Source organism: Oncorhynchus gorbuscha, linkage group LG11, assembly GCF_021184085.1.
Source record: "Oncorhynchus gorbuscha isolate QuinsamMale2020 ecotype Even-year linkage group LG11, OgorEven_v1.0, whole genome shotgun sequence".
In the NCBI taxonomy this organism is placed as follows: domain Eukaryota; kingdom Metazoa; phylum Chordata; class Actinopteri; order Salmoniformes; family Salmonidae; genus Oncorhynchus; species Oncorhynchus gorbuscha.
The window spans coordinates 81,602,761-81,722,760 of NC_060183.1; the positions used below are offsets into that span (position 1 = coordinate 81,602,761).

General features: G+C 38.7%; 1 protein-coding gene across 1 annotated transcript; it reads left to right on the forward strand.

The window, feature by feature from the left end:
• Nucleotides 1–24,577: 24,577 nt before the first annotated feature.
• LOC124047980 (sia-alpha-2,3-Gal-beta-1,4-GlcNAc-R:alpha 2,8-sialyltransferase-like) lies at nt 24,578–117,143 on the forward strand. The gene is given in 5 exon segments (XM_046368340.1): nt 24,578–25,040; nt 32,974–33,096; nt 33,642–33,888; nt 33,891–34,201; nt 116,746–117,143. Coding segments are annotated over 5 exon segments (1,128 nt in total). The 5' UTR covers nt 24,578–24,876; the 3' UTR covers nt 117,029–117,143.
• The last annotated feature ends 2,857 nt before the right edge of the window (nt 117,144–120,000 follow it).

Consider the following 120,000-nt stretch of genomic DNA (forward strand, 5'->3'; position numbering starts at 1 on the left):
CAGATATAACAGACTGACCCTAGCCCCCCGACACATAAACTACTGCAGCATAAATACTGTAGGCTGAGACAGGATGGGTCAGGAGACACTGTGGCCCCATACGATGATTCCCCCGGACAGGGCCAAACAGGCAGGATATAACCCCACCCACTTTGCCCAAGCACAGCCCCCACACCATTAGAGGGATGTCTTCAACCACCAACTTACCATCCTGAGACAAGGCCAAGTATAGCCCACAAAGAGTGGCCAAGCACGCCTCCAACTCAATCATCAAGTTTGCAGACGATGCAATAGTGGTAGGTCTGACTACCAACGACGACGAGACGGCCTACAGCGAGAAGGCGAAGGTCCTGACGGAGGGTGCCAGGAAAATAACCTCTCCCTCGGCGTCAGCAAAACAAAGGAGCTGATCGTGGACTTCAGAAGACAACGTAAACATCACAGACAGTGTGGTGAAAAAGGTGCAACAGCCGCCTCTTCAACCTCAGGAGGCTGAAGAAATGTGGCCTGGCCCCTAATAAGACCCTCACAAACTTCTACAGATGTACCACTGAGAGCACCCTGTCGGGCTGTATCACCGCCTGGTACGGCAACTGCACCATCCGCAACTGCAGGGCTCTTCACAATTTTCTTTCGGGGGGGGGGTTACTACATAATTCCATATTTCATTGTTTTGATGTCTTCGCTATTGTTCTAGAATGTTGAAAATAGTAAAAATAAAGAAAAACCCTTGAATTAGTAGATGTGTCCAAACTTTGAACTGGTACCATATATTTATCTATAAACTGTATATATTTATACTTCGGTCTCTGACATTACTCATCCTAATATTTATTAATTCCATTCTTTTACTTTTAGATTTGTGCGTGTGTATTGTTGTGAATTGTTAGATACTACCACACTGTTGGAGCTTTTTCACTACACCCACAATAACATCTGCTAAATATGTCTATGTGACCAATACAATTAAGTTTTGATCATAGTGACAGTCTAACAGCAGAAACAGCTGCCTCCAACATCACCACCATCACTTCCTTGACCGAACCAGCGGCACACACACACACACACACACACACACACACACACACACACACACACACACACACACACACACACACACACACACACACACACACACACACACACACACACACACACACACACACACACACACACACACACACACACACACACACAGCTCCATTCACCATGTACGGGATCTTTGATTGAAAACGTCGGTAATAAAAGCTGTAGACGGATCCATCGGCACCTCGTTTTTCCTTATAAGTGGATCCACCATATTAGTGATTGGTGTCAGGTTACAAAAATCATCAATCTGCTACCGGAATGAGGAGACATATTTCACTGCTTCCTGTCAGCATATAGAAACTCAAGAGATAGTTTACAGTAATATACTACCTCCTTAACCGTCTCAAGTCAAACAATGTTACCGTGGAATAATGTTCGGAGCAGACGCCAGGGTTAACAAAGCACTGCTCCTTTTTTTAATTGAAAAAGCAAGTGAGGTTGTGTGGGTGTCCTGGGGGGGTGACCAGGTCATTACAGGCAATAAGCAGCAAGCAGGTGGAGGAGAGGTATGGTTCAGCCTGTGGAATGGGTTTAATGAGGCTCGCAGCGTTGTTGGAGGGGGGGGCTGGGTGGAGGGGGACGTGGATATGAGGGTTAACAGTCTGTACGTCTGAACCCTCCTCTGGGACATGTGACCTGGGGTGGGGGTGGTGGGGGGGGGGTGCAGGGTGGCCCAGTGGTGTCAAACTCATTTTGTGCCCCGTCTTCAACGAGGTCCGGATGGCCGCACTGAAATTGTGTTGTATTTTTATTTTCACCTTTATTTAACCAGGTAGACCAGATCACCTTTATTTAACCAGGTAGACCAGATCACCTTTATTTAACCAGGTAGACCAGATCACCTTTATTTAACCAGGTAGACCAGATCACCTTTATTTAACCAGGTAGACCAGATCACCTTTATTTAACCAGGTAGACCAGATCACCTTTATTTAACCAGGTAGACCAGATCACCTTTATTTAACCAGGTAGACCAGATCACCTTTATTTAACCAGGTAGACCAGATCACCTTTATTTAACCAGGTAGACCAGATCACCTTTATTTAACCAGGTAGGCTCGTTGAGAACATGTTGTCATTTACAACTGCGACCTGGCCAAGATAAAGCAAAGCAGTGCGACAGAAACAACAACACAGAGTTACACATAAACAAATGTACAGTCAATAACACAGTAGAAAAATCTATATACAGTGTGTGCAAATGAGGTAAGATTAGGGAGGTAAGGAAATAAATAGGCCATAGAGGCGAAATAATTACAATTTAGAAATTAAACACTGGAGTGATAGATGTGCAGAAGATGAATGTGCAAGTTGAGATACTGGGGTGCAAAGGAGCAATAAATAAATAACAATATGGGGATGAGGTAGTTGGATGTGCTATTTACAGATGGGCTATTTATCGTGGGGAAGATGGGAGAGATGGATCGGAATATCTATCGTGGGGGAAGAAGGGAGAGATGGACTGGACTATTTATCGTGGGGAAGATGGGAGGGACGGACTGGACTATTTATCGTGGGGAAGATGGGAGGGTTAGATCGGATTATCTATTGTGGGGGAAGAGGGGAGGGACGGACTGGACTATTTATCGTGGGGAAGATGGGAGGGTTAGATCGGATTATCTATTGTGGGGGAAGAGGGGAGAGATGGATCGGAATATCTATCGTGGGGGAAGAAGGGAGAGATGGACTGGACTATTTATCGTGGGGAAGATGGGAGGGACGGACTGGACTATTTATCGTGGGGAAGATGGGAGGGTTAGATCGGATTATCTATTGTGGGGGAAGAGGGGAGGGACGGACTGGACTATTTATCGTGGGGAAGATGGGAGGGTTAGATCGGATTATCTATTGTGGGGGAAGAGGGGAGGGACGGACTGGACTATTTATCGTGGGGAAGATGGGAGGGTTAGATCGGAATATCTATCGTGGGGGAAGAAGGGAGAGATGGACTGGTTTATCTATTGTGGGGGAAGAGATGGACTGGTCTATCTATCGTGGGGGAAGAGGGGAGTAATGGATCGCATTATCTATCGTGGGGATAGAGGCCAGCCCTTGTCTGAGGAGGGCCAGTCTGAAACAAGACAGGCGAGGTGGGGGACAGATAGGATGGAAGTGGTTCATTAAACATGGTCACTAAGGGCGGAACACAGGTACACAGATAACAACATTAATAGGCACATACTTCAACATGGACCCCAATGGCAGAACACAGGTACACAGATAACTACATTAATAGGCACATACCTCAACATGGACCCCAATGGCAGAACACAGGTACACAGATTACAACATTAATAGGCACATACCTCAACATGGACCCCAATGGCAGAACACAGCTACACAGATAACAACATTAATAGGCACATACCTCAACATGGACCCCAATGGCAGAACACAGGTACACAGATAACTACATTAATAGGCACATACCTCAACATGGTCCCCAATGGCAGAACACAGATACACGATGGCCTACACTTTAGAACTGGGGCCCCTCCCTGAGAAGCTGCCAGAGATTGAACCACATCCTAGCTGTTAGAAGCAGGATTGGGGTCAATTCCATTTCAATTCCAGTCAATTGAGAAAGTTAACCGAATTCCATTCCAATTCCTCATTGAACATAATTGAATTGGAATGTCAGTGTACTTTCTGAATTGACTGGAATTGAAATGGATTTTCACCCCAAACCCTGGTTAGGAGCTTCCTTTTTTCTTCTTAAAATGCTTTTGCCCAACCGTCGGGGATCCTTCACGATGTAGAGCCAGTTAGCACTTATGAAGACAACCGTAGAACGTCACCTCTGAAACCATTAAAACCCACATCATTGTTGTGTACATTTAACATGATCCAAAGTAGCAATGGCTCACTAATTGACTTGGACGTCGCATTCAAATGTAAAAGTCTAAATCGTGGTTCGTTTTGTTTATTTAGCCCCAAAACCTTGAGGTTAAATAAAAAGCCCAGCATGTGTCTCTCCAACAACCACGATGTATTCATGCCAGGAGAATAATGTCTACATAGATAGCACATTAGTATTTTTTTTCTCACCACAGGAAGAAGAGCAACGAGTGGAGATTTAATTTCCTGTTTTGTCGTGGGAACTTCCTCCACTGGTTTGTTAGCACCATCACCATCCCATTTATTAATCTCCTTCTAGAGATCTAGGTTTTCCCAAATGGATCACTACTATCCCCTATTTAGTGCACTACTTTTAACCAGAGCCCTATAGGGGGAGTGCACTAAATAGGGAATAGGGTACCATTTGTGACGTAGATCCAAACCCACAAAACACAATTATTATTTATTAATGGTTCAATGAACCATCATCTCCTTTCTGAATGCTCCTAAATGAGGCTCAGTGGTCGCAGAGAGGGGAGGGATGGAGAAGAGGAAAGGAGAGGAGGGGAGAAGAGAGGAGGGGAGAGGAGAAGAGGAAAGGAGAGGAGGGGAGGAGAGAGGAGGGGTGGGATGGAGAAGAGGAAAGGAGAGGAGGGGAGAAGAGAGGAGGGGCGGGATGGAGAAGAGGAGGGGAGAGGAGGGGAGAAGAGAGGAGGGGAGAAGAGGAGGGGAGAGGAGAAGAGGAAAGGAGGGGGAGAAGAGAGGAGGGAGGGGAGAAGAGGAGGGAGAGGAGAAGAGGAAAGGAGGGGGAGGAGAGAGGAGAAGAGTAAAGGAGGGGGAGGAGAGGAGAAGAGAAGAGGAAAGGAGAGGAGGGGAGAAGAGAGGAGGGGAGAAGAGGAGGGGAGAGGAGAAGAGGAAAGGAGGGGGGGAGGAGAGGAGAAGAGGAAAGGAGAGGGAGGGGAGAAGAGAGGAGGGGAGAAGAGGAGGGGAGAAGAGAGGAGGGGAGAAGAGAGGAGGGGAGAGGAGGGGAGAAGAGAGGAGGGGAGAAGAGGAGGGGAGAGGAGAAGAGGAAAGGAGAGGAGGGGAGAAGAGAGGAGGGGAGAAGAGGAGGGGAGAGGAGAAGAGGAAAGGAGAGGAGGGGAGAAGAGAGGAGAGGAGGGGAGAAGAGGAGGGGAGAGGAGAAGAGGAAAGGAGGGGGAGGAGAGGAGAAGAGGAAAGGAGAAGAGGAGAGGAGGAGAAGAGAGGAGAGGAGGGAGAGGGGGAAGAAGAGATGAGGAGGTGAAATGAGAGGAGTGGAGGAGAGAAGAGGAAAGGAGGGGGAAGAGAGGAGAAGAGTGGAGGGGGGATGAGAGGGGAGGAGAGGAGAAGAGGAGAAGAGAGGAGGGGGGAGAGGGGGGGCATATTCCGTAACACTTCAGAGAATACACAGAGGTGATACTGTGTGTGTGCATGTGTCGGCCCGTTGCCCATCTCACACACAGTGTGAAAATAGCCCACAAACCTCTCAGTACACTGTGTGTATGCACATGAAAAGCTCCCTAATGAATTGTCAGTCAGTCCACTATTCATGTTTTAGCCAACAATAACTGTTGTGTCAATGACTTGCGTCCTTAAATGTCTTGTTATTGACATTGTCTGTGTTCAATAGCTAATAAGTCTAAGTCAGTATATGTTTGTTCATTTTCTTCACAGCAATAGGAGAATAGTGTGAGAGAGAAAGAGGGACAGCTGCTATGGAGAAGAGAGAAAGAGAGAGAGAGAGAGAGAGAGAGAGAGAGAGAGAGAGAGAGAGAGAGAGAGAGAGAGAGAGAGAGAGAGAGAGAGAGAGAGAGAGAGAGAGAGAGATAGCTGCTATGGAGAAGAGAGAAAAGAGAGAGAGACATCATCCTTAGCTCTGGCATCTTTCCCAATATTTGGAACCAAGGACTGATCAGCCCAATCCACAAAAGTGGAGACAAATTTGACCCCAATAACTACCGTGGAATATGCATCAACAGTAACCTTGGGAAAATCCTCTGCATTATTATTAACAGCAGACTCGTACATTTCCTCAATGAAAACAATGTACTGAGCAAATGTCAAATTGGCTTTTTACCAAATTACCGTACAACAGACCATGTATTCACCCTGCACACCCTAATTGACAACCAAACAAACCAAAACAAAGGCAAAGTCTTCTCATGCTTTGTTGATTTCAAAAAAGCCTTCGACTCAATTTGGCATGAGGGTCTGCTATACAAACTGATGGAAAGTGGTGTTGGGGGTAAAACATATGACATTATAAAATCCATGAACACAAACAACAAGTGTGAGGTTAAAATGGGCAAAAAACACACACATTTCTTCACACAGGGTCGTGGGGTGAGACAGGGATGCAGCTTAAGCCCCACCCTCTTCAACATATATATCAACGAACTGGCGCGGGCACTAGAAAAGACTGCAGCACCCGGCCTCCCCCTGCTAGAATCCGAAGTCAAATGTCTTCTGTTTGCTGATGATCTGGTGCTTCTGTCACCAACCAAGGAGGGCCTACAGCAGCACCTAGATCTTATGCACAGATTCTGTCAGACCTGGGCTCCAACAGTAAATCTCAGTAAGATCAAAATAATCGTGTTCCAAAAAAGGTCCAGTTGCCAGGACCAAAAATACAAATTCCATCTAGACACTGATGACCTCGAGCACACAAAAAACTATACATACCTTGGCCTAAACATCAGCGCCACAGGTAACTTCCACAAAGCTGTGAACAATCTGAGAGACAAGGCAAGAAGGGCATTCTATGCCATCAAGAGGAACATAAATTTTGATTTGGCTAAAAATACTTGAATCAGTCATAGAGCACATTGCCCTTTATGGTTGTGAGGTCTGGGGTCCGCTCACCAACCAATACTTCACAAAATGGGACAAACACCAAATTGAGACTCTGCACGCAGAATTCTGCAAAAATATCCTCCGTGTACAACGTAGAACACCAAATAATGCATGCAGAGCAGAATTAGGCCGATACCCACTAATTATCAAAATCCAGAAAAGAGCCGTTAAATTATATAACCACTTAAAAGGAAGCGATTCCCAAACCTTCCACAACAAAGCCATCACCTACAGAGAGATGAACCTGGAGAAGAGTCCCCTAAGCAAGCTGGTCCTGCGGGCTCTGTTCACAAACACAAACACACCCTACAGAGCCCCAGGACAGCAGCACAATTAGACCCAACCAAATCATGAGAAAACAAAAAGATAATTACTTGACACATTGGAAAGAATTAACAAAAAAACAGAGCAAACTAGAATGATATTTGGCCCTACACAGAGAGTACACAGCGGCAGAATACCTGACCACTGTGACTGACCCAAAATTAAGGAAAGCTTTGACTATGTACAGACTCAGTGAGCATAGCCTTGCTATTGAGAAAGGCCGCCGTAGGCAGACATGGCTCTCAAGAGAAGACAGGCTATGTGCTCACTGCCTACAAAATGAGGTGGAAACTGAGCTGCACTTCCTAACCTTCTGCCCAATGTATGACCATATTAGAGAGACATATTTCCCTCAGATCACACAGATCCACAAAGAATTCGACAACAAATCCAATTTTGATAAACTCCCATATCTACTGGGTGAAATTCCACAGTGTGCCATCACAGCAGCAAGATGTGTGACCTGTTGCCTTGAGAAAAGGGCAACCAGTGAAGAACACACACCATTGTAAATACAACCCATATTTATGCTTATTTATTTTATCTTGTGTCCTTTACCATTTGTACATTGTTAAAACACTGTATATATATAATATGACATTTGTAATGTCTTTATTGTTTTGAAACTTCTGTATGTGTAATGTTTACTGTTAATTTTTATTGTTTATTTCACTTTATATATTCACTTTATATATTATCTACCTCACATGCTTTGGCAATGTTAACACGTTTCCCATGCCAATAAAGCCCTTGAATTGAATTGAATTGAGAGAGGGAGAGAGAGAGAGATAGCTGCTATGGAGAAGAGAGAAAGAGAGAGAGAGTGAGAGAGAGAGAGAGAGAAGGAGAGAGAGAGAGAGAGAGAGAGAGAGAGAGAGAGAGAGAGAGAGAGAGAGAGAGAGAGAGAGAGAGAGAGAGAGAGAGAGAGAGGGACAGCTGCTATGGTGATGAGAGAGAGGGAGAGAGAGAGGGATAGAGAGAGAGAGAGAGACAGCTGCTATGGAGAAGAGAGAGAGGGAGATAGAGAGAGAGAGAGAGAGAGAGAGAGAGAGAGAGAGAGAGAGAGAGAGAGAGAGAGAGAGAGAGAGAGAGAGAGAGAGAGAGAGAGAGAGAGAGAGAAGTCCTTCCGTGTGTGTAAACGAGACATGTCATAAAGGCACTGACAGTGACAGCTGTAGTTGTCTGGACCCCGGACCAGTACTTAGTCTCATCTGTGTCCGAGTGGTGGGCTGGGCGTGTGAGCGTGAGTGTGTGTTCTTGCGTGTGTGTGTGTGTGTGTGTGTGTGTGTGTGTGTGTGTGTGTGTGTGTGTGTGTGTGTGTGTGTGTGTGTGTGTGTGTGTGTGTGTGTGTGTGTGTGTGTGTGTGTGTGTGTGTGTGTGTGTGTGTGTGTGCATCTGTGTGTTGGCATTCTTAGGTCCAGAACAGACATCAGCAGTGTGTGTGCATGTGCTAGTGTGTGACCAGTGTGTCAGGCCTCTGCTGCCTCCCTGCCTCACCAGCCCCTTTGAGCCCTGTGTGTAGCTTACAGCAGACAGCTTAGCAGCAAGCAACAATATTTACACAGAGAGATAAGCGCCTCAGATCAGCTAAAAACATGAACTCTCTCATTCCCGTTACACTTTCAAATGCTAAGCTTGAGACATGTCATAAAGGCACTGACAGTGACAGCTGTAGTTGGCCATCTGGACCGGACCAGTACTTAGTCTCATCTGGACCGGACCAGTACTTAGTCTCATCCTGACCGGACCAGTACTTAGTCTCATCTGGACCGGACCATTACTTAGTCTCTCATCTGGACCGGACCAGTACTTAGTCTCATCTGGACCGGACCAGTACTTAGTCTCTCATCTGGACCGGACCAGTACTTAGTGGACCGACCAGTACTTAGTCTCATCTGGACCGGACCAGTACTTAGTCTCTCATCTGGACCGGACCAGTACTTAGTCTCATCTGGACCTGGGACCAGTACTTAGTCTCTCATCTGGACCGACCAGTACTTGGACCGACCAGTCTCTCATCTGGACCTGGACCAGTACTTAGTCTCTCATCTGGACCGGACCAGTACTTAGTCTCATCTGGACCGGACCAGTACTTAGTCTCTCATCTGGACCGGACCAGTACTTAGTCTCATCTGGACCGGACCAGTACTTAGTCTCATCTGGACCTGGGACCAGTAGTCTCTCATCTGGACCGGACCAGTACTTAGTCTCTCATCTCTCATCAGGACCGGACCAGTACTTAGTCTCATCTGGACCGGACCAGTACTTAGTCTCTCATCTGGACCGGACCAGTACTTAGTCTCATCTGGACCGGACCAGTACATCTAGTCTCTCATCTGGAGTCTCATCCGGACCAGTACTTAGTCTCTCATCTGGACATCTGGGACCAGTACTTAGTCTCATCTGGACCGGACCAGTACTTAGTCTCATCTCTCATCATCTGGACCTGGGACCAGTACTTAGTCTCATCTGGACCGGACCAGTAGTCTCATCTAGTCTTAGTCTCATCTGGACCGGACCAGTACTTAGTCTCATCTGGAGTCTCTCATCTGGGACCAGTACTTAGTCTCATCTGGACCCTTAGTCTCATCTGGACCAGTACTTAGTCTCTCATCTGGACCTGGGACCAGTACTTAGTCTCTCATCTGGACCGGACCAGTACAGTCTCTAGTCATCTCTCATCTGGACCGGACCAGTACTTAGTCTCTCATCTGGACCGGACCAGTAGTCTCATCTGGACCGGACCAGTCTCTCATCTGGACCGACCAGACCAGTATCTGGACCGGACCAGTCTCATCTGGACCGGACCAGTACTTAGTCTTCAGTCTCTCATCTGGACCGGACCAGTACTTAGTCTCATCTGGACCGTCTCTCATCTGCAGTACTTAGTCTCATCTGGACCTGGACCAGTAGTCTCATCTGACCGACCAGTCTCATCTGGTCTCTCATCTGGACCGGACCAGTAGTCTCTCATCTGGACCGACCAGTCTCATCTGGACCGGACCAGTACTTAGTCTCATCTGGACCGTCTCTCATCTGGACCGGACCAGTACTTAGTCTCATCTGGACCTGGAGACCAGTAGTCTCTCATCTGGACCGGACCAGTGTCTCATCTGGACCGGACCAGTACTTAGTCTCATCTGGACCGGACCAGTACTTAGTCTCATCTGACCAGACATCTGGGACCAGTATTTAGTCTCATCTGGACCGACCAGTCTCATCTGGACATCTGGGACCAGTACTTAGTCTCTCATCTGGACATCTGGGACCAGTACTTAGTCTCATCTGGACCGGACCAGTACTTAGTCTCTCATCTGGACCGGACCAGTACTTAGTCTCATCACTTAGTCTCATCTGGACCGGACCAGTACTTAGTCTCTCATCTGGACCGGACCAGTACTTAGTCTCTCATCTGGACCGGACCAGTACTCATAGACCAGTACTTAGTCTCTCATCTGGACCGGACCAGGACCATCTGGACCGGACCAGTACTTAGTCTCATCTGGACCGGACCAGTACTTACATTACCAGTCTTATACTGGTGGAACGAATACATCTACTTTTTAGTCTTATACTGGTGGAACGAATACTTACTTTTTACAACGTTACGTACATGTAACATAAATGGTATTTAAAATAAAATAAATCCAACTGACCCCAAAGCGTAACTTTAACTAAACGATGTACAATGTGTGGAAATAAAAATAAAAACGAAATGAACAGCAGAGTGCCTTGAACTTTCTCACCGTGCCGGACAGGAAAAGTGTTCTGATATTTTTCATTGCGTGCTAAAACGCTCATAATTGTCTTTAAATAATTTCACAGTGTACGAAACACTAGGAACCAATATTGAGTTGCAACCCCATTTTGCAATTCGTCGGGGCATGGACTCCACAAGGTGTTGAAAGCGTTCCACAGGGATGCTGGTCCATGTTGACTCCAATGCTTCCACAGGGATGCTGGCCCATGTTGATAATATATGCCAATGCTTTTTCCACAGGGATACAGTCATGGCCCATTTGACGTATGGGTGGTCCGGGAATGCTTCCCACAGTTGCCATGCTCAAGTTGAGCTACAGATGTCCATTGGGTGGTGGACCATTGTTGATACACACGGGAAACAGTTGAGAGTGAAAAACCCAGCAGTGTTGCAGTTCTTGACACACACAAACCGGTGCGCCTGGCACCTACTACCAGAACCGGTTTAAAGCCACTTACAGATGTTGCCTTGTCATTCACCCTCTGAATGGCTCACATACACAATCCATGTCTCAATTGTCTCAAGGTATAAAAGTCCTTCTTTAACCCAGTCTCCTCCCCTTCATCTACACTGATTGAAATGGATTTAACAAGTGACATCATTAAGGGATCATAGCTTTCACCTGCATTCACATGGTCAGTCTGTAACCAGTACTTTATTCTCTATAGTTAATGCGTGCTGATGTATAGTCCACAACACACACACAAACGCACGCGCGCACACACACACACACAAACTCACCACACACGCGCAAACTCCTGCACACTGTTAATCATCTCCCACAGCCTAGATTAGAGGTTTCGAAAAGTCAACGTTTGTTTACTGTCTTTAAATTAAAAAAAACTCCTAACCACAGCTTTATCTAGACGTTTAGAGACATGGTTTTTAAATCAGTCCCTCTCCCTGACCGAGTCTGTAATACCAACATGTTTCAAACACACCCACCAGGACGTCAGTCTGTAATACCAACATGTTTCAAACACACCCACCAGGACGTCAGGTTTAACATTCTCGGACCCTGGGCGATAGGAAATGGTGAAGTATGAACCTGGTGAATAACAGAGCCCACCGGGCCGCCGGGCCTGCCTGGAGTTAAGGCGCTTGGCTGTGCGGAGATATTCCAAATTCTTGTAGCTGCAACCCTGGACGTAGGTTGGGACCAATCCACTACCGCTTTCACCTTTTCCGGGTCCTTCTGGACAGTTCCTCCAGCGATGACGTATCCCAGAAAGGAGAGGGTAGAACGGTGGAAACTCTTATTTCTCCGCTTTCACAAATAACTGGTTGTCCAGGAGGCACTGAAGGACTTGTCGAACATGGAGGACGTGTTCGTGGCAAAAGAAACAGGATGTCGTCGAGGTAGACGAACAGGAAACGATTTATTACACGTCCCCGGAAACGTTTACCAGGGTCTGGTGAGTCCAAACGGCATGACCCGGTACTCACAATGTCCACTGGCAGTGTTGAAGGTTGTCTTCTAACTCTATCTCCTTCGCGTATCCGAAACAAGTGGTAGGCATTCCCAAGGTCCAGCTTGGAGAAGATGGTAGCCCCCTGGAGAGGAGTGGTAGAGGGAGTAACGACTCTTGATCGTTATGTTATTAATGACCCGGGTGTCAATGCACGGACGCAGGGTCTTGTCCTTCTTTCCCACAAAGCAAAAACCCAGCGCAGAAAGGAGATGCAGAATGACATATGCCTCCAGCAGCCAGAGAGGCATCAATATACTCCTCCATGGCCTTGGTCTCCAGGTCCGGATAGGGAATAAAGCCAACCACGAGGCGGTGTCATGCCTGGGAGAAGGTCAATGGCACAATCGTAGGGATGATGTGGGGGAAGAGAAGTAGCCCGTGCCTTGCTGAAGACCTCCAGGAGGTCATGGTATTCTGCGGGGATGGCAGAGGCATCCGAGGCTTGACTTAAGCCCTGAGGAGAACGTCTCGGAGAAGACTGTGCTGTTTGAGGCAATGGGAATGACAGAACGGACTCCAGCCTAGGGTTGAACTCGTGGTTCAGTCAATAACGGGGTATGTGTTTTTGGAGCCAAGAAAATCCCAAAACAACAGGAACATGGGGGGACTCAATGAGGAAAAGCTGTATAGCCTCTCTGTGATTTCCTGCAACCCGCAGATGAACAGGAACAGTGCTGTGGGTATTACCTCACGCTGAGCTGCACTCCCCTTACGGTATTACCTCACGCTGAGCTGCACTCCCCTTACTGTATTACCTCACGCTGAGCAGCACTCCCCCTACTGTATTACCTCACGCTGAGCTGCACTCCCCTTACGGTATTACCTCACGCTGAGCTGCACTCCTTCACGGTATTACCTACTGCACTCTCCCTACACTATTACTACCTCACGCTGAGCAGCACTCCCCCTACTGTATTACCTCACGCTGAGCAGCACTCCCCCTTCTCTATTACCTCACGCTGAGCAGCACTCCCCCTACTGTATTACCTCACGCTGAGCAGCACTCCCCTACTGTATTACCTCACGCTGAGCAGCACTCCCCTACTATTACCTCACGCTGAGCATTATTACCTCACGCTGAGCAGCACTCCCCTACTGTATTACCTCACGCTGAGCAGCACTCCCCCTACTGTATTACCTCACACTGAGCAGCACTCCCTCTACTGTATTACCTCACACTGAGCAGCACTCCCTCTACTGTATTACCTCACGCTGAGCAGCACTCCCCCTACTGTATTACCTCACGCTGAGCAGCACTCCCCCTACTGTATTACCTCACGCTGAGCAGCACTCCCCCTACTGTATTACCTCACGCTGAGCAGCACTCCCTCTACTGTATTACCTCACGCTGCACCCACACCCATTCACTGAACCTTCTTCCAGCCAGGACAACGACAACAATTGATTAAACAAAATATTCACAAAGCAAATGTTTTACTTCATAATTATCAGCTTGATATGTAAATCGTAATATTCTAGCTAGCAAGCTAGTTAAACAGGCTAAAATGACCCAAACCTAATGTTATGCAAGACAGATGTACATTTTTAATAGGGTCAGTTTGTTATATCTGGAGTACTTCTCCTGTCCTATTCGGTGTCCTGTGTGAATCTAAGTGTGCGTTCTCTAATTCTCTCCTTTCTTTTTCTCTCTCGGAGGACCTGAGCCCTAGGACCATGCCCCAGGACTACCAGACATGATGACTCCTTGCTGTCCCCAGTCCACCTGGCCATGCTGCTGCTCCAGTTTCAACTGTTCTGCCTTACTATTATTCAACCATGCTGGTCATTTATGAACATTTGAACATCTTGGCCATGTTTTGTTATAATCTCCACTCGGCACAGCCAGAAGAGGACTGGCAACACCACATATGCTCTCTCTAATTCTCTCTTTCTTTCTCTCTGTCGGAGGACCTGAGCCCTAGGTCCGTGCCCCAGGACTACCTGACATGATGACTCCTTGCTGTCCCCGGTCCACCTGACTGTGCTGCTGCTCCAGTTTCAACTGTTCTGCCTTGTTATTATTCGACCATGCTGGTCATTTATGAACATTTGAACATCTTGGCCATGTTCTGTTATAATCTCCACCCGGCACAGCCAGAAGAGGCCTGGCCACCCCACATAGCCTGTTTCCTCTCTAGGTTTCTCCCTAGGTTTTGGCCTTTCTAGGGAGTTTTTCCTAGCCACCGTGCTTCTACACCTGCATTGCTTGCTGTTTGGGGTTTTAGGCTGGGTTTCTGTACAGCACTTTGAGATATCAGCTGATGTACGAAGGGCTGTATAAATAAATACATTTGATTTGATTTGGGTGGCTTTTGTGGCGAGATGGTAACGATGCTTCAAGGGTGGCTGTGTGCCAGAGGGTCCCTGGTTCGAGCCCAGGTTGGGGCGAGGAGAGGAACGGAAGCTCTATTGGCCAGAAAAACCACATGCTTCCTGATTCAATGTAGAGATGGGATGTGTTATCATTGTCCACTGTTCTCCCTTAGTGTGCACACTTGTACACTTCCCCTCATGCATTCAACAATGATGGAAACTCCCTAGATTTGTGACAGTAAGTGAACAAGTGCAGACTTTGGGAGACGATTCGGAAACATAGGACAACGTGGTCCCTTGCCTCCCCCCTCCCCACCTTGCTATCCCCTATGACTGTGAGAGTACTCCTGAGTTACCTGTTTACCCAGCGAGGTAAGGCAGCTTGATGTTCCCCTGGTGTGTGTGTGTGTGTGTGTGTGTGTGTGTGTGTGTGTGTGTGTGTGTGTGTGTGTGTGTGTGTGTGTGTGTGTGTGTGTGTGTGTGTGTGTGTGTGTGTGTGTGTGTGTGTGTGTGTGTGTGTGTGTGTGTGTGTGTGTGTGTGTGTGTGTGTGTTTTTCCCTGCCTGGCGCTGAGACAATCCCAGATTTGTTTTATGTTATCTGAAGGTTCTTAACACCCAACACGGCCTTTACCAGAGAGAGGAGAGGTGAGGGGAACCTCGGAGGAATGTCGATAACAGGTTGGCCAGAGAAAGGATAAGCACACAGAGCAACTCTAAATACATCAGCCATTGGCCATTGTTTACTAATGGGGAAGATGTCATAGAGAGTTGATGTAAACAGTAGTTTAGTAAATGTATAAACTCTGGGACTGTTGGGGATGTTTCACCCTCTGAGGAATACATGACAAAGTCTAGGCTAACATTAAGACAGTTATCGATTACCTTGATGTTTTTCTATGATTCCTAAAATGATTGGTGGTTAGCGAAGGGCTGGTTACTGTAGAGACACTACAATACATCTCATGTAGTACACATTCTATATATACTATACTACTACTACTACTACAACTACTACTACTGCTACTACTACTACTACTACTACTACACTAATACTACTACTATACTACTACTACTACTACTACTACCACTACACTACTACTACAATACTACTCCTACACTACTGCTACTACTAGTACTACACTACCACTACTAATACACTACTACTACTACTCCTACACTACTACACTACTACTACTACTACTACTACTACTACTACACTACTACACTACTACTACTACTACTACACAACTACTACACATTATAAATATACTACAACTACTACTACTACTGCTACTACTACACAACTACTACTGCTGCTACTACTAATACTACACTACTACTACAACACTACTAGAACTACTACTACTACTTCTACTACTACACTACTACTACTACTACTCATACACTACTACTACTATTGCACTACTACTACTACACAACTACTGCTACTACTACCACTACTACTACACTACTACTACAACACTACTAGAACTAGTACTACTACATTACTACTACTACTAGAACTACTACACTACTACTACTACTACTACTACTACTACTACTACCACTACACTACTACTACTACTACTACTACTACTACTCCTACACTACTACTATTACTACTCCTACACTACTACTCCCACACTACTACTACTATTCCTACTACACTACTACTACTACTCCAACTACACTACTACTACTACTATTTCTACTACACCACTACTACTACTACTCCTACACTACTACTACTCCTACTCCTACAACACTACTCCTACACTACTACTGCTACTCCTACACTACTACTACACTACTACTACTCCTACTACACTACAACTGCTACTACTCATACACTACTACTACTACTTCTAATCCTACACTACTACACTACTACTACTACTGCTGCTTCTACTACACTACTACTACTACTACTAGTCCTACACCACGACTACTACTACTTCTACTACCTCACTACTGCTACTACTACTACTACACTACTACTACTACAACACTACTACTACTAATACTACTACTACTACTATTACTACACTACTACTAGTCATACACTGCTATTACTACTACTAGTCCTACACTACTACTACTACTGCTAGGGTTGGAGTTAAAACCTACAGGAGGGTTTCTCTCCAGGAACAGGGTTGGAGTTCAAACCTACAGGAGGGTTTCTCTCCAGGAACAGGGTTGGAGTTCAAACCTACAGGAGGGTTTCTCTCCAGGAACAGGGTTGGAGTTCAAACCTACAGGAGTGTTTCTCTCCAGAAACAGGGTTGGAGTTCAAACCTACAGGAGGGTTTCTCTCCAGGAACAGGGTTGGAGTTCAAACCTACAGGAGGGCTTCTCTCCAGGAACAGGAGTTGAATCCTACAGGAGGGTTTCTCTCCAGGAACAGGAGTTGGAGTTCAAACCTACAGGAGGGTTTCTCTCCAGGAACAGGGTTGGAGTTCAAACCTACAGGAGGGTTTCTCTCCAGGAACAGGGTTGGAGTTCAAACCTACAGGAGGGTTTCTCTCCGGGAACAGGGTTGGAGTTCAAACCTACAGGAGGGTTTCTCTCCAGGAACAGGAGTTGAAACCTACAGGAGGGTTTCTCTCCAGGAACAGGAGTTGAAACCTACAGGAGGGTTTCTCTCCAGGAACAGGGTTGGCGTTAAAACCTACAGGAGGGTTCTTCTTCAGGAACAGGGTTGGAGTTAAAACCTACAGGAGCAGTGTAAAACATGGTGTAAAACATGGTGTAAAACATGGTGAAATGTAGATTTGAAAGAGGTAATCAGTGTGGAACGTGGTGAAAGCCTGTTTGTACCATTCAGGCCCAGGCCCTGATTGGAAGACTGTCTGTACCATTCAGGCCCAGGCCCTGATTGGAAGCCTGTCTGTACCATTCAGGCCCATGCCCTGATTGGAAGCCTGTCTGTACCATTCAGGCCCAGGCCCTGATTGGAAGCCTGTCTGTACCATTCAGGCCCAGGCCCTGATTGGAAGCCTGTCTGTACCATTCAGACCCAGGCCCTGATTGGAAGCCTGTCTGTATCATTCAGGCCCAGGCCCTGATTGGAAGCCTGTCTGTACCATTCAGGCCCAGGCACTGATTGGAAGCCTGTCTGTATCATTCAGGCCCAGGCACTGATTGGAAGCCTGTCTGTACCATTCAGACCCAGGCACTGATTGGAAGCCTGTCTGTACCATTCAGACCCAGGCCCTGATTGGAAGCCTGTCTGTACCATTCAGGCCCAGGCCCTGATTGGAAGCCTGTCTGTACCATTCAGGCCCAGGCCCTGATTGGAAGCCTGTCTGTACCATTCAGGCCCAGGCCCTGATTGGAAGCCTGTCTGTACCATTCAGACCCAGGCCCTGATTGGAAGCCTGTCTGTACCATTCAGGCCCAGGCCCTGATTGGAAGCCTGTCTGTACCATTCAGGCCCAGGCCCTGATTGGAAGCCTGTCTGTATCATTCAGGCCCAGGCCCTGATTGGAAGCCTGTCTGTATCATTCAGGCCCAGGCCCTGATTGGAAGCCTGTCTGTACCATTCAGGCCCAGGCCCTGATTGGAAGCCTGTTTGTACCATTCAGGCCCAGGCCCTGATTGGAAGCCTGTTTGTACCATTCAGGCCCAGGCCCTGATTGGAAGCCTGTCTGTACCATTCAGGCCCAGGCCCTGATTGGAAGCCTGTCTGTACCATTCAGGCCCAGGCCCTGATTGGAAGCCTGTCTGTACCATTCAGGCCCAGGCCCTGATTGGAAGCCTGTCTGTACCATTCAGGCCCAGGCCCTGATTGGAAGCCTGTCTGTACCATTCAGACCCAGGCCCTGATTGGAAGCCTGTCTGTACCATTCAGACCCAGGCCCTGATTGGAAGCCTGTCTGTACCATTCAGACCCAGGCCCTGATTGGAAGCCTGTCTGTACCATTCAGACCCAGGCCCTGATTGGAAGCCTGTCTGTACCATTCAGACCCAGGCCCTGATTGGAAGTCTGTCTGTACCATTCAGACCCAGGCCCTGATTGGAAGCCTGTCTATACCAAAAAGGCCCAGGCCCTGATTGGAAGCCTGTCTGTACCATTCAGACCCAGGCCCTCAAGCCACGGCGCCACTTTCTCCTTCTCTGTCATATCATGCTTAACATAAAAGGATGCCTGTCCAACAGAAGGCAGGTAGATAGGTATCTTCTAGGAAGTAGGAAGTAGGAAGTAGAGGATGGGTCCCGGGGAGGTCAGGTTGGTAATTGGGGAACTAGGGTTGTGTTCCAACTGGCATCCTACTTCTTATTTAGGGCACTATTGTCACGTTCTGACCTTTATTTCCTTTGTTTTGTCGTTATTTAGTATTGCCAGGGCGTGAGTTGGGGTGGGTAGTCTATGTTTGTTTTTCTATGATTTGGGGATTTCTATGTTTCGGCCGAGTATGGTTCTCAATCAGAGGCAGGTGTCATTGGTTGTCTCTGATTGAGAATCATACTTAGGTAGCCTGGGTTTCACTGTGTGTTTGTGGGTGTTTGTTTCCATGTCTGTGTGTTTTCCACCACACGGTACTGTTTTGGGTTTCGTTCATTCCACGTTTCTTGTTTTTTGTAGTCAGTTGTTCATGTGTACAATTACGTATTAAAAGAACCGTGGACACTTACCACGCCGCATATTGGTCCTCCGATCCTTCTCGCCTCTCCTCTTCAGAAGAAGAGGAGGAAATCCCTTACAACTATATTTTATTCTGGTAGGAGACACGCAGCGTAGAACACCCAGGGATGCTTTGTATAATTTAAAGGTAATGTATTGTACTAGCCGGCCTTAGGAAGTTTAAAAACTCCTGGGCTCTGGGCCACGAGGCAGTGGTATAATACAGTGATTGCCCCTTCAATTTGCTACATTATATTATTGTGCATTGTGCCAACGTCTATGATTTCCTCATTAATAAAACGTTCTGAAAGAACTCTACAGTTGGGCTCAGAATTATCACTGAAAAGAAGACTACAAAAAAAAAACACAAAAAAATAATGTTTTTACTGTACTTACATCAATCTTAGTCTGCCCCTCCCCCCCCGGAGATTTATTCCCCCCCCCCTGTTGTTTCTTTCTCTCTTCTCCCCGTCACCAGCCCCCAGACTCATCTAATGAATGAGTTTTCCCCTCTGTGAGGCAGGGTGATTGATACTGGTCAGCTCTACGCACGCGGAAATTGATCCGGAGTGACCGTAATCAGCGCACCGCTCCCCTTGGTCAGCACGTTGCTAGGCAACCGCAGCTCCTCTCTCAGTTGGCCTGGCGTGGCCAGCCGGTCGGTACATCCACTCCGCTCGCTGTCCCCCTGTACGACCACCCACCCCCACCTACCCCACCCCTGTCCTCATCTTAGCCCTGTCCTTATCTTACCCTGTCCTCATCTTAGCCCTGTCCTCATCTCAGCCCTGTCCTCATCTCAGCCCTGTCCTCATCTTACCCCTGTCCTCAACTTACCCCTGTCCTCATCTTAGCCCTGTCCTCATCTCAGCCCTGTCCTCATCTTACCCTGTCCTCATCTTACCCCTGTCCTCATCTTAGCCCTGTCCTCATCTCAGCCCTGTCCTCATCTTACCCCTGTCCTCATCTTAGCCCTGTCCTCATCTTAGCCCTGTCCTCATCTTACCCCTGTCCTCATCTTAGCCCTGTCCTCATCTTACCCCTGTCCTCATCTTAGCCCTGTCCTCATCTTACCCCTGTCCTCATCTTAGCCCTGTCCTCATCTTAGCCCTGTCCTCATCTTACCCTGTCCTCATCTTAGCCCTGTCCTCATCTTACCCTGTCCTCATCTTTGCCCTGTCCTCATCTTAGCCCTGTCCTTAACTTACCCCTGTCCTCATCTTACCCCTGTCCTCATCTTACCCCTGTCCTCATCTTAGCCCTGTCCTCATCTCACCCCTGTCCTCATCTCAGCCCTGTCCTTATCTTAGCCCTGTCCTTATCTTACCCCTGTCCTCATCTTACCCCTATCCTTATCTTAGCCCAGTCCCGTCACAAATAGCCAGCATTTAGCCCAAGATTGGCCAGATCAACGCCCTGTCCAGCGGCCTCTCCTCCTCTCTCTGCCTCATAACTCAGTCCATTCCAGCTGTCCACCTCTAAACCATGACTGATGCCAAACTCCCATCTTTTGTCTATTGTCGATACGGCCTGCTGTCTATTCATGAAATAACAAAGCACTGTATGAAACTCCATTCACTAGGAAGGTACCACAGCCCTGCCCGGGAGTAGAAATGATCAAATGTCTCCTTCAATACGGTTGAGAAGGAATTGAGGAGATAGGATGTAAGGAATCACAGAAAAACTCATTGAGATGAGTGAGATAGAGCCCATGATCCATCCTAGTCACTGCTGCTAGCCACCTGGCCACCACTCCCTCAGCCATCATCAAGCACATGACTTCAAGTGGTGAAAGCAATTTAGACATGCAAAATAGCAACTATTTTTCTAGGCCATCATTCAGTGGGAATTATTTGATATATATATGTATATATGAGAGAGAGGAAGAGGGAGGGTTAGAGAGAGAGGGGAGAGAGAGAGAGAGACCCTCCTCCTCCAACACCTCGTTCTAACTCCTCCTCCACCACCACCTCCACCTCCTCCATCCCCCCTACCTCCCCCACGTCCTTCTCCTCCTCCACCACCTCGTTCAAACTCCTCCACCTCTCCCTACACCTCCAACACCTTGTTCTAACTCCTCCACCTCCTCCACCACCATCCCCTTCTCTTCCACCATCTCCTTCTCCACCACCTCCTCCTACCTCCAACATCTTCTCCTCCAACACCTCTTTCTAACTCCTCCACCTCCTCCTACCCCTCCACCACCTCCTCTTCCTCCACCTCCTCCTACCCCTCCACCACCTCCTCCTCTGCCTCCCCTCCACCACCTCCTCCTACCCCTCCACCACCACCTCCTCCTACCCCTCCACCACCTCCTCCTCCACCACCTCCTCCTACCCCTCCACCACCTCCTCCTCTACCTCCCCCTCCTCCACCACCTCCTCCTACCCCTCCACCACCTCCTCCTCTACCTCCCCCTCCACCACCTACATCTCCTTCTCCTATCTCCTCCACCACCCTCTCCTTCTCTCCTACCTCCACCACCTCCTCCTTCTACCTCCCCCACCTCCTCCTCCTTCTACCTCTTCCACCTCCTCCTTCTACCTCTTCCACAACCATCTCCTTCTCTTCCACCACCTCCTCCTCCACCACCATCTCCTCCTCCACCACCTCCTCCTCCTCCTCAGTAACACTATTCCTCTCAAGCTAACCTACATTATTGTGTTGTCTTGTCTCAGATCAGAATCGATGGAATATGAACTCATGTTCATGGAATGTGGAAGCCATGGAAACATTCTAAAAAGATGTATTAGATACTACAGTTTCAATCAAAGTTTAGTTCAGATGCAGGATCTTAATTTGATCACCCTGTTGCAGGATAACATTCCTGTAATGCAGGATATTTACAACAGGCTTCTGAAGTTAATTGTAATTTCCACTTCGAAATTTCAGATTTGACTTAGACGTTACAATTTTTTTAGCAACCCCTGCAGAAATATCCATTAATCATAATTCACATTTCCTGTTGCTGCAGGATTATTTTACTACTGTAGCAAACTTAAATCTGTATGTGGCATGGAATGACATGCAAATGTATTACTTTGCAACTCCATGAGTGTCCCTTGACTCATTCTCTGTCAATCCATCACCCCATTCAGAATGCAACACACTGTTTGCGTCTATAAAGGCACACTATTCCCAATTTAGTGCATTCATTTTGATCATAGCCAATGGGGTTGTAGTGCACTATACAGAGAATATGATTCCATTTGGGACACAGACACTGACTACAGAGGGCTGAAAAAAAAACGAACAAATGGTGATGTATGTTGTTGCCAATTTGGCTGGAAAGCAGTTTGAAGCCATTTGGCCAGGTTATAAACCCAACTGGGCTAATGGACGATTCATTGAGCCTCTTCTTCTGGCCCATTGAGCACATGTGACAGGAGCAGCCGAGTATGGACAGACAGAGAGATAGCCCTCTAACGCCTAATATAGCCAACCATGGTGATCACTCCCATCTCTGATTGAGAGGAAAGAGGAGAGGAGAGGAGAGGAGAGGAGAGAGAGAGAGAGAGAGAGAGAGAGAGAGAGAGAGAGAGAGAGAGAGAGAGAGAGAGAGAGAGAGAGAGAGAGAGAGAGAGAGAGAGAGAGAGAGAGAGAGAGAGAGAGAGAGAGAGAGAGAGAGAGAGAGAGAGAGAGAGAAGAGGAGTTAGGAGAGAGAAGAGGAGTTAGGAGAGAGAAGAGTTAGGAGAGGAGAGGAGAGAGAAGAGAAGAGAAGAGAAGAGAGAGAAGAGAAGAGAAGAGAAGAGAAGAGAGAGAAGAGAAGAGAAGCGGAGATGTGTGAGGTGAGAGGAAGAGGACAGGGGTGAGAGGAAAAGGAGAGGGGTGAGTTGAGAAGAAGAGGGGGTGAAGTGAGGGGGGGTGACCTCTGGGACTGATAGAAGTGGAAATGTCATCTCTGAAATGTCACTGCCCATTACAGAGAGAAGAGGCCACTCTGCTCTTCTGTAGCTATTTATACTATAGGAAACTGACGAACATACAGGGGGTCTATCTATACTATAGGAAACAGAGGGACATACAGGGGGTCTATCTATACTATAGGAAACAGAGGGACATACAGGGGGTCTATCTATACTATAGGAAACAGAGGAAAATACAGGGGGTCTATCTATACTATAGGAAACAGAGGACATACAGGGGGTCTATCTATACTATAGGAAACAGAGGGACATACAGGGGGTCTATCTATACTATAGGAAACAGAGGGACATACAGGGGGTCTATCTATACTATAGGAAACAGAGGACATACAGGGGGTCTATCTATACTATAGGAAACAGAGGAACATACAGGGGGTCTATCTATACTATAGGAAACAGAGGAACATACAGGGGGTCTATCTATACTATAGGAAACCGAGGAACATACAGGGGGTCTATCTATACTATAGGAAACAGAGGAACATACAGGGGGTCTATCTATACTATAGGAAACAGAGGAACATACAGGGGGTCTATCTATACTATAGGAAACAGAGGAACATACAGGGGGATCCCAGACATGTAAGGAATGCAGTTTAGTGTCATATGGAAAAGCTTTTTACAGTCTGTCTGTCTGTCTGTGTGTGTGTGTGTGTGTGTGTGTGTGTGTGTGTGTGTGTGTGTGTGTGTGTGTGTGTGTGTGTGTGTGTGTGTGTGTGTGTGTGTGTGTGTGTGTGTGTGTGTGTGTGTGTGTGTGTGTGTGTGTGTGTGTGTTGTGTGTTTCAGCGACACAATAAGCAATATGACAGAGGCAGGGCTGACTTGTCAGTCTAGTTCTAATGGACAAACAACCCCCCTTGATAACAACTCTGTAGTATACAGTGTACCGCCTCACTCCTAACGTGCCTAGGTGTTTAGCCTACAATAAACGATCATGACAGACAGCATACATAACATGTTCATATATTGTCACACATGACACCCCTCTGAACGACTTTGACACAATAAAAGCAAAAGAACATGTGTTGGGGTTGTATTATTTAAAATAATAATAATAATAATAAATAAATAAAATACTTTTAAGGAAGCCCGCTAATGAATCGCTCTACTTCACATGCTCCCTGACCTATGTTCCCATACATCTCTAGGAAGCAGGCTAAAATGTAATGCAGGCTGAACAAGACCTAATCCATGCTGGTTTGTAAAAGCGGCGCGTAGGCTAAATCACCCTTTGAGATAGCCCGATGGAAGAATCCGCGTCGACACTGGGACCTAAAACGCCGTTGTTTATAAATTTGATTTCCGCTATAGGTTAGCTGCTCCTTTAAGCATCCGGTACGGTTAATTAATTAGATTCGAGATACATGCACCTCCCTGGCGCCATTATTCGCACCGCATCAATCTTCGCCGCGAGGGAACGGAATGGCAGGAGCCGGACAGGACCGGTGCACAGTGAGAATGAGAACCGCTCTGAGCCCAGAGACATACCGTCAAAACAAGAACCAGCTGGCATTTCTCTCTGCCTCCCTACTTATGTAATATAATATGTTAAGCTAGCGGACCGTGTCCTCCTTCTCCCGAAACGTGTCTCTTCTCCGCTGAAAGCGTAACAACAGCTGCCCTTGTCGTTGCACAGACGGGGATGTCAACACCGCAAGATGGTCCGCATAGCGAGCGTCCTGGGTTTGATGATGTTCAGTGTCGCTCTGCTCATACTCTCATTGATCAGCTACGTGTCAATAAAAAAAGATTTTCTCTTCATGACACCCAAATATGCAAATTCAGGTGGGCCTCGGATGTATATGTTCCATGCGGGATTTCGGTAAGTTATGCAATATGTCGTAATATAAATGCGTAGGGTTACTAGTACATGTGGGTATAGTTTATTGAACTGTGCATTTGACAGCTACATTCTTCGCACGATATACATGTATAACGGTCTTTATTATCATGCAGCCTATAAAGGTACATTTTTATTAAGATAATAGCAGCTTGGGGGGGGGGGGGACACTGATTCTCAAACCAGAGGTTTTCCTATTAGGGAGGTTTATGTTGTAGATAGCTAGTAGGCTACACCACAAACCAAAAAGGCCTCTGCACCTGTCACAGTAGAAATCTAACGCCTCTGTCGGTTCTCTCGTCATAATCGAAGGTTATATAAACAATCAACACATCCACATTTTCCCACGATTATTGATTTAGTGAATTACAGACTGTCCGTTTTTTTTTTTTTTTTTTTTATTCACCCGATATCAAGTCGAATCTCAGTCGAATGACTGAATAGTCTAACCTACAACAACAATCCTGCCCACCCGTCGAAAAATAGAGCATCATTTAATCCCAAGTTCGTCAGGAAGAAGAAGCACGGCGCATGTTCTACGTCTCGTGCTGATGTTAAGCACTGGCTGGTTTGTATTCTCCAGCTGGAGGGAGCTGTCCTTGGTCCTGATTTACAAGTGGCGGTAGATTCATTTCCACCCTGTAATCATTCCTATCTATGTTGCAGGAAGCCAAGGTTATGTGGAGAGGGAGGGAAGGAGGGAGCCATTTTGCAGCAATGAGAAATTCACTTCAGGGGACATACATATATCTAGCTATTCCACCCAGTAACCTCCCTCACCATATTCTGTCCTGTTTTATTCTTGTTTTGATTATAATTAGGCTACTGTGAAGGGAATCCTCAACATCAATGATTTGGCTACAGTTCCTATGTGTATAGTACAAGTCAAAAGTTTGGACTCATTTCCCTTACTCATTCAAGGGTTTTTCTTTATTTTTTAAAAACTATTTTCTACATTGTAGAATAATAGTGAAGACATCAACACTATGACATAACACATATGGAATCATGTAGTAACAAACAAAAAAAGTTTTAAACAAATACTTTAGATTCTTCAAAGTAGCCAGCCTTTGCCTCAATGGCAGCTTTACACATTCTCTCAACCAGCATCACCTGGAATGCTTTTTCAACAGTGTTGAAGGTGTTCCCACATATGCTGAGAACTTGTTAGGTGCTTTTCCTTCACTCTGCGGTCCAACTCATTACCAAACTATCTCAATTGGGTTGAGGTCGGGTCATTGTGGAGGCCAGGTCATCTGATGCAGCACTCCATCACTCTCCTTATTGGTCAAATAGCCCTTACACAGCCTGGAGATGTGTTGGGTCATTGTCCTGTTGTAAAACAAATGTCCCACTAAGCCCAAACCAGATGGGATGGGGTATAGCTGCAGAGTTCTGTGGTAGCCATGCTGGTTAAGTGTGCCTTGTATTCTAAATAAATCACTGTCAGTGTCACAAGCAAAGCACCCCTACACCACCTCCTCCATGCTTCACGATGGTAACCATACATGCAGAGATCATCCGTTCACCTACTCTGCTTCTCATAAAGACATCACACCACCTCCTCCATGCTTCACGGTGGTAACCACACATGCAGAGATCATCCGTTCACCTACTCTGCTTCTCATAAAGACATCACACCTCCTCCTCCATGCTTCACGGTGGGAACCACACATGCAGAGATAATCCATTCACCTACTCTGCTTCTCACAAAGATATGGTGGTTGCAACCAAAAATCTCAAATTTGGACTCATCAGACCAAAGGACAGATTTCCACCGGTCTAATGTCCATTGCTTGTGTTTCTTGGCCCAAGCAAGTCTCTTCTTCTTATTGGTGTCCTTTAGTAGTGGTTTCTTTGTAGCAATTCGACCATGAAGGCCTGATTCACACAGTCCCCTCTGAACAGTTGATGTTGAGATGTGTCTGTTACTTGAACTCTGTGAAGTATTTATTTGGGTTGCAATTTCTGAGGCTGGTAACTCTAATGATTTTATCCTCTGCAACAGAGGTAACTCTGGGTCTTCCTTTTCTTATGGTACCGTCCTCATGAGAGCCAGTTTCATCATAGCCCTTGATGGTTTTTGCGACTGCACTTGAAGAAACTTTTTTACCAAATAGGCCTGTCTTCTGTATACCACCCCTAACATGTCACAACACAACTGATTGGCTAAAATGCATTAAGAATTTAAATTCCACAAATTAACTTTTAAGAAGGCACACCTGTTAATTGAAATGCATTCCAGGTGACTACCTCATGAAGCTGGTTGAGAGAATGCCAAGAGTGTGCAAAGCTGACGTCAAGGAAAAGGGTGGCTAATTTGAAGAATCTCAAATATAAAATATATTTAGATTTGTTTAACACTTTTTTTAGTTACTACATGATTCCATATGTGTTATTTCATAGTGTTGGTGTCTTCACTATTATTCTACAATGTAGAAAATAGTACAAATAAAGAAAAACCCTTGAATGAGTAGGTGTGTCCAAACATTTGACTGGTACTGTACATATGAATAAATTATATGGGTGTGTATCCCAAATGGCATTCTATTCCCTACATAGTGCACTACTTTTGATGCGATCCTTATAGGGAATATGGTTCCATTTGGAACACAACCATACTGTATTTTTAAAAGTACACCCCCCCTCCACAATGATAACATCATCATAACACTCAATGTTTTATCCCAACAGCCACGGTCCAATCCCTTCACAAGTACGGTACCATCAGGACTTCATGCAACCAATTGACATCAGGTGGTCTAATGGTTAAAGAAGTTCATTATAGACTGCCAGTGTAGGCTACACCGTGTGTACCCCTTAATTGGCACCCTATTCCCTGTATAGTGCACTACTTTTGACCAGAGCCCCCAAAGGGAATAGGGTGCCAGTTGGGACACAATCCAGGCAGTGCATGATGCTATCCTCCCCTTAAAATTAATAATGGCAGTGCTTGCTAGCTATCTAGCCTACATGCTAATGCTATTGCTAGCCTTGTTACCTGTTGACCAGTCAACAGGTCAGTTAGAGGAGCAGACAGGCATCATACCCTTTTCACACTGCTGACCCAAGCCGTGCCGTACTGGGCAAGCCAGCACATTACGGTCTCCAGTCAGCACCATTGTGTGAATTGGGTAATAATGTCCCATTGCATGAGTCTAATAATAACACTGCAATAAAATAGAATCACAGCTAGCTACCGCTTTATAATGGGAAACATAACAATGGAACTATAGTTCTTTACAGAGCTAGTTAATTACTTTATTAGGAAATTGAGTGACAGGAGTTGTGAAACAAGGAGAGGAAGAGAGTGGAGGGGAGTGATGAGGGTGAAGGAGAGGAGGAGGGTGGGGAGGGTGAATGAGAGGATGGTGGGGAGGGTGAAGGGGAGGAGAGAATAGGAGGGTGGAGGAGAGGAGGGCGGTGAGGGTGGAGGACAAGAGAGGATGGTGGGGAGGGTGAAGGGGAGGAGAGAAGAGGAGGGTGGAGGAGAGGAAAGGAGGGTAGAGGAGAGGAGGATGGTGAGGGTGGAGGACAGGAGAGGAGGACGGTGAGGGTGGAGGACAGGAGAGGATAGGAAGGTGGTGGAGAGGAGGGTGGTAATGAGGGTGGAAGAGAGGAGACTGGAGGGCAGGAGAGGATAGGAAGGTGGTGGAGAGGAGGGTGGTAATGAGGGTGGAAGAGAGGAGAGGAGGGTGGAGGAGGATGGTGAGGGTGGAGGACAGGAGTGGAGAGGAAGGTGGTGGAGAGGAGGGTGGGGGAGAGGAGGGTGGTAATGAGGGTGGAAGAGAGGAGAGGAGGGTGGAGGAGGATGGTGAGGGTGGAAGAGAGGAGAGGAGGGTGGGGGGGATGATGAGGGTGGAAGAGAGGAGACTGGAGGAGAGGAGGAGGATGGTGAGGGTAGAGGAAATGAGACTAGAGAAGAGGATGGTGTAGGCTTGAAAACCCAACCCTAGGCAACAATGATTAGGATCTGATTTCAGTTATGGAACTACGTCACTATTTTATCCGCTTAAATAAAATACAAAATAGCAGCTAGCATGTGGCTATTTTGCATCAACTAACTTCATTAAAACAAGTGATAGGGTAGCCTAGTGGTTAGAGTGTAGAGGCGGCAGGGTAGCCTAGTGGTTAGAGTGGAGTGGAGGGGCGGCAGGTAGCCTAGTGGTTAGAGTGTAGAGGTGGCAGGGTAGCCTAGTGGTTAGAGTGTAGGGGCGGTAGGTAGCCTAGTGGTTAGAGTGTAGAGGCGGCAGGGTAGCCTAGTGGTTAGAGTGTAGGGGCGGCAGGGTAGCCTAGTGGTTAGAGGGTAGGGACGGTAGGGTAGCCTAGTGGTTAGAGTGTAGGGGCGGTAGGTAGCCTAGTGGTTAGAGTGTAGAGGCGGCAGGGTAGCCTAGTGGTTAGAGTGTAGGGGCGGCAGGGTAGCCTAGTGGTTAGAGGGTAGGGACGGTAGGGTAGCCTAGTGGTTAGAGTGTAGGGGCGGTAGGGTAGCCTAGTGGTTAGAGTGTAGGGGCGGCAGGGTAGCCTAGTGGTTAGAGTGTAGGGGCGGCAGGGTAGCCTAGTGGTTAGAGTGTAGGGGCGGCAGGGTAGCCTAGTGGTTAGAGTGTAGGGGCGGTAGGTAGCCTAGTGGTTAGAGTGTAGGGGCGGTGGGTAGCCTAGTGGTTAGAGTGTAGAGGAGGCAGGGTAGCCTAGTGGTTAGAGTGTAGGGGCGGTAGGTAGCCTAGTGGTTAGAGTGTAGGGGCGGTAGGTAGCCTAGTGGTTAGAGTGTAGGGGCGGCAGGGTAGCCTAGTGGTTAGAGGAGGCAGGGTAGCCTAGTGGTTAGAGTGTAGGGGCGGTAGGTAGCCTAGTGGTTAGAGTGTAGGGGCGGCAGGGTAGCCTAGTGGTTAGAGTGTAGGGGCGGTAGGTAGCCTAGTGGTTAGAGTGTAGGGGCGGTGGGTAGCCTAGTGGTTAGAGTGTAGAGGAGGCAGGGTAGCCTAGTGGTTAGAGTGTAGAGGAGGCAGGTAGCCTAGTGGTTAGAGTGTAGAGGTGGCAGGTAGCCTAGTGGTTAGAGTGTAGAGGAGGCAGGTAGCCTAGTGGTTAGAGTGTAGAGGAGGCAGGGTAGCCTAGTGGTTAGAGTGTAGAGGAGGCAGGTAGCCTAGTGGTTAGAGTGTAGAGGAGGCAGGTAGCCTAGTGGTTAGAGTGTAGGGGCGGCAGGGTAGCCTAGTGGTTAGAGTGTAGAGGTGGCAGGGTAGCCTAGTGGTTAGAGTGTAGAGGAGGCAGGGTAGCCTAGTGGTTAGAGTGTAGAGGAGGCAGGTAGCCTAGTGGTTAGAGTGTAGAGGAGGCAGGTAGCCTAGTGGTTAGAGTGTAGAGGTGGCAGGTAGCCTAGTGGTTAGAGTGTAGAGGAGGCAGGTAGCCTAGTGGTTAGAGTGTAGAGGAGGCAGGTAGCCTAGTGGTTAGAGTGTAGGGGCGGCAGGGTAGCCTAGTGGTTAGAGTGTAGGGGCGGCATGGTAGCCTAGTGGTTAGAGTGTAGGGGCGGCAGGGTAGCCTAGTGGTTAGAGTGTAGGGGCGGTGGGTAGCCTAGTGGTTAGAGTGTAGGGGCGGCAGGGTAGCCTAGTGGTTAGAGTGTAGGGGCGGTGGGTAGCCTAGTGGTTAGAGTGTAGGGGCGGCAGGGTAGCCTAGTGGTTAGAGTGTAGGGGCGGTGGGTAGCCTAGTGGTTAGAGTGTAGGGGCGGTAGGTAGCCTAGTGGTTAGAGTGTAGGGGCGGCAGGGTAGCCTAGTGGTTAGAGTGTAGGGGCGGCAGGGTAGCCTAGTGGTTAGAGTGTAGGGGCGGCAGGGTAGCCTAGTGGTTAGAGTGTAGGGGCGGTGGGTAGCCTAGTGGTTAGAGTGTAGGGGCGGCAGGGTAGCCTAGTGGTTAGAGTGTAGGGGCGGTGGGTAGCCTAGTGGTTAGAGTGTAGGGGCGGCAGGGTAGCCTAGTGGTTAGAGTGTAGGGGCGGTGGGTAGCCTAGTGGTTAGAGTGTAGGGCGGTAGGTAGCCTAGTGGTTAGAGTGTAGGGGCGGTAGGTAGCCTAGTGGTTAGAGTGTAGGGGCGGTAGGTAGCCTAGTGGTTAGAGGGTAGGGACGGTAGGTAGCCTAGTGGTTAGAGTGTAGGGGCGGTAGGTAGCCTAGTGGTTAGAGTGTAGGGGCGGTAGGTAGCCTAGTGGTTAGAGTGTAGGGGCGGTAGGTAGCCTAGTGGTTAGAGTGTAGGGGCGGTAGGTAGCCTAGTGGTTAGAGTGTAGGGGCGGCAGGGTAGCCTAGTGGTTAGAGTGTAGGGGCGGCAGGGTAGCCTAGTGGTTAGAGTGTAGGGGCGGCAGGGTAGCCTAGTGGTTAGAGTGTAGGGGCGGTAGGTAGCCTAGTGGTTAGAGTGTAGGGGCGGCAGGGTAGCCTAGTGGTTAGAGTGTAGGGGCGGTAGGTAGCCTAGTGGTTAGAGTGTAGGGGCGGTAGGTAGCCTAGTGGTTAGAGTGTAGGGGCGGTAGGTAGCCTAGTGGTTAGAGTGTAGGGGCGGTAGGTAGCCTAGTGTTTAGAGTGTAGGGACGGTAGGTAGCCTAGTGGTTAGAGCTTTGGGCCGGTAACCGGGAAGGTTGCTAGATCGAATCACAGAGCTGGTTGTTGAAATCTGTCATTCTGCCACTGAACAAGGCAGTTAACCCACTGTTCCTAGGTTGTCATTGTAAATAATAGGTGGTTCTTAACTGACTTGCCTAGTTGAATAAAAGTTTTTGAAAAAAACACTGCAAAGGTTTTGCCTGCAAACATTGGTTTTGAATTGTAACGTTCTGGCAGGTCAACCTCGTGATTTGTTGAATACAGACAACTATTTTTTTTCCTTATATTTTTTTTTCGAAGTTGCCAAAAGAGTCTGTAATTGAAACTAGAACCTTGTCGCTGTTGCCTAGGAGGGTGGAGGAGAGGAGGGTGTAGGAGAGGAGAGGAGGGTGGAGGAGAGGAGGGTGTAGGAGAGGAGAGAAGGGTGTAGGAGAGGAGAGGAGGGTGTAGGAGAGGAGAGGAGGGTGTAGGAGAGGGTGTAGGAGAGGAGAGGAGAGGAGGGTGTAGGAGAGGAGAGGAGGGTGGAGGAGAGGAGAGGAGGGTGGAGGAGAGGAGAGGAGAGGAGGGTGTAGGAGAGGAGAGGAGAGGAGGGTGGAGGAGAGGAGAGGAGGGTGGAGGAGAGGAGGGAGGAGGAGAGGAGGGTGGAGGAGGAAGGTGGGGAGGAGAGGAGGGTGGAGGAGAGGAGGGTGGAGGAGAGAGAGAGGAGGGTGGAGGAGAGGAGAGGAGGAGGAGAGAGGAGGGTGAGAGGAGAGGAGAGAGGAGGGTGTAGGAGAGGAGAGGAGGGTGGAGGAGAGGAGAGGAGAGGAGAGAGGAGAGGAGGGTGGAGGAGAGGAGAGAGAGGAGGGTGGAGGAGAGGAGAGGAGGGTGGACGAGAGGAGAGGAGGGTGGAGGAGAGGAGGGTGTAGGAGAGGAGAGGAGGGTGGAGGAGAGGAGGGTGGAGGAGAGGAGAGGAGGGTGGAGGGGTGGAGGGTGGAGGAGAGGAGGGTGGAGGAGAGGAGAGGAGGGTGGAGGAGAGGGTGTTAGACGTTGATCAGGCCCTGCTTCTACCAGCTTCCCACCTATCAGTAACATCAGAACCAACTGGGCCGGCCTCCCTTCCCTTCCTAATGGACACAACACACTGTTTCTGTGGTTGTCTCTGTCAAAAAAAAGGAGGTTGGTTCTTCTTACGCTTAATAAACAAACTACAGAATATTCCTTTTGCAAAACAGAAAACAAATATTCCTTTTGCAATTTTTTTCTGTCTTTTTTTCTGTCTTTGGAGTTGCAGTAGCATGGGAAAAATAGACAATTTACAGGTAGACACTAACATTTTGGTCCAAGCCTTCTCTAGTGTGTACCAATGTCTCTGTACGACAGGTCTCAGCTGGCCATGAAGTACCTGGACCCGGCCTTCACCCCTCTGACCAAGGCCCTGAACGAGGGCCTGCAGGAGAACGCCTCCAAATGGCGCTATAACAGAACGGCATTCACAGAACAGAGGTAAAGTTAGCCTGTAGGGATACATCTGGGTGCTGTTCAGTAAGCACTAACGTTGCAAAACTTTCACAACAGACAACTGTTGTTATTGGACACATTCAGGTTGTACCCTCCACGTTTCAAAATGCTTTGTGCCTAATGAACATGACCCGGGCCAGACATAGTCTCTGGTGACAGCCTTAATAGTAAAATATAAGTAGCTGGTTTGGTTCTGATTTTGGTGCCAAGATTATTTAAACCAGACACTAAGCTGGGTTCAAATGACTGCTTATTCAAGTATTTGTATTTGAAATACTTATTTTCTGTGTATTTGAGTGTTTTCAAATAATGTAACTGAATCAACTAATCGTATTTTGGCTATTTGAAACTATTTTCCATATACATTTCAATTACCCATAGGGCCAAACAGATCTAGGTCCAAATTCAGGAAGTATTTAAATATTAGTATTTGGAAAAACACTCTTGTGTATTTGGGTATTTCCAAATACATTCTAATACTTTCAGGTATAACACCCCCCCCCCCTGTCTGATCTCCCCATCTCTTCCAGAAAAGAGATCTCTCAGCACATCGACATCGCCCACAACTTCACCCTGACCCGGAGCAGCGTGCGCGTGGGTCAGCTGATGCACTATGACTATTCCAGCCACAAGTACGTGTTCTCTATCGGCGAGAACTTCAAGTCCCTGCTTCCCGAGGCCTCCCCCATCGTCAACAAGCACTACAATGTGTGCGCCGTGGTGGGGAACAGCGGCATTCTCACAGGGAGTCGCTGCGGCCCCGAGATCGAGAGAAGTTCGACTTCGTCTTCCGCTGCAACTTCGCTCCCACTGAGATCTTCCGCCGGGACGTGGGGCGGAGGACCAACCTCACGACCTTTAACCCCAGCATCCTGGAGAAGTACTACAACAACCTGCTGACCATCCAAGACAGGAACAACTTCTTCCTGAGTCTGAAGAAGCTGGACAGGGCCATACTCTGGATCCCTGCCTTCTTCTTCCATACCTCGGCCACGGTGACCAGGACACTGGTCGACTTCTTTGTTGAGCACAGAGGACAGCTGAAGGTTCAGCTTGCCTGGCCTGGCAACATCATGCAGTACGTCAACAGGTAACACTGGATACAACTGACTGATTGATTGATGTATAGTTAATTGATTGATTGATTTGATTTGATTGATTGATTGATTGGTTGATGATGTTATTGTCCTTCAAGAGGAAAAAAATGTTTCACTGCTCACAAGTTACGTAGAATCACAACTGGACACACTCAACATAGTATTGGACAGAGAGAGGTCTGTCTGTGAATGGGTCTGGAACAGTGAGAGGTCTGTCTGTGAATGGGTCTGGGACAGAGAGTGATCTATCTGTGAATGGGTCTGGAACAGAGAGTGATCTATCTGTGAATGTGTCTGGAACAGAGAGTGATCTATCTGTGAATGGGTCTGAGTTTAATTTCATAAGAGACTGGGTTTGCATCCCAGATGTTACCCTATTCCCTACGTAGTGCACTACTTTTGACCAGAGCCCTATGGGCCCTACGTGCCCTTGTCAACGGTAGTGCAACACGTAGGGAATAGGGTGCCATCTGGGACACGGCCTGGTTGTGCTGTAATCTCCCTCAATCCCATTAAAGTAACCTGCTCGGACAGGATTACTCCGTTTAAGAGGCTCTGTCTGCCTGAAGACACCTTAACTGTCTGTTGTGTCTGTTGTTAAGGGAACAGTTGTATTTTCCTTCCAGTAGGGAATGTGGTAAAGCATCAATGGTTTAAATTAGTTTTCTACTTAATACTGGAGCAATCACACATAAACACACATAACACACATAATCACACATAAACACACACACATAAACACACACACATATAAACAAACATAAACACACATAAACACATAAACACACATTAACACACATAAACACACACACACATAAACACACATAAACACACACACACATAAACACACACACACATAAACACACATAAACACACAAACATACACACATAAACACACATAAACACACACACATAAACACACACACATAAACACACACACATAAACACACATAAACACACATAAACACGCATAAACACACACACATAAACACACATGAACACACACACATAAACACACACACACATAAACACACATAAACACACAAACACACACACATAAACACACACACATGAACACACATAAACACACAAACACACACACATAAACACACACACATAAACACACACACATAAACACACATAAACACACATAAACACACAAACACACACACATAAACACACACACATAAACACACAAACAAACAAACACACACACATAAACACACATAACACACATAAACACACATAAACACACACACATAAACACACAAACAAACAAACACACACACATAAACACACACACATGAACACACATAAACACACATAAACACACATAAACACACAAACACACACACATAAACACACATAAACACACACACATAAACACACATAAACAAACAAACACACACGCATAAACACACACACATAAACACAGATAAACACACATAAACACACATGAACACACACACATAAACACACATAAACACACACACACATAAACACACACACACATAAACACACACACACATAAACACACACACACATAAACACACATAAGCACACAAACACACACACAAACACACACACATAAACACACACACATAAACACACATGAACACACACACATAAACACACATAAACACACACACACATAAACACACACACACATAAACACACATAAGCACACAAACACACACACAAACACACACACATAAACACACACACATAAACACACATGAACACACACACATAAACACACACACACATAAACACACATAAACACACATAAACACACACACACATAAACACACACACACATAAACACACACACACATGAAGACACAGAAACACACAAACACACATAAACACACATAAACACACATAAACACACATAAACACACACACATAAACACACACACACATAAACACACATAAACACACACACATAAACACACACACATAAACACACACACACACACACACATAAACACACATAAACACACATAAACACACACACATAAACACACACACACACATAAACACACATAAACACACATAAACACACACATATAAACACACATAAACACACATAAACACACATAAACACACACACATAAACACACACACATAAACACACATAAACACACATGAACACACATAAACACACATAAACACACATAAACACACATAAACACACACACATAAACACACACATATAAACACACATAAACACACACACATAAACACACACACACATAAACACACACACACATAAACACACATAAACACACACACACACATAAACGCACATAAACACACAAACACATTTACATTTACATTTAAGTCATTTAGCAGACGCTCTTATCCAGAGCGACTTACAAAATGGTGCATTCACCTTATGACATCCAGTGGAACAGTCACTTTACAATAGTGCATCTAAATCTTAAAGGGGGGGGTGAGAGGGAATACTTATCCTATCCTAGGTATTCCTTAAAGAGGTGGGGTTTCAGGTGTCTCCGGAAGGTGGTGATTGACTCCGCTGTCCTGGCGTCGTGAGGGAGTTTGTTCCACCATTGGGGGGCCAGAGCAGCGAACAGTTTTGACTGGGCTGAGCGGGAGCTGTACTTCCTCAGTGGTAGGGAGGCGAGCAGGCCAGAGGTGGATGAACGCAGTGCCCTTGTTTGGGTGTAGGGCCTGATCAGAGCCTGGAGGTACTGAGGTGCCGTTCCCCTCACAGCTCCGTAGGCAAGCACCATGGTCTTGTAGCGGATGCGAGCTTCAACTGGAAGCCAGTGGAGAGAACGGAGGAGCGGGGTGACGTGAGAGAACTTGGGAAGGTTGAACACCAGACGGGCTGCGGCGTTCTGGATGAGTTGAAGGGGTTTAATGGCACAGGCAGGGAGCCCAGCCAACAGCGAGTTGCAGTAGTCCAGACGGGAGATGACAAGTGCCTGGATTAGGACCTGCGCCGCTTCCTGTGTGAGGCAGGGTCGTACTCTGCGGATGTTGTAGAGCATGAACCTACAGGAACGGGCCACCGCCTTGATGTTGGTTGAGAACGACAGGGTGTTGTCCAGGATCACACCAAGGTTCTTAGCGCTCTGGGAGGAGGACACAATGGAGTTGTCAACCGTGATGGCGAGATCATGCAATGGGCAGTCCTTCCCCGGGAGGAAGAGCAGCTCCGTCTTGCCGAGGTTCAGCTTGAGGTGGTGATCCGTCATCCACACTGATATGTCTGCCAGACATGCAGAGATGCGATTCGCCACCTGGTCATCAGAAGGGGGAAAGGAGAAGATTAGTTGTGTGTCGTCTGCATAGCAATGATAGGAGAGACCATGTGAGGTTATGACAGAGCCAAGTGACTTGGTGTATAGCGAGAATAGGAGAGGGCCTAGAACAGAGCCCTGGGGGACACCAGTGGTGAGAGCGCGTGGTGAGGAGACAGATTCTCGCCACGCCACCTGGTAGGAGCGACCTGTCAGGTAGGACGCAATCCAAGCGTGGGCCGCGCCGGAGATGCCCAACTCGGAGAGGGTGGAGAGGAGGATCTGAAGGTTCACAGTATCGAAGGCAGCCGATAGATCTAGAAGGATGAGAGCAGAGGAGAGAGAGTTAGCTTTAGCAGTGCGGAGCGCCTCCGTGAAACAGAGGAGAGCAGTCTCAGTTGAATGACTAGTCTTGAAACCTGACTGATTTGGATCAAGAAGGTCATTCAGAGAGAGATAGCGGGAGAGCTGGCCAAGGACGGCACGTTCAAGAGTTTTGGAGAGAAAAGAAAGAAGGGATACTGGTCTGTAATTGTTGACATCGGAGGGATCGAGTGTAGGTTTTTTCAGAAGGGGTGCAACTCTCGCTCTCTTGAAGACGGAAGGGACGTAGCCAGCGGTCAGGGATGAGTTGATGAGCGAGGTGAGGTAAGGGAGAAGGTCTCCGGAAATGGTCTGGAGAAGAGGGGAGGGGATAGGGTCAAGCGGGCAGGTTGTTGGGCGGCCGGCCGTCACAAGACGCGAGATTTCATCTGGAGAGAGAGGGAGAAAGAGGTCAGAGCACAGGGTAGGGCAGTGTGAGCAGAACCAGCGGTGTCGTTTGACTTAGCAAACGAGGATCGGATGTCGTCGACCTTCTTTTCAAAATGGTTGACGAAGTCGTCTGCAGAGAGGGAGGAGGGGGGGGGGGGGGGTTCAGGAGGGAGGAGAAGGTGGCAAAGAGCTTCCTAGGGTTAGAGGCAGATGCTTGGAATTTAGCGTGGTAGAAAGTGGCTTTAGCAGCAGAGACAGTGGAGGAAAATGTAGAGAGGAGGGAGTGAAAGGATGCCAGGTCCGCAGGGAGGCGAGTTTTCCTCCATTTCCGCTCGGCTGCCCGGAGCCCTGTTCTGTGAGCTCGCAATGAGTCATCGAGCCACGGAGCGGGAGGGGAGGACCGAGCCGGCCTGGAGGATAGGGGACATAGAGAGTCAAAGGATGCAGAGAGGGTGGAGAGGAGGGTTGAGGAGGCAGAATCAGGAGATAGGTTGGAGAAGGTTTGAGCGGAGGGAAGAGATGATAGGATGGAAGAGGAGAGAGTAGCGGGGGAGAGAGAGCGAAGGTTGGGACGGCGCGATACCATCCGAGTAGGGGCAGTGTGGGAGGTGTTGGATGAGAGCGAGAGGGAAAAGGATACAAGGTAGTGGTCGGAGACTTGGAGGGGAGTTGCAATGAGGTTAGTGGAAGAACACACACACACATAAACACACATGAACACATGAACACACATGAACACACATGAACACACATAAACACACATAAACACACTTAAACACACACACATAAACACACATAAACACACACACATAAACACACACAAACACACATAAACACACAAACACACATAAACACACAAACACACATGAACACACACACACATAAACACACACACACACATAAACACACACACACAAACACACACACACATAAACACACACACACATAAACGCAAATAAACACACATGAACACACATAAACACACACACATAAACACACATAAACACACACACATATACACACACACACATAAACACACACACACAAACACACACACACATAAACACACATAAACACACACACATAAACACATTATCCATTCTAACAGTACCCATTCTAACTACCCATTCTAACAGTACCCATTCTAACTACCCATTCTAACTACCCATTCTAACAGTATCCATTCTAACTACCCATTCTAACAGTATCCATTCTAACTATCCATTCTAACAGTATCCATTCTAACTACCCATTCTAACAGTATCCATTCTAACAGTACCCATTCTAACAGTATCCAGTATCCATTCTAACAGTATCCATTCTAACTACCCATTCTAACAGTATCCATTCTAACTACCCATTCTAACTACCCATTCTAACAGTATCCATTCTAACTACCCATTCTAACAGTATCCATTCTAACTATCCATTCTAACAGTATCCATTCTAACTACCCATTCTAACAGTATCCATTCTAACAGTACCCATTCTAACAGTATCCAGTATCCATTCTAACAGTATCCATTCTAACTACCCATTCTAACAGTATCCAGTATCCATTCTAACAGTATCCATTCTAACTACCCATTCTAACAGTATCCATTCTAACAGTACCCAATCTAACAGTATCCATTCTAACTACCCATTCTAACAGTATCCAGTATCCATTCTAACAGTATCCATTCTAACAGTATCCATTCTAACTACCCATTCTAACAGTATCTAACTACCCATTCTAACCCATTCTAACTACCCATTCTAACAGTATCCAGTGTCCATTCTAACAGTATCCATTCTAACTACCCATTCTAACTACCCATTCTAACAGTATCCATTCTAACAGTACCCATTCCAACAGTATCCAGTATCCATTCTAACAGTATCCATTCTAACTACCCATTCTAACAGTATCCATTCTAACTACCCATTCTAACAGTATCCAGTATCCAGTCTAACAGTATCCATTCTAACTACCCATTCTAACAGTATCCAGTATCCATTCTAACAGTATCCATTCTAACAGTATCCATTCTAACAGTATCCATTCTAACAGTACCCATTCTAACAGTATCCATTCTAACTACCCATTCTAAAAGTATCCATTCTAACTACCCATTCTAACAGTATCCATTCTAACAGTATCCATTCTAACAGTATCCATTCTAACAGTATCCATTCTAACATGATCCATTCTAACAGTAACCATTCTAACAGTAACCATTCTAACAGTATCCATTCTAACAGTATCTATTCTAACAGTATCCATTCTAACAGTATCTATTCTAACAGTATCCATTCTATCAGTATCCATTCTAACAGTATCTATTCTAACAGTACCCATTCTAACAATATCCATTCTAACAGTATCCATTCTAACAGTATCCATTCTAACAGTATCCATTCTAACAGTATCCAGTATCCATTCTAACAGAATCCATTCTAACAGTATCCATTCTAACAGTATCCAGTATCCATTCTAACAGTATCCATTCTAACAGTATCCATTCTAACAGTATCCAGTATCCATTCTAACAGTATCCATTCTAACAACCCATTCTAACAGTATCTATTCTAACAGTACCCATTCTAACAATATCCATTCTAACAGTATCCATTCTAACAGTATCCAGTATCCATTGTAACAGTATCCATTCTAACAACCTATTCTAACAGTATCCATTCTATCAGTATCCATTCTAACAGTATCCATTCTAACAGTATCCAGTATCCATTCTAACAATATCCATTCTAACAGTATCCATTCTAACAATACCCATTCTAACAGTATCCATTATAACAGTATCCATTCTAACAGTATCCATTCTAACAGTATCCATTCTAACTACCCATTCTATCAATATCCATTCTAACAATATCCATTCTAACAGTATCCAGTATCATTCTAACTACCCATTCTAACAGTATCCAGTATCATTCTAACTACCCATTCTAACAGTATCCAGTATCCATTCTAACAATATTCATTCTAACATTATCCATACTTACAGTATCCATTCTAATTACCCATTCTAACAGTATCCAGTAATCATTCTAACAGTATCCATTCTAACAGTACCCATTCTAACAGTACCCATTCTAACAGTATCCATTCTAACAGTATCCATTCTAACAGTATCCATTCTAACAGTAACCATTCTAACAGTATCCATTCTAACAGTATCCATTCTAACTACCCATTGTAACAGTATCCAGTATCCATTCTAACAGTAACCATTCTAACAGTATCCATTCTAACAGTATCCATTCTAACAGTATCCATTCTAACAGTATCCATTCTAACAGTATCCATTCTAACAGTATCCATTCTAACTACCCATTGTAACAGTATCCAGTATTCATTCTAACAGTATCCATTCTAACAGTATCCATTCTAACAGTATCCATTCTAACATGATCCATTCTAACAGTATCCATTCTAACAGTACCCATTCTAACAGTATCCAGTATCCATTCTAACTACCCATTCTAACAGTTTCCATTCTATCAGTATCCATTCTAACAGTATCCACTCTAACATGATCAATTCTAACAGTAACCATTCTAACAGTATCCAGTATCCATACTAACAGTATCCATTCTAACAGTATCCATTCTAACAGTATCCATTCTAACAGTATCCATTCTAACAGTATCCATTCTAACTACCCATTCTAACAGTATCCAGTATCCATTCTAACTACCCCTTCTAACAGTATCCAGTATCCATTCTAAAAGTATACATTCTAACAATACCCATTCTAACAGTATCCATTCTATCAGTATCCATTCTAACAGTATCCAATATCCATTCTAACAGTATCCATTCTAACAGTATCCATTCTAACAGTATCCAGTATCCATTCTAACAGTATCCATTCTAACAGTATCCATTCTAACAATAACCATTGTAACAGTATCCATTCTAACAGTATCCATTCTAACAATACCCATTCTAACAGTATCCATTCTAACAGTATCCATTCTAACAATACCCATTCTAACAGTATCCATTCTAACAGTATACATTCTAACAATATCCATTGTAACAGTATCCATTCTAACAGTATCCATTCTAACAATATCCATTGTAACAGTATCCATTCTAACAGTATCCATTCTAACAATACCCATTCTAACAGTATCGATTCTAACAGTATCCATTCTAACAATACCCATTCTAACAGTATCCATTTTATCAATATCCATTCTAACAGTATCCATTCTAACAGTATCCATTCTAACAGTATCCATTCTAACAGTATCCATTCAAACAGTACCCATTCTAACAGTATCCAGTATCCATTCTAACTACCCATTCTAACAGTATCCAGTATCCATTCTAACAGTATCCATTCTAACAGTATCCAGTATCCATTCTAACAGTATCCATTCAAACAGTATCCATTCTAACAGTATCCATTCTAACAGTATCCATTCTAACAGTATCCATTCAAACAGTATCCATTCAAACAGTACCCATTCTAACAGTATCCAGTATCCATTCTAACAGTATCCATTCTATCAGTATCCATTCTAACAGTATCTAACTACCCATTCTAACCCATTCTAACTACCCATGCTAACAGTATCCAGTAACCATTCTAACAGTAACCATTCTAACAGTAACCATTCTAACAGTATCCATTCTAACAGTATCCATTCTAACAGTATCCATTCAAACAGTACCCATTCTAACAGTATCCAGTATCCATTCTAACAGTATCCATTCTATCAGTATCCATTCTAACAGTATCCATTCTAACAGTATCCATTCTAACAGTATCCAGTCTCCATTCTAACTACCCATTCTAACAGTTTCCATTCTAACTACCCATTCTAACAGTTTCAATTCTATCAGTATCCATTCTATCAGTATCCATTCTAACAGTATCCATTCTAACAGTATCCATTCTATCAATATCCATTCTATCAGTATCCATTCTAACAGTACCCATTCTAACAGTATCCAGTATCAATTCTAACTACCCATTCTAACAGTTTCCATTCTATCAGTATCCATTCTAACAGTATCCACTCTAACATGATCAATTCTAACAGTAACCATTCTAACAGTATCCAGTATCCATACTAACAGTATCCTTTCGAACAGCACCCATTCTAACAGTATCCATTCTAACAGTATCCATTCTAACAGTATCCATTCTAACAGTATCCATTCTATCAGTATCCATTCTTACAGTATCCATTCTAACAGTATCCAGTATCCATTCTAACTACCCCTTCTAACAGTATCCAGTATCCATTCTAAAAGTATACATTCTAACAATACCCATTCTATCAGTATCCATTCTAACAGTATCCATTCAAACTACCCATTCTAACAGTATCCAGTATCCATTCTAACAGTACCCATTCTAACAGTATCCAGTATCCATTCTAACAATACCCCTTCTAACAGTATCCATTCTATCAGTATCCATTCTAACAGTATCCAGTATCCATTCTAACAGTATCCATTCTAACAGTATCCATTCTAACAGTATCTAACTACCCATTCTAACCCATTCTAACTACCCATTCTAACAGTATCCAGTATCTATTCTAACAGTATCCATTCTAACAGTATCCAGTAACCATTCTAACAGTAACCATTCTAACAGTAACCATTCTAATCAGTATCCATTCTAACTACCCATTCTAACAGTATCCATTCTAACTACCCATTCTAACAGTATCCAGTATCCATTCAAACTACCCATTCTAACAGTATCCAGTATCCATTCTAAAAGTATACATTCTAACAATACCCATTCTAACAGTATCCATTCTATCAGTATCCATTCTAACAGTATCCATTCAAACTACCCATTCTAACAGTATCCAGTATCCATTCTAAAAGTATACATTCTAACAATACCCATTCTAACAGTATCCATTCTATCAGTATCCATTTTAACAGTATCCATTCAAACTACCCATTCTAACAGTATCCAGTATCCATTCTAACAGTATCCATTCTAACAGTATCCATTCTAACAATATCCATTGTAACAGTATCCATTCTAAAAGTATCCATTCTAACAGTATCCATTCTAACAGTATCCATTCTAACAGTATCCATTCAAACAGTACCCATTCTAACAGTATCCATTCTAACAGTATCCATTCTAACAGTATCCATTCTATCAGTATCCATTCTAACAGTATCCATTCAAACAGTACCCATTCTAACAGTATCCAGTATCCATTCTAACAGTATCCATTCTAACAGTATCCATTCTAACAGTATTCATTCTAACAGTATCCATTCTAACAGTATTCATTCTAACAGTATCCATTCTAACAGTATCCATTCTAACAGTATCCATTCTAACTACCCATTCTAACAGTATCCATTCTAACTACCCATTCTAACAGTATCCAGTATCCATTCTAACTACCCCTTCTAACAGTATCCAGTATCCATTCTAAAAGTATACATTCTAACAATACCCATTCTATCAGTATCCATTCTAACAGTATCCATTCAAACTACCCATTCTAACAGTATCCAGTATTCATTCTAACAGTACCCATTCTAACAGTATCCAGTATCCATTCTAACAATACCCCTTCTAACAGTATCCATTCTATCAGTATCCATTCATACAGTATCCATTCTAACTTCCCATTCTAACAGTATCCATTCTATCAGTATCCATTCTAACAGTATCCATTCTAACAGTATCCATTCTAACAGTATCTAACTACCCATTCTAACCCATTCTAACTACCCATTCTAACAGTATCCAGTATCTATTCTAACAGTATCCATTCTAACAGTATCCAGTAACCATTCTAACAGTAACCATTCTAACAGTAACCATTCTAATCAGTATCCATTCTAACTACCCATTCTAACAGTATCCATTCTAACTACCCATTCTAACAGTATCCAGTATCCATTCTAACTACCCATTCTAACAGTATCCAGTATCCATTCTAAAAGTATACATTCTAACAATACCCATTCTAACAGTATCCATTCTATCAGTATCCATTCTAACAGTATCCATTCAAACTACCCATTCTAACAGTATCCAGTATCCATTCTAAAAGTATACATTCTAACAATACCCATTCTAACAGTATCCATTCTATCAGTATCCATTTTAACAGTATCCATTCAAACTACCCATTCTAACAGTATCCAGTATCCATTCTAAAAGTATCCATTCTAACAGTATCCATTCTAACAGTATCCATTCTAACAGTATCCATTCAAACAGTACCCATTCTAACAGTATCCATTCTAACAGTATCCATTCTAACAGTATCCATTCTATCAGTATCCATTCTAACAGTATCCATTCAAACAGTACCCATTCTAACAGTATCCAGTATCCATTCTAACAGTATCCATTCTAACAGTATCCATTCTAACAGTATTCATTCTAACAGTATCCATTCTAACAGTATCCATTCTATCAGTATCCATTCTAACAGTATCCATTCTATCAGTATCCATTCTATCAGTATCCATTCTAACAGTATCCATTCTAACAGTATCCAGTATCCATTCTAACTACCCATTCTAACAGTTTCCATTCTATCAGTATCCATTCTAACAGTATCCACTCTAACATGATCAATTCTAACAGTAACCATTCTAACAGTATCCAGTATCCATACTAACAGTATCCATTCTAACAGTATCCATTCTAACAGTATCCATTCTAACAGTATCCATTCTAACAGTATCCATTCTAACTACCCATTCTAACAGTATCCAGTATCCATTCTAACTACCCCTTCTAACAGTATCCAGTATCCATTCTAAAAGTATACATTCTAACAATACCCATTCTAACAGTATCCATTCTATCAGTATCCATTCTAACAGTATCCAATATCCATTCTAACAGTATCCATTCTAACAGTATCCATTCTAACAGTATCCAGTATCCATTCTATCAGTATCCATTCTAACAGTATCCATTCAAACTACCCATTCTAACAGTATCCAGTATCCATTCTAACAGTACCCATTCTAACAGTATCCAGTATCCATTCTAACAGTACCCATTCTAACAGTATCCAGTATCCATTCTAACAATACCCCTTCTAACAGTATCCATTCTATCAGTATCCATTCATACAGTATCCATTCTAACTTCCCATTCTAACAGTATCCATTCTATCAGTATCCATTCTAACAGTATCCATTCTAACAGTATCCATTCTAACAGTATCTAACTACCGATTCTAACCCATTCTAACTACCCATTCTAACAGTATCCAGTATCTATTCTAACAGTATCCATTCTAACAGTATCCAGTAACCATTCTAACAGTAACCATTCTAACAGTAACCATTCTAATCAGTATCCATTCTAACTACCCATTCTAACAGTATCCATTCTAACTACCCATTCTAACAGTATCCAGTATCCATTCTAACTACCCATTCTAACAGTATCCAGTATCCATTCTAAAAGTATACATTCTAACAATACCCATTCTAACAGTATCCATTCTATCAGTATCCATTTTAACAGTATCCATTCAAACTACCCATTCTAACAGTATCCAGTATCCATTCTAACAGTATCCATTCTAACAGTATCCATTCTAACAATATCCATTGTAACAGTATCCATTCCTAAAAGTATCCATTCTAACAGTATCCATTCTAACAGTATCCATTCTAACAGTATCCATTCAAACAGTACCCATTCTAACAGTATCCATTCTAACAGTATCCATTCTAACAGTATCCATTCTATCAGTATCCATTCTAACAGTATCCATTCAAACAGTACCCATTCTAACAGTATCCAGTATCCATTCTAACAGTATCCATTCTAACAGTATCCATTCTAACAGTATTCATTCTAACAGTATCCATTCTAACAGTATCCATTCTATCAGTATCCATTCTAACAGTATCCATTCTATCAGTATCCATTCTATCAGTATCCATTCTAACAGTATCCATTCTAACAGTATCCAGTATCCATTCTAACTACCCATTCTAACAGTTTCCATTCTATCAGTATCCATTCTAACAGTATCCACTCTAACATGATCAATTCTAACAGTAACCATTCTAACAGTATCCAGTATCCATACTAACAGTATCCATTCTAACAGTATCCATTCTAACAGTATCCATTCTAACAGTATCCATTCTAACTACCCATTCTAACAGTATCCAGTATCCATTCTAACTACCCCTTCTAACAGTATCCAGTATCCATTCTAAAAGTATACATTCTAACAATACCCATTCTAACAGTATCCATTCTATCAGTATCCATTCTAACAGTATCCAATATCCATTCTAACAGTATCCATTCTAACAGTATCCATTCTAACAGTATCCAGTATCCATTCTAACAGTATCCATTCTAACAGTATCCATTCCATTGTAACAGTATCCATTCTAACAGTATCCATTCTAACAATACCCATTCTAACAGTATCCATTCTAACAGTATCCATTCTAACAATACCCATTCTAACAGTATCCATTCTAACAGTATACATTCTAACAATATCCATTGTAACAGTATCCATTCTAACAGTATCCATTCTAACAATATCCATTGTAACAGTATCCATTCTAACAGTATCCATTCTAACAATACCCATTCTAACAGTATCGATTCTAACAGTATCCATTCTAACAATACCCATTCTAACAGTATCCATTTTATCAATATCCATTCTAACAGTATCCATTCTAACAGTATCCATTCTAACAGTATCCATTCTAACAGTATCCATTCAAACAGTACCCATTCTAACAGTATCCAGTATCCATTCTAACTACCCATTCTAACAGTATCCAGTATCCATTCTAACAGTATCCATTCTAACAGTATCCAGTATCCATTCTAACAGTATCCATTCAAACAGTATCCATTCTAACAGTATCCATTCTAACAGTATCCATTCTAACAGTATCCATTCAAACAGTACCCATTCTAACAGTATCCAGTATCCATTCTAACTACCCATTCTAACAGTTTCCATTCTATCAGTATCCATTCTAACAGTATCCACTCTAACATGATCAATTCTAACAGTAACCATTCTAACAGTATCCAGTATCCATACTAACAGTATCCATTCTAACAGTATCCATTCTAACAGTATCCATTCTAACAGTATCCATTCTAACAGTATCCATTCTAACTACCCATTCTAACAGTATCCAGTATCCATTCTAACTACCCCTTCTAACAGTATCCAGTATCCATTCTAAAAGTATACATTCTAACAATACCCATTCTAACAGTATCCATTCTATCAGTATCCATTCTAACTATCCATTCTAACAGTATCCATTCTAACAGTACCCATTCTAACAGTATCCAGTATCCATTCTAACAGTATCCATTCTAACAGTATCCATTCTAACAATATCCATTGTAACAGTATCCATTCTAACAGTATCCATTCTAACAATACCCATTCTAACAGTATCCATTCTAACAGTATCCATTCTAACAATACCCATTCTAACAGTATCCATTCTAACAGTATACATTCTAACAATATCCATTGTAACAGTATCCATTCTAACAGTATCCATTCTAACAATATCCATTGTAACAGTATCCATTCTAACAGTATCCATTCTAACAATACCCATTCTAACAGTATCGATTCTAACAGTATCCATTCTAACAATACCCATTCTAACAGTATCCATTTTATCAATATCCATTCTAACAGTATCCATTCTAACAGTATCCATTCTAACAGTATCCATTCTAACAGTATCCATTCAAACAGTACCCATTCTAACAGTATCCAGTATCCATTCTAACTACCCATTCTAACAGTATCCATTCTAACAGTATCCATTCTAACAGTATCCATTCAAACAGTACCCATTCTAACAGTATCCAGTATCCATTCTAACAGTATCCATTCTAACAGTATCCATTCTAACAGTATCTAACTACCCATTCTAACCCATTCTAACTACCCATTCTAACAGTATCCAGTATCCATTCTAACAGTAACCATTCTAACAGTAACCATTCTAACAGTATCCATTCTAACAGTATCCATTCTAACAGTATCCATTCAAACAGTACCCATTCTAACAGTATCCAGTATCCATTCTAACAGTATCCATTCTATCAGTATCCATTCTAACAGTATCCATTCTAACAGTATCCATTCTAACAGTATCCATTCTAACAGTATCCAGTCTCCATTCTAACTACCCATTCTAACAGTTTCCATTCTAACTACCCATTCTAACAGTTTCAATTCTATCAGTATCCATTCTATCAGTATCCATTCTAACAGTATCCATTCTAACAGTATCCATTCTATCAATATCCATTCTATCAGTATCCATTCTAACAGTACCCATTCTAACAGTATCCAGTATCAATTCTAACTACCCATTCTAACAGTTTCCATTCTATCAGTATCCATTCTAACAGTATCCACTCTAACATGATCAATTCTAACAGTAACCATTCTAACAGTATCCAGTATCCATACTAACAGTATCCTTTCGAACAGCACCCATTCTAACAGTATCCAGTATCCATCTTAACAGTATCCATTCTAACAGTATCCATTCTAACTACCCATTCTAACAGTATCCATCATTCTAACTACCCATTCTAACAGTATCCAGTATCCATTCTAACTACCCCTTCTAACAGTATCCAGTATCCATTCTAAAAGTATACATTCTAACAATACCCATTCTATCAGTATCCATTCTAACAGTATCCATTCAAACTACCCATTCTAACAGTATCCAGTATCCATTCTAACAGTACCCATTCTAACAGTATCCAGTATCCATTCTAACAATACCCCTTCTAACAGTATCCATTCTATCAGTATCCATTCTAACTTCCCATTCTAACAGTATCCATTCAAACAGTATCCATTCTAACAGTATCCATTCTAACAGTATCCATTCTAACAGTATCCATTCAAACAGTACCCATTCTAACAGTATCCAGTATCCATTCTAACAGTATCCATTCTATCAGTATCCATTCTAACAGTATCTAACTACCCATTCTAACATTCTAACTACCCATGCTAACAGTATCCAGTAACCATTCTAACAGTAACCATTCTAACAGTAACCATTCTAACAGTATCCATTCTAACAGTATCCATTCTAACAGTATCCATTCAAACAGTACCCATTCTAACAGTATCCAGTATCCATTCTAACAGTATCCATTCTATCAGTATCCATTCTAACAGTATCCATTCTAACAGTATCCATTCTAACAGTATCCAGTCTCCATTCTAACTACCCATTCTAACAGTTTCCATTCTAACTACCCATTCTAACAGTTTCAATTCTATCAGTATCCATTCTATCAGTATCCATTCTAACAGTATCCATTCTAACAGTATCCATTCTATCAATATCCATTCTATCAGTATCCATTCTAACAGTACCCATTCTAACAGTATCCAGTATCAATTCTAACTACCCATTCTAACAGTTTCCATTCTAACAGTAACCATTCTAACACTATCCAGTATCCATACTAACAGTATCCTTTCGAACAGCACCCATTCTAACAGTATCCAGTATCCATCTTAACAGTATCCATTCTAACAGTATCCATTCTAACTACCCATTCTAACAGTATCCATTCTAACTACCCATTCTAACAGTATCCAGTATCCATTCTAACTACCCCTTCTAACAGTATCCAGTATCCATTCTAAAAGTATACATTCTAACAATACCCATTCTATCAGTATCCATTCTAACAGTATCCATTCAAACTACCCATTCTAACAGTATCCAGTATCCATTCTAACAGTACCCATTCTAACAGTATCCAGTATCCATTCTAACAATACCCCTTCTAACAGTATCCATTCTATCAGTATCCATTCTAACTTCCCATTCTAACAGTATCCATTCTATCAGTATCCATTCTAACAGTATCCAGTATCCATTCTAACAGTATCCATTCTAACAGTATCCATTCTAACAGTATCTAACTACCCATTCTAACCCATTCTAACTACCCATTCTAACAGTATCCAGTATCTATTCTAACAGTATCCATTCTAACAGTATCCAGTAACCATTCTAACAGTAACCATTCTAACAGTAACCATTCTAATCAGTATCCATTCTAACTACCCATTCTAACAGTATCCATTCTAACTACCCATTCTAACAGTATCCAGTATCCATTCTAACTACCCATTCTAACAGTATCCAGTATCCATTCTAAAAGTATACATTCTAACAATACCCATTCTAACAGTATCCATTCTATCAGTATCCATTCTAACAGTATCCATTCAAACTACCCATTCTAACAGTATCCAGTATCCATTCTAAAAGTATCCATTCTAACAATACCCATTCTAACAGTATCCATTCTATCAGTATCCATTTTAACAGTATCCATTCAAACTACCCATTCTAACAGTATCCAGTATCCATTCTAACAGTATCCATTCTAACAGTATCCATTCTAACAATATCCATTGTAACAGTATCCATTCTAAAAGTATCCATTCTAACAGTATCCATTCTAACAGTATCCATTCTAACAGTATCCATTCAAACAGTACCCATTCTAACAGTATCCATTCTAACAGTATCCATTCTAACAGTATCCATTCTATCAGTATCCATTCTAACAGTATCCATTCTAACAGTACCCATTCTAACAGTATCCAGTATCCATTCTAACAGTATCCATTCTAACAGTATCCATTCTAACAGTATCCATTCTAACAGTATCCATTCTAACAGTATTCATTCTAACAGTATCCATTCTAACAGTATCCATTCTAACAGTATCCATTCTAACTACCCATTCTAACAGTATCCATTCTAACTACCCATTCTAACAGTATCCAGTATCCATTCCATTCTAACAGTATCCAGTATCCATTCTAAAAGTATACATTCTAACAATACCCATTCTATCAGTATCCATTCTAACAGTATATAACCATTCTAACAGTAACCATTCTAACAGTAACCATTCTAATCAGTATCCATTCTAACTACCCATTCTAACAGTATCCATTCTAACTACCCATTCTAACAGTATCCAGTATCCATTCTAAAAGTATACATTCTAACAACCCATTCTAACAGTATCCATTCTATCAGTATCCATTCTAACAGTATCCATTCAAACTACCCATTCTAACAGTATCCAGTATCCATTCTAAAAGTATACATTCTAACAATACCCATTCTAACAGTATCCATTCTATCAGTATCCATTCTAACAGTATCCATTCAAACTACCCATTCTAACAGTATCCAGTATCCATTCTAACAGTATCCATTCTAACAGTATCCATTCTAACAATATCCATTGTAACAGTATCCATTCTAAAGTATCCATTCTAACAGTATCCATTCTAACAGTATCCATTCTAACAGTATCCATTCAAACAGTACCCATTCTAACAGTATCCATTCTAACAGTATCCATTCTAACAGTATCCATTCTATCAGTATCCATTCTAACAGTATCCATTCAAACAGTACCCATTCTAACAGTATCCAGTATCCATTCTAACAGTATCCATTCTAACAGTATCCATTCTAACAGTATTCATTCTAACAGTATCCATTCTAACAGTATCCATTCTAACAGTATCCATTCTATCAGTATCCATTCTATCAGTATCCATTCTAACAGTATCCATTCTAACAGTATCCAGTATCCATTCTAACTACCCATTCTAACAGTTTCCATTCTATCAGTATCCATTCTAACAGTATCCACTCTAACATGATCAATTCTAACAGTAACCATTCTAACAGTATCCAGTATCCATACTAACAGTATCCATTCTAACAGTATCCATTCTAACAGTATCCATTCTAACAGTATCCATTCTAACAGTATCCATTCTAACTACCCATTCTAACAGTATCCAGTATCCATTCTAACTACCCATTCTAACAGTATCCAGTATCCATTCTAAAAGTATACATTCTAACAATACCCATTCTAACAGTATCCATTCTATCAGTATCCATTCTAACAGTATCCAATATCCATTCTAACAGTATCCATTCTAACAGTATCCATTCTAACAGTATCCAGTATCCATTCTAACAGTATCCATTCTAACAGTATCCATTCTAACAATAACCATTGTAACAGTATCCATTCTAACAGTATCCATTCTAACAATATCCATTCTAACAGTATCCATTCTAACAGTATCCATTCTAACAATACCCATTCTAACAGTATCCATTCTAACAGTATACATTCTAACAATATCCATTGTAACAGTATCCATTCTAACAGTATCCATTCTAACAATATCCATTGTAACAGTATCCATTCTAACAGTATCCATTCTAACAATACCCATTCTAACAGTATCCATTCTAACAGTATCCATTCTAACAATACCCATTCTAACAGTATCCATTTTATCAGTATCCATTCTAACAGTATCCATTCTAACAGTATCCATTCTAACAGTATCCATTCTAACAGTATCCATTCTAACAGTATCCATTCTAACAGTATCCATTCTAACAGTATCCATTCTAACAGTATCCATTCTAACAGTATCTAACTACCCATTCTAACCCATTCTAACTACCCATTCTAACAGTATCCAGTATCTATTCTAACAGTATCCATTCTAACAGTATCCAGTAACCATTCTAACAGTAACCATTCTAACAGTAACCATTCTAATCAGTATCCATTCTAACTACCCATTCTAACAGTATCCATTCTAACTACCCATTCTAACAGTATCCAGTATCCATTCTAACTACCCATTCTAACAGTATCCAGTATCCATTCTAAAAGTATACATTCTAACAATACCCATTCTAACAGTATCCATTCTATCAGTATCCATTCTAACAGTATCCATTCAAACTACCCATTCTAACAGTATCCAGTATCCATTCTAAAAGTATCCATTCTAACAATACCCATTCTAACAGTATCCATTCTATCAGTATCCATTTTAACAGTATCCATTCAAACTACCCATTCTAACAGTATCCAGTATCCATTCTAACAGTATCCATTCTAACAGTATCCATTCTAACAATATCCATTGTAACAGTATCCATTCTAAAAGTATCCATTCTAACAGTATCCATTCTAACAGTATCCATTCTAACAGTATCCATTCAAACAGTACCCATTCTAACAGTATCCATTCTAACAGTATCCATTCTAACAGTATCCATTCTATCAGTATCCATTCTAACAGTATCCATTCAAACAGTACCCATTCTAACAGTATCCAGTATCCATTCTAACAGTATCCATTCTAACAGTATCCATTCTAACAGTATTCATTCTAACAGTATCCATTCTAACAGTATCCATTCTAACAGTATCCATTCTAACAGTTTCCATTCTAACAGTATCCATTCTAACTACCCATTCTAACAGTATCCATTCTAACTACCCATTCTAACAGTATCCAGTATCCATTCTAACTACCCCTTCTAACAGTATCCAGTATCCATTCTAAAAGTATACATTCTAACAATACCCATTCTATCAGTATCCATTCTAACAGTATCCAGTAACCATTCTAACAGTAACCATTCTAACAGTAACCATTCTAATCAGTATCCATTCTAACTACCCATTCTAACAGTATCCATTCTAACTACCCATTCTAACAGTATCCAGTATCCATTCTAACTACCCATTCTAACAGTATCCAGTATCCATTCTAAAAGTATACATTCTAACAATACCCATTCTAACAGTATCCATTCTATCAGTATCCATTCTAACAGTATCCATTCAAACTACCCATTCTAACAGTATCCAGTATCCATTCTAAAAGTATACATTCTAACAATACCCATTCTAACAGTATCCATTCTATCAGTATCCATTCTAACAGTATCCATTCAAACTACCCATTCTAACAGTATCCAGTATCCATTCTAACAGTATCCATTCTAACAGTATCCATTCTAACAATATCCATTCTAACAGTATCCATTCTAAAAGTATCCATTCTAACAGTATCCATTCTAACAGTATCCATTCTAACAGTATCCATTCAAACAGTACCCATTCTAACAGTATCCATTCTAACAGTATCCATTCTAACAGTATCCATTCTATCAGTATCCATTCTAACAGTATCCATTCAAACAGTACCCATTCTAACAGTATCCATTCTAACAGTATCCATTCTAACAGTATCCATTCTAACAGTATTCATTCTAACAGTATCCATTCTAACAGTATCCATTCTATCAGTATCCATTCTAACAGTATCCATTCTATCAGTATCCATTCTATCAGTATCCATTCTAACAGTATCCAGTATCCATTCTAACTACCCATTCTAACAGTTTCCATTCTATCAGTATCCATTCTAACAGTATCCATTCTAACAGTAACCATTCTAACAGTATCCAGTATCCATTCTAACAGTATCCATTCTAACAGTATCCATTCTAACAGTATCCATTCTAACAGTATCCATTCTAACAGTATCCATTCTAACTACCCATTCTAACAGTATCCAGTATCCATTCTAACTACCCATTCTAACAGTATCCAGTATCCATTCTAAAAGTATACATTCTAACAATACCCATTCTAACAGTATCCATTCTATCAATATCCATTCTAACAGTATCCATTCATTCTAACAGTATCCATTCTAACAGTATCCATTCTAACATTCTAACAGTATCCATTCTAACAGTATCCATTCTAACAGTATCCATTCTAACAATAACCATTGTAACAGTATCCATTCTAACAGTATCCATTCTAACAATACCCATTCTAACAGTATCCATTCTAACAGTATCCATTCTAACAATACCCATTCTAACAGTATCCATTCTAACAGTATACATTCTAACAATATCCATTGTAACAGTATCCATTCTAACAGTATCCATTCTAACAATATCCATTGTAACAGTATCCATTCTAACAGTATCCATTCTAACAGTATCCATTCTAACAGTATCCATTCTAACAGTATCCATTCTAACAATACCCATTCTAACAGTATCCATTCTATCAGTATCCATTCTAACAGTATCCATTCTAACAGTATCCATTCTAACAATACTCATTCTAACAGTATCGATTCTAACAGTATCCATTCTAACAATACCCATTCTAACAGTATCCATTCTATCAGTATCCATTCTAACAGTATCCATTCTAACAGTATCCATTCAAACAGTACCCATTCTAACAGTATCCAGTATCCATTCTAACTACCCATTCTAACAGTATCCAGTATCCATTCTAACAGTATCCATTCTAACAGTATCCATTCTAACAGTATCCATTCTAACAGTATCCATTCTAACAGTATCCATTCTAACAGTATCCATTCTAACTACCCATTCTAACAGTATCCATTCATTCTAACAGTACCCATCTAACAGTATCCAGTATCCATTCTAACTACCCATTCTAACAGTATCCAGTATCCATTCTAACAGTATCCATTCTAACAGTATCCAGTATCCATTCTAACAGTATCCATTCTATCAGTATCCATTCTAACAGTATCCATTCAAACAGTACCCATTCTAACAGTATCCAGTATCCATTCTAACAGTATCCATTCTAACAGTATCCATTCTAACAGTATTCATTCTAACAGTATCCATTCTAACAGTATCCATTCTATCAGTATCCATTCTAACAGTATCCATTCTATCAGTATCCATTCTATCAGTATCCATTCTAACAGTATCCAGTATCCATTCTAACTACCCATTCTAACAGTTTCCATTCTATCAGTATCCATTCTAACAGTATATCTAACATGATCAATTCTAACAGTAACCATTCTAACAGTATCCAGTATCCATACTAACAGTATCCATTCTAACAGTATCCATTCTAACAGTATCCATTCTAACAGTATCCATTCTAACAGTATCCATTCTAACAGTATCCATTCTAACAATATCCATTCTAACAGTATCCATTCTAACAGTATCCATTCTAACAGTATCCATTCTAACAGTATCCATTCTAACAGTACCCATTCTAACAGTATCCATTCTAACAGTATCCATTCTAACAGTATCCATTCTATCAGTATCCATTCTAACAGTATCCATTCAAACAGTACCCATTCTAACAGTATCCAGTATCCATTCTAACAGTATCCATTCTAACAGTATCCATTCTAACAGTATTCATTCTAACAGTATCCATTCTAACAGTATCCATTCTATCAGTATCCATTCTAACAGTATCCATTCTATCAGTATCCATTCTATCAGTATCCATTCTAACAGTATCCATTCTAACAGTATCCAGTATCCATTCTAACTACCCATTCTAACAGTTTCCATTCTATCAGTATCCATTCTAACAGTATCCACTCTAACATGATCAATTCTAACAGTAACCATTCTAACAGTATCCAGTATCCATACTAACAGTATCCATTCTAACAGTATCCATTCTAACAGTATCCATTCTAACAGTATCCATTCTAACAGTATCCATTCTAACTACCCATTCTAACAGTATCCAGTATCCATTCTAACTACCATTCTAACAGTATCCAGTATCCATTCTAAAAGTATACATTCTAACAATACCCATTCTAACAGTATCCATTCTATCAGTATCCATTCTAACAGTATCCAATATCCATTCTAACAGTATCCATTCTAACAGTATCCATTCTAACAGTATCCAGTATCATTCTAACAGTATCCATTCTAACAGTATCCATTCTAACAATAACCATTGTAACAGTATCCATTCTAACAGTATCCATTCTAACAATACCCATTCTAACAGTATCCATTCTAACAGTATCCATTCTAACAATACCCATTCTAACAGTATCCATTCTAACAGTATACATTCTAACAATATCCATTGTAACAGTATCCATTCTAACAGTATCCATTCTAACAATATCCATTGTAACAGTATCCATTCTAACAGTATCCATTCTAACAATACCCATTCTAACAGTATCGATTCTAACAGTATCCATTCTAACAATACCCATTCTAACAGTATCCATTTTATCAATATCCATTCTAACAGTATCCATTCTAACAGTATCCATTCTAACAGTATCCATTCTAACAGTATCCATTCAAACAGTACCCATTCTAACAGTATCCAGTATCCATTCTAACTACCCATTCTAACAGTATCAGTATCCATTCTAACAGTATCCATTCTAACAGTATCCAGTATCCATTCTAACAGTATCCATTCAAACAGTATCCATTCTAACAGTATCCATTCTAACAGTATCCATTCTAACAGTATCCATTCAAACAGTACCCATTCTAACAGTATCCAGTATCCATTCTAACTACCCATTCTAACAGTTTCCATTCTATCAGTATCCATTCTAACAGTATCCACTCTAACATGATCAATTCTAACAGTAACCATTCTAACAGTATCCAGTATTCTAACAGTATCCATTCTAACAGTATCCATTCTAACAGTATCCATTCTAACAGTATCCATTCTAACAGTATCCATTCTAACTACCCATTCTAACAGTATCCAGTATCCATTCTAACTACCCCTTCTAACAGTATCCAGTATCCATTCTAAAAGTATACATTCTAACAATACCCATTCTAACAGTATCCATTCTATCAGTATCCATTCTAACAGTATCCAATATCCATTCTAACAGTATCCATTCTAACAGTATCCATTCTAACAGTATCCAGTATCCATTCTAACAGTATCCATTCTAACAGTATCCATTCTAACAATAACCATTGTAACAGTATCCATTCTAACAGTATCCATTCTAACAATACCCATTCTAACAGTATCCATTCTAACAGTATCCATTCTAACAATACCCATTCTAACAGTATCCATTCTAACAGTATACATTCTAACAATATCCATTGTAACAGTATCCATTCTAACAGTATCCATTCTAACAATATCCATTGTAACAGTATCCATTCTAACAGTATCCATTCTAACAATACCCATTCTAACAGTATCGATTCTAACAGTATCCATTCTAACAATACCCATTCTAACAGTATCCATTTTATCAATATCCATTCTAACAGTATCCATTCTAACAGTATCCATTCTAACAGTATCCATTCTAACAGTATCCATTCAAACAGTACCCATTCTAACAGTATCCTAATACCCATTCTAACAGTATCCAGTATCCATTCTAACAGTATCCATTCTAACAGTATCCAGTATCCATTCTAACAGTATCCATTCAAACAGTATCCATTCTAACAGTATCCATTCTAACAGTATCCATTCTAACAGTATCCATTCAAACAGTACCCATTCTAACAGTATCCAGTATCCATTCTAACAGTATCCATTCTATCAGTATCCATTCTAACAGTATCTAACTACCCATTCTAACCCATTCTAACTACCCATGCTAACAGTATCCAGTAACCATTCTAACAGTAACCATTCTAACAGTAACCATTCTAACAGTATCCATTCTAACAGTATCCATTCTAACAGTATCCATTCAAACAGTACCCATTCTAACAGTATCCAGTATCCATTCTAACAGTATCCATTCTCCATTCTAACAGTATCCATTCTAACAGTATCCATTCTAACAGTATCCATTCTAACAGTATCCAGTCTCCATTCTAACTACCCATTCTAACAGTTTCCATTCTAACTACCCATTCTAACAGTTTCAATTCTATCAGTATCCATTCTATCAGTATCCATTCTAACAGTATCCATTCTAACAGTATCCATTCTATCAATATCCATTCTATCAGTATCCATTCTAACAGTACCCATTCTAACAGTATCCAGTATCAATTCTAACTACCCATTCTAACAGTTTCCATTCTATCAGTATCCATTCTAACAGTATCCACTCTAACATGATCAATTCTAACAGTAACCATTCTAACAGTATCCAGTATCCATACTAACAGTATCCTTTCGAACAGCACCCATTCTAACAGTATCCAGTATCCATCTTAACAGTATCCATTCTAACAGTATCCATTCTAACTACCCATTCTAACAGTATCCATTCTAACTACCCATTCTAACAGTATCCAGTATCCATTCTAACTACCCCTTCTAACAGTATCCAGTATCCATTCTAAAAGTATACATTCTAACAATACCCATTCTATCAGTATCCATTCTAACAGTATCCATTCAAACTACCCATTCTAACAGTATCCAGTATCCATTCTAACAGTACCCATTCTAACAGTATCCAGTATCCATTCTAACAATACCCCTTCTAACAGTATCCATTCTATCAGTATCCATTCTAACTTCCCATTCTAACAGTATCCATTCAAACAGTATCCATTCTAACAGTATCCATTCTAACAGTATCCATTCTAACAGTATCCATTCAAACAGTACCCATTCTAACAGTATCCAGTATCCATTCTAACAGTATCCATTCTATCAGTATCCATTCTAACAGTATCTAACTACCCATTCTAACCCATTCTAACTACCCATGCTAACAGTATCCAGTAACCATTCTAACAGTAACCATTCTAACAGTAACCATTCTAACAGTATCCATTCTAACAGTATCCATTCTAACAGTATCCATTCAAACAGTACCCATTCTAACAGTATCCAGTATCCATTCTAACAGTATCCATTCTATCAGTATCCATTCTAACAGTATCCATTCTAACAGTATCCATTCTAACAGTATCCAGTCTCCATTCTAACTACCCATTCTAACAGTTTCCATTCTAACTACCCATTCTAACAGTTTCAATTCTATCAGTATCCATTCTATCAGTATCCATTCTAACAGTATCCATTCTAACAGTATCCATTCTATCATATCCATTCTATCAGTATCCATTCTATACCCATTCTAACAGTATCCATTCAATTCTAGTACCCATTCTAACAGTATCCATTCTATCAGTATCCATTCTAACAGTATCCATTCTAACAGTATCCATTCTAACAGTAACCATTCTAACAGTATCCAGTATCCATACTAACAGTATCCTTTCGAACAGCACCCATTCTAACAGTATCCAGTATCCATCTTAACAGTATCCATTCTAACAGTATCCATTCTAACTACACCCATTCTAACAGTATCCATTCTAACTACCCATTCTAACAGTATCCAGTATCCATTCTAACTACCCCTTCTAACAGTATCCAGTATCCATTCTAAAAGTATACATTCTAACAATACCCATTCTATCAGTATCCATTCTAACAGTATCCATTCAAACTACCCATTCTAACAGTATCCAGTATCCATTCTAACAGTACCCATTCTAACAGTATCCAGTATCCATTCTAACAATACCCCTTCTAACAGTATCCATTCTATCAGTATCCATTCTAACTTCCCGTTCTAACAGTATCCATTCTATCAGTATCCATTCTAACAGTATCCAGTATCCATTCTAACAGTATCCATTCTAACAGTATCCATTCTAACAGTATCTAACTACCCATTCTAACCCATTCTAACTACCCATTCTAACAGTATCCAGTATCTATTCTAACAGTATCCATTCTAACAGTATCCAGTAACCATTCTAACAGTAACCATTCTAACAGTAACCATTCTAATCAGTATCCATTCTAACTACCCATTCTAACAGTATCCATTCATTCTAACTAACCCATTCTAACAGTATCCATTCTAAAAGTATACATTCTCCATTTCAGTATCCATTCTACCCATTCTAACAGTATCCAGTATCCATTCTAAAAGTATCCATTCATTCTAACAATACCCATTCTAACAGTATCCATTCTATCAGTATCCATTCTAACAGTATCCATTCAAACTACCCATTCTAACAGTATCCAGTATCCATTCTAACAGTATCCATTCTAACAGTATCCATTCTAACAATATCCATTGTAACAGTATCCATTCTAAAAGTATCCATTCTAACAGTATCCATTCTAACAGTATCCATTCTAACAGTATCCATTCAAACAGTACCCATTCTAACAGTATCCATTCTAACAGTATCCATTCTAACAGTATCCATTCTATCAGTATCCATTCTAACAGTATCCATTCAAACAGTACCCATTCTAACAGTATCCAGTATCCATTCTAACAGTATCCATTCTAACAGTATCCATTCTAACAGTATTCATTCTAACAGTATCCATTCTAACAGTATTCATTCTAACAGTATCCATTCTAACAGTATCCATTCTAACAGTATCCATTCTAACTACCCATTCTAACAGTATCCATTCTAACTACCCATTCTAACAGTATCCAGTATCCATTCTAACTACCCCTTCTAACAGTATCCAGTATCCATTCTAAAAGTATACATTCTAACAATACCCATTCTATCAGTATCCATTCTAACAGTATCCAGTAACCATTCTAACAGTAACCATTCTAACAGTAACCATTCTAATCAGTATCCATTCTAACTACCCATTCTAACAGTATCCATTCTAACTACCCATTCTAACAGTATCCAGTATCCATTCTAAAAGTATACATTCTAACAATACCCATTCTAACAGTATCCATTCTATCAGTATCCATTCTAACAGTATCCATTCAAACTACCCATTCTAACAGTATCCAGTATCCATTCTAAAAGTATACATTCTAACAATACCCATTCTAACAGTATCCATTCTATCAGTATCCATTTTAACAGTATCCATTCAAACTACCCATTCTAACAGTATCCAGTATCCATTCTAACAGTATCCATTCTAACAGTATCCATTCTAACAATATCCATTGTAACAGTATCCATTCTAAAAGTATCCATTCTAACAGTATCCATTCTAACAGTATCCATTCTAACAGTATCCATTCAAACAGTACCCATTCTAACAGTATCCATTCTAACAGTATCCATTCTAACAGTATCCATTCTATCAGTATCCATTCTAACAGTATCCATTCAAACAGTACCCATTCTAACAGTATCCAGTATCCATTCTAACAGTATCCATTCTAACAGTATCCATTCTAACAGTATCCATTCTAACAGTATCCATTCTAACAGTATCCATTCTAACAGTATCCATTCTATCAGTATCCATTCTATCAGTATCCATTCTAACAGTATCCATTCTAACAGTATCCAGTATCCATTCTAACTACCCATTCTAACAGTTTCCATTCTATCAGTATCCATTCTAACAGTATCCACTCTAACATGATCAATTCTAACAGTAACCATTCTAACAGTATCCAGTATCCATACTAACAGTATCCATTCTAACAGTATCCATTCTAACAGTATCCATTCTAACAGTATCCATTCTAACAGTATCCATTCTAACTACCCATTCTAACAGTATCCAGTATCCATTCTAACTACCCCTTCTAACAGTATCCAGTATCCATTCTAAAAGTATACATTCTAACAATACCCATTCTAACAGTATCCATTCTATCAGTATCCATTCTAACAGTATCCAATATCCATTCTAACAGTATCCATTCTAACAGTATCCATTCTAACAGTATCCAGTATCCATTCTAACAGTATCCATTCTAACAGTATCCATTCTAACAATAACCATTGTAACAGTATCCATTCTAACAGTATCCATTCTAACAATACCCATTCTAACAGTATCCATTCTAACAGTATCCATTCTAACAATACCCATTCTAACAGTATCCATTTTATCAGTATCCATTCGAACAGTACCCATTCTAACAGTATCCATTCTAACAGTATCCATTCTAACAGTATCCATTCTAACAGTATCCATTCTAACAGTATCCATTCTAACAGTATCCATTCTAACAGTATCCATTCTAACAGTATCTAACTACCCATTCTAACCCATTCTAACTACCCATTCTAACAGTATCCCATTCTAACAGTATCCATTCTAACAGTATCCAGTATCCATTCTAACAGTAACCATTCTAACAGTATCCATTCTAATCAGTATCCATTCTAACTACCCATTCTAACAGTATCCATTCTAACAGTACCCATTCTAACAGTATCCAGTATCCATTCTAACTACCCATTCTAACAGTATCCAGTATCCATTCTAAAAGTATACATTCTAACAATACCCATTCTAACAGTATCCATTCTATCAGTATCCATTCTAACAGTATCCATTCAAACTACCCATTCTAGTATCCAGTATCCATTCTAAAAGTATCCATTCTAACAATACCCATTCTAACAGTATCCATTCTATCAGTATCCATTTTAACAGTATCCATTCAAACTACCCATTCTAACAGTATCCAGTATCCATTCTAACAGTATCCATTCTAACAGTATCCATTCTAACAATATCCATTCTAACAGTATCCATTCTAACAGTATCCATTCTAACAGTATCCATTCTAACAGTATCCATTCTAACAGTATCCATTCAAACAGTACCCATTCTAACAGTATCCATTCTAACAGTATCCATTCTAACAGTATCCATTCTATCAGTATCCATTCTAACAGTATCCATTCAAACAGTACCCATTCTAACAGTATCCAGTATCCATTCTAACAGTATCCATTCTAACAGTATCCATTCTAACAGTATTCATTCTAACAGTATCCATTCTAACAGTATTCATTCTAACAGTATCCATTCTAACAGTATCCATTCTAACAGTATCCATTCTAACTACCCATTCTAACAGTATCCATTCTAACTACCCATTCTAACAGTATCCAGTATCCATTCTAACTACCCCTTCTAACAGTATCCAGTATCCATTCTAATCAGTATCCATTCTAACAGTACCCATTCTATCAGTATCCATTCTAACAGTATCCAGTAACCATTCTAACAGTACCATTCTAACAGTAACCATTCTAACAGTATCCATTCTAACTACCCATTCTAACAGTATCCATTCTAACTACCCATTCTAACAGTATCCAGTATCCATTCTAACTACCCATTCTAACAGTATCCAGTATCCATTCTAAAAGTATACATTCTAACAATACCCATTCTAACAGTATCCATTCTATCAGTATCCATTCTAACAGTATCCATTCAAACTACCCATTCTAACAGTATCCAGTATCCATTCTAAAAGTATACATTCTAACAATACCCATTCTAACAGTATCCATTCTAACAGTATCCATTTTAACAGTATCCATTCAAACTACCCATTCTAACAGTATCCATTCTAACAGTATCCATTCTAACAGTATCCATTCTAACAGTATCCATTGTAACAGTATCCATTCTAAAAGTATCCATTCTAACAGTATCCATTCTAACAGTATCCATTCTAACAGTATCCATTCAAACAGTACCCATTCTAACAGTATCCATTCTAACAGTATCCATTCTAACAGTATCCATTCTATCAGTATCCATTCTAACAGTATCCATTCAAACAGTACCCATTCTAACAGTATCCAGTATCCATTCTAACAGTATCCATTCTAACAGTATCCATTCTAACAGTATTCCATTCTAACAGTATCCATTCTAACAGTATCCATTCTAACAGTATCCATTCTAACAGTATCCATTCTATCAGTATCCATTCTAACAGTATCCATTCTAACAGTATCCAGTATCCATTCTAACTACCCATTCTAACAGTTTCCATTCTATCAGTATCCATTCTAACAGTATCCATTCTAACATGATCAATTCTAACAGTAACCATTCTAACAGTATCCAGTATCCATTCTAACAGTATCCATTCTAACAGTATCCATTCTAACAGTATCCATTCTAACAGTATCCATTCTAACAGTATCCATTCTAACTACCCATTCTAACAGTATCCAGTATCCATTCTAACTACCCCATTCTAACAGTATCCAGTATCCATTCTAAAAGTATACATTCTAACAATACCCATTCTAACAGTATCCATTCTATCAGTATCCATTCTAACAGTATCCAATATCCATTCTAACAGTATCCATTCTAACAGTATCCATTCTAACAGTATCCAGTATCCATTCTAACAGTATCCATTCTAACAGTATCCATTCTAACAATAACCATTGTAACAGTATCCATTCTAACAGTATCCATTCTAACAGTACCCATTCTAACAGTATCCATTCTAACAGTATCCATTCTAACAATACCCATTCTAACAGTATCCATTCTAACAGTATACATTCTAACAATATCCATTGTAACAGTATCCATTCTAACAGTATCCATTCTAACAATATCCATTGTAACAGTATCCATTCTAACAGTATCCATTCTAACAATACCCATTCTAACAGTATCATTCTAACAGTATCCATTCTAACAATACCCATTCTAACAGTATCCATTCTATCAGTATCCATTCTAACAGTATCCATTCTAACAGTATCCATTCTAACAATATCTCATTCTAACAGTATCCATTCTAACAGTATCCATTCTAAGTATCCATTCTAACAGTATCCATTCTAACAGTATCCATTCTAACAGTATCCATTCTAACAGTATCCATTCAAACAGTATCCATTCTAACAGTATCCATTCTAACTAAGTACCCATTCTAACAGTATCCAGTATCCATTCTAACAGTATCCATTCTAGTACAGTATCCATTCTAACAGTATCCATTCTAACAGTATCCATTCTAACAGTATCCATTCTAACAGTATCCATTCTAACTACCCATTCTAACAGTATCCAGTATCCATTCTAACTACCCCGTCTAACAGTATCCAGTATCCATTCTAACTACCCATTCTAACAGTATCCAGTATCCATTCTAACAGTATCCATTCTAACAGTATCCAGTATCCATTCTAACAGTATCCATTCTATCAGTATCCATTCTAACAGTATCCATTCTAACAGTACCCATTCTCAGTAACAGTATCCATTCTAACAGTATCCATTCTAACAGTATCCATTCTAACAGTATTCATTCTAACAGTATCCATTCTAACAGTATCCATTCTATCAGTATCCATTCTAACAGTATCCATTCTATCAGTATCCATTCTAACAGTATCCATTCTAACAGTATCCAGTATCCATTCTAACTACCCATTCTAACAGTTTCCATTCTATCAGTATCCATTCTAACAGTATCCACTCTAACATGATCAATTCTAACAGTAACCATTCTAACAGTATCCAGTATCCATACTAACAGTATCCATTCTAACAGTATCCATTCTAACAGTATCCATTCTAACAGTATCCATTCTAACAGTATCCATTCTAACTACCCATTCTAACAGTATCCAGTATCCATTCTAACTACCCATTCTAACAGTATCCAGTATCCATTCTAAAAGTATACATTCTAACAATACCCATTCTAACAGTATCCATTCTAACAGTATCCATTCTAACAGTATCCAATATCCATTCTAACAGTATCCATTCTAACAGTATCCATTCTAACAGTATCCAGTATCCATTCTAACAGTATCCATTCTAACAGTATCCATTCTAACAATACCCATTCTAACAGTATCCATTCTAACAGTATCCATTCTAACAATACCCATTCTAACAGTATCCATTTTATCAGTATCCATTCGAACAGTATCCATTCTAACAGTATCCATTCTAACAATACTCATTCTAACAGTATCGATTCTAACAGTATCCATTCTAACAATACCCATTCTAACAGTATCCATTCTATCAGTATCCATTCTAACAGTATCCATTCTAACAGTATCCATTCAAACAGTACCCATTCTAACAGTATCCAGTATCCATTCTAACAGTATCCATTCTAACAGTATCCAGTATCCATTCTAACAGTATCCATTCTAACAGTATCCATTCTAACAGTATCCATTCTAACAGTATCCATTCTAACAGTATCCATTCTAACAGTATCCATTCTAACTACCCATTCTAACAGTATCCATTCTAACAGTATCCATTCTCCATTCTAGTACCCATTCTAAACAGTATCCATTCTAACAGTATCCATTCTAACAGTATCAGTATCCATTCTAACAGTATCCATTCTATCAGTATCCATTCTAACAGTATCCATTCAAACAGTATCCATTCTAACAGTATCCATTCTAACAGTATCCATTCTAACAGTATCCATTCTAACAGTATCCATTCTAACAGTATCCATTCTAACAGTATCCATTCTATCAGTATCCATTCTAACAGTATCCATTCTATCAGTATCCATTCTATCAGTATCCATTCTAACAGTATCCAGTATCCATTCTAACTACCCATTCTAACAGTTTCCATTCTATCAGTATCCATTCTAACAGTATCCACTCTAACATGATCAATTCTAACAGTAACCATTCTAACAGTATCCAGTATCCATACTAACAGTATCCATTCTAACAGTATCCATTCTAACAGTATCCATTCTAACAGTATCCATTCTAACAGTATCCATTCTAACTACCCATTCTAACAGTATCCAGTATCCATTCTAACTACCCCGTCTAACAGTATGCAGTATCCATTCTAAAAGTATACATTCTAACAATACCCATTCTAACAGTATCCATTCTATCAGTATCCATTCTAACAGTATCCAATATCCATTCTAACAGTATCCATTCTAACAGTATCCATTCTAACAGTATCCAGTATCCATTCTAACAGTATCCATTCTAACAGTATCCATTCTAACAATAACCATTGTAACAGTATCCATTCTAACAGTATCCATTCTAACAATACCCATTCTAACAGTATCCATTCTAACAGTATCCATTCTAACAATACCCATTCTAACAGTATCCATTCTAACAGTATACATTCTAACAATATCCATTGTAACAGTATCCATTCTAACAGTATCCATTCTAACAATATCCATTGTAACAGTATCCATTCTAACAGTATCCATTCTAACAATACCCATTCTAACAGTATCGATTCTAACAGTATCCATTCTAACAATACCCATTCTAACAGTATCCATTTTATCAGTATCCATTCGAACAGTATCCATTCTAACAGTATCCATTCTAACAATACTCATTCTAACAGTATCGATTCTAACAGTATCCATTCTAACAATACCCATTCTAACAGTATCCATTCTATCAGTATCCATTCTAACAGTATCCATTCTAACAGTATCCATTCAAACAGTACCCATTCTAACAGTATCCAGTATCCATTCTAACTACCCATTCTAACAGTATCCAGTATCCATTCTAACAGTATCCATTCTAACAGTATCCAGTATCCATTCTAACAGTATCCATTCTAACAGTATCCATTCTAACAGTATCCATTCTAACAGTATCCATTCTAACTACCCATTCTAACAGTATCCAGTATCCATTCTAACTACCCCGTCTAACAGTATCCAGTATCCATTCTAACTACCCATTCTAACAGTATCCATTCTAACAGTATCCATTCTAACAGTATCCAGTATCCATTCTAACAGTATCCATTCAAACAGTATCCATTCAAACAGTATCCATTCTAACAGTATCCATTCTAACAGTATCCATTCTAACAGTATCCATTCAAACAGTACCCATTCTAACAGTATCCAGTATCCATTCTAACAGTATCCATTCTATCAGTATCCATTCTAACTACCCATTCTAACAGTATCCATTCTAACTACCCATTCAGTATCAGTATCCATTCTAACTACCCCTTCTAACAGTATCCAGTATCCATTCTAAAAGTATACATTCTAACAATACCCATTCTATCAGTATCCATTCTAACAGTATCCATTCAAACTACCCATTCTAACAGTATCCAGTATCCATTCTAACAGTACCCATTCTAACAGTATCCAGTATCCATTCTAACAATACCCCTTCTAACAGTATCCATTCTATCAGTATCCATTCATACAGTATCCATTCTAACTTCCCATTCTAACAGTATCCATTCTATCAGTATCCATTCTAACAGTATCCATTCTAACAGTATCCATTTTAACAGTATCCATTCAAACTACCCATTCTAACAGTATCCAGTATCCATTCTAACAGTATCCATTCTAACAGTATCCATTCTAACAATATCCATTGTAACAGTATCCATTCTAAAAGTATCCATTCTAACAGTATCCATTCTAACAGTATCCATTCTAACAGTATCCATTCAAACAGTACCCATTCTAACAGTATCCATTCTAACAGTATCCATTCTAACAGTATCCATTCTATCAGTATCCAGTATCCATTCTAACAGTACCCATTCTAACAGTATCCAGTATCCATTCTAACAATACCCCTTCTAACAGTATCCATTCTATCAGTATCCATTCATACAGTATCCATTCTAACTTCCCATTCTAACAGTATCCATTCTATCAGTATCCATTCTAACAGTATCCATTCTAACAGTATCCATTTTAACAGTATCCATTCAAACTACCCATTCTAACAGTATCCAGTATCCATTCTAACAGTATCCATTCTAACAGTATCCATTCTAACAATATCCATTGTAACAGTATCCATTCTAAAAGTATCCATTCTAACAGTATCCATTCTAACAGTATCCATTCTAACAGTATCCATTCAAACAGTACCCATTCTAACAGTATCCATTCTAACAGTATCCATTCTAACAGTATCCATTCTATCAGTATCCATTCTAACAGTATCCATTCAAACAGTACCCATTCTAACAGTATCCAGTATCCATTCTAACAGTATCCATTCTAACAGTATCCATTCTAACAGTATTCATTCTAACAGTATCCATTCTAACAGTATTCATTCTAACAGTATCCATTCTAACAGTATCCATTCTAACAGTATCCATTCTAACTACCCATTCTAACAGTATCCATTCTAACTACCCATTCTAACAGTATCCAGTATCCATTCTAACTACCCCTTCTAACAGTATCCAGTATCCATTCTAAAAGTATACATTCTAACAATACCCATTCTATCAGTATCCATTCTAACAGTATCCATTCAAACTACCCATTCTAACAGTATCCAGTATCCATTCTAACAGTACCCATTCTAACAGTATCCAGTATCCATTCTAACAATACCCCTTCTAACAGTATCCATTCTATCAGTATCCATTCATACAGTATCCATTCTAACTTCCCATTCTAACAGTATCCATTCTATCAGTATCCATTCTAACAGTATCCATTCTAACAGTATCCATTCTAACAGTATCTAACTACCCATTCTAACCCATTCTAACTACCCATTCTAACAGTATCCAGTATCTATTCTAACAGTATCCATTCTAACAGTATCCAGTAACCATTCTAACAGTAACCATTCTAACAGTAACCATTCTAATCAGTATCCATTCTAACTACCCATTCTAACAGTATCCATTCTAACTACCCATTCTAACAGTATCCAGTATCCATTCTAACTACCCATTCTAACAGTATCCAGTATCCATTCTAAAAGTATACATTCTAACAATACCCATTCTAACAGTATCCATTCTATCAGTATCCATTCTAACAGTATCCATTCAAACTACCCATTCTAACAGTATCCAGTATCCATTCTAAAAGTATACATTCTAACAATACCCATTCTAACAGTATCCATTCTATCAGTATCCATTTTAACAGTATCCATTCAAACTACCCATTCTAACAGTATCCAGTATCCATTCTAACAGTATCCATTCTAACAGTATCCATTCTAACAATATCCATTGTAACAGTATCCATTCTAAAAGTATCCATTCTAACAGTATCCATTCTAACAGTATCCATTCTAACAGTATCCATTCAAACAGTACCCATTCTAACAGTATCCATTCTAACAGTATCCATTCTAACAGTATCCATTCTATCAGTATCCATTCTAACAGTATCCATTCAAACAGTACCCATTCTAACAGTATCCAGTATCCATTCTAACAGTATCCATTCTAACAGTATCCATTCTAACAGTATTCATTCTAACAGTATCCATTCTAACAGTATCCATTCTATCAGTATCCATTCTAACAGTATCCATTCTATCAGTATCCATTCTATCAGTATCCATTCTAACAGTATCCATTCTAAAGTATCCAGTATCCATTCTAACTACCCATTCTAACAGTTTCCATTCTATCAGTATCCATTCTAACAGTATCCACTCTAACATGATCAATTCTAACAGTAACCATTCTAACAGTATCCAGTATCCATACTAACAGTATCCATTCTAACAGTATCCATTCTAACAGTATCCATTCTAACAGTATCCATTCTAACTACCCATTCTAACAGTATCCAGTATCCATTCTAACTACCCCTTCTAACAGTATCCAGTATCCATTCTAAAAGTATACATTCTAACAATACCCATTCTAACAGTATCCATTCTATCAGTATCCATTCTAACAGTATCCAATATCCATTCTAACAGTATCCATTCTAACAGTATCCATTCTAACAGTATCCAGTATCCATTCTAACTACCCATTCTACAGTTTCCATTCTATCAGTATCCATTCTATCAGTATCCATTCTAACAGTATCCATTCTATCAGTTTCCATTCTATCAGTATCCATTCTAACAGTATCCACTCTAACATGATCAATTCTAACAGTAACCATTCTAACAGTATCCAGTATCCATACTAACAGTATCCATTCTAACAGTATCTATTCTAACAATACCCATTCTAACAGTATCCTTTCGAACAGCACCCATTCTAACAGTATCCAGTATCCATATTAACAGTATCCATTCTAACAGTATCCATTCTTACAGTATCCAGTATCCATTCTATCAGTATCCATTCTAACAGTATCCATTCTAACAGTATCCAGTATCCATTCTATCAGTATCCATTCTAACAGTATCCATTCTAACAGTATCCAGTATCCATTCTAACTTCCCATTCTAACAGTATCCATTCTATCAGTATCCATTCTAACAGTATCCAGTATCCATGCTAACAGTATCCATTCTAACAGTATCCATTCTAACAGTATCTAACTACCCATTCTAACCCATTCTAACTACCCATTCTAACAGTATCCAGTATCCATTCTAACAGTATCCATTCTAACAGTAACCATTCTAACAGTATCCATTCTAACAGTATCCATTCTAACAGTATCCATTCAAACAGTACCCATTCTAACAGTATCCAGTATCCATTCTAACAGTATCCATTCTATCAGTATCCATTCTAACAGTATCCATTCTAACAGTATCCATTCTAACAGTATCCAGTATCCATTCTAACTACCCATTCTAACAGTTTCCATTCTAACTACCCATTCTAACAGTTTCCATTCTATCAGTATCCATTCTATCAGTATCCATTCTAACAGTATCCATTCTAACAGTATCCATTCTATCAATATCCATTCTATCAGTATCCATTCTAACAGTACCCATTCTAACAGTATCCAGTATCAATTCTAACTACCCATTCTAACAGTTTCCATTCTATCAGTATCCATTCTAACAGTATCCACTCTAACATGATCAATTCTAACAGTAACCATTCTAACAGTATCCAGTATCCATACTAACAGTATCCTTTCGAACAGCACCCATTCTAACAGTATCCAGTATCCATCTTAACAGTATCCATTCTAACAGTATCCATTCTAACTACCCATTCTAACAGTATCCATTCTAACTACCCATTCTAACAGTATCCAGTATCCATTCTAACTACCCCTTCTAACAGTATCCAGTATCCATCCTAAAAGTATACATTCTAACAATACCCATTCTATCAGTATCCATTCTAACAGTATCCATTCAAACTACCCATTCTAACAGTATCCAGTATCCATTCTAACAGTACCCATTCTAACAGTATCCAGTATCCATTCTAACAATACCCCTTCTAACAGTATCCATTCTATCAGTATCCATTCATACAGTATCCATTCTAACTTCCCATTCTAACAGTATCCATTCTATCAGTATCCATTCTAACAGTATCCAGTATCCATTCTAACAGTATCCATTCTAACAGTATCCATTCTAACAGTATCTAACTACCCATTCTAACCCATTCTAACTACCCATTCTAACAGTATCCAGTATCCATTCTAACAGTATCCATTCTAACAGTATCCAGTAACCATTCTAACAGTAACCATTCTAACAGTAACCATTCTAATCAGTATCCATTCTAACTACCCATTCTAACAGTATCCATTCTAACTACCCATTCTAACAGTATCCAGTATCCATTCTAACTACCCATTCTAACAGTATCCAGTATCCATTCTAAAAGTATACATTCTAACAATACCCATTCTAACAGTATCCATTCTATCAGTATCCATTCTAACAGTATCCATTCAAACTACCCATTCTAACAGTATCCAGTATCCATTCTAACAGTATCCATTCTAACAGTATCCATTCTAACAGTATCCATTCTAACAGTATCCATTCTAACAGTATCCATTCTAACAGTATCCATTCTAACAGTATCCATTCTAACAGTATCCATTCAAACAGTACCCATTCTAACAGTATCCATTCTAACAGTATCCATTCTAACAGTATCCATTCTATCAGTATCCATTCTAACAGTATCCATTCTAACAGTACCCATTCTAACAGTATCCAGTATCCATTCTAACAGTATCCATTCTAACAGTATCCATTCTAACAGTATCCATTCTAACAGTATCCATTCTAACAGTATCCATTCTATCAGTATCCATTCTAACAGTATCCATTCTAACAGTATCCATTCTAACAGTATCCAGTATCCATTCTAACTACCCATTCTAACAGTTTCCATTCTATCAGTATCCATTCTAACAGTATCCACTCTAACATGATCAATTCTAACAGTAACCATTCTAACAGTATCCAGTATCCATACTAACAGTATCCATTCTAACAGTATCCATTCTAACAATACCCATTCTAACAGTATCCATTCTTACAGTATCCAGTATCCATTCTATCAGTATCCATTCTAACAGTATCCATTCTAACAGTATCCAGTATCCATTCTAACAGTATCCATTCTAACAGTATCCATTCTAACAGTATCCAGTATCCATTCTAACAATATCCATTCTAACAGTATCCATTCTATCAGTATCCATTCTATCAGTATCCAGTATCCATTCTAACAGTATCCATTCTAACAGTATCCATTCTAACAGTATCCAGTATCCATTCTAACTACCCATTCTACAGTTTCCATTCTATTAGTATCCATTCTAACAGTATCCAGTATCCATTCTAACAGTATCCATTCTAACAGTATCCATTCTAACAGTATCCAGTATCCATTCTAACTACCCATTCTACAGTTTCCATTCTCCATTCTAAAAGTATACATTCTAACAATACCCATTCTAACAGTATCCAGTATCCATTCTAACAGTATCCATTCTAACAGTATCCATTCTAACAGTATTCATTCTAACAGTATCCATTCTAACAGTATCCATTCTATCAGTATCCATTCTAACAGTATCCATTCTAACAGTATCCATTCGAACAGTATCCAGTATCCATTCTAACTACCCATTCTAACAGTTTCCATTCTATCAGTATCCATTCTAACAGTATCCATTCTAACATGTAGTCCATTCTAACAGTATCCAGTATCCATACTAACAGTATCCATTCTAACAGTATCCATTCTAACAATACCCATTCTAACAGTATCCATTCTTACAGTATCCAGTATCCATTCTATCAGTATCCATTCTAACAGTATCCATTCTAACAGTATCCAGTATCCATTCTATCAGTATCCATTCTAACAGTATCCATTCTAACAGTATCCAGTATACATTCTAACAATACCCATTCTAACAGTATCCATTCTATCAGTATCCATTCTAACAGTATCCAGTATCCATTCTAACAGTATCCATTCTAACAGTATCCATTCTAACAGTATCCAGTTCATTCTAACAGTACCCATTCTACAGTTTCCATTCTATTAGTATCCATTCTAACAGTATCAGTATCCATTCTAACAGTATCCATTCTAACAGTATCCATTCTAACAGTATCCAGTATCCATTCTAACTACCCATTCTACAGTTTCCATTCTCCATTCTAAAAGTATACATTCTAACAATATCCATTCTAACAGTATCCATTCTATCAGTATCCATTCTAACAGTATCCAGTATCCATTCTAACAGTATCCATTCTAACAGTATCCATTCTAACAGTATCCAGTATCCATTCTAACTACCCATTCTAACAGTATCCATTCTATCAGTATCCATTCTAACAGTATCCAGTATCCATTCTAACAGTATCCATTCTAACAGTATCCATTCTAACAGTATCCAGTATCCATTCTAACTACCCATTCTACAGTTTCCATTCTATCAGTATCCATTCTAACAGTATCCATTCTATCAGTATCCATTCTAACTACCCATTCTAACAGTATCCATTCTATCAGTTTCCATTCTATCAGTATCCATTCTAACAGTATCCACTCTAACATGATCAATTCTAACAGTAACCATTCTAACAGTATCCAGTATCCATACTAACAGTATCCATTCTAACAGTATCTATTCTAACAATACCCATTCTAACAGTATCCATTCTAACAGTATCCATTCATTCTATCAGTATCCATTCTAACAGTATCCATTCTAACAGTATCCAGTATCCATTCTATCAGTATCCATTCTAACAGTATCCATTCTAACAGTATCCAGTATCCATTCTAACTTCCCATTCTAACAGTATCCATTCTATCAGTATCCATTCTAACAGTAACCATTCTAACAGTATCCATTCAAACAGTATCCATTCTAACAGTATCCAGTATCCATTCTAACAGTATCCAGTATCCATTCTAACAGTATCCATTCTAACAGTATCCATTCTAACAGTATCCAGTATCCATTCTAACTACCCATTCTAACAGTTTCCATTCTAACTACCCATTCTAACAGTTTCCATTCTATCAGTATCCATTCTATCAGTATCCATTCTAACAGTATCCATTCTAACAGTATCCATTCTATCAATATCCATTCTATCAGTATCCATTCTAACAGTACCCATTCTAACAGTATCCAGTATCAATTCTAACTACCCATTCTAACAGTTTCCATTCTATCAGTATCCATTCTAACAGTATCCACTCTAACATGATCAATTCTAACAGTAACCATTCTAACAGTATCCAGTATCCATACTAACAGTATCTTTAACAGCACCCATTCTAACAGTATCCAGTATCCATCTTAACAGTATCCATTCTAACAGTATCCATTCTAATACCCATTCTAACAGTATCCATTCTAACTACCCATTCTAACAGTATCCAGTATCCATTCTAACTACCCTTCTAACAGTATCCAGTATCCATTCTAAAAGTATACATTCTAACAATACCCATTCTATCAGTATCCATTCTAACAGTATCCATTCAAACTACCCATTCTAACAGTATCCAGTATCCATTCTAACAGTACCCATTCTAACAGTATCCAGTATCCATTCTAACAATACCCCTTCTAACAGTATCCATTCAAACAGTACCCATTCTAACAGTATCCAGTATCCATTCTAACAGTATCCATTCTATCAGTATCCATTCTAACAGTATCCATTCTAACAGTATCCATTCTAACAGTATCCAGTATCCATTCTAACTACCCATTCTAACAGTTTCCATTCTAACTACCCATTCTAACAGTTTCCATTCTATCAGTATCCATTCTATCAGTATCCATTCTAACAGTATCCATTCTAACAGTATCCATTCTAACAGTATCCATTCTATCAATATCCATTCTATCAGTATCCATTCTAACAGTACCCATTCTAACAGTATCCAGTATCCATTCTAACTACCCATTCTAACAGTTTCCATTCTATCAGTATCCATTCTAACAGTATCCATTCTAACATATCCATTCTAACAGTAACCATTCTAACAGTATCCAGTATCCATACTAACAGTATCCTTTCGAACAGCACCCATTCTAACAGTATCCAGTATCCATCTAACAGTATCCATTCTAACAGTATCCATTCTAACTACCCATTCTAACAGTATCCATTCTAACTACCCATTCTAACAGTATCCAGTATCCATTCTAACTACCCCTTCTAACAGTATCCAGTATCCATTCTAAAAGTATACATTCTAACAATACCCATTCTATCAGTATCCATTCTAACAGTATCCATTCAAACTACCCATTCTAACAGTATCCAGTATCCATTCTAACAGTACCCATTCTAACAGTATCCAGTATCCATTCTAACAGTACCCATTCTAACAGTATCCATTCTACAGTATCCATTCTAACTTCCCATTCTAACAGTATCCATTCTATCAGTATCCATTCTAACAGTATCCAGTATCCATTCTAACAGTATCCATTCTAACAGTATCCATTCTAACAGTATCTAACTACCCATTCTAACCCATTCTAACTACCCATTCTAACAGTATCCAGTATCCATTCTAACAGTATCCATTCTAACAGTATCCAGTATCCATTCTAACAGTAACCATTCTAACAGTAACCATTCTAACAGTATCCATTCTAACTACCCATTCTAACAGTATCCATTCTAACTACCCATTCTAACAGTATCCAGTATCCATTCTAACTACCCATTCTAACAGTATCCAGTATCCATTCTAAAAGTATACATTCTAACAATACCCATTCTAACAGTATCCATTCTATCAGTATCCATTCTAACAGTATCCATTCAAACTACCCATTCTAACAGTATCCAGTATCCATTCTAAAAGTATACATTCTAACAATACCCATTCTAACAGTATCCATTCTATCAGTATCCATTTTAACAGTATCCATTCAAACTACCCATTCTAACAGTATCCAGTATCCATTCTAACAGTATCCATTCTAACAGTATCCATTCTAACAATATCCATTGTAACAGTATCCATTCTAAAAGTATCCATTCTAACAGTATCCATTCTAACAGTATCCATTCTAACAGTATCCATTCAAACAGTACCCATTCTAACAGTATCCATTCTAACAGTATCCATTCTAACAGTATCCATTCTAACTACCCATTCTAACAGTATCCAGTATCCATTCTAACAGTATCCATTCTAACAGTATCCATTCTAACAGTATTCATTCTAACAGTACCCATTCTAACAGTATCCAGTATCCATTCTAACAGTATCCATTCTAACAGTATCCAGTATCCATTCTAACAGTATCCATTCTAACAGTATCCATTCAAACAGTACCCATTCTAACAGTATCCAGTATCCATTCTAACAGTATCCATTCTAACAGTATCCATTCTATCAGTATCCATTCTATCAGTATCCATTCTAACAGTATCCATTCTAACAGTATCCAGTATCCATTCTAACTACCCATTCTAACAGTTTCCATTCTATCAGTATCCATTCTAACAGTATCCACTCTAACATGATCAATTCTAACAGTATCCTTTCGAACAGCACCCATTCTAACAGTATCCAGTATCCATATTAACAGTATCCATTCTAACAGTATCCATTCTTACAGTATCCAGTATCCATTCTATCAGTATCCATTCTAACAGTATCCATTCTAACAGTATCCAGTATCCATTCTATCAGTATCCATTCTATCAGTATCCATTCTAACAGTATCTATTCTAACAATACCCATTCTAACAGTATCCTTTCGAACAGCACCCATTCTAACAGTATCCAGTATCCATATTAACAGTATCCATTCTAACAGTATCCATTCTAACAGTATCCAGTATCCATTCTAACTTCCCATTCTAACAGTATCCATTCTATCAGTATCCATTCTAACAGTATCCAGTATCCATGCTAACAGTATCCATTCTAACAGTATCCATTCTAACAGTATCTAACTACCCATTTAACCCATTCTAACAGTATCCATTCTAACAGTATCCAGTATCCATTCTAACAGTATCCATTCTAACAGTATCCAGTATCCATTCTAACTACCCATTCTAACAGTTTCCATTCTAACAGTAACAGTTTCCATTCTATCAGTATCCATTCTATCAGTATCCATTCTAACAGTATCCATTCTAACAGTATCCATTCTATCAATATCCATTCTATCAGTATCCATTCTAACAGTACCCATTCTAACAGTATCCAGTATCAATTCTAACTACCCATTCTAACAGTTTCCATTCTATCAGTATCCATTCTAACAGTATCCATTCTAACATGATCAATTCTAACAGTAACCATTCTAACAGTATCCAGTATCCATTCTAACAGTATCCATTCTAACAGTACCCATTCTAACAGTATCAGTATCATTCTAACAGTATCCATTCTAACAGTATCCATTCTAACTTCCATTCTAACAGTATCCATTCTAACTACCCATTCTAACAGTATCCAGTATCCATTCTAACTACCCATTCTAACAGTATCCAGTATCCATTCTAAAAGTATCCATTCTAACAATACCCATTCTATCAGTATCCATTCTAACAGTATCCATTCAAACTACCCATTCTAACAGTATCCAGTATCCATTCTAACAGTACCCATTCTAACAGTATCCAGTATCCATTCTAACAATATCCATTCTAACAGTATCCATTCTATCAGTATCCATTCATACAGTATCCATTCTAACTTCCATTCTAACAGTATCCATTCTATCAGTATCCATTCTAACAGTATCCAGTATCCATTCTAACAGTATCCATTCTAACAGTATCCATTCTAACAGTATCTAACTACCCATTCTAACCCATTCTAACTACCCATTCTAACAGTATCCAGTATCCATTCTAACAGTATCCATTCTAACAGTATCCAGTAACCATTCTAACAGTAACCATTCTAACAGTAACCATTCTAATCAGTATCCATTCTAACTACCCATTCTAACAGTATCCATTCTAACTACCCATTCTAACAGTACAGTATCCATTCTAACTACCCATTCTAACAGTATCCAGTATCCATTCTAAAGTATCCATTCTAACAATACCCATTCTAACAGTATCCATTCTATCAGTATCCATTCTAACAGTATCCATTCAAACTACCCATTCTAACAGTATCCAGTATCCATTCTAACAGTATCCATTCTAACAGTATCCAGTATCCATTCTAACTTCCCATTCTAACAGTATCCATTCTATCAGTATCCATTCTAACAGTATCCAGTATCCATGCTAACAGTATCCATTCTAACAGTATCCATTCTAACAGTATCTAACTACCCATTCTAACCCATTCTAACTACCCATTCTAACAGTATCCAGTATCCATTCTAACAGTATCCATTCTAACAGTATCCAGTATCCATTCTAACTACCCATTCTAACAGTTTCCATTCTAACTACCCATTCTAACAGTTTCCATTCTATCAGTATCCATTCTATCAGTATCCATTCTAACAGTATCCATTCTAACAGTATCCATTCTATCAATATCCATTCTATCAGTATCCATTCTAACAGTACCCATTCTAACAGTATCAGTATCATTCTAACTACCCATTCTAACAGTTTCCATTCTATCAGTATCCATTCTAACAGTATCCACTCTAACATGATCATTCTAACAGTAACCATTCTAACAGTATCCAGTATCCATCTAACAGTATCCTTTCGAACAGCACCCATTCTAACAGTATCCAGTATCCATCTAACAGTATCCATTCTAACAGTATCCATTCTAACTACCCATTCTAACAGTATCCATTCTAACTACCCATTCTAACAGTATCCAGTATCCATTCTAACTACCCCTTCTAACAGTATCCAGTATCCATTCTAAAAGTATACATTCTAACAATACCCATTCTAACAGTATCCAGTATCCATTCAAACTACCCATTCTAACAGTATCCAGTATCCATTCTAACTACCCATTCTAACAGTATCCAGTATCCATTCTAACAGTATCCATTCTAACAGTATCCATTCTATCAGTATCCATTCTAACAGTATCCATTCTAACTTCCCATTCTAACAGTATCCATTCTATCAGTATCCATTCTAACAGTATCCAGTATCCATTCTAACAGTATCCATTCTAACAGTATCCATTCTAACAGTATCTAACTACCCATTCTAACTACCCATTCTAACAGTATCCAGTATCCATTCTAACAGTATCCATTCTAACAGTATCCAGTAACCATTCTAACAGTAACCATTCTAACAGTAACCATTCTAATCAGTATCCATTCTAACTACCCATTCTAACAGTATCCATTCTAACTATCCATTCTAACAGTATCCAGTATCCATTCTAACTACCCATTCTAACAGTATCCAGTATCCATTCTAAAAGTATCCATTCTAACAATACCCATTCTAACAGTATCCATTCTATCAGTATCCATTCTAACAGTATCCATTCAAACTACCCATTCTAACAGTATCCAGTATCCATTCTAAAAGTATCCATTCTAACAATACCCATTCTAACAGTATCCATTCTATCAGTATCCATTCTAACAGTATCCATTCAAACTACCCATTCTAACAGTATCCAGTATCCATTCTAACAGTATCCATTCTAACAGTATCCATTCTAACAATATCCATTGTAACAGTATCCATTCTAAAAGTATCCATTCTAACAGTATCCATTCTAACAGTATCCATTCTAACAGTATCCATTCAAACAGTACCCATTCTAACAGTATCCATTCTAACAGTATCCATTCTAACAGTATCCATTCTATCAGTATCCATTCTAACAGTATCCATTCTAACAGTACCCATTCTAACAGTATCCAGTATCCATTCTAACAGTATCCATTCTAACAGTATCCATTCTAACAGTATCCATTCTAACAGTATCCATTCTAACAGTATCCATTCTAACAGTATCCATTCTAACAGTATCCATTCTAACAGTATCCATTTAACAGTATCCAGTATCCATTCTAACTATCCATTCTAACAGTTTCCATTCTATCAGTATCCATTCTAACAGTATCCACTCTAACATGATCAATTCTAACAGTAACCATTCTAACAGTATCCAGTATCCATACTAACAGTATCCATTCTAACAGTATCCATTCTAACAGTATCTATTCTAACAATACCCATTCTAACAGTATCCTTTCGAACAGCACCCATTCTAACAGTATCCAGTATCCATCTTAACAGTATCCATTCTAACAGTATCCATTCTAACTACCCATTCTAACAGTATCCATTCTAACTACCCATTCTAACAGTATCCAGTATCCATTCTAACTACCCCTTCTAACAGTATCCAGTATCCATTCTAAAAGTATACATTCTAACAATACCCATTCTAACAGTATCCATTCTATCAGTATCCATTCTAACAGTATCCAGTATCCATTCTAACAGTATCCATTCTAACAGTATCCATTCTAACAGTATCCAGTATCCATTCTAACTACCCATTCTACAGTTTCCATTCTATTAGTATCCATTCTAACAGTATCCATTCTATCAGTATCCATTCTAACTACCCATTCTAACAGTATCCATTCTATCAGTTTCCATTCTATCAGTATCCATTCTAACAGTATCCACTCTAACATGATCAATTCTAACAGTAACCATTCTAACAGTATCCAGTATCCATACTAACAGTATCCATTCTAACAGTATCTATTCTAACAATACCCATTCTAACAGTATCCATTCTTACAGTATCCAGTATCCATTCTATCAGTATCCATTCTAACAGTATCCATTCTAACAGTATCCAGTATCCATTCTATCAGTATCCATTCTAACAGTATCCATTCTAACAGTATCCAGTATCCATTCTAACAGTATCCATTCTAACAGTATCCATTCTATCAGTATCCATTCTAACAGTATCCATTCTAACAGTATCCATTCTAACAGTATCCATTCTAACAGTATCCATTCAAACAGTACCCATTCTAACAGTATCCATTCTAACAGTATCCATTCTATCAGTATCCATTCTAACAGTATCCATTCTAACAGTAACCATTCTAACAGTATCCAGTATCCATTCTAACAGTACCCATTCTAACAGTTTCCATTCTAAGTATCCATTCTAACAGTTTCCATTCTAACAGTATCCATTCTATCAGTATCCATTCTAACAGTATCCATTCTAACAGTATCCATTCTATCAGTATCCATTCTATCAGTATCCATTCTAACAGTACCCATTCTAACAGTATCCAGTATCAATTCTAACTACCCATTCTAACAGTTTCCATTCTATCAGTATCCATTCTAACAGTATCCATTCTAACATATCAATTCTAACAGTAACCATTCTAACAGTATCCAGTATCCATACTAACAGTATCCTTTAACAGTACCCATTCTAACAGTATCCATTCCATCTTAACAGTATCCATTCTAACAGTATCCATTCTAACACCCATTCTAACAGTATCCATTCTAACAGTATCCATTCTAACAGTATCCAGTATCCATTCTAACTATCCATTCTAACAGTATCCAGTATCCATTCTAACAGTATCCATTCTAACATATCCATTCTATCAGTATCCATTCTAACAGTATCCTACCCATTCTAACAGTATCCATTCTAACAGTATCCATTCTAACAGTATCCATTCTAACAGTATCCATTCTAACAGTATTCTAACAGTATCCATTCTAACAGTATCCATTCTAACAGTATCCATTCTAACAGTATCCATTCTAACAGTATCCATTCTAACAGTATCCATTCTAACAGTATCCATTCTAACAGTATCCATTCTAACAGTATCCATTCTAACAGTATCCATTCTATCCATTCTAACAGTATCCATTCTATCCAGTACTACCCATTCTAACAGTATCCATTCTAACTCCCATTCTAACAGTATCCATTCTAACAGTATCCATTCTAACAGTATCCATTCTAACAGTATCCATTCTAACAGTATCCATTCTAACAGTATCCATTCTATCAGTATCCATTCTATCAGTATCCATTCTAACAGTATCCATTCTAACAGTCCATTCAGTATCCATTCTAACAGTATCCATTCTAACAGTATCAGTATCCATTCTAACAGTATCCATTCTCAGTACCCATTCTAACAGTATCCATTCTAACAGTATCCATTCTAACAGTATCCATTCTAACAGTATCCATTCTAACAGTATCCATTCTAACAGTATCCATTCTAACAGTACCCATTCTAACAGTATCCAGTATCCATTCTAACAGTATCCATTCTAACAGTATCCATTCTAACAGTATCCATTCTAACAGTATCCATTCTAACAGTATCCATTCTAACAGTATCCATTCTAACAGTATCCATTCTAACAGTATCCATTCTAACAGTCCATTCTAACAGTATCCATTCTAACAGTATCCATTCTAACAGTACCCATTCTAACAGTATCCATTCTAACAGTATCCATTCTAACAGTACCCATTCTAACAGTATCCAGTATCCATTCTAACAGTATCCATTCTAACAGTATCCATTCTAACAGTATCCATTCTAACAGTATCCAGTATCCATTCTAACAGTATCCATTCTATCAGTATCCATTCTATCAGTATCCATTCTAACAGTATCCATTCTAACAGTATCCATTCTAACAGTATCCATTCTAACAGTATCCATTCTAACAGTATCCATTCTAACAGTATCCAGTATCCATTCTAACAGTATCCATTCTAACAGTATCCATTCTAACAGTATCCATTCTAACAGTATCCATTCTATCATTCCATTCTAACAGTATCCATTCTAACAGTATCCATTCTAATCCAGTATCCATTCTAACAGTATCCATTCTAACAGTATCCATTCTAACAGTATCCATTCTAACAATATCCATTCTAACAGTATCCATTCTAACAGTATCCATTCTAACAGTATCCATTCTAACAGTATCCATTCTAACAGTATCCATTCTAACAGTATCCAGTATCCATTCTAACAGTATCCATTCTAACAGTATCCATTCTAACAGTATCCATTCTAACAGTATCCATTCTAACAGTATCCATTCTAACAGTATCCATTCTAACAGTATCCATTCTAACAGTATCCATTCTAACAGTATCCATTCTAACAGTATCCATTCTAACAATATCCATTCTAACAGTATCCATTCTAACAGTATCCATTCTATCAGTATCCATTCTAACAGTATCCATTCTAACAGTATCCATTCTAACAGTATCCATTCTAACAGTATCCATTCTAACAGTATCCATTCTAACAGTATCCATTCTAACAGTATCCATATCCATTCTAACAGTATCCATTCTAACAGTATCCATTCTAACAGTATCCATTCTAACAGTATCCATTCTAACAGTATCCATTCTAACAGTATCCATTCTAACAGTATCCATTCTAACAGTATCCATTCTAACAGTATCCATTCTAACAGTATCCATTCTAACAGTATCCAGTATCCATTCTAACAGTATCCATTCTAACAGTATCCATTCTAACAGTATCCATTCTAACAGTATCCATTCTAACAGTATCCATTCTAACAGTATCCATTCTAACAGTATCCATTCTAACAGTATCCATTCTAACAGTATCCATTCTAACAGTATCCATTCTAACAGTATCCATTCTAACAGTATCCACAGTATCCATTCTAACAGTATCCATTCTAACAGTATCCATTCTAACAGTATCCATTCTAACAATATCCATTCTAACAGTATCCATGCTAACAGTATCCAGTAACCATCCTAACAGTATCCATTCTAACAGTATCCATTCTAACAGTATCCATTCTAACAGTATCCATTCTATCAGTATCCATTCTAACAGTATCCATTCTAACAGTATCCATTCTAACAGTATCCATTCTAACAGTATCCATTCTAACAGTATCCATTCTAACAGTATCCATTCTAACAGTATCCATTCTAACAGTATCCATTCTAACAGTATCCATTCTAACAGTAACCATTCTAACAGTATCCATTCTAACAGTATCCATTCTATCCAGTATCCATTCTAACAGTATCCATTCTAACAGTATCCATTCTAACAGTATCCATTCTAACAGTATCCAGTATCCATTCTAACAGTATCCATTCTAACAGTATCCATTCTAACAGTATCCATTCTAACAGTATCCATTCTAACAGTATCCATTCTAACAGTATCCATTCTAACAGTATCCATTCTAACAGTATCCATTCTAACAGTATCCATTCTAACAGTATCCATTCTAACAGTATCCATTCTAACAGTATCCATTCTAACAGTATCCATTCTAACAGTATCCATTCTAACAGTATCCAGTATCCATCCTAACAGTATCCATTCTAACAGTATCCATTCTAACAGTATCCATTCTAACATTCTAACAGTATCCATTCTAACAGTATCCATTCTATCAGTATCCATTCTCACAGTATCCATTCTAACAGTAACCATTCTAACAGTATCCAGTATCCATTCTAACAGTATCCATTCTAACAGTATCCATTCTAACAGTATCCATTCTAACAGTATCCATTCTAACAGTATCTATTCTAACAGTATCCATTCTAACAGTATCCATTCTAACAGTATCCATTCTAACAGTATCCATTCTAACAGTATCCATTCTAACAGTATCCATTCTAACAGTATAACTACCCATTCTAACAGTATCCATTCTAACAGTATATCCATTCTAGTATCCAGTATCCATTCTAACAGTATCCATTCTATCCATTCTAACAGTATCCATTCTAACAGTATCCATTACTAACAGTATCCATTCTAACAGTATCCATTCTAACAGTATCCATTCTAACAGTATCCATTCTAACAGTATCCATTCTAACAGTATCCATTCTAACAGTATCCATTCTAACAGTATCCATTCTAACAGTACCCATTCTAACAGTATCCAGTATCCATTCTAACAGTATCCATTCTAACAGTATCCATTCTAACAGTATCCATTCTAACAGTATCCATTCTAACAGTATCCATTCTAACAGTATCCATTCTAACAGTATCTAACAGTATCCATTCTAACAGTATCCATTCTAACAGTATCCATTCTAACAGTATCCATTCTAACAGTATCCAGTATCCATTCTAACAGTATCCATTCTAACAGTATCCATTCTAACAGTATCCATTCTAACAGTATCCATTCTAACAGTATCCATTCTAACAGTATCCATTCTAACAGTATCCATTCTATCCATTCTAACAGTATCCATTCTAACAGTATCCATTCTAACAGTATCAGTATCCATTCTAACAGTATCCATTCTAACAGTATCCATTCTAACAGTATATCCAGTATCCATTCTAACAGTATCCATTCTAACAGTATCCATTCTAACAGTATCCATTCTAAGTATCCATTCTAACAGTATCCATTCTATCAATATCCATTCTAACAGTATCCATTCTATCAGTATCCATTCTAACAGTATCCAGTATCCATACTAACAGTATCCATTCTAACAGTATCCATTCTAACAGTATCCATTCTAACAGTATCCATTCTAACAGTATCCATTCTAACAGTATCCATTCTAACAGTATCCATTCTATCAGTATCCATTCTAACAGTATCCATTCTAACAGTATCCATTCTAACAGTATCCATTCTAACAGTATCCATTCTAACAGTATCCATTCTAACAGTATCCATTCTATCAATATATTCTAACAGTATCCATTCTAACAGTATCCATTCTAACAGTATCCATTCTAACAGTATCCATTCTAACAGTATCCATTCTAACAGTATCCATTCTATCAGTATCCATTCTTACAGTATCCATTCTAACAGTATCCAGTATCCATTCTAACAGTATCCATTCTAACAGTATCCATTCTAACAGTATCCATTCTAACAGTATCCATTCTATCAGTATCCATTCTAACAGTATCCATTCTAACAGTATCCATTCTAACAGTATCCATTCTAACAGTATCCAGTATCCATTCTAACAGTATCCATTCTAACAGTATCCATTCTAACAGTATCCATTCTAACTACCCATTCTAACAGTATCCATTCTAACAGTATCCATTCTATCAGTATCCATTCTAACAGTATCCATTCTAACAGTATCCATTCTAACAGTATCCAGTATCCATTCTAACAGTATCCATTCTAACAGTATCCATTCTAATCAGTATCCATTCTAACAGTATAACAGTATCTATTCTAACAGTATCCATTCTAACAGTATCTATTCTAACAGTATCCATTCTAACAGTATCCATTCTAATCAGTATCCATTCTAACAGTATCCATTCTAACAGTATCCATTCTAACAGTATCCATTCTATCAGTATCCATTCTAACAGTATCTATTCTAACAGTATCCATTCTAACAGTATCCATTCTAACAGTATCCATTCTAACAGTATCCATTCTAACAGTATCCATTCTAACAGTATCCATTCTAACAGTATCCATTCTAACAGTATCCATTCTAACAGTATCCATTCTAACAGTATCCATTCTAACAGTATCCAGTATTCTAACAGTATCCATTCTAACAGTATCCATTCTAACAGTATCCATTCTAACAGTACAGTATCCATTCTAACTATCCATGCTAACAGTATCCATTCTAACAGTATCCATTCTATCAGTATCCATTCTTACAGTATCCATTCTAACAGTATCCAGTATCCATTCTAACAATATCCATTCTAACAGTATCCATTCTACCCATTCTAACAGTATCCATTCTATCAGTATCCATTCGAAGAGTATCCATTCTAACAATACCCATTCTAACAGTATCCATTCTAACAGTATTCATTCTAACAGTATCTAACTACCCATTCTAACCCATTTTAACTATCCATTCTAACATTATCCAGTATCCATTCTAACTACCCATGCTAACAGTATCCATTCTAACAGTATCCATTCTACCAGTATCCATTCTAACAGTATCCATTCTAACAGTATCCATTCTAACAGTATCCATTCTAACAGTATCCATTCTAACAGTATCCAGTATCCATCTAACAGTATCCATTCTAACAGTATCCATTCTAACAGTATTCCAGTATCCATTCTAACAGTATCCATTCTAACAGTATCCATTCTAACAGTATCCATTCTATCAGTATCCATTCTCACAGTATCCATTCTAACAGTATCCATTCTAACAGTATCCAGTATCCATTCTAACAGTATCCATTCTAACAGTATCCATTCTAACAGTATCCATTCTAACAGTATCCATTCTAACAGTATCCATTCTTACAGTATCCATTCTAACAGTATCTATTCTAACAGTATCCATTCTAACAGTATCCATTCTAACAGTATCCATTCTAACAGTATCCATTCTAACAGTATCCATTCTGACAGTACAGTATCCATTCTAACAGTATCCAGTATCCATTCTAACAGTACCCATTCTAAGAGTATCCATTCTAACAGTATCCAGTATCCATTCTAACAGTACCCATTCTAACAGTATCCAGTATCCATTCTAACAGTATCCATTCTAACAGTATCCATTCTATCAGTATCCATTCTAACAGTATCCATTCTTACAGTAACCATTCTAACAGTATCCAGTATCCATTCTATCAGTATCCATTCTAACAGTATCCATTCTAAAAGTATCCATTCTAACAGTATCCAGTATCCAGTATCCATTCTAACAGTATCCATTCTAACAGTATCCATTCTAACAGTATCCATTCTAACAGTATCCATTCTAACAGTATCCATTCTAACAGTATCCATTCTAACAGTATCCATTCACAGTATCCATTCTAACAGTATCCATTCTAACAGTATCCATTCTAACAGTATTCCAGTATCCATTCTAACAGTATCCATTCTAACAGTATCCATTCATTCTAACAGTATCCATTCTAACAGTATCCATTCTAACAGTATCCATTCTCCAGTATCCATTCTAACAGTATCCATTCTAACAGTATCCATTCTAACAGTATCCATTCTAACAGTATCCATTCTAACAGTATCCATTCTAACAGTATCCATTCTAACCATTCTAACAGTATCCATTCTAAGTATCCATTCTAACAGTATCCATTCTAACAGTATCCATTCTAACAGTATCCATTCTATCAGTATCCATTCTAACAGTATCCAGTATTCTAACAGTATCCATTCTAACAGTATCCATTCTAACAGTATCCATTCTAACAGTATTCTAACAGTATCCATTCTAACAGTATCCATTCTAACAGTATCCATTCTAACAGTATCCATTCTAACAGTATCCATTCTAACAGTATCCATTCTAACAGTATCCATTCTAACAGTATCCATTCTAACAGTATCCATTCTAACAGTATCCATTCTATCCAGTATCCATATCAGTATCCATTCTAACAGTATCCATTCTAACAGTATCCAGTATCTAACAGTATCCATTCTAACAGTATCAGTATCCATTCTAACAGTATCCATTCTAACAGTATCCAGTATCCATACTAACAGTATCCATCTAACAGTTCCATTCTAACAGTATCCATTCTAACAGTATCCATTCTACAGTATCCATTCTAACAGTATCCATTCTAACAGTATCCATTCTAACAGTATCCATTCTAACAGTATCCAGTATCCATTCTAACAGTATCCATTCTAACAGTATCCATTCTAAAGTATCCATTCTAACAGTATCCATTCTAACAGTATCCATTCTAACAGTATCCATTCTATCAGTATCCATTCTAACAGTATCCATTCTAACAGTATCATTCTAACAGTATCCAGTATCCATTCTAACAGTATCCATTCTAACAGTATCCATTCTATCAGTATATTCCAGTTCCACAGTATCCATTCTAACAGTATTCCAGTATCCATTCTAACAGTATCCATTCTAACAGTATCCATTCTAACAGTATCCATTCTAACAGTATCCATTCTAACAGTAATCCATTCTAACAGTATCCATTCTGACAGTATCCAGTATTACCCATTCTAACAGTATCCAGTATCCATTCTAACAGTATCCATTCTAACAGTATCCATTCTAACAGTATCCATTCTATCAGTATCCATTCTATCAGTATCCATTCTATCAGTATCCATTCTAACAGTATCCATTCTATCAGTATCCATTCTAACAGTATCCATTCTAACAGTATCCAGTATCCATTCTAACAGTATCCATTCTAACAGTATCCATTCTAACAGTATCCATTCTAACAGTATCCATTCTAACAGTATCCATTCTAACAGTATCCATTCTAGTATCCATTCTAACAGTATCCATTCTAACAGTATCCATTCTAACAGTATCCATTCTAACAGTATCCATTCTAACAGTATCCATTCTAACAGTATCCATTCTAACAGTATCCATTCTAACAGTATCCATTCTAACAGTATCCATTCTCTATCCATTCTAACAGTATCCATTCTAACAGTATCCATTCTAACAGTATCCATTCTAACAGTATCCATTCTAACAGTATCCATTCTAACAGTATCCAGTATCCATTCTAACAGTATCCATTCTAACAGTATCAGTATCCATTCTAACAGTATCCATTCTAACAGTATCCATTCTAACTACCCATTCTAACAGTATCCATTCTAACAGTATCCATTTCAGTATCCATTCTAACAGTCCATTCTAACAGTATCCATTCTAACAGTATCCATTCTAACAGTATCCATTCTAACAGTATCCATTCTAACAGTATTCCAGTATTCATTCTAACAGTATCCATTCTACAGTATCCATTCTAACAGTATCCATTCTAACAGTATCCATTCTAACAGTATCCATTCTAACAGTATCCATTCTAACAGTATCCATTCTAACAGTATCCATTCTATCAGTATCCATTCTTACAGTATCCATTCTAACAGTATCCATTCTTACAGTATCCATTCTAACAGTATCCAGTATCCATACTAACAGTATCCTTTCTAACAGTATCCATTCTAACAGTATCCATTCTAACAGTATCCATTCTAACAGTATCCAGTATCCATTCTAACAGTATCCATTCTAACAGTATCCATTCTAACAGTATCCATTCTAACAGTATCCATTCTATCAGTATCCATTCTAACAGTATCCATTCTAACAGTATCTATTCTAACAGTATCCATTCTAACAGTATCCAGTATCCATACTAACAGTATCCATTCTAACAGTATCCATTCTAACAGTGTCCATTCTAACTACCCATTCTAACAGTATCGATTCTAACAGTATCCATTCTATCAGTATCCATTCTAACAGTATCCATTCTAACAGTATCCCTTATAACAGTATCCAGTATCCATTCTATCAGTATCCATTCTAACAGTATCCATTCTATCAGTATCCATTCTAACAGTATCCATTCTAACAGTATCTATTCTAACAGTATCCATTCTAACAGTACCCATTCTAACAGTATCCATTCTAACAGTATCCATTCTAACAGTATCCCTTCTAACAGTATCCATTCTAACAGTATCTAACTACCCATTCTAACCCATTCTAACTTTCCATTCTGACAGTATCCAGTATCCATTCTAACTACCCATTCTAACAGTATCCAGTATCCATTCTTACAGTATCCATCCTAACAATACCCATTCTATCAGTATCCATTATAACAGTATCCATTCTAAAAGTTTCCATTCTAACAGTATCCAGTATCCATTCTATCAGTATCCATTCTAACAGTATCCATTCTAAAAGTATCCATTCTAACAGTATCCAGTATCCATTCTAACGGTATCCATTCTAACAGTATCCATTCTAACAGTATCCATTCTAACAGTATCCATTCTAACAGTATCCATTCTAACAGTATCTATTCTAACAGTATCCATTCTAACAGTATCCATTCTAACAGTATCCATTCTAACAGTATCCATTCTAACAGTATCCATTCTAATAGTATCCATTCTAACAGTATCTATTCTAACAGTATCCATTCTAACAGTATCCATTCTAACAGTATCCATTCTATCAGTATCCATTCTAACAGTATCCATTCTAACAGTATCCATTCTAACTACCCATTCTAACAGTATCTATTCTAACAGTATCCATTCTAACTACCCATTCTAACAGTATCCATTCTAACTACCCATTCTAACAGTATCCATTCTAACAGTATCCATTCTAACAGTATCCATTCTAACTACCCATTCTAACAGTATCTATTCTAACAGTATCCATTCTAACAGTATCCATTCTATCAGTATCCATTCTAACAGTATCCATTCTAACAGTATCCATTCTAACAGTATCCATTCTAACAGTATCCATTCTAACAGTATCCATTCTAACAGTATCCATTCTAACAGTATCTATTCTAACAGTATCCATTCTAACTACCCATTCTAACAGTATCCATTCTATCAATATCCATTCTATCAGTATCCATTCTATCAGTATCCATTCTAACAGTATCCAGTATCCATACTAACAGTATCCATTCTAACAGTATCTATTCTAACAGTAACCATTCTAACAGTATCCAGTATCCATACTAACAGTATCCATTCTAACAGTATCTATTCTAACAGTATCCATTCTATCAGTAACCATTCTAACAGTATCCATTCTAACAGTAACCATTCTAACAGTATCCATTCTAACAGTATCCATTCTAACAGTAACCATTCTAACAGTATCCATTCTATCAATATCCATTCTAAGAGTATCCAGTATCCATACTAACAGTATCCATTCTATCAGTATCCATTCTAACAGTATCCAGTATCCATACTAACAGTATCCATTCTAACAGTATCCATTCTATCAGTATCCATTCTAACAGTAACCATTCTAACAGTATCCAGTATCCATACTAACAGTATCCATTCTAACAGTATCTATTCTAACAGTATCCATTCTAACAGTATCCATTCTATCAGTATCCATTCTAACAGTATCCATTCTAACAGTATCTATTCTAACAGTATCCATTCTAACAGTATCCAGTATCCATACTAACAGTATCCATTCTAACAGTATCCATTCTAACAGTGTCCATTCTAACTACCCATTCTAACAGTATCGATTCTAACAGTATCCATTCTATCAGTATCCATTCTAACAGTATCCATTCTAACAGTATCCCTTATAACAGTATCCAGTATCCATTCTATCAGTATCCATTCTAACAGTATCCATTCTATCAGTATCCATTCTAACAGTATCTATTCTAACAGTATCTATTCTAACAGTATCTATTCTAACAGTATCTATTCTAACAGTATCCATTCTAACAGTATCCATTCTATCAGTATCCATTCTAACAGTATCTATTCTAACAGTATCTATTCTAACAGTATCCATTCTATCAGTATCCATTCTAACAGTATCTATTCTAACAGTATCTATTCTAACAGTATCCATTCTAACAGTATCCATACTAACAGTATCTATTCTAACAGTATCTATTCTAACAGTATCCATTCTATCAGTATCCATTCTAACAGTATCCATTCTAACAGTATCTATTCTAACAGTATCCATTCTAACAGTATCCAGTATCCATACTAACAGTATCCATTCTAACAGTATCCATTCTAACAGTGTCCATTCTAACTACCCATTCTAACAGTATCCATTCTATCAGTAACCATTCTAACAGTATCCAGTATCCATTCTATCAGTAACCATTCTAACAGTATCCCTTCTAACAGTATCCATTATAACAGTATCCAGTATCCATTCTAACAGTATCCATTCTAACAGTTTCCATTCTAACTACCCATTCTTACAGTATCCATTCTATCAGTACCCATTCTAACAGTATCCATTCTAACTACCCATTCTGACAGTATCCAGTATCCATCCTAACAGTATCCATTCTAACAGTATCTAACTACCCATTCTAACCCATTCTAACTACCCATTCTAACAGTATCCAGTTTCCATTCTAACAGTATCCATTCTAACTACCCATTCTAACAGTATCCATTCTATCAGTATCCATTCTAACAGTATCCATTCTATCAGTATCTATTCTAACAGTATCCATTCTAACAGTATCCATTCTAACAGTATCCAGTATCCATACTAACAGTATCCATTCTAACAGTGTCCATTCTAACTACCCATTCTAACAGTATCCATTCTATCAGTAACCATTCTAACAGTATCCAGTATCCATTCTATCAGTAACCATTCTAACAGTATCCCTTCTATCAGTATCCATTCTAACAGTATCCATTCTATCAGTATCTATTCTAACAGTATCCATTCTAACAGTATCCATTCTAACAGTATCCAGTATCCATACTAACAGTATCCATTCTAACTACCCATTCTGACAGTATCCATTCTAACAGTATCCAGTATCCATTCTAACAGTATCCATTCTATCAGTATCTATTCTAACAGTATCCATTCTAACAGTATCCATTCTAACAGTATACAGTATCCATACTAACAGTATCCATTCTAACTACCCATTCTGACAGTATCCATTCTAACAGTATCCAGTATCCATTCTAACAGTATCCATTCTATCAGTATCCATTCTAACAGTATCCATTCTATCAGTATCCATTCTAACAGTACCCATTCTAACAGTAACCATTCTAACAGTATCCAGTATCCATACTAACAGTATCCATTCTAACAGTATCTATTCTAACAGTATCCATTCTAACAGTATCTATTCTAACAGTACCCATTCTAACAGTATCCATTCTAACAGTATCTATTCTAACAGTATCCATTCTAACAGTATCCATTCTAACAGTATCCATTCTAACAGTATCCATTCTAACTACCCATTCTGACAGTATCCAGTATCCATCCTAACAGTATCCATTCTAACAGTATCTAACAGTATTCTAACCCATTCATTCCATTAACAGTATCCAGTATCCATTCTAACTACCCATTCTAACAGTATCCAGTATCCATTCTAACAGTATCCATTCTAACAGTATCCATTCTATCAGTATCCATTCTAACAGTATCCATTCTAAAAGTATCCATTCTAACAGTATCCAGTATCCATTCTATCAGTATCCATTCTAACAGTATCCATTCTAAAAGTATCCATTCTAACAGTATCCAGTATCTATTCTAACAGTATCCATTCTAACAGTATCCATTCTAACAGTATCCATTCTAACAGTATCCATTCTAACAGTATCCATTCTAACAGTATCCATTCTAACAGTATCCATTCTAACAGTATCCATTCTAACAGTATCCATTCTAACAGTATCCATTCTAACAGTATCCATTCTAACTACCCATTCTAACAGTATCCATTCTAACAGTATCCAGTTTCCATTCTAACAGTATCCATTCTAACAGTATCCATTCTAACAGTATCCATTCTAACAGTATCCATTCTAACAGTATCCATTCTAACAGTATCCATTCTAACAGTATCCATTCTAACAGTATCCATTCTAACAGTATCCATTCTAACAGTATCTATTCTAACAGTATCCATTCTAACTACCCATTCTAACAGTATCCATTCTATCAATATCCATTCTATCAGTATCCATTCTATCAGTATCCATTCTAACAGTATCCAGTATCCATACTAACAGTATCCATTCTAACAGTATCTATTCTAACAGTAACCATTCTAACAGTATCCAGTATCCATACTAACAGTATCCATTCTAACAGTATCTATTCTAACAGTATCCATTCTATCAGTAACCATTCTAACAGTATCCATTCTAACAGTAACCATTCTAACAGTATCCATTCTAACAGTATCCATTCTAACAGTAACCATTCTAACAGTATCCATTCTATCAATATCCATTCTAAGAGTATCCAGTATCCATACTAACAGTATCCATTCTATCAGTATCCATTCTAACAGTATCCAGTATCCATACTAACAGTATCCATTCTAACAGTATCCATTCTATCAGTATCCATTCTAACAGTATCCATTCTAACAGTATCCAGTATCCATACTAACAGTATCCATTCTAACAGTATCTATTCTAACAGTATCCATTCTAACAGTATCCATTCTATCAGTATCCATTCTAACAGTATCCATTCTAACAGTATCTATTCTAACAGTATCCATTCTAACAGTATCCAGTATCCATACTAACAGTATCCATTCTAACAGTATCCATTCTAACAGTGTCCATTCTAACTACCCATTCTAACAGTATCGATTCTAACAGTATCCATTCTATCAGTATCCATTCTAACAGTATCCATTCTAACAGTATCCCTTATAACAGTATCCAGTATCCATTCTATCAGTATCCATTCTAACAGTATCCATTCTATCAGTATCCATTCTAACAGTATCTATTCTAACAGTATCTATTCTAACAGTATCTATTCTAACAGTATCTATTCTAACAGTATCCATTCTAACAGTATCCATTCTATCAGTATCCATTCTAACAGTATCCATTCTAACAGTATCTATTCTAACAGTATCCATTCTATCAGTATCCATTCTAACAGTATCCATTCTAACAGTATCTATTCTAACAGTATCCATTCTAACAGTAGTATAACAGTATCATTCTAACAGTATCCATTCTAACAGTATCCATTTCAGTATCATTCTAACAGTATCCATTCTAACAGTATCCATTCTAACAGTATCTATTCTAACAGTATCCATTCTAACAGTATCCAGTATCCATACTAACAGTATCCATTCTAACAGTATCCATTCTAACAGTGTCCATTCTAACTACCCATTCTAACAGTATCCATTCTATCAGTAACCATTCTAACAGTATCCAGTATCCATTCTATCAGTAACCATTCTAACAGTATCCCTTCTAACAGTATCCATTATAACAGTATCCAGTATCCATTCTAACAGTATCCATTCTAACAGTTTCCATTCTAACTACCCATTCTTACAGTATCCATTCTATCAGTACCCATTCTAACAGTATCCATTCTAACTACCCATTCTGACAGTATCCAGTATCCATCCTAACAGTATCCATTCTAACAGTATCTAACTACCCATTCTAACCCATTCTAACTACCCATTCTAACAGTATCCAGTTTCCATTCTAACAGTATCCATTCTAACTACCCATTCTAACAGTATCCATTCTATCAGTATCCATTCTAACAGTATCCATTCTATCAGTATCTATTCTAACAGTATCCATTCTAACAGTATCCATTCTAACAGTATCCAGTATCCATACTAACAGTATCCATTCTAACTACCCATTCTGACAGTATCCATTCTAACAGTATCCAGTATCCATTCTAACAGTATCCATTCTATCAGTATCCATTCTAACAGTATCCATTCTATCAGTATCCATTCTAACAGTACCCATTCTAACAGTAACCATTCTAACAGTATCCAGTATCCATACTAACAGTATCCATTCTAACAGTATCTATTCTAACAGTATCCATTCTAACAGTATCTATTCTAACAGTACCCATTCTAACAGTATCCATTCTAACAGTATCTATTCTAACAGTATCCATTCTAACAGTATCTATTCTAACAGTATCCATTCTAACAGTATCCATTCTAACTACCCATTCTGACAGTATCCAGTATCCATCCTAACAGTATCCATTCTAACAGTATCTAACTACCCATTCTAACCCATTCTAACTTTCCATTCTGACAGTATCCAGTATCCATTCTAACTACCCATTCTAACAGTATCCAGTATCCATTCTTACAGTATCCATCCTAACAATACCCATTCTATCAGTATCCATTATAACAGTATCCATTCTAAAAGTATCCATTCTAACAGTATCCAGTATCCATTCTATCAGTATCCATTCTAACAGTATCCATTCTAAAAGTATCCATTCTAACAGTATCCAGTATCAGTATCCATTCTAACAGTATCCATTCTAACAGTATCCATTCTAACAGTATCCATTCTAACAGTATCCATTCTAACAGTATCCATTCTAACAGTATCCATTCTAACAGTATCCATTCTAACAGTATCCATTCTAACTACCCATTCTAACAGTATCTATTCTAACAGTATCCATTCTAACTACCCATTCTAACAGTATCCATTTTAACTACCCATTCTAACAGTATCCATTCTAACAGTATCCATTCTAACAGTATCCATTCTAACTACCCATTCTAACAGTATCTATTCTAACAGTATCCATTCTATCAGTATCCATTCTAACAGTATCCATTCTAACAGTATCCATTCTAACAGTATCCATTCTAACAGTATCCATTCTAACAGTATCAATTCTAACAGTATCCATTCTAACAGTATCCATTCTAACAGTATCTATTCTAACAGTATCCATTCTAACTACCCATTCTAACAGTATCCATTCTATCAATATCCATTCTATCAGTATCCATTCTATCAGTATCCATTCTAACAGTATCCAGTATCCATACTAACAGTATCCATTCTAACAGTATCTATTCTAACAGTATCCATTCTAACAGTATCAGTATCCATACTAACAGTATCCATTCTAACAGTATCTATTCTAACAGTATCCATTCTATCAGTAACCATTCTAACAGTATCCATTCTAACAGTAACCATTCTAACAGTATCCATTCTAACAGTATCCATTCTAACAGTAACCATTCTAACAGTATCCATTCTATCAATATCCATTCTAAGAGTATCCAGTATCCATACTAACAGTATCCATTCTATCAGTATCCATTCTAACAGTATCCAGTATCCATACTAACAGTATCCATTCTAACAGTATCCATTCTATCAGTATCCATTCTAACAGTAACCATTCTAACAGTATCCAGTATCCATACTAACAGTATCCATTCTAACAGTATCTATTCTAACAGTATCCATTCTAACAGTATCCATTCTATCAGTATCCATTCTAACAGTATCCATTCTAACAGTATCTATTCTAACAGTATCCATTCTAACAGTATCCAGTATCCATACTAACAGTATCCATTCTAACAGTATCCATTCTAACAGTGTCCATTCTAACTACCCATTCTAACAGTATCGATTCTAACAGTATCCATTCTATCAGTATCCATTCTAACAGTATCCATTCTAACAGTATCCCTTATAACAGTATCCAGTATCCATTCTATCAGTATCCATTCTAACAGTATCCATTCTATCAGTATCCATTCTAACAGTATCTATTCTAACAGTATCTATTCTAACAGTACCCATTCTAACAGTACCCATTCTAACAGTATCCATTCTAACAGTATCCATTCTAACAGTATCCCTTCTAACAGTATCCATTCTAACAGTATCTAACTACCCATTCTAACCCATTCTAACTTTCCATTCTGACAGTATCCAGTATCCATTCTAACTACCCATTCTAACAGTATCCAGTATCCATTCTTACAGTATCCATCCTAACAATACCCATTCTATCAGTATCCATTATAACAGTATCCATTCTAAAAGTTTCCATTCTAACAGTATCCAGTATCCATTCTATCAGTATCCATTCTAACAGTATCCATTCTAAAAGTATCCATTCTAACAGTATCCAGTATCCATTCTAACAGTATCCATTCTAACAGTATCCATTCTAACAGTATCCATTCTAACAGTATCCATTCTAACAGTATCCATTCTAACAGTATCCATTCTAACAGTATCCATTCTAACAGTATCCATTCTAACAGTATCCATTCTAACAGTATCCATTCTAACTACCCATTCTAACAGTATCTATTCTAACAGTATCCATTCTAACAGTATCCATTCTAACAGTATCCATTCTACCCATTCTAACAGTATCCATTCTAACAGTATCCATTCTAACAGTATCCATTCTTATCCATTCTAACAGTATCCATTCTAACAGTATCCATTCTATCAGTATCCATTCTAACAGTATCCATTCTAACAGTATCCATTCTAACAGTATCCATTCTAACAGTATCCATTCTAACAGTATCCATTCTAACAGTATCCATTCTAACAGTATCCATTCTAACAGTATCCATTCTAACAGTATCCATTCTAACAGTACCCATTCTAACAGTATCCATTCTATCAATATCCATTCTATCAGTATCCATTCTATCAGTATCCATTCTAACAGTATCCAGTATCCATACTAACAGTATCCATTCTAACAGTATCCATTCTAACAGTAACCATTCTAACAGTATCCAGTATCCATACTAACAGTATCCATTCTAACAGTATCATTCTAACAGTATCCATTCTAACAGTATCCATTCTAACAGTATCCATTCTAACAGTATCCATTCTAACAGTATCCATTCTAACAGTATCCATTCTAACAGTAACCATTCTAACAGTATCCATTCTAACAGTATCCAGTATCCATTCTAACAGTATCCATTCTACAGTATCCATTCTAACAGTATCCAGTATCCATTAACAGTATCCATTCTAACAGTATCCATTCTAATCCATTCTAACAGTAACCATTCTAACAGTATCCAGTATCCATACTAACAGTATCCATTCTAACAGTATCTATTCTAACAGTATCCATTCTAACAGTATCCATTCTATCAGTATCCATTCTAACAGTATCCATTCTAACAGTATCCATTCTAACAGTATCCATTCTAACAGTATCCATTCTAACAGTATCCATTCTAACAGTATCCATTCTAACAGTGTCCATTCTAACTACCCATTCTAACAGTATCCATTCTAACAGTATCCATTCTATCAGTATCCATTCTAACAGTATCCATTCTAACAGTATCCATTCTAACAGTATCCATTCTATCAGTATCCATTCTAACAGTATCCATTCTATCAGTATCCATTCTAACAGTATCCATTCTATCAGTATCCATTCTAACAGTACCCATTCTAACAGTATCCATTCTAACAGTATCCATTCTAACAGTATCCATTCTAACAGTATCCATTCTAACAGTATCCATTCTAACAGTATCTAACTACCCATTCTAACAGTATCCATTCTGACAGTATCCAGTATCCATTCTAACTACCCATTCTAACAGTATCCAGTATCCATTCTTACAGTATCCATCCTAACAATACCCATTCTATCAGTATCCATTATAACAGTATCCATTCTAAAAGTTTCCATTCTAACAGTATCCAGTATCCATTCTATCAGTATCCATTCTAACAGTATCCATTCTAAAAGTATCCATTCTAACAGTATCCAGTATCCATTCTAACAGTATCCATTCTAACAGTATCCATTCTAACAGTATCCATTCTAACAGTATCCATTCTAACAGTATCCATTCTAACAGTATCCATTCTAACAGTATCCATTCTAACAGTATCCATTCTAACAGTATCCATTCTAACAGTATCCATTCTAACAGTATCCATTCTAACAGTATCCATTCTAACAGTATCTATTCTAACAGTATCCATTCTAACAGTATCCATTCTAACAGTATCCATTCTAACAGTATCCATTCTAACAGTATCCATTCTAACAGTATCCATTCTAACTACCCATTCTAACAGTATCCATTCTAACAGTATCCATTCTAACTACCCATTCTAACAGTATCCATTTTAACTACCCATTCTAACAGTATCCATTCTAACAGTATCCATTCTAACAGTATCCATCATTCTAACAGTATCTATTCTAACAGTATCCATTCTAACAGTATCCATTCTAACAGTATCCATTCTATCCATTCAGTATCCATTCTAACAGTATCCATTCTAACAGTATCCATTCTAACAGTATCCATTCTAACAGTATCCATTCTAACAGTATCCATTCTAACAGTATCCATTCTAACTACCCATTCTAACAGTATCCATTCTATCAGTATCCATTCTAACAGTATCCATTCTATCAGTATCCATTCTAACAGTATCCAGTATCCATACTAACAGTATCCATTCTAACAGTATCTCCATTCTAACAGTAACCATTCTAACAGTATCCAGTATCCATACTAACAGTATCCATTCTAACAGTATCTATTCTAACAGTATCCATTCTATCAGTAACCATTCTAACAGTATCCATTCTAACAGTAACCATTCTAACAGTATCCATTCTAACAGTATCCATTCTAACAGTACCATTCTAACAGTATCCATTCTATCAGTATCCATTCTAAGAGTATCCAGTATCCATACTAACAGTATCCATTCTATCAGTATCCATTCTAACAGTATCCAGTATCCATACTAACAGTATCCATTCTAACAGTATCCATTCTATCAGTATCCATTCTAACAGTAACCATTCTAACAGTATCCAGTATCCATACTAACAGTATCCATTCTAACAGTATCTATTCTAACAGTATCCATTCTAACAGTATCCATTCTATCAGTATCCATTCTAACAGTATCCATTCTAACAGTATCTATTCTAACAGTATCCATTCTAACAGTATCCAGTATCCATTCTAACAGTATCCATTCTAACAGTATCCATTCTAACAGTATCCATTCTAACTACCCATTCTAACAGTATCGATTCTAACAGTATCCATTCTATCAGTATCCATTCTAACAGTATCCATTCTAACAGTATCCCTTATAACAGTATCCAGTATCCATTCTATCAGTATCCATTCTAACAGTATCCATTCTATCAGTATCCATTCTAACAGTATCTATTCTAACAGTATCTATTCTAACAGTATCTATTCTAACAGTATCATTCTAACAGTATCCATTCTAACAGTATCCATTCTATCAGTATCCATTCTAACAGTATCCATTCTAACAGTATTCTAACAGTATCCATTCTATCAGTATCCATTCTAACAGTATCCATTCTAACAGTATCTATTCTAACAGTATCCATTCTAACAGTATCCATCTAACAGTATCTATTCTAACAGTATCATTCTAACAGTATCCATTCTATCAGTATCCATTCTAACAGTATCCATTCTAACAGTATCCATTCTAACAGTATCCATTCTAACAGTATCCAGTATCCATACTAACAGTATCCATTCTAACAGTATCCATTCTAACAGTGTCCATTCTAACTACCCATTCTAACAGTATCCATTCTATCAGTAACCATTCTAACAGTATCCAGTATCCATTCTATCAGTAACCATTCTAACAGTATCCCTTCTAACAGTATCCATTATAACAGTATCCAGTATCCATTCTAACAGTATCCATTCTAACAGTTTCCATTCTAACTACCCATTCTAACAGTATCCATTCTATCAGTACCCATTCTAACAGTATCCATTTCTACCCAACAGTATCCAGTATCCATCTAACAGTATCCATTCTAACAGTATCTAACTACCCATTCTAACCCATTCTAACTACCCATTCTAACAGTATCCAGTTTCCATTCTAACAGTATCCATTCTAACTACCCATTCTAACAGTATCCATTCTATCAGTATCCATTCTAACAGTATCCATTCTATCAGTATCATTCTAACAGTATCCATTCTAACAGTATCCATTCTAACAGTATCCAGTATCCATACTAACAGTATCCATTCTAACACCCATTCTGACAGTATCCATTCTAACAGTATTCCAGTATCCATTCTAACAGTATCCATTCTACAGTATCCATTCTAACAGTATCCATTCTATCAGTATCCATTCTAACAGTACCCATTCTAACAGTAACCATTCTAACAGTATCCAGTATCCATACTAACAGTATCCATTCTAACAGTATCTATTCTAACAGTATCCATTCTAACAGTATCTATTCTAACAGTACCCATTCTAACAGTATCCATTCTAACAGTATCTATTCTAACAGTATCCATTCTAACAGTATCTATTCTAACAGTATCCATTCTAACAGTATCCATTCTAACTACCCATTCTGACAGTATCCAGTATCCATCCTAACAGTATCCATTCTAACAGTATCTAACTACCCATTCTAACCCATTCTAACTTTCCATTCTGACAGTATCCAGTATCCATTCTAACTACCCATTCTAACAGTATCCAGTATCCATTCTTACAGTATCCATCCTAACAATACCCATTCTATCAGTATCCATTATAACAGTATCCATTCTAAAAGTATCCATTCTAACAGTATCCAGTATCCATTCTATCAGTATCCATTCTAACAGTATCCATTCTAAAAGTATCCATTCTAACAGTATCCAGTATCTATTCTAACAGTATCCATTCTAACAGTATCCATTCTAACAGTATCCATTCTAACAGTATCCATTCTAACAGTATCCATTCTAACAGTATCCATTCTAACAGTATCCATTCTAACTACCCATTCTAACAGTATCTATTCTAACAGTATCCATTCTAACTACCCATTCTAACAGTATCCATTTTAACTACCCATTCTAACAGTATCCATTCTAACAGTATCCATTCTAACTACCCATTCTAACAGTATCTATTCTAACAGTATCCATTCTATCAGTATCCATTCTAACAGTATCCATTCTAACAGTATCCATTCTAACAGTATCCATTCTAACAGTATCCATTCTAACAGTATCCATTCTAACAGTATCCATTCTAACAGTATCCATTCTAACAGTATCTATTCTAACAGTATCCATTCTAACTACCCATTCTAACAGTATCCATTCTATCAATATCCATTCTATCAGTATCCATTCTATCAGTATCCATTCTAACAGTATCCAGTATCCATACTAACAGTATCCATTCTAACAGTATCTATTCTAACAGTAACCATTCTAACAGTATCCAGTATCCATACTAACAGTATCCATTCTAACAGTATCTATTCTAACAGTATCCATTCTATCAGTAACCATTCTAACAGTATCCATTCTAACAGTAACCATTCTAACAGTATCCATTCTAACAGTATCCATTCTAACAGTAACCATTCTAACAGTATCCATTCTATCAATATCCATTCTAAGAGTATCCAGTATCCATACTAACAGTATCCATTCTATCAGTATCCATTCTAACAGTATCCAGTATCCATACTAACAGTATCCATTCTAACAGTATCCATTCTATCAGTATCCATTCTAACAGTAACCATTCTAACAGTATCCAGTATCCATACTAACAGTATCCATTCTAACAGTATCTATTCTAACAGTATCCATTCTAACAGTATCCATTCTAACAGTATCTATTCTAACAGTATCCATTCTAACAGTATCCATTCTATCAGTATCCATTCTAACAGTATCCATTCTAACAGTATCTATTCTAACAGTATCCATTCTAACAGTATCCAGTATCCATACTAACAGTATCCATTCTAACAGTATCCATTCTAACAGTGTCCATTCTAACAGTATCCATTCTAACAGTATCTATTCTAAGAGTATCCATTCTAACAGTATCCATTCTATCAGTATCCATTCTAACAGTATCCATTCTAACAGTATCTATTCTAACAGTATCCATTCTAACAGTATCCAGTATCCATACTAACAGTATCCATTCTAACAGTATCCATTCTAACAGTGTCCATTCTAACTACCCATTCTAACAGTATCGATTCTAACAGTATCCATTCTATCAGTATCCATTCTAACAGTATCCATTCTAACAGTATCCCTTATAACAGTATCCAGTACCCATTCTAACAGTATCCATTCTAACAGTATCTATTCTAACAGTATCTATTCTAACAGTATCCATTCTATCAGTATCCATTCTAACAGTATCCATTCTATCAGTATCCATTCTAACAGTATCTATTCTAACAGTATCTATTCTAACAGTATCTATTCTAACAGTATCTATTCTAACAGTATCCATTCTAACAGTATCCATTCTATCAGTATCCATTCTAACAGTATCTATTCTAACAGTATCTATTCTAACAGTATCCATTCTAACAGTATCCATACTAACAGTATCTATTCTAACAGTATCTATTCTAACAGTATCCATTCTATCAGTATCCATTCTAACAGTATCCATTCTAACAGTATCTATTCTAACAGTATCCATTCTAACAGTATCCAGTATCCATACTAACAGTATCCATTCTAACAGTATCCATTCTAACTACCCATTCTAACAGTATCCATTCTATCAGTAACCATTCTAACAGTATCCAGTATCCATTCTATCAGTAACCATTCTAACAGTATCCCTTCTAACAGTATCCATTATAACAGTATCCAGTATCCATTCTAACAGTATCCATTCTAACAGTTTCCATTCTAACTACCCATTCTTACAGTATCCATTCTATCAGTACCCATTCTAACAGTATCCATTCTAACTACCCATTCTGACAGTATCCAGTATCCATCCTAACAGTATCCATTCTAACAGTATCTAACTACCCATTCTAACCCATTCTAACTACCCATTCTAACAGTATCCAGTTTCCATTCTAACAGTATCCATTCTAACTACCCATTCTAACAGTATCCATTCTATCAGTATCCATTCTAACAGTATCCATTCTATCAGTATCCATTCTAACAGTATCCATTCTAACAGTATCCATTCTAACAGTATCCAGTATCCATACTAACAGTATCCATTCTAACTACCCATTCTGACAGTATCCATTCTAACAGTATCCAGTATCCATTCTAACTACCCATTCTATCAGTATCCATTCTATCAGTATCCATTCTGTCAGTATCCATTCTAACAGTATCCAGTATCCATTCTAACAGTATCCATTCTATCAGTATCCATTCTAACAGTATCCATTCTATCAGTATCCATTCTAACAGTATCCATTCTAACAATACCCATTCTATCAGTATCCATTCTAACAATACCCATTCTATCAGTATCCATTCTAACAATACCCATTCTATCAGTATCCATTCTAACAGTATCCATTCTAACAATACCCATTCTATCAGTATCCATTCTAACAGTATCCATTCTATCAGTATCCATTCTATCAGTATCCATTCTATCAGTATCCATTCTATCAGTATCCAGTATCCATTCTAACAGTATCCAGTATCCATTCTAACAGTATCCATTCTATCAGTATCCATTCTATCAGTATCCATTCTATCAGTATCCAGTATCCATTCTAACAGTATCCAGTATCCATTCTAACAGTATCCATTCTATCAGTATCCATTCTATCAGTATCCATTCTAACAATACCCATTCTATCAGTATCCATTCTAACAGTATCCATTCTAACAATACCCATTCTATCAGTATCCATTCTATCAGTATCCATTCTCAGTATCAGTATCCATTCTCTAACAGTATCCATTCTAACAGTATCCATTCTATCAGTATCCATTCTATACCCATTCTATCAGTATCCATTCTAACAGTATCCATTCTAACAGTATCCATTCTATCAGTATCCATTCTATCAGTATCCATTCTAACAGTATCCATTCTATCAGTATCCATTCTATCAGTATCCAGTATCCATTCTATCAGTATCCATTCTATCAGTATCCATTCTATCAGTATCCAGTATCCATTCTAACAGTATCCAGTATCCATTCTAACAGTATCCATTCTATCAGTATCCATTCTAACAGTATCCATTCTAACAGTATCCATTCTAACAGTATCCATTCTATCAGTATCCATTCTAACAGTATCCATTCTAACAGTATCCATTCTATCAGTATCCATTCTAACAGTATCCAGTATCCATTCTAACAGTATCCATTCTAACAGTATCCATTCTGACAGTATCCAGTATCCATTCTAACAGTATCCATTCTGACAGTATCCAGTTTCCATTCTAACAGTATCCATTCTATCAGTTTCCATTCTAACAGTAACCATTCTAACAGTATCCAGTATCCATACTAACAGTATCCATTCTAACAGTATCTATTCTAACAGTATCCATTCTAACAGTATCTATTCTAACAGTACCCATTCTAACAGTATCCATTCTAACAGTATCCAGTATCCATACTAACAGTATCCATTCTAACAGTATCTATTCTAACAGTATCCATTCTAACAGTATCCAGTATCCATACTAACAGTATCCATTCTAACAGTATCTATTCTAACAGTATCTATTCTAACAGTATCCAGTATCCATACTAACAGTATCCATTCTAACAGTATCTATTCTAACAGTATCCATTCTAACAGTATCCAGTATCCATACTAACAGTATCCATTCTAACAGTATCTATTCTAACAGTACCCATTCTAACAGTATCCAGTATCCATTCTAACAGTATCCATTCTATCAGTATCCATTCTAACAGTATCCAGTATTCTAACAGTATCCATTCTAACAGTATCATTCTAACAGTATCCATTCTAACAGTATCCAGTATCCATTCTAACAGTATCCATTCTAACAGTATCTATTCTAACAGTATCCATTCTAACAGTATCCAGTATTCTAACAGTATCCATTCTAACAGTATCCATTCTAACAGTATCCATTTCAGTATCCAGTATCCATTCTAACAGTATCCATTCTAACAGTATCTATTCTAACAGTATCCATTCTAACAGTATCCAGTATCCATTCTAACAGTATCCATTCTATCAGTATCCATTCTAACAGTATCCATTCTATCAGTATCCATTCTAACAGTACCCATTCTAACAGTAACCATTCTAACAGTATCCAGTATCCATACTAACAGTATCCATTCTAACAGTATCTATTCTAACAGTATCCATTCTAACAGTATCTATTCTAACAGTACCCATTCTAACAGTATCCATTCTAACAGTATCCATTCTAACAGTATCCATTCTAACAGTATCTATTCTAACAGTATCCATTCTAACAGTATCCATTCTAACAGTACCCATTCTAACAGTACCCATTCTAACAGTATCCATTCTAACAGTATCCATTCTAACAGTATCCCTTCTAACAGTATCCATTCTAACAGTATCTAACTACCCATTCTAACCCAGTATCCATTCTGACAGTATCCAGTATCCATTCTAACTACCCATTCTAACAGTATCCAGTATCCATTCTTACAGTATCCATTCTAACAATACCCATTCTATCAGTATCCATTATAACAGTATCCATTCTAAAAGTATCCATTCTAACAGTATCCAGTATCCATTCTAACAGTATCCATTCTAACAGTATCCATTCTAACAGTATCCATTCTAACAGTAACCATTCTAACAGTATCCAGTATCCATTCTAACAGTATCCATTCTAACAGTATCCATTCTAACAGTATCCAGTATCCATTCTAACAGTATCCATTTTGACAGTATTCATTCTAACAGTATCCATTCTAACAGTATCCATTCTAACAGTATCCATTCTAACAGTATCCATTCTAACAGTATCCAGTATCCATTCTAACAGTATCCATTCTAACAGTATCCATTCTAACAGTATCCATTCTAACAGTATCCATTCTAACAGTATCCATTCTATCAGTATCCATTCTAACAGTATCCAGTATCCATACTAACAGTATCCATTCTAACAGTATCTATTCTAACAGTATCCATTCTAACAGTATCCAGTATCCATACTAACAGTATCCATTCTAACAGTATCTATTCTAACAGTATCTATTCTAACAGTATCCAGTATCCATACTAACAGTATCCATTCTAACAGTATCTATTCTAACAGTATCCATTCTAACAGTATCCAGTATCCATACTAACAGTATCCATTCTAACAGTATCTATTCTAACAGTACCCATTCTAACAGTATCCAGTATCCATTCTAACAGTATCCATTCTATCAGTATCCATTCTAACAGTATCCATTCTATCAGTATCCATTCTAACAGTACCCATTCTAACAGTAACCATTCTAACAGTATCCAGTATCCATACTAACAGTATCCATTCTAACAGTATCTAATCTAACAGTATCCATTCTAACAGTATCTATTCTAACAGTACCCATTCTAACAGTATCCATTCTAACAGTATCTATTCTAACAGTATCCATTCTAACAGTATCTATTCTAACAGTATCCATTCTAACAGTATCCATTCTAACAGTACCCATTCTAACAGTACCCATTCTAACAGTATCCATTCTAACAGTATCCATTCTAACAGTATCCCTTCTAACAGTATCCATTCTAACAGTATCTAACTACCCATTCTAACCCATTCTAACTTTCCATTCTGACAGTATCCAGTATCTATTCTAACTACCCATTCTAACAGTATCCAGTATCCATTCTTACAGTATCCATCCTAACAATACCCATTCTATCAGTATCCATTATAACAGTATCCATTCTAAAAGTATCCATTCTAACAGTATCCAGTATCCATTCTAACAGTATCCATTCTAACAGTATCCATTCTAACAGTATCCATTCTAACAGTAACCATTCTAACAGTATCCAGTATCCATTCTAACAGTATCCATTCTAACAGTATCCATTCTAACAGTATCCAGTATCCATTCTAACAGTATCCATTTTGACAGTATTCATTCTAACAGTATCCATTCTAACAGTATCCATTCTAACAGTATCCATTCTAACAGTATCCATTCTAACAGTATCCAGTATCCATTCTAACAGTATCCATTTTGACAGTATTCATTCTAACAGTATCCATTCTAACAGTATCCATTCTAACAGTATCCATTCTAACAGTATCCATTCTAACAGTATCCAGTATCCATTCTAACAGTATCCATTTTGACAGTATTCATTCTAACAGTATCCATTCTAACAGTATCCATTCTAACAGTATCCATTCTAACAGTATCCATTCTAACAATATCCAGTATCCATTCTAACAGTATCCAGTATCCATTCTAACAGTATCCATTCTGACAGTATTCATTCTAACAGTATCCATTCTAACAGTATCCATTCTAACAGTATCCAGTATCCATTCTAACAGTATCCATTCTAACAGTATCCAGTATCCATTCTAACAGTATCCATTCTAACAGTATCCATTCTAACAGTACCCATTCTAACAGTATCCAGTATCCATTCTAACAGTATCCATTCTGACAGTATCCATTCTAACAGTACCCATTCTAACAGTATCCAGTATCCATTCTAACAGTACCCATTCTAACAGTATCCAGTATCCATTCTAACAGTATCCATTCTGACAGTATCCATTCTAACAGTACCCATTCTAACAGTATCCAGTATCCATACTAACAGTATCCATTCTAACAGTATCTATTCTAACAGTATCTATTCTAACAGTATCCAGTATCCATATCTAACAGTATCCATTCTAACAGTATCTATTCTAACAGTATCCATTCTATCAGTATCCATTCTAACAGTACCCATTCTAACAGTAACCATTCTAACAGTATCCAGTATCCATACTAACAGTATCCATTCTAACAGTATCTATTCTAACAGTATCCATTCTAACAGTATCTATTCTAACAGTACCCATTCTAACAGTATCCATTCTAACAGTATCTATTCTAACAGTATCCATTCTAACAGTATCTATTCTAACAGTATCCATTCTAACAGTATCCATTCTAACAGTACCCATTCTAACAGTACCCATTCTAACAGTATCCATTCTAACAGTATCCATTCTAACAGTATCCCTTCTAACAGTATCCATTCTAACAGTATCTAACTACCCATTCTAACCCATTCTAACTTTCCATTCTGACAGTATCCAGTATCCATTCTAACTACCCATTCTAACAGTATCCAGTATCCATTCTTACAGTATCCATCCTAACAATACCCATTCTATCAGTATCCATTATAACAGTATCCATTCTAAAAGTATCCATTCTAACAGTATCCAGTATCCATTCTATCAGTATCCATTCTAACAGTATCCATTCTAAAAGTATCCATTCTAACAGTATCCAGTATCCATTCTAACGGTATCCATTCTAACAGTATCCATTCTAACAGTATCCATTCTAACAGTAACCATTCTAACAGTATCCAGTATCCATTCTAACAGTATCCATTCTAACAGTATCCATTCTAACAGTATCCAGTATCCATTCTAACAGTATCCATTTTGACAGTATTCATTCTAACAGTATCCATTCTAACAGTATCCATTCTAACAGTATCCATTCTAACAGTATCCATTCTAACAGTATCCAGTATCCATTCTAACAGTATCCATTTTGACAGTATTCATTCTAACAGTATCCATTCTAACAGTATCCATTCTAACAGTATCCATTCTAACAGTATCCATTCTAACAGTATCCAGTATCCATTCTAACAGTATCCATTTTGACAGTATTCATTCTAACAGTATCCATTCTAACAGTATCCATTCTAACAGTATCCATTCTAACAGTATCCATTCTAACAATATCCAGTATCCATTCTAACAGTATCCAGTATCCATTCTAACAGTATCCATTTTGACAGTATTCATTCTAACAGTATCCATTCTAACAGTATCCATTCTAACAGTATCCAGTATCCATTCTGACAGTATCCATTCTAACAGTATCCAGTATCCATTCTAACAGTATCCATTCTGACAGTATCCATTCTAACAGTACCCATTCTAACAGTATCCAGTATCCATTCTAACAGTATCCATTCTGACAGTATCCATTCTAACAGTACCCATTCTAACAGTATCCAGTATCCATTCTAACAGTACCCATTCTAACAGTATCCAGTATCCATACTAACAGTATCCATTCTAACAGTATCTATTCTAACAGTATCTATTCTAACAGTATCCAGTATCCATATTAACAGTATCCATTCTAACAGTATCTATTCTAACAGTATCCATTCTATCAGTATCCATTCTAACAGTACCCATTCTAACAGTATCCAGTATCCATACTAACAGTATCCATTCTAACAGTATCTATTCTAACAGTATCTATTCTAACAGTATCCAGTATCCATATTAACAGTATCCATTCTAACAGTATCTATTCTAACAGTATCCATTCTATCAGTATCCATTCTAACAGTACCCATTCTAACAGTAACCATTCTAACAGTATCCAGTATCCATACTAACAGTATCCATTCTAACAGTATCTATTCTAACAGTATCTATTCTAACAGTATCCAGTATCCATATTAACAGTATCCATTCTAACAGTATCCATTCTAACAGTATCCATTCTGACAGTATCCATTCTAACAGTACCCATTCTAACAGTATCCAGTATCCATACTAACAGTATCCATTCTAACAGTATCTATTCTAACAGTATCTATTCTAACAGTATCCAGTATCCATATTAACAGTATCCATTCTAACAGTATCTATTCTAACAGTATCCATTCTATCAGTATCCATTCTAACAGTACCCATTCTAACAGTAACCATTCTAACAGTATCCAGTATCCATACTAACAGTATCCATTCTAACAGTATCTATTCTAACAGTATCCATTCTAACAGTATCTATTCTAACAGTACCCATTCTAACAGTATCCATTCTAACAGTATCTATTCTAACAGTATCCATTCTAACAGTATCTATTCTAACAGTATCCATTCTAACAGTATCCATTCTAACAGTACCCATTCTAACAGTACCCATTCTAACAGTATCCATTCTAACAGTATCCATTCTAACAGTATCCCTTCTAACAGTATCCATTCTAACAGTATCTAACTACCCATTCTAACCCATTCTAACTTTCCATTCTGACAGTATCCAGTACCCATTCTAACTACCCATTCTAACAGTATCCAGTATCCATTCTTACAGTATCCATCCTAACAATACCCATTCTATCAGTATCCATATAACAGTATCCATTCTAAAAGTATCCATTCTAACAGTATCCAGTATCCATTCTATCAGTATCCATTCTAACAGTATCCATTCTAAAAGTATCCATTCTAACAGTATCCAGTATCCATTCTAACGGTATCCATTCTAACAGTATCCATTCTAACAGTATCCATTCTAACAGTAACCATTCTAACAGTATCCAGTATCCATTCTAACAGTATCCATTCTAACAGTATCCATTCTAACAGTATCCAGTATCCATTCTAACAGTATCCATTTTGACAGTATTCATTCTAACAGTATCCATTCTAACAGTATCCATTCTAACAGTATCCATTCTAACAGTATCCATTCTAACAGTATCCAGTATCCATTCTAACAGTATCCATTTTGACAGTATTCATTCTAACAGTATCCATTCTAACAGTATCCATTCTAACAGTATCCATTCTAACAGTATCCATTCTAACAATATCCAGTATCCATTCTAACAGTATCCAGTATCCATTCTAACAGTATCCATTTTGACAGTATTCATTCTAACAGTATCCATTCTAACAGTATCCATTCTAACAGTATCCATTCTAACAGTATCCAGTATCCATTCTGACAGTATCCATTCTAACAGTATCCAGTATCCATTCTAACAGTATCCATTCTGACAGTATCCATTCTAACAGTACCCATTCTAACAGTATCCAGTATCCATTCTAACAGTATCCATTCTGACAGTATCCATTCTAACAGTACCCATTCTAACAGTATCCAGTATCCATTCTAACAGTATCCATTCTAACAGTATCCAGTGCCCATTCTAACAGTATCCATTCTGACAGTATCCATTCTAACAGTACCCATTCTAACAGTATCCAGTATCCATTCTAACAGTATCCATTCTGACAGTATCCATTCTAACAGTACCCATTCTAACAGTATCCAGTATCCATTCTAACAGTATCCATTCTAACAGTATCCAGTGCCCATTCTAACAGTATCCATTCTGACAGTATCCATTCTAACAGTACCCATTCTAACAGTATCCAGTATCCATTCTAACAGTATCCATTCTAACAGTATCCAGTACCCATTCTAACAGTATCCATTCTGACAGTATCCATTCTAACAGTACCCATTCTAACAGTATCCATTCTAACAGTACCCATTCTAACAGTATCCAGTATCCATTCTAACAGTATCCATTCTAACAGTATCCAGTGCCCATTCTAACAGTATCCATTCTGACAGTATCCATTCTAACAGTACCCATTCTAACAGTATCCAGTATCCATTCTAACAGTATCCATTCTAACAGTATCCAGTATCCATTCTAACAGGATCCATTCTAACAGTATCCATTCTAACAGTACCCATTCTAACCCTGTCTGTTCTGTTGGTCTGTGCTGCAGATACTGGAAGACCAAGCAGCTGTCACCGAAGCGTCTGAGCACAGGGATCCTCATGTACACTCTGGCCTCGTCCATGTGTGAGGAGATCCACCTGTACGGCTTCTGGCCCTTTGGCTGGGACCCCAACACGGGCAAGGAGCTGCCCTATCACTATTACGACAAGAAGGGTACCAAGTTCACCACCAAGTGGCAGGAGTCCCACCAGCTGCCAGCAGAGTTCAAACTGCTCTATAGGATGCACACAGAGGGACTTATCAAACTGACGCTCTCACATTGTGCCTAGACCTGACTGGACTGGACCGAACCAGACTGGACCGGACCGACCTGACTGGACTGGGCCGACCTGACTGGACTGGACCGAACCAGACTGGACCGGACCGACCTGACTGGACTGGACCGAACCAGACTGGACTGACCTGACTGGACTGGACCGAACCAGACAGGACGGGACCGACCTGACTGGACTGGGCCGACCTGACTGGACTGGACCGAACCAGACTGGACCGGACCGACCTGACTGGACCGAACCAGACTGGACCGGACCGACCTGACTGGACCGAACCGACCTGACTGGACTGGACCGAACCAGACTGGACCGACCTGACTGGACTGGACCGAACCAGACTGGACCGGACCGACCTGACTGGACCGAACCAGAGTGGACCGGACCGACCTGACTGGACCGGACCAGACTGGACCGGACCGACCTGACTGGACCTAACCGACCTGACTGGACTGGACCGAACCAGAGTGGACCGGACCGACCTGACTGGACCGAACTGACCTGACTGGACTGGACCGAACCAGACTGGACCAGACCGACCTGGACTGAACCTGACCGGACCAGACTGGACCGAACCAGACCGGACCAGACTAGCATGGACTAGATCAGACTAAAAGTTATCTGATTGTAAACTGGTTTTCTGGTTACGAAGGTGCTATTTAACCAGATTACAACCAACTGGTCTCTGTTACTGTACAACCCAGTGGAAAGGTAACGTCTGTTTCATGACAACATCAATAAATATTTTGGGTTGTTGTCTAGTTAGATAGACTTATTTTCTGCTTGATTAGAAAAAGGGGTTCCAAAAGGGTTCTTCGGCTGTCCTAGTAGGAGAACCCTTTTTGGTTCCAGGTACCTGGGTTCTACCTGCAACCAAAAAAAGGGTTCTTCAGTAAGTAGGCACAACTGTAGCTCAGTTGGTAGAGCATGGCGCTTGTAACGCCAGGGTAGTGGGTTCGATCCCCGGGACCACCCATACGTAGAATGTATGCACACATGACTGTAAGTCGCTTTGGATAAAAGCGTCTGCTAAATGGCATATATTATCTATTATATTATTATCTTAAGTATTTCACGGTAAGGTCTACAACCTGTTGTATTTAGCGCATGTAGACAAATAAAGTTTGATTTGAGTTTTCCTATGGCGACTGCTGAAGGACCCTTTGGTTCTAGATAACAAGGACCCTGAAGGACCCTTTGGTTCTAGATAACAAGGACCCTGAAGGACCCTTTGGTTCTAGATAACAAGGACCCTGAAGGACCCTTTGGTTCTAGATAACAAGGACCCTGAAGGACCCTTTGGTTCTAGATAACAAGGACCCTGAAGGACCCTTTGGTTCTAGATAACAAGGACCCTGAAGGACCCTTTGGTTCTAGATAACAAGGACCCTGAAGGACCCTCTGGTTCTAGATAACAAGGACCCTGAAGGACCCTTTGGTTCTAGATAACAAGGACCCTGAAGGACCCTTTGGTTCTAGATAACAAGGACCCTGAAGGACCCTTGGTTCTAGATAACACTTTTGTCTTTTTTCGAAGTGTACAACCTGACCATGACGTCATAAAATATGTCATTGTGATGTCATTGCAAACAATTTTGCCCGCTGCGGATGAGTGCGTGAGAGCAATAGGCACTAGCCCCTGTGCTATCTGATCCGAGATGGCTGCCCAAGATGGCTGCCCAAGATGGCTGCCCAAGATGGCTGCCCAAGACGGCTGCCCAAGACGGCTGCCCAAGATGGCTGCCCAAGATGGCATCCCATGCGGCCATGTTGCTGCCTGCTAGTGCTATGCTTTGATACAGATTAACTACAGCAGATAAACTACAAGACAGTAATATCAGCCTATATCTTTATAACCTGAGCTCATCATTCTTTATCAGAGCTATGGTTAACTTATGGCACAATAGAAACAACAGAAATAGAAACTACAGAAATTCCTGTATTTATATTATATATGTGCAGGGGCCAGTTATATTGTGATTATTCTGTTTTTTTTATTATTCTGGATATCTATCCTGAAATAGAACTACACAGATATCTAACCTGAAATAGAACTACACAGATATCTATCCTGAAATAGAACTACACAGATATCTATCCTGAAATAGAACTACACAGATATCTATCCTGAAATAGAACTACACAGATATCTATCCTGAAATAGAACTACACAGATATCTATCCTGAAATAGAACTACACAGATATCTAACCTGAAATAGAACTACACGGATATCTATCCTGAAATAGAACTACACAGATATCTATCCTGTAATAGAACTACGCAGATATATCTATCCTGAAATAGAACTACGCAGATATCTATCCTGAAATAGAACTACACAGATATCTATCCTGAAATAGAACTACACAGATATCTATCCTGAAATAGAACTACACAGATATCTATCCTGAAATAGAACTACACAGATATCTATCCTGAAATAGAACTACACAGATATCTATCCTGAAATAGAACTACACAGATATCTATCCTGAAATAGAACTACACATATATCTATCCTGAAATAGAACTACGCAGATATCTATCCTGAAATAGAACTACGCAGATATCTATCCTGAAATAGAACTACGCAGATATCTATCCTGAAATAGAACTACGCAGATATCTATCCTGAAATAGAACTACACAGATATCTATCCTGAAATAGAACTACACAGATATCTATCCTGAAATAGAACTACACAGATATCTATCCTGAAATAGAACTACACAGATATCTATCCTGAAATAGAACTACACAGATATCTATCCTGAAATAGAACTACACAGATATCTATCCTGAAATAGAACTACACAGATATCTATCCTGAAATAGAACTACGCAGATATCTATACTGAAATAGAACTACACAGATATCTATCCTGAAATAGAATTTCCATTCAAGTCAACGGGTCTGTAATGGGATTTATGTCTGTATTCATGCCCGTTCCAGGGCTCTGTGCATGTAG